The sequence below is a fragment of the Macaca mulatta genome, chromosome 1 (genome assembly GCF_049350105.2).
Source record: "Macaca mulatta isolate MMU2019108-1 chromosome 1, T2T-MMU8v2.0, whole genome shotgun sequence".
NCBI classification, from domain to species: domain Eukaryota; kingdom Metazoa; phylum Chordata; class Mammalia; order Primates; family Cercopithecidae; genus Macaca; species Macaca mulatta.
Window position 1 is genome coordinate 108,708,935 of NC_133406.1, and position 121,896 is coordinate 108,830,830.

General features: G+C 41.7%; 3 protein-coding genes, 1 long non-coding RNA gene and 1 pseudogene across 12 annotated transcripts; 2 read left to right on the plus strand and 3 right to left on the minus strand.

The window, feature by feature from the left end:
* Positions 1-391: 391 nt before the first annotated feature.
* Positions 392-57,318, minus strand: CD1A (CD1a molecule). 3 transcript variants are annotated; one of them, XM_077947666.1, is made up of 6 exons: positions 57,018-57,318; positions 3,346-3,612; positions 2,393-2,671; positions 1,595-1,873; positions 1,149-1,239; positions 392-979 (listed from the first exon to the last, which is right to left on the minus strand). In XM_077947666.1, the coding sequence occupies exons 1-6, from the start codon at positions 57,169-57,171 to the stop codon at positions 970-972; spliced, it is 1,080 nt and encodes a 359-aa protein (XP_077803792.1). In that variant the 5' UTR covers positions 57,172-57,318; the 3' UTR covers positions 392-969.
* A 448-nt stretch (positions 57,319-57,766) lies between these two features.
* CD1D (CD1d molecule) lies at positions 57,767-65,688 on the minus strand. Of its 6 annotated transcripts, none has more exons than XM_015109854.3 (7): positions 65,552-65,688; positions 62,092-62,463; positions 61,531-61,797; positions 60,948-61,226; positions 60,146-60,424; positions 59,261-59,366; positions 58,403-59,167 (listed from the first exon to the last, which is right to left on the minus strand). In XM_015109854.3, the coding sequence occupies exons 2-7, from the start codon at positions 62,150-62,152 to the stop codon at positions 59,146-59,148; spliced, it is 1,014 nt and encodes a 337-aa protein (XP_014965340.3). In that variant the 5' UTR covers positions 62,153-62,463; positions 65,552-65,688; the 3' UTR covers positions 58,403-59,145.
* A 46-nt stretch (positions 65,689-65,734) lies between these two features.
* LOC718900 (RNA polymerase II elongation factor ELL2-like) lies at positions 65,735-111,390 on the plus strand (annotated as a pseudogene). The gene is made up of 3 exons (XR_014550.5): positions 65,735-67,753; positions 68,062-68,123; positions 111,163-111,390. The product of XR_014550.5 is annotated as an RNA polymerase II elongation factor ELL2-like (transcript).
* Positions 79,785-85,638, minus strand: LOC144330381 (uncharacterized). Its single transcript, XR_013396503.1, has 3 exons — positions 85,512-85,638; positions 84,051-84,167; positions 79,785-81,831 (listed from the first exon to the last, which is right to left on the minus strand). It is a non-coding gene; the product is annotated as an uncharacterized LOC144330381 (long non-coding RNA).
* A 3,677-nt stretch (positions 111,391-115,067) lies between the features above and the next one.
* SMIM42 (small integral membrane protein 42) lies at positions 115,068-116,974 on the plus strand. The gene has a single exon (XM_077941647.1). The coding sequence runs from the start codon at positions 115,756-115,758 to the stop codon at positions 115,966-115,968; it is 213 nt and encodes a 70-aa protein (XP_077797773.1). The 5' UTR covers positions 115,068-115,755; the 3' UTR covers positions 115,969-116,974.
* Positions 116,975-121,896: the final 4,922 nt, after the last annotated feature.

Consider the following 121,896-nt stretch of genomic DNA (forward strand, 5'->3'; position numbering starts at 1 on the left):
ACAAATTTTAGTGGACTTGTGAGTATCCTGCTGATTTTCCAAAATACAAATTATAATTCAGTAAATCTAAGGTGAGGCCCAAATTCTACCTTTCTAACAAGCTCCAATGTGAGAACTCTGCTGCTTGTCCCTGAGCCACTGAATAGTAAAGATATACATCCTGCCTTGCATACCTGCAACACTAATTTAACTCGAATAACTCTCTATAGTTGAATGATAGGAGTAGTAAGAGACAAAATTGTGTTTCTCCTCTGGAGCTCAGAGAACAAACTATAGAACTAGGAATGTGTAAAATTTCCTCCAACCAAGAAGGCCTTTAACCAGAAGAGTATCAAATGTCTCAAGTACTTCAAAAGCACCAGGAAGGAAAAGAATAAGAAAAGACTACAAATTTGGCATAAATTCAACACAGAGTTTTATTGAGAACATGTTTCATGACAGCAAGATCCTTCACCAGGTATGCATATATTAAAAACACACATACTTTGCATTGAAGGAGTAGAAAAATTAGAAGGAAAAGGGGGATCTAAATAGCTGCAACGAAGGAGAGGAAGTGAGGAGTACAGTTAGCAAAGTACGGCTGAAATGTGGTGGGAGTTCAGACCAGGAAGAGACCGTTTCCCACTTGTGAGTCAGGGAAGGCCCTTGGGAATAAGGACATCTATAACAAGCCTGATGATCCATTAATAGTTGAACACGTGAAGATTGCTAGGATCCCATTGCATTTGGAGATAAAATTTGAATTTTAAAGTCCCAGAACCCAGGTCAGAACAACAAATCCTGCAAAACTAAATTGAGCTTATATTGACAAATGATCTTTAATCAGAAACAAGCAAAAATGACAAAAGTTTTACAAGGAGAGTTGAGAGGACGTCATCACCATGATGTGTTCAGGTGTATCCTGAGCTGTTGAACTGCTGGTCTCTCACTCCAAAAGGAGAAGGGTGACAAGGAGGATCATGGTGTATCTTAACGGAAACTGGATGAAAACAGAGATAGAAGTCACTCTGAATAAGGTGGAGCTAAGAATTGAGGAGTAAGAGGGAAGGGGACTGGGGAGAGAAGAACTGAGGAGAGAGAAACAAAAACCATGGGAAGACAAGTGGGGTAGGAAATAAGAGTAGGAAAGACACATGCAAAGAACTCACCAGCGTTTCCTGAACCAAAGCGCAAGACCTATCAGAAGCAGCAAAGGCACTATCACCGCCAAGATGATCAAGCCCATGGAACTGTGATGTTCTGTGAATTTGGGGAGACACCAAGGATGTTATAATCCACCCCATTTTACCTCACCACTCCCTGTTTCACTGCATTCCCTTGGCTTCTTTTTTTCATCTGGGTATCCAACTTCCCAATCTCCTTCCTTTTTTTGTTTTTCTCTCATCCCTGCTCAGAGATGGATTCTTCATCTTATCCTCAGCATCCTCCTGCATCTACAGTGCCCTCATTTTCAATACTTCCATTTCTTAGCTTACCTAGTTTTATTCATGTTGGGGCTATAATCCCTAAAATCCTAAAATTTTCAGCTTGCCCTCCCTCTATGCCTGAGGACCACCCCTTGGCATTTCCAGCCTGGGCCCCAGCTCTTTCTCACCCCAGTAGAGGATGATGTCCTGGCCCTCTAGACTGCTGTGCTTCACCCGACAGGACAGGTCAGCTGCCTCCCCAGCGGCCACCTCCTGGGTTGCTCGGAGATACCATGTCCCGTCAGCATTGGGCAGGATGTCCCCTCGCTGAGTGCCCTGCTGCTCCTGCTCACCCCGCATCCACATCACCCACACAGGTTTTGGGTAGAATCCTGAGACATGGCACACAAGCTGCAGACGGCCAGGGCCAGGACTGAGGCCACGGGACAGCCAGGCCTCGGGCTTCACTGCAAAGGACAGAAAAGATATTCAAATACAGACTTGGAGTTTCATATCTCCACAGTAGTTTAGAAGTTTAGATAGACACATCGTTCCCATTTCTTTTTTTTTTTTTTTTTTTTTTTTTTTTTTTTTGAGACAGGGTCTCACTCTGTCACTATGCTGCAGTGCAGTGGCATAATTATAATTATAGCACACTGTAACCTCAAACTCTTGGGCTCAAGCAATCCTCCTGCCTCAGCCTCTTAAGTAACTGGGACTACAGGTGTGTGCTACCATGACTGGCTAACTTATTTTTATTTTTTAGAGACAGGGGTCTCACTATGTTGCTCAGGCTGGTCTGGGACTCCTGCCCTTAAGCGGTCCTCCAGCCTCAGATTCCCAAAGCACTGGGATTACAGATGTGAGCCACTATACTCAGCCTTTCCCACTTCTGGGTGGCTCTTCCTTATTCCAAATTGGAAGGGGGTGGTGGAAGGGTATGATTTTGAAATCAAAAGTTCTTGGAGGGAGGGTGCAGGACTGACCTTGCCTCTGGAGATGTGCCTTTCCGGCATCAAGAAGACCCAAGATGAGACGTGGGCAGGTGTCACTGAGGAGACTGTGTATTATGTCATTTTGATGCTGATTCCGATTGATCACTTTGCAGAGACGCTTGGCCATATTCCCAGCCACTGGAGATGGCAACCATGAATTGTTCTGGAAGCTCATGAAATCTGATCCTTGATAAGCTAACCGAAGGAAGCTTCCTGAGAACTTTCCAGAATGCAGTTCACAGCCTCCTGTCACCTGTATCTCAAAAGGATCTGGGGTTATGAAATATGGGAAAGAGGGAGAAAAAAATAGAAAATGAAATGAGTAGAAGCAAAGATTGTAGGAGCAGAAGCAAAGATTGCAGAAGCAGAAGGGGGAAGTTTGCAGGGTTTGACATAATGGAATAAAATTTGGTTTGGGCAGGGATTCAGAGAAAGAGGAATTGGTGGAAGCTGTAGGTGGAGGAAAAGATTAGTAACGTATGGAAGAGGGCAGATTGGTCAAAGAAAGTGATGTGAATGCTGTGGGTGAGGAAGGACTTGGTGTAAGAGAACTGGGATTACAACAACTTAAGTTGAATGGAATGCAATGGGTTACAATTGAGTATATATAGAGAGACTGCTGGAGAGAATGAATGAGAAAGTGAGAAAGCAGAAGGTATCTGGTTGTAGGGCAGCAAGAAGGGTGGCCATAGGATACCTGTAAGAAAAGGTAATAATGCATAACCCTGCAGTCAATAACAGAGGAGTTCATAAGTAGCAGAAGTGTTTGAAGAATTAGGATCTGGATAAGAGCCCTTGCCCAAAAGTATCCAATTGTAGTTTTATGGTGGAAAGAATAGAACAAGATACAGAAGAGAGTCAGGCTGTTTCCTACAGGAATAAGAAACATTGAGACATTCCCTGTCTCCCACCTCCCCACTCCCCATGGAGGAAACTGAACTCACACTCAAACTGCAATTCACGGGAGTATCTACGCATTCCCTCAAGGAACCGAACGCAGCATATATGCAATAACATTTCCAGTTCCTTCCACTCCTTGTTGCTGAAGTTTCCCCTGGACCAGGGCCACAGGAAAATGATGGTGCTGCAATTTCTGTCCGAAGTGTGGGTCTGCAAATGACCCAGATAACCTGAGACCAGATTTCGTTTCCAGGAATGGTTATTAAAGGATGAGATCCGGATGACATGGAAGGAGACAGGCTCCTTGAGCCCTGTGGCAAAAGAACAAATAGAATGGCGAGAAAGAAATTGAGAAAGAGAATGGAGAGAGGCCAGAGTGGGGGAACTCAGAATCTGGAGAAAAGGGGATCCATCATGGTCTTAGCAGACGTTTGCTTGCCACAGAGCCCCATGACTTATCAACCACCTTCATCAGAGCTCGGGGACTTGGAGTCATGGACAGTCAGAATGGAACCAGCCTGGCACTCTCACTTTCCAGGTATATGCTAGGGAAAGCACACACACATATACACACACATACACACATGTGCACACACACAAACACACACACACAGACTTTCATCCACCCAACTGGGCAGTTGTCAGAGTTCTTACCGTCTGCATTGCCACCACCTGGGAGAACAGCTAGCAATGGAAGTAGTAAAAACAGCATGTCATTTGCAGATGTTATTTCCTTCTCTCAGAAAAAATGGTCTTTGATTTCTGTTCCAAACAAACCTACCCCCACGATATCTCTATTCTGACTTCTTTCTGCAACCAACAGACAAACCTCCCCTGACTGCAACAAAATTCACTCCAAAAACCCTGAGACGCCTGTTCAGTCTCTCATTTCCCTCTGGTTCTGACTCTCCTCTCTAGTTTCCAACTTCTCTCCTTGTCACCAACTTCCAACTTATTCACCTTCCCCTAATTCAACTGCTATGGAACAAGTCTGTCGTGGCAATGAAAAGCCACTTAACCACTAAGGACCTTTTTTTTCCTCAATCATACAATAAGAGCATAAAACTAAATGGCTCCCAGAGTGCCGCCCAATGTTCCCATGTCCCTGCTGTTTTTGATCACTCTGTCCTTTTCAGTATTTTCCCATGCATTTTCTTCCCATCTCGTCACCCCCTTACTACGTTCTCATTTCTGATTTAACATTGATTGATTTGCTTTGTCAGAGTCTCCTATGACTGCCCTGTGTGACAGTATAAACTAACACCTTTTCTCCATTATTCTTAGAGAAGAGCCAGTAACCATCACACACACCCAAAAAAAACAAGAACACTAAAATATATAAAGAAAATTTCCTCTGTTTGATTTTCATTGATATACATTCACTCACCCAACAGACTCTCTCAGCACCTGCCTGGAGTCAAGCATCTTGGTACTTAAGAACATGCAGTGGTTGACAACACAATCACTTTATTGAAGGAGTTTTTACTCTACTTAGGGAGAAAAACACAAGAACTATAAATCTTGGTGTACTGAGTTTCATTATACTGTATACACTCTCTGGATAAAAAGGAGGCCTGCTTGAAATAATATTTTCTAAAATGGGGACTCCTAACTAAAGTTTGCCAGCCCAGAATTTTGACTTCAATGGTTGACTTGGATATTAGTTCCATGCCGTTATCACACTGTATCCCCACTTAACAGAGTACCTCGCAAGTGGTAGGTGCTTAGTGAATATTTGTCAAATGAATGAATAAATTCAGCCAATACATCCATTTTTTAATTATGGAGGAGATATTCAACATGAAACTTTTTAAAGATATCATAAAAGTTACTTGTAACCCTACATAGTGAGATGAGAATCTCATACACTTTTATTAAGGATAAAAGTACAAGCTACTGCCATGAGGTTTACATAAAGGATCCTGCTATAAATTTCCTATTACTTATAAGAAACTAGTCAGAACTTGTGAGCAGTGAAGTTAATGGAATATTCCAAAGTCTGTATCCCAGGATCCCTTTTTATTAGTCCTACTTGGATGTTTCAGGGTGGTTTTGTGATAAACGAGTCTTTGCTGGACAGATTTACATTCCTCTTTTATGCTGCTTCTTACTGTTCAAGGACTTCTAAATATATGTTTGTGCTTTGTAGGTATCATCCATATAAATGTGTTTGGGCTATTTACTTTATTGTTTGGTTTTCAAAATAATTATCTGAAGCCAATTTAGGTGAAAATTTTTTTTTTTCTCGAGATAGGGTTTCACTCTGTTATTCAAGCTGGAGTGCAATGGAATGATAGTAGCTCACTGTAACCTCAAACTCCTGGCCTCAAGCAATCCTCCTGAGTCAGCCTCCCAAAGTGCTGGGATTATTGGTAAGAGCCACCAGGCATGGCCTGCAAATAATTTTTGTTTGTTTGTTTGTTTTTTGTTTTGTTTTGAGACACAGTCTCACTCTGTCACAATTTTTTGAAGCCGGACCATCAAAATCACAACTTGAATTTACCAAAGAACTGAAATATCAGGGCATGCAGTTAACCCAAAATATAAAGAAAGACAGACTCCTCCAAGGACGGAAGGAATGCAAACCCTTGTTTACTTGGGACAGATGCCAGACACTATAGAAGCCAGTAAGAAGAAAAATTCAGCTACAATTTTAAACAAATTAGTAAAGGCTAGCATGAGTATATAGAAGCCCTGGGAGTCATAGAAACAGGAAATTTCACATCAGTCTCTAAGCCCTTTTCCGTAAACCTCATCAGGGTCTTCTGAAAGATTAGGGTCAGAGATGTAGACCACATAAATCCTCTCTCATGATGCGGGCCTGAGGAATGAGAACAGCTACTACATGGGAAAGGTAGTAAGTCCCAACCAGACCTCTCTCCTCTATTGTAAGAAAGAAAGAAAAAAAAAACCTGGCCAGGTGCAATGGGTCACACCTGTAATTCTAGCACTTTGGGAGGCCAAGGTGGGCATCACAAGGCCAGGAGTTTGAGACCAACCTGGTCAACATGGTGAAACCCCGTCTGTACTAATAATACAAAAAATTAGCCAGGTGTGGTGGTGCACACCTGTAGTCTCAGCTACTTGAATCCAGGAGGCAGAGGTTGCAGTGAGCCGAGATCATGCTACTGCATTCCAGCCTGGGCAACAGAGCAAGATTCAGCCCAAGATGGCCAAATAGGAACAGCTCCAGCCTCCAGCTCCCAGCATGAGTGACACAGAAGATGGGTGATTTCTGCATTTTCAAATGAGGTACTGGGTTCATCTCACTGGGTCATGTCGGACAGGTGGCGCTGGTCCGCAGGTGCAGCCTGACCAGCGAGAGCTGAAGCAGAGTGAGGCATTGCCTCGCCTGCGAAGCACAAGGGAGAAGGAAATTCCTTTTCCTAGCCAAAGGAAATTGAGACACACAACACCTAGAATATTGGGTAACTCCCACCCTAATACTGCGCTTTACCAAGGGTCTTAGCAAATGGCGCACCAGGAGATTATATCCCACACCTGGCCCAGAGGGTCCCACGCACAGGGAGCCTCCCTCATTGCTAGCACAGCAGTCTGAGATCTAACTGCAAGGTGACAGCGAGGATGGGGTGGGGCGCCCGCCATTGCTGAGGCTTAAGTAGGTAAACAAAGCCGCCAGGACACTCAAATTGGGTGGAGCCCACCACAGCACAAGGAGGCTGGCCTGTCTCTGTAACTCCTCCTCTCGGACAGGTCATAGCTAAACAAAAAGCAGCAGAAACCTCGGCAGAGGTAAATGCCCCCATATGGCAGCTTTGAAGAGAGCAGTGGATCTCCCAGCATGAAGATTAAGATCTGAGAATGGACAGATTGCCTGCTCAAGTGAGTCCCTGACCCCTGAGTAGCCTAACTGGGAGACATCCCCCACTAGGTGCAGACCAACACCTCACACCTCACATGGTGGGGTACACCCCTGAGACAAAGCTTCCAGAGCAAGAATCAGACAGCAACACTCGCTATTCAGCAATAGTCTATTTTCTGCAGACTTTGCTGCTGATACCCAGGCAAACAGGGTCTGGAGTGGACCTCAAGCAATCTCCAACAGACCTACAGCTGAGGGTCCTGACTGTTAGAAGGAAAACTAACAAACAAAAAGGACACCCACAACAAAACCCATCAACAAAGATTAAAGGCAGATAAAACCACAGAGATGGGGAAAAAGCAGTGCAGAAAAGCTGGAAATTCAAAAAATCAGAGCACATCTCCCCCTCCAAAGGAACGCAGCTCATCGCCAGCAACAGAACAAAGCTGGACGGAGAATCACTCTGACGAGTCGAGAGAAGAAGGCTTCAGTCGATCAAACTTCTCAGAGCTAAAGGAGGAACTATGTAACCAGTGCAAAGAAACTAAAAACCTTGAAAAAAGACTTGACAAATGGCTAACTAGAATAACCAAAGTAGAGAAGTCCTTAAAAGAACTGATAGAGATGAAAACCATAACACGAGAACTACACAACAAATGTACAAGCTTCAGTAACCCACTCGATCATCTGGAAGAAAGAGTATCAGCGATTGAAGATCAAATGAATGAAATGAAATGAGAAGAGAAGTGTAGAGAAAAAGGAGTAAAAAGAAATGAACAAAGCCTCCAAGAAATATGGGATCATGCGGAAAGACCAAATATACGTCTGATTGGGGTGCCTGAAACTGACGGGGAAAATGGAACCAACTTGGAAAACCCTCTGCAGGATATCATCTAGGAGAATTTCCCCAACCTAGTAAGGCAGGCCAACATTCAAATTCAGGAAATACAGAGAATGCCACAAAGATACTCCTCAAGAACAGCAACTCCAAGACACAATTGTCAGATTCACCAAAGTTGAAATGAAGGAAAAAAAGTTAAGGGCAGTCAGAGAGAAAGGTCGGGTTACTCACAAAGGGAATCCCATCAGACTAACAACAGATCTCTCAGCAGAAACTCTCCAAGCCAGAAGAGGGTGAGGGCCAATATTCAACATTCTTAAAGAAAAGAATTTTCAACCCAGAATTTCATTTCCAGCCAACTAAGTTTCATAAGTGAAGGAGAAATAAAATCCTTTACAGATAAGCAAATGCTTAGAGATTTTGTCACCACCAGGCCTGCCCTAAAAGAGATCCTGAAGGAAGCACTAAACATGGAAAGGAACAACCAGTACCAGTCATCGCAAAAACATGTCAAAATGTAAAGTCCATCGATGCTAGGAAGAAACTGCATCAACTAGCAAGCAAAATTACCACCTAATATCATAATGACAGGATCAAGTTCACACATAACAATATTAACCTTAAATGTAAATGGACTAAATGCTCCAATTAAAAGACAAAGACTGGCAAATTGGATAAAGAGTCAAGACCCATCAGTTTGCTGTAATCAGGAGACCCATCTCACATGCAGAGACATACATAGGCTCAAAATAAAGGGATGAAGGAAGATCTACCAAGCAAATGGAAAACTAAAAAAAGCAGGGGTTGCAAACCTAGTCTCTGATAAAACAGACTTTAAACCATCAAAGATCAAAAGAGACAAAGAAGGCCACTGCATAGTGGCAAAGGGATCAATTCATCAGGAAGAGCAAACTATCCTAAATATATATGCACCCAATACAGGAGCACCCAGATTCATAAAGCAAGTCCTTAGAGACTTACAAAGAGACGTAGACTTACATACAATAATAATGGGAGACTTCAACACCCCACTATCAACATTAGATAGATCAACGAGACAGAAAGTCAACAAGGATTTCCAGGAATTGAACTCAACTCTGCACCAAGCGGACCTAATAGACATCTACCGAACTCTCCATCCCAAATCAACAGAATATACATTCTTCTCAGCACCACATCGCACTTATTCCAAAATTGACCACATAGTTGGAAGTAAAGCACTCCTCACCAAACGTAAAGGAACAGAAATTATAACAAACTGTCTCTTAGACACAATGCAATCAAACTAGAACTCAGGAATAAGAAACTCAATCAAAACTGCTCAACTACATGGAAACTGAACAACCTGCTCCTGAATGACTATTGGGTACATAACAAATGGAAGGCAGAAATAAAGATGTTCTATGAAACCAATGAGAACAAAGATACAACATACCAGAATCTCTGGGACATATTTAAAGCAGTGTGTGGAGGGAAATTTATAGCACTAAATGCCCACAAGAGAAAGCCGGAAAGATCTAAAATTGACACCCTAGCATCACAATTAAAAGAACTAGAAAAGCAAGAGCAAACACATTCAAAAGCTAGCAGAAGGCAAAAAAAAAAAAAAAAAAAAAAACTAAGATCAGAGCAGAACTGAAGGAGATAGAGACACAAAAATCCCTCCAAAAAATCAATGAATTCAGGAGCTGGTCTTTTGAAAAGATCAAAAAAATTGATAGATCACTAGCAAGACTAATAAAGAAGAAAACAGAGAAGAATCAAGTAGATGCAATAAAAAAATGATAAAGGAGATATCACCACCGAACCCACAGAAATACAAACTACCATCAGAGAATACTATAAATACCTCTATGCAAACAAACTAGAAAACCTAGAAGAAATGGATAATTTCCTGGACACATACACTCTCCCAAGACTAAACCAGGAAGAAGTTGAAATCCTGATTAGACCAATAGCAGGCTCTGAAATTGAGGCAATAATTAATAGCCTACCAACCAAAAAAAGTCCAGGACCAGACTGATTCACAGCCGAATTCTACCAGAGGTACAAGGAGGAGCTGGTACCATTTCTTCTGAAACTATTCCAATCAATAGAAAAAGAGGGAATCCTCCCTAACTCATTTTATGAGGCCAACATCATCCTGATACCAAAGCCTGAGAGAGACACAACAAAAAAAAGAGAATTTTAGACCAATGTCCCTGATGAACATCGATGAAAAAATCCTCAACAAAATACTGGCAAACCGAATCCAGCAGCACATCAAAAAGCTTATCCACCATGATCAAGTGGGCTTCATCTGTGGGATGCAAGGCTGGTTCAACATATGCAAATCGAAAAATGTAATCCAGCATATAAACAGAACCAAAGACAAAAATCACATGATTATCTTAATAGATGTAGAAAAGGCCTTTGAAAAAATTCAACAGCCCTTCATGCTAAAAACTCTCAATAAATTCGGTATTGATGGAACATATCTCAAAATAATAAGAGCTATTTATGACAAACACACAGCCAATATCATACTGAATGGGCAAAAACTGGAAGCATTCCCTTTGAAAACTGGCACAAGACAGGGATGCCCTCTCTCACCACTCCTATTCAACGTAGTGTTGGAAGTTCTGGCTAGGGCAATCAGGCAAGAGAAAGAAATCAAGGGTACTCAGTTAGGAAAAGAAGAAGACAAATTGTCCCTCTTTGCAGATGACATGATTGTATATTTAGAAAACCCCATTGTCTCACCCCAAAATCTCCTTAAGCTGATAAGCAACTTCAGCAAAGTCTCAGGATACACAATCAATGTGCAAAAATCACAAGCATTCTTATACACCAGTAACAGACAAACAGAGAGCCAAATCATAAATGAACTCCCATTCACAATAGCTTTAAAGAGAATAAAATACCTAGGAATCCAACTTACAAGAGATGTAAAGGACCTCTTCAATGAGAACTACAAACCACTGCTCAGTGAAATAAAAGAGGACACAAACAAATGGAAGAACATATCATGCTCATGTATAGGAAGAATGAATATTGTGAAAATGGCCATACTGCCCAAGGTAATTTATAGATTCAATGCCATCCCCATTACGCTACCAATGAGTTTCTTCACAGAATTGGAAAAAACTGCTTTAAAGTACATATGGAACCAAAAAAGCCCAAGACAACCTTAAGCCAAAAGAACAAAGCTGGAAGCATCACACTACCTGACTTCAAACTATACTACAAGGCTACAGTAAACAAAACAGCATGGTACTGGTACCAAAATAGAGATATGGACCAATGGAAAGGAACAGAGCCCTCAGAAATAATACCACACGTCTACAGCCATCTGATCTTTGACAAACCTGCCAAAACAAGAAATGGGGAAAGGATTCCCTATTTAATAAATGGTGCTGGGAAAATTGGCTAGCCATAAGTAGAAAGCTGAAACTGGATCCTTTCCTTACTCCTTATATGAAAATTAATTCACGATGGATTAGAGACTTAAATGTTAGACCAAAAACCATAAAAACCCAAAAGAAAACCTAGGGAATACCATTCAGGACATAGGCATGGGCAAGGACTTCATGTCTAAAACACCAAAAGCAACGGCAACAAAAGCCAAAATTGACAAATGGGATGTAATTAAACTGAAGAGCTTCTGCACAGTTAAAGAAACTACCATCAGAGTGAACAGGCAACCTACAAAATAGGAGAAAATTTTTGCAATCTACTCATCTGACAAAGGGCTAATATCCAGAACCTATAAAGAACTCAAACAAATTTACAAGAAAAAAGCAAACAACCCCATCAAAAAGTGGGCAAAGGATATGAACAGACACTTCCCATAAGATATTCATACAGCCAACAGACACATGAAAAAACGCTCATCATCACTCGCCATCAGAGAAATGCAAATCAAAACCACAATGAGATACCATCTCACACCAGTTACAATGGCAGTCATTAGAAAATCAGGAAACAACAGGTACTGGAGAGGATGTGGAGAAATAGGAACACTTTTACACTGTAGGTGGGACTGTAAACTAGTTCAACCATTGTGGAAAACAGTGTGGCGATTCCTCAAGGATCTAGAACTAGAAATGCCATTTGACCCAGCCATCCCATTACTGGGGATATACCCAAAGGATTATAAATCATGCTGCTATAAAGATACATGCACGCATATGTTCATTGCGGCACTATTCACAATAGCGAAGACTTGGAATCAACCCAAATGTCCATCAGTCACAGACTGGATTAAGAAAATGTGGCACCTATACACCATGGAATACTATGCAGCCATAAAAAAGGATGAGTTCCTGTCCTTTGTAGGGACATGGATGCAGCTGGAAACCATCATTCTCAGCAAACTATCGCAAGAACAGAAAAGCAAATACCGCATGTTCTCACTCATAGGTGGGAACTGAACAATGAGATCTCTTGGACACAGGAAGGGGAACATCACACACCGGGTCCTATTGTCGGGAGGGGTCGTGGGGAGGGATAGCATTAGGAGATACACTTAATGTAAATGACGAGTTAATGGGTGCAGCACACCAACATGGCACATGTATACCTATGTAACAAACCTGCACGTTGTACACATGTACCCTAGGACTTAAAGTATAATTAAAAAAAAAAAAAAAAGAGCCCTTACCTGCCGGGGAAAGGGCAGAAAGCTCTGCTGCCTTCAGGCACAGGTGAAAACCCACTGCAACTGAGGAGGAGAAAAACAACAGGAAGGAACAAGAAAACATCCTGGTTCCAGACTATTAGAGGTCCCAAACTGCTGGAAGAAAGGCAGGAACACTTACATGACAAAAGTTCAAAAAATTCAAAAACAACTGACCTGCCTAAGAATGAGACTGCACCAGAACAAAAGATAGTGCTCCTACTCCTTCTCCCAAGCAGTATCATAAGTATCAATTCCGAGAGTAGTCTGCAGCTAGAAGAATGGAAAGCATGGTGGTGGGTCCTCTAGAGATACTTCACAAAGGAAACACCAAAACCTGAGAATGGAGACATTAACAAAACCTGGCAAACCAGCCCCACCCTACGAACAGAGTAATATAGAGGAACTTGAAGACTATTGTAGCAACAGCAAAACGCAAACCCAGTTAGCTCCAGACTAGATTGAGTCAAACCCTCACACTGCAGTTCACTCTTGAGTAACATGGGTTTCAACTGTGTGGGTTTACTTACACATGGATTTTCTTCTGAGTCTGCCACCAGTAAGACAAGGCAACTCCTTTTCCTCCTCCTCTTCTGACCACTGTACATGAAGACAATGAAGATGAACACGTGATGATCCACTTAATAAATAGATACATTTTCTCTCCCTTCCGATTTTGTTAAAAATATTTGCTTTCCTCTTGCTGACTTCATTATGAGAATGTCATCTATAATACATATAACATACAAAATATGTGTTCGTCAACTGTTTTTGTTAGCAGTAAGGCTTCCAGTCAATAGTAGGCTATTAATAGTTAAGATTTGAAAAAGTCAAAAGTTATACATGGATTTTTGACTGCATGGGGCCGTCATCACTCCTAACCCCCGTTATTCAAGGGTCAACTGTACAAGTTTAGCAAGCTTAGCCTGATTTCTCATATGGAATGGCTCCTGGGAAAACCTTAGAGATACAGGGACTGTAATCCTTAAAAAGCTCTTCTAAAACTTTATGAGGCTTCTCCCTCACTCAAATGAAATAGAGCTGCAGGGACAGCAGACTTCACGCCAAGGTAACAAAATGAGGGCACTAAAGCTAGCATACACACACAAATGTTTTGCAAGTTAATGCAAAGAATAGAGAATGAAAAGATGAGGGAGATGGGAAGAGAGGAACAACACTGGGCTGATCAGGCAAAAGACATCCTCATGACTCAGACCAAGGTGAAAGATGGCAGAAATGGTTGGGGAAGGCTGAGCTATCCAGGGTCCTAGGATGGAAAGTCTGAGAGAGGCAAGATTCTCTGAAGGTTGTAAAGAGGCAGAGTCAGGATCAGCCTCCAAATAGTGAGTTAATGAGTGTATTGTATATCCCGGGCTTGCTTCATGGGGCATGCAACCAATGCAGCAGCATAGTTGATGCCCTATGATCATCATCTTTAAATTCTTCATAATTTTATCTTAATGTGTGTTTTATAAATGAAGTCAAATGAGCCAAAAAGAACTTGTGTGACGGCTTCTCAGCTGACATGTGGTCTTGGCTCCCATCACTTCACCTCCCCAGCACTGATTCTCCACCATCTGCTCCCCACTGTCTGGGGCCACAGGCAATTCCTGTCTTCCTGTCCACCACCACCCTGCCACTCTCTGCCCATACAGCCATCTGATCTCATCGGCAGAGGAGGCCCCTTCTGCCATCACCTTTCACAAGTACCTTGCTTCTGGCAGGGACACAAGGAGAGTAAGATTTGGGGGCATGCATCCCACAGTATCTGCACAGAGCTTGGCTTTAGCCCCATCCCCACCCAGGCTGCACCACAGAGTGTTTTGAGACAGCTCAGGACAACCTGCTATCCCTTGATCCAATAATCAAGTGCATCTCCATACAGTGGTTGCAATTTCATGGTGGTCACCCATCTGTAGAGGGTTGGAGTGGCCACGGTGGGAAGGGGAGACTGACTTCCTCTTCCCAGCAAGAGGAACCCAGCAGCCAGTGGGCAACTTGCATGGGCTCAGAGTCATGGAGTGGGGCCCCCGGGCACCTAAGAGCCCCTGTGTTCACTCTGTGAGTATCCCTGTGCCCAAGGGGTACAACATTAGCAAATTAAACAAATAAACAAAAATAACAAAACAAAACACTATAACAGGTTGAGACAGAGAGAAAGAGACAGAAACTTCAGAAGGAATGAGAAAGTTTTATATTTTAATACTTTTAAAAGCACTCTTATCCTGCCTATTTGAATACAGACCTGCTATGTTCTGAATCTTTGTGTCTTCCCAAAATTCATATGTTGAAATTCTGACCCCTGATGTGATGTTAGTAGGAAGTGGGGCCTTTGGGAGGTGATTAGATTGAGATTGGAGCCCTCATGAATGTGATCAGTTCCCTTATAAGAGACCCAAGAGAGACCACTGACCCCTTCCACTATGTGAGGACACATCCAGAAAGTGTACTCTATGTACCAGAAAGCAAGTCTCCACTAGACACTCAATCTTCCTTGATCTTCCCAGCCTCTATAACTGTGAAAAATAAGTTTATGCTGTTTATAAGCCACCCAGTCTGTGGTATTCTGTTTTAGCAGCCTGAATGGAGAATGAAAGGGCCCCAGATTTTTATTCTTCACAACCCCACAAATTATGTGTCCTGCACCCTTGAGTATGGGGTCAGAAAAGCAAAGAGAAGTCAGTTTACATTTGATAAGGAAAAGAAAGAGAATTAACTAATTGAGAAATGGAGTTCTGGGACCAAAGGTTTGGGAGCTGATCAGAAACACCAGGGGCATAAAAGATGCTAAAGAAGGAAGAAGCGGTAGAAGAGGAAGTTGGGCGCAGATTGGAAAGAGAAGTGGAGCCAAACCACAAGTTTCTCCACCCCAACTTTCTGTGGGCAGAGCTGATCTTTATCAGAGATGCAGGCAGTAGCTGGTGAGAGTCATAGTCCTACTGTGGGTCTGCAACTTTCCCAGCCAACTCCACTCCTGAGTGTGCACTCAGCTATGGTGGGTACAGGGCAGGATCTGAATGAGGGAACGGAAGGGAACAGGGCTTTTTGGAAGCTGTCTGGGGGTGCTGAGAAATTGAGGGTGGGGGCTGAGAAACAGCAGAATGCTAGGCAAAACTCAAGAGATAAGATAGGTAGGGAAGGTGACCAGGATCCGAGAAAATGAAAATAATTAAGAGAGGAGATGGCTATCACTGATCACTGATAATTTTGTGCTCCCTGGACACAGGAAACCCCAGAGAAGAAAACTAGGGTGAATAACATATACCCTGATTGGAACTCAATCAGACAGGTGTCCCAGCTATCCTAGGCAAGTCCAGTATTCTTCCCTTTGCCACCAAACCTTTCCCCAGGATCCACTTTCTTGAATCACTGGTGTTCACGCCAAAAGCATGTTCCTGTTCACTGTAACAGCTCTTACCTGTTGCTCCCCCAAAGCCGAACATGGCTTCTAAATTCTTCCTTCCCCAGTGAAGCTCTCCTCGGAACCCAGATATGAAAGCTCCCCTCCCGACGTGGTCTCATCTCATCTGACTTCCCCCTCTTCACTAACAGAAACCTCAATTTCCTGGCCAAAGAAACCACTGCCTCTCATAACCACATGCCTTTTCTGGACTTGTCATCTTCCCTCTCACTCTGCTTGAAGTTTTTTCCTTGCCATTCTGGCCTCTGGCAGGTCTCGCTTTATCTGCCTGTGTGCTGCTGGCCTCTCACAGCACATCTCTTGCAGTAAAAGGAGCTTTAGACTGAATCAAGATGAACCCCCACATGGAACTCCTGTTGGACATCTTGAATTGGAGAGATCCTTAACACTTTGGCCTCAGTTTCCTTATCTGTAAAATAACTAGATTGAAAGAACTGAATAGTCGCTAATGTCACCATGGCTTAGTCTTTGTGTCTTACCTTGCTCCTGTTCCTTCCCATACATGTGTTCTTCTTCCTCCATCTTTCTCACTCTTCTGTGTCTTCACTGTCATCCTCCCTTAGCCTTTATCTCAGCTCCGAGAGCCTCCTCTTCATTTTCTCATACTTCCTATCCATTCAATTTAACCTCAGTCCCTCCTCCTGGACTCGCTTTCCTAACTAAAGCATTGCCTTGTCACATGACCCTTGGATTTCTGTGTGTAATACATAAAACAGCCAGGGATTCTGCCTGTGGAAAGACAGCACACTACATGACATGAAAAGACATACTAATACAAAACACCCAGAAATGCAAGATTGTTTTAAATAATTTTAAATGCATAAGCTACATTTACAATGAAATAAAGGAAGTCCTCTAAGGGGCAAAGTAAAGAAATGTAAACCTAGAGAGGCAAACAGGATCCATAACTGGACATATTAAGCATTGTCTTGTATAGATCCCTAGGAGTTTGGCTACTGTTAGTCACTTGAATCAGGAAACAAGGCCTTAGGATGAAAAAAAAATGGTAATAAGAGTTGCAACTGAGGCTCCTGCTACATCTTCACTTCAGTGATAGAATGGACGAATAGACTAGAAAAATAAATCCATCCAATTTTATGGATTGGTTTTTCAGTTTTTCCCCTTCTGAGGATTGCTAATCACAGGTCTGAGTTTGAAGTTCAAAAGTATCTACTTGCATGAGCCTGAAATTCACAAGCTAAGAAATTAATTTTAAAAGTAATTCCAGGCTGGGCACAGTGGCTCACGCCTATAATCCCAGCACTTTGGGAGGCCAAGGTGGGTGGATCACTTGAGTTCAGGAGTTTCAGACCAGCCTGGCCAACATGGTGAAACTTCGTCACTACTGAAAAAACAAAATTAAGCCAGGTGTGGTTGCGCACAACTGTAATCTCAGCTACTCAGGAGACCGAGGCACGAGAATGTCTTGAGCCCAGGAGGCAGAGGTTGCTGTGAGCCGAGATCGCACCTCTGCACTCCAGCCTGGGAGACAGAGCAAGGCTCTGTCTCAAAACAAAACAAAACAAAACAAACATAATTCCAGGTGTGCCACCTGGTGGAAGTTAAAGCAAAGTTCATCTCAAGAGAACCACCCTCAATACAAGCTGCAAAGGGTATTGCACAAAAAGCCTTTCCTAAGATGAGGTCGCCATCCATAATTAGCACCGGGAGAAAGATTGCATGATGAAGGAAAGTTGGCAGACAGAATAAATAGTTTTGTTTCCCTAAGATATAACATATAGAGGAATTTATATTTTAAAACCTTAAAGTCAAAAGGTTTGAAAAAAGACATTATCAAAAAATACCAAGCATATTTTAAAGCAAACTAAACTTCTAAAAAGATAAACTCTAATTACTATAATTAAAATATCAATAAGTGGATTAAACAACAAAGATAAAAAGCAATTTAAAAATACTTATAAATTGAGAGAGCTGAAGAATTTCCTCTAATGCAATATAGAGATAAAGTGTTGAATATAAAAGAAGTTAAGATATATGAAAATTAGTATGAAATCCAGTATGAGCTCAATAGGAATTTCATTAAAAGACAAAACACATAATTGGAAGAGGAAATACTTAAAGAAAGCATGGCTGAAAATTTTCCAGAAGTAATGAAAGATGAATGTTTAGATTCAAAAAAGACAAAAGCACCAAAGCAGAATTAGTAAGTTTTTTAAATAATCTTTATTTTTCATAGTGACGAGTAAAACTTAAAGATGTAGATGGCTCAGAACATAAGACAATAGAAAGCAAAGTTCCTTTTATTATATTTCAGTCATTATATTTCAATTATAAACAATCAGTTGTCTACAAATATCAAGTGTTATGCTAAACACTTATATTACAAACAGTAGATAGATAAAAACTCAAACTCTACAGAAGGAAACCTGTAAATCAATCATAAATATAGAGTGTGATAATTCTCTCATGAGAGAAAGTATAGGGAAATGAACAAAGCTGATTAAATCTTTCTGCTCCATATTTTCACTGTTTGCATGGCTTTGCGCACTCTGAGCACCAGACTTTTGGCTGCAATAAATTACCCTCTCTGTTTTCTAATATGTATAATCAATTCTGATTCTTTTCTTTAAGCCCAAAAGGAATATTATATTTTCCCCTCCTTTCACATGATTGCAGAAACAGTAACCAAAACCCATGATACTGCTAGATTACTTATTTAAGTAAAGAATTTGAAGAACTATCACCTAAAATAATACTACCCTATTACTAAAATTATGCAATTTTTTTCTTTGTTTCTGTGTTTTGTTATATCGTGTTTATGTTATATAGTGTTTTTGTTTGTTTCTGTGTTTTGTTATATAGTGTTTATGTTTATGGGGCACATGAGGTATTTTAATGCAGACATATAATGTGTAATAATCACCTCAGAGTAAATGGAGTATCCAATACCTCAAGCATTTATGCTTTCTTTGTGTTACAAACAATCCAATTATACTCTTTTATTTTTAAATGTGCAATACATTATCGTTGGCTGTAGTCACCCTGTTGTGCTATCAAATACTAGTTCTTATTCAGTCTACCTAATTATATTTTTGTACCCACTAACAATCTCTACTTTCCCCCACTCCTATGACCATTTCCAGCCTCTAGTGACCATCATTCTACTGTCCATCTCCATAAGCTTAATTGTTTTAACTTTTTAGCTCCCAAAATAAGTGAGAACATACAATGTTTGTCTTTTTGTGTCTGGCTAATTTCTCTTAACATAATGCCCTCCAGTTCCATCTATGTTGTTGCAAATGACAAGATCTCATTTGTTATGGCTGAACAGTACTCCATTATGTATATGTACCACATTTTTTTTTATCCATTCATCTGTTGATGGACATTTAGACTGCTTTCAAATCTTGGCTATTGTGAATAGTGCTACAATAAAAATGGGAATGCAGATATCTCTTCAATATACTGATTTCCTTTCTTTTGGATATATACCTAGCAATGAGATTGCTGAATCATATGGTAGTTCTGTTTTTGGATTTTTGAGGAGCCTCCAAACTGTTCTCCACAGTGGTTGTACTAATTTACATTCCCTCCAACAGTGTCAGAAGGTCCCCTTTTCTCTACGTTCTTGCTAGCATTTGTTATTGCCTGTCTCTTATATAAAAGCTTCTTTAGCTGGGGTAACATGATATCTCAGTGTACTTTTGATTTGCATTTCTCTGAAGATCGATGATGATGAGCACTTTTTCATATACCTGTTTGCCATGTGTATGCCTTCTTTTGACAGATGTGTATTCAGATATTTTACCCATTTTTAATGGGATTATTATTTTTTTTCCTATTGAGTTGTTCGAGTTCCTTATATATTCTGGTTATTAATCCCTTGTCAGATGGATAGTTTGCAAATATTTTCTCCTATTCTCTGGGTTGTCTCTTCACTTTGCTGTTTCTTTGCTTTGCAGCTTTTTAACTTGGCATTATCCCACTTGTCCATTTTTGCTTGGTTGCCTGTGTTTTGGAGGTATTTTTCTCAAGAAATCTTCACCCAGTCCAGTGTTCTAGGGAGTTTTCCCAGTGTTTTCCTGTAGTAGTTCCATAGTTTGAGATCTTAGATTTAATTCTTCAATCCATTTTGATTTGATCTGTCTGTACGGTGAGAGATACAGGTCTAGTTTCATTCTTTTGCATGTGAATATCCAGTGCTCCCAGCACCATTTACTAAAAGGACTGTCCTTTCCTCAGTGTGTGTTTTTGGCACCTTTTTCAAAAATGCATTCACTGTAGATATATGAATTTATATCTGGGTTCTCCATTCTGTTCCATTGATTTATGTGTTTGTTTTTAGGCCATTGCCATGCTGTTTTGTTTACTATAGCTCTGTAGTATAATTTGAAGTCAGGTAATGTGATTCCTCTACTTTTGCACTTTTTGCTAAAGATAGCTTTGGCTTTTCTGCATCTTCTGTGGTATCATATAAATTTTAGGATTATTTTTTCTATTTCTGTGAAGAATGTCATCAGTATTTTAATAGAGATTGCTTTGAATCTGTAGGTTACTTTGGGTAGTATAGATGTTTTAATGGTATTGATTCTTCCATTCCACGAACATAGAATATCTTATTTGTGTGTGTCTACTTTAATTTCTTTCATCAATGTTTTATAGTTTTCATTGTAGAGATCTTTCACTTGTTTGGTTAACTTAATTCCTAGCTATTTTTTAGGAATTTTTTAGCTATTGTAAATGAGATCACCTTCTTGGTTTATATTTCCAATTGTTTTCTGTTGGCATATAGAAATGCTACTGATTTTTGTATGTTGGTTTTAGTATCCTACAACTTCACTGAATTTGTTTATCACTTCTAATCGTTTTTTGGCAAAATTTCTGGATTTTTCCAAATATAAAATCATAGCATTTGCATAAAAAGATAATTGGACTTCTTCCTTTCCAATTTGGATGCTCCTTATTTCCTTCTTTTTTCTGATTGCTTTAGCTAGGACTTTCAGTACTATGCTGAAAAACAGTAGTGAAAATGGGCATCCTTTTCTTGCTCCAGATCTTAGAGGAAAGGCTTTCAGCTTTTTCCTCATTCAGTATGATACTAGTTGTGGGTCTGTCATATATGGCTTTTATTTTGTTGAGGTTTGTTCCTTCTATACACAGTTTTTTGAGGGTTTTTATCATTAAGGAATCTTGCATTTTATCAAAGACTTTTCCAGCATCAACTGAAATGATCATATGATTTTTGTCCTTCATTCTATTGATATGATTAATGGATCAAACCAATTTATTTGCATATGTTGAATCATCCTTGCATCCCTGGAATAAATCCCACTTGGTAATGATGAATGATCTTTTAACGTGTTGTTGAATTTGGTTTGCTACTATTTTGTTGAGGATTTATGCCTCAATATTCATCAGGGATATTGGCCTGTAGTTGTGTGTGTGTGTGTGTGTGTGTGTGTGTGTGTGTGTGTGTGTCTTGTCTGGTTTTGATATCAGGATAATATTGGCCTCATACAATGAGATTGGAAGTATTCCCTCCCCTTCTATTTTTTGAAAAGTTTAAGTAGGATTGGTATTAGTTCTTCTTTAAATGTTTGGTCAAGCTCAGCAGTGAAGCCATTGGGTCCCAGGATTTTCTGTGCCGTGACTATTTATAATGGCTTCAATCTCATTACTTGTTATTGGTCTGTTCAGGTTTTGGATTTCTTCATGGCTGAGTCTTTTTAGGTTGCATGTGTCCAAGAATTTATCCATTTCTTCTAGGTTTTCCAATTTATTGGCATACAGTTGCTCATAGTGGCCACTAATGAACCTTTGTCTTCTCTTTCACTCCTGATGTTATTTATTTGGGACTTCTCTCTTTTATCTTAGTTAGGCTATAGCTTTGTTGATTTTGGTTCCTATGCCAATCTCTCCCTATACCTACTCTATAAGGCCAATTGTACTTAGATTTGTAGTCATTCTAGATCTTGTAGTCATTCTTTATTCTTTTTCTATTTCTTTTTCTTTCGTCTTCTATGACTGTGTATTTCAAATAGCCTGTATTAAAGCTCACTAATTTTTTTTCTGCTTGATTGATTCTACTGTTAAGAGATTCTGATGTGGGCCAGGCACAATGGCTCATGCTTGTGATCACAGCACTTTGGGTGGCTGTGGTGGGAGGATCACTTGAGCCCAGAAGTTTGAGACCAGCCTGGGCAACTTGAGGAAACCACCATCGCTACAAAAACATATTTCAAAAATTATCTGGGCATGGTGGCATGTGCCTGTGTTCCCAGCTACTTGGAAGGCTGAGGTGGGAGGATTGCTTGATCCCAGGAGGTCGAGGCTGGAATGAACTATGATTGTGCCACTGCATTCCAGTCTGAGTGACAGAGCAAGACCCATCTCCAACAAGGGAGAGAGAGACTCTGGTGAATTCTTCAGTATATGAATTGCATTTTTCAACTCCAGAATTTCTGCTTGATTCTCTATAATTATTTCAATATCTTCATTAAATTTATCTGATAGGATTCTAAATTCCTTATCTGCATTATATTGGATTTTGTTAAGCTTCCTTAAAACAGTTATTTTGAATTATCTGCCTGAAAGGTCACATATCTCTGTCTCTCCATGGTTGGTCACTAGTGCCTTATTTAGTTCATTTAGTCAGGTCACGTTATTCTGGATGCTCTTGATGCTTATGGATGTTTACAAGTGTCTGGGCATTGACGAGTTAGGTATTTATTGTAGTATTCTCAGTCTGGGCTTATTTCTACCCATCCTTCTTGGGAAACTTTTTCAGATATTTGAAGGAACTTGAGTGTTATGATCTAAATATTTGGTTATTGCAGCTATATTTGCTTTGGGGGACACCTCAAATCCAGTAATGCTATGGCTCTTGTAGACTCATAGAGGTGCCACCTTGGTGGTCTTGGGTAATATTCAGGAGAATTCCCTGGATTGCCAGGCAGAGACTCTTATTCTCTTCCCTTACTTTCCTCCAAACAAAAAGATTTTCCGTTTCTGCCTTGAGCTGCCTGGAGCTGGGGGAGGGATGACACAAGCACCCCTGTGGCCACCACCACTGGGACTGTGCTCTGTCAGACCTGAAGCCATAACAGCACTTGGTCTTTCCCAAGCCCCACAGTGACCACTGCCTGGCTACCGCCTATAGTCACTCAAGGCCTTAGGGCTCTCAAATCAGCAAGTGGCAAATCTAACCAGGCTTGTCCTCACCTTCAGAGTGGCAAGTTGCCCCCAGCCCTGGGCAGGTCTGGAGATGCTTCCTGAGAGCCAGGATTTAGAGTTGAGAACCTTTGGATTCTACCTACCGCTGTATTCTACTGCAACTGAACTGGCACTAAAACCACAAGACAAAATCCTTCCTACTCTTCCCTCCCCTTTCCTCAAGCACAGAGGTCTCTCCCCAGGGCCACCACTGCCCCAGGTCCACAGCAAGTACTGCTCAGCAACTGCTGATGTTTACTCAAAGAACAAGGGCTCTTCAGTCTGTTTGTGGTGAACGCTACCAGACCTGAGTGTCTCTCTTCATGGCAGGGGACTTCCCTTTAGCCCCGGTCAGGTCCAGAAATGCCATCCAGGAGCCAAGGTCTAGAATCAGGGACCCCCAAGTGACCACTTAGTGCTCTACCCTACTGGCCAAGCTGGTACCCAAGTTGCAAGACAAAGTTCCCTTTACTTGTCCCTCTCTTTTCCTTAAACAGAAGGGGTCTCTCTCCATGGCTACCACAGCTGGGAATGTGCTGGGTCACACCTGAAGCCAGTACATCTCTGAGTCTCTCACAAGGCCTGCAGAATGTACTGCATAGCTACCACTGTTGATTATTCAGGGTCCAAGAGTTCTTTAGTCAGCAGGTGATGAATCCTGCCAAAAACAGGTCCTTCCCTTCAAGGCAGTAGGTCTCTTTCTGGCCCAGGATGTGTCTAGAAATGTCATCTAGGAGCTAAGGCCTGAGATGGAGGCCTCAGCACTCTTCCTGGTGCCCTATTTATTGTGGCTGTGTTGTGGGATTTAGGAGGATGAGAGAGACCTCGAGTTAAAACAGGGGAATCTTTTATTGAGTGCACTCAGGACCAGCAGACTCACATCCAAAGACAGGACCCGGAACAAAGACAGCACTTGACTTTTATACACACTTCACAAAAGAGGGTGGGCTGACCCGAAGCAAGCTTACAGTGGCATGAAAGCAGGGATACAGAAGCAGGACAAAGACAGTCAATCAAACTGTAACAGGTTCATAACTCAGGATTGCATACAACCATTGCTGTGCAACCCAGATGTCCGTTATCTAGGTTTGCCTAGGCACAAGCTTATCCCATAACCTTCACTATGGTGCCTAGACAGCTGTAGTTCAGGCCTGCTTAGGTTTCTATGACCGTTGCCATACTTCTTAGATAAAACAGAATACTTGAAGTTACTAGTTACAGAGAACAGGAATATATAAACTCATACCATAAAACAAAGGGAAATTTGTTTTTCTTCTCCGTATGTTGAGGGAGTCCTGGGAGAGTCTCCAGAGCACATTAGATAATGTTATCATGACTCTTCCTGGGTCTGTGCTGTGCCTGTTGCTGCCTCTGGGACCAGTCAACCTAATAAAGGAAAGCTTATTTTTCTTTCTTTTTTAATTTTATTTTTCTTTAATTTCCCACCTCAGCTGAGCTCATATCCAAGTTGCAAGACAAAGTCCTCTTTACTTTCCCCCATCCTTCCTCAAGCAGAGAGAAGCAGTCTCTCCTGGAGCTGTAAGCTTCACTGCCTGGAGTTGGGTAGGGGTGATGTAAGCACTCCCTCAACCACCCTGGCTGGTGTCTCATTAGGTTGCATACACCCCAAGTCCACTGGCTCTGAGCCCCGCACAGCACCAGGACTTGCTCAGGAATTGCAGTTTTGTGGCCTCGACTACCTTTCAAGTTTACTTAAGACCCCATAGCACTTTAGCCCAGGGCTTTAGCATGGCTTACCAGAATGATTTGCTTCTGATTTGGGCTAATCTAAATGCTCCCCCTGCAGGTTCTGCTCCATGTTGTTTTCTAGTAAAAAAGCAACATGGGGCAGCACTAAGTTCCAATGCAAAGTCCCACAATCATTGCACTCTCCCTTTCCTAAGCCCACAGATTCTCTCTCCATGCCAAGTGGCTACTGCTGGGGAATCAAGGAGGGGTGGTGTAGGTGATTCAAGACTGTCTTTCCTACCTACTTTAGTGCCTCTTTCCTTAACAGGATATTAAAGCCAAGTGATGTGACCACTCACTTGATTTTTGGTTCTTAGAAAGGTGCTTTTTGTGTGGATAGTTGATCCATTTGATTTTTCTTCAGGGGAAATGAATGTTAGAGGCTTCTCTTTGGCCATCTTGCTATACCTTCTATCAAGTTATGAAATTTTTAAAGTTACAGCTGGGCACAGTGGCTCATGTCTGCAATTTCAGCACTTTGGGAGGCCAAGGCAAGCAGATTCCGTGAGTGCAGGAGTTTGAGACCAGCCTGGGCAAGTGGAGAAACCCATACTGACTAAAACAAAAATTAGCCAAGTATGGTGGTGTGTGCCTGTAGGCCCAGCTATTTGGGTGGCTGAGGTGGAAGGCACTGAGGTGGGATTTCAAAAGAAAACATAGCAAAGTTAATCAGCTAATTCAAAAGAAGGCAAGAAAAGAGGAATAGATGAATAACAAAAAAGAAAAAACAAACATAAAACAAATAGTAAAACAATAGATCTAAATCCAATCTATCAATAATTACAATAAATGTTAAAGGACCAAACACCAATTAAAAAGTACATGTTGTCAGAATGGATATAAGTGCAAGACACAACAATATGTTGTCTACCAAAAAAAAAACCCACATTAAACTTAAAGACACATAATGTGACAGCAGATTGATGAATTGATTGAAAAAGAAAAATGATACAAATATTAAGAAAAACTCTACTGATTTTACTAATATCATGTAAAATAGACTTTAAAACAAAGAGTATTGTCAGAGATAAAAAAGGACAGTTTATAATGATAAATGGATCAACTCATTGAAAACCTAACAACCATTAAGGTGTGAATCAGAAACTTTAAAGAATAATGGATATGTTCATTATTTAGATTGTGGTGATAGTTTCATGAGTGTATATACATATCAAACATCAAATTGCATACATTAAATACAAGCAGCTTAATATATGTTAGGAGTTGAAAATACTAAATATAAGTGAAAAGAAAAGTTATGGCTTTTTGTAAAGGACTATTTAATCAGTCAACCTTCAATTAAGACAACAAACCTTCTGCACAGCAAAAGAAACTACCATCAGAGTGAACAGGCAGCCTACAAAATAGGAGGAAATTTTTGCAATCTACTTATCTGACAAAGGGCTAATATCCAGAACCTACAAAGAACTCAAACAAATTTACAAGAAAAAAAACAAACAACCCCATCGAAAACTGGGCAAAGGATATGAACAGACACTTCTCAAAAGAAGACATTCATACAGCCAACAGACACATGAAAAAATGCTCATCATCACTGGCCATCAGAGAAATGCAAATCAAAACCACAATGAGATACCATCTCACACCAGTTAGAATGGCAATCATTAAAAAATCAGGAAACAGGCCGGGCGTGGTGGCTCACGCCTGTAATCCCAGCACTTTGGGAGGCCGAGGTGGGCGGATCACAAGGTCAGGAGATCGAGACCACGGTGAAACCCCGTCTCTACTAAAAATAGAAAAAATTAGCCGGGCGCAGGGGCAGGCGCCTGTAGTCCCAGCTACTCGGGAGGCTGAGGCAGGAGAATGGCGTGAACCCGGGAGGCGGAGCTTGCAGTGAGCCGAGATTGCGCCACTGCACTCCAGCCTGGGCGACAGAGCGAGACTCCGTCCCAAAAAAAAAAAAAATCAGGAAACAACAGGTGCTGGAGAGGATGTGGAGAAATAGGAACACTTTTACACTGTGGGTGGGACTGTAAACTAGTTCAACCATTGTGGAAAACAGTGTGGCGATTCCTCAAGGATCTAGAACTAGAAATACCATTTGACCCAGCCATCCCATTACTGGGGATATACCCAAAGGATTATAAGTCATGCTGCTATAAAGACACATGCATGTGTATGTTTATCGCGGCACTATTCACAATAGCAAGGACTTGGAATCAACCCAAATGTCCATCAGTGACAGACTGGATTAAGAAAATGTGGCACATATACACCATGGAATACTATGCAGCCATAAAAAAGGATGAGTCTGTGTCCTTTGTAGGGACATGGATGCAGCTGGAAACCATCATTCTCAGCAAACTATCACAAGAACAGAAAAGCAAATACTTCATGCTCTCACTCATAAGTGGGAATTGAACAATGAGATCACTTGGACACAGGAAGGGGAACATCACACACTGGGGCCTATTGTGGGGAGGGGGGAGGGAGGAGGGAGGAGGGATAGCATTAGGAGATATACCTAATGTAAATGACGAGTTAATGGGTGCAGCACACCAACATGGCACATGTATACATATGTAACAAACCTGCATGTTGTGCACATGTCCCCTAGAACTTAAAGTATAATAATAATAATTAAAAAAAAAAAAGAAAACAAACCCACATTCTACAGAATTTAGATTATACAGATTTCTGATAAGGATGATTTATGACATGAGAAAGGTGTGTGTGATTCTATTCTGAGGGGTTCTGAATCAACTATATTGTAGAGTGGGGAGGCTAGTGAGATGGCACATAATGTCTTCTCCTATTTCCAAAAAAGTCATTGCCCCTGGGAATCCCTTAAGAACAAGCAAGGAGAGCACCAGTGAGAAATACCTTTTTAAAATGGAGCTTCTTTGAGATCCAGACAACAAACTCATGCTTATACTAATCTTCCACAAAGCCCAACCTCTGTGATGGAGACTGTTAATACCTTCTTCCCAGAACACAAATGATACATGTACTCATTCTATAATTCTTAGTATCCCCAACATCCTAGAAAATGTTCACTATCAGAAAATTTGATGTCTTTCACATAGCATTCTAAGAACGTGCTTTTGCAAACCCCACTCGCAAAAGAATTTCAAAAACAATGTAACTGTACCACATACTTTTAAGTTGACATCTAAAATTTTCCTCATAAATTTAAGTAGTTCCAAACAATACAATTCCTACTATGTTTTAGATATTAACACTTTAAAATGAACCTGTTATATTACCCTTTTCAGTATATCTAGAGGAATCTAAATATGATAATTTAATATTTACCATCATTCATTTTAAAAATACACAAGCAAACATTTTTAGACAAAAAAATATATAATTCAATTTTCACCTTGTATTAGTCCATTTTCAAGCAGCTGATAAGACATACCTGAGACTGGGCAACTTACCAAAAAAAGAAGTTTATTGGACAGTTCCACATTGCTGGGGAGGCCTCACAATCATGGCAGAAAACAAGGAGAAGCAAGTCACATCTTACGTGGATGGCAGCAGGCAAAGAGAGAAAGCTTGTGCAGGGAAACTCCCATTTTTAAAACCGTCAAATCTCATGAGACTCATTCATTCCCATAAGAAGAGTGCAGCAAAGACCCACCACCACAATTCAATTGCCTCCCACTGGGTTCCTCCCATGACAGGTGGGAATTGTGGGAGTTACAATTCAAGATGAGATTTGGGTGGGGACACAGCCAAACAATGCCATTCCACCTCTGGCCCCTCCCAAATCTCAAGTCCTCACATTTCAAAACCAATCATGTCTTTCCAACAGTCCCCAAGAGTCTTAACTCATTTCAGAATTAACTCAAAAGTCCACAGTCCAACATCTCATCTGAGACAAGGCAAGTCCCTTCTGCCTACAAGCCTGTAAAAGCAAAAGCAAGTTAGTTACTTCCTAGACACAATGAGGGTACAGGAATTGGGTAAATATGGTCATTCCAAATGGGAGAAATTGTCCAAAACAAAGGGGCTGCAGGCCCCATGCAAGTCCAAAATGCAGTATGGCAGTCAAATCTTAAAGCTCCAAAATAATCTCCTTTGGTTCCATGTCCTGCATCCAGGTCACACTGATGCAAGAGGTGGATTCACATGGTCTTGGGCAGCCTCCCTTCTGACTGCTTTCATGGGATGGTGTTGAGTGTCTGCAGTTTTTCCAGATACGCAGAGCAAGCTGTCCGTGGATCTACCATTCTGGGGTCTGGAGAACAGTGGCCCTCTTCTCACAGCTCCACTAGGCAGTGCCCCAGTAGAGACTCTGTGTGGGGGCTCCAATCCCACATTTCCCTTCCACACTGCCTTAGCAGAGGTACTTCATGAGGGCCCTATCCCTGCAGCAAACTTCTGCCTGGACATCCAGGCATTTCCATACATCCTCTGAAATCTAGGCAGAGGTTTCCAAACTCAATTCTTGACTTCTGTGCACCCCCAGGCTTAATACCAAGTGGAAGCTGCCAAGACTTGGGGCTTGCATTCTGTGAAACCATGGCTCAAGTTTTACCTTGGTCCCTTTTAGAAATGGCTGGAGTGGCTGGAATGCAGGGCACCAAGTCCCTAGACTTCACACAGCATGGGGACCTGGGCCCAGCTGTTAAAACCATCTTTTCCTCCTAGGTCTCTGGGCCTGTGATGGAAGGGGCTGCTACAAAGGTCTTGGACATGCCCTGGATACATTTTCCCCACACTCTTGGTGATTAACATTGCATAACTCATTGCTTATGCAAATATCTGCAGCCAGTTTGAATTTCTCCTCAGAAAATGGGATTTTCTTTTCTATTGCATTGTCAGGCTACAAATTTTCTGAACTTTTATGCCTTATTTCCCTTTTGAAACTAAATGCCTTTAACAGCACTCAAGTCACCTCTTGAATGCTTTGCTGCTTAAAAATTTCTTACACAAAATACCTTAAATCATCTCTCTCAAGTTCAAAGTTCCACAAATCTCTAGAGCAGGGACAAAATGCCACCAGTCTCCTTGATAAAACATAAAAAGAGTCACCTTTACTGCAGTTACCAACAAGTTCCTTATCACCATCTGAGACCACCTCAGTCTGGACCTTACTGTTCATATCACTATTGGCACTTTGGTCAAAGCCATTCAACAAGTCTCTAGGAAGTTCCAAACTTTCCCACATCTTCCTGTCTTCTTCTGAGCCCTCCAAACTGTTCCAACCTCTGCCTGTTACTCAGTTCCAAAGTCATTCCCACACTTTTAGGATTAATTTTTTAATTTTTATGGAGGAAAGCAGAGAGATACCATGTTCACATTAGTTAACATATAACAATGAAAGAATTTTAAATACAATGTTACATAATTCCTTGAATTCCAGCTAAGTCATACCTCAAAATTCATATAATGATATATCACCAAAAATTTTCAGCAACACTCCACTCTACTGATACCAATTTACTGCATTAGTTTGTTTTCATGCTGCTGATAAAGACGTACCTGAGACTGGGAAACTTACAAAAGAAAGAGGTTCATCTGAACACAGTTCCACATTGCTGGGGAGGCCTCACAATCATGGTAGAAGGCAAGGAGGAGCAAGTCACATCTTACGTGGATGACGGCAGGCAAAGAGAGAGAGTTTATGCAGAGAAACCCCCATTTTTAAAACCATCAGAACTCATGAGATTCATTCACTATCATGAGAACTATGCAGAAAAAACCCACCCCTATAATTCAATCACCTCCCACCAGGTTCCTCCCAAGACAGGTGGGAATTGTGGGAGTTACAATTCAAGATGAGAGTTAGGTGGGGACACAGCCAAATCATAGCACATCTTAAACTCATATTTTCACCACACTTTCTTTGCATAATTTTATCATAATTTATTATGTTTTATGCTTGAAAGTCTTTTATTAATCACCCTCTCATACTTTGGTCCAATAAAAATTTTATACAAATTGAAATTTTAAAAACCTAATTTTCTGTGACTCTAACCTCAACATGTTAAAAGCTCTCCTCTAGATGGAGTTATTATTATTATTAATTCAAGATTGATCAAAACAGCCAAAATATATCATAAATTTTAATGTTATTGTTAAACATATAAAATAGTATTGCATTGAAAATACATCTCTTAATGAGATGAATGATATTGAAATTATTTTCAGTTAGTCATATATTTATGGATGAATGTTACTTATTGCTAGAATAAGACAGGGTTTGACACCAACTCTTTTCTAATTTTTTAATTTTATGGAGGAAAGCAGAGAGATATCGTGTTCACATAAGTTAACATATAGCAATGAAAGCATTTTAAATACAATGTTACATAATTTCTTGAATTCCACCTAAGTCATACCTCAAAATTCACATAATGATGTATCACCAAAAATTATTTTTAATAATTTCACAGATGAAAACTCACTTAGATCTCATTTCAGTTTTTTAAATTAAAAAAAAGGAACTCCAATTAATTTGAAAAGGGGTTTATTATCTAGCCAACAGAAGAAATTACTTTCTCAACCCCATTAGCAATGTTTCAAGTTGTTCTTTTGTTTAGAACCCCTGAAGTTTAGCATCATTCCTTGACAATACACCAGAATAAGATCTTTAGGGATAAGCTATATGCTTTTCCTCATGGGAAACCAATTATGAAAAGGGTCAAGGGAAGTTAGAAGCATCAAGAAAATTACCTAAGCATGTCAATTTTGGTGAAGAGTATGTATAAAATTTGGAAATTGATCCCCTTAAAACTATCCATCCCTATACCCTCTTTGAAAGTTTTTATGTACCTACTAGGTATATATAAAGTCTTTATATACCTACTAGAATATACTTTGGCAGAACAATGATTTGTAGGCCTATGAAGATCCACAGAGGGATATCACACCAAATGGAGAATTCATCTGGTTCTTGTCCATGTACATTTACGGTATCTCCTTGTTCTAGACACTGAAAGAATCTACCTATATTTTTCTAATGAGCCCTGCTATGGTCTTTGTGCTTGAGTTGACTCCTTCCATGAAACTTCAATCTGCCTTCTACCACCTCATGCTCTTAAGAGATTCACAAGAATCCACAAACTAGCCTGGACCCAATAGGCTTTTATCACTTGAGATTGGCTTCCAAATATTCCATATAAAAGATTTTAGACTTCTATCAATAACATAAATGACTAGAATACTTAGTTTATACACAATAACTAAGAAATACCTTTTGAGAAAATGATAAAGGAGATGTTCCCAACCAGAAATCTAGATTATCCTTATCCATTTAAGGGGTGAAAGTGTTACAGGATCTTTGGGGTGTCAATTTTCTGGCTGGAATCTTCTGTGGCCAGTGGTACCTTTGTCCAACTTTTGCTCAGAGATTGCTGGGCTCATTCCACCCACTTGGTCTAGCAGGCTGCACTTGGCTCACACTACCAGTCTGGATCCCACACCTGTGAAGGGCGAGCCAGGTGCAGAGTGACAAGAGGTATATGAGAGAGTGTGGGATCCAGCCACTGTACACAGTCAGACACACCAGCTGCTGCCATGGTACTGGCATGGATGCCGGCTTTCTGCAAGGCTGTGACTGGATCAGGCACACTACAAGCAGCTTCCCTGGCTAGCACCAGGGAATGCAGTGGCACCTAGAAGGTTTGAGACACCAGGAACTGCAGGACCCCAAAAAGTAATCCACAGTCCTGGCATGGGAGGTTCTCAGGTCTGGGCTCCTGAAGAGCCACAGCTCTTCTCTCCTTCTCGTCACCCACAATGTGGCAAGTAAGCGTCATGTCTCAGCTCCATTTGTGTTACAGCTCTTTTAGCCTTGCCATTTGGTGGGTCCTGAGTTTTTGTCCTACAACCAGGAAGAATGAGGTATGCAGACAAGTGGAGGATGAACAAGATGAAGATGAGCTGTATTGAGCAATAGAACAGCTCAAAGGAGGGCAGCTCCTCTCCATACCCAGTGTGTGCCAAAGGTGTTTTCACCTCCCAGCGGAGAAAGTAGCTCCTCTCTGCTGGGTAGGTCATCCCCACAAGTGTCCAGCTCTCAGCAGAGAGGGTAGTTTATCTCTGCAGCTGGTCATCTCATCATCTCCTCAGCTCTCAACAGAGAGGAGACCCTGGGGTGGGCAGCTCCTCTCTGCAGCTGGTCGTCCTGTCCTGCCATCTCCCCATCATCTCTACATCCTCTCCCGGAATCTGGCTGAGTCCAGGGTTTTTACCGGCCTCAAAGGGAAGGAAGTGCATGCTGATTGGTCCATGGGTAGCCACGAGCAGGCCCAGGGAATAGCACCACGAGTTCCCCCTCTGGTCTGTAGAACTGGCAGACCATGCCCCAAGCTTCAGGCCTTCTGTTGCTTGAAGGTGGGGCTTCAATGGGGACCTACCCCCTTCTGCCCAGGAGCCTGTCTGCCTCCTGCTGCCATTCATGGGACCCAGGCTATTTATGCCAAGAGGCACCCAAAGGCCAGCACCAGCCTGTCCTCAGTTCTCCCTTAGCCTCCCTCCCATGTTTGTCAGAGCCCAAAGTCCAGAGGAAGATGAGGCAACAGGGGGCTGGTATGTCAGGGTGACCTGAGCATGTGCACCCTTGGCCAGGTTGTGACAATGCCTGGGCTCAGAGCCACATTGCTCTGAGATCAGAGCAGGCACTTACATCGGGGAAAATGCAGGCAGAAGGAGCAGGTACTTCTGAGCCTTCAAGGGCTGGGGGACCTTCCCAGACCCCCAGGAGTGCAGAGACGCCTGGGTCCACAGCTGCAGTTTGGGCCGCTGCAGTTATGCCCAGGAGGGTAGGGCTGTTGCCTGCTCCTGGCTCCTGCCAGCTCTGTGGAGTGCTACATCACTGCAGACCCAGCTCCACCTCAGGGCTCCTCTCTGCCTGCTCCTCGTAGCCAACCACGTTGCTCCCCCGCTGGTGGGTAACTCTGCCCAGTCCCATGGCAGCGGTTCCCAGGGCAGAGGGCTTCATGGGAGGCTCCTAGGGGCGGGCCCCAGGAACTGTCTGCCTCCTCCCCATGCCCTCCCCACAGCGGTGGTGGGCGAGAGCAGTGACATGGGGCCAGGATCCAGAGTGGTAGAGCCTCCGGGCCTGGGAGCAGGTACCGCCTGGTTGCACAAGGATGAGGGTGGCACAGTCAGCCATCACTGGGATACAGGCACAGGGAACCCACCACCGTAATTGCTGCTCCTGCAGCCGCTCTTGCTGCCACCAATCATGCCTCCCCACTGCAGCTGGCATGATGGCAGTGGCCACTCCAGGCAACCCTCCACTGCCATCAAAAGGTTATCAAAATGATTTTCCATAAGTAACATGTTGCTAGCCACTCAGAGGCAGAGCCAAAATCAGCTCATCAAAAATTTGAGGATAAATGTCATACATCACATAAACAAAATTAAAAACAAAAATCGTACAATCACCTCAATAGATGCAGAAAAAGCATTTGACAAAATCCAGCATCCCTTTATGATGGAAAACCCTTGACAAAAGTGACATGTAAGGGACATAAAGTAATAAAAGCCATCTATGACAAGCCCACAGCCAACATCATACTGAATGGGGAAAAGTTGAAAGCATTCCCCTTGAGAACTGGAACAAGACAAGGATGCCCACTTTCACCACTTCTATTCAACATAGTACTGAAAGTCCTAGCCAGAGCAATCACATGAGAGAAAGAAATAAAGGGCATCCAAAACAGAAAGAGGAAGTCAAACTGTCACTGCTCACCAATTATATGATCATAGACCTAGAAAATCCTAAAGACTCACCCAAAAAGCTTCTAGATTTGATAAATGAATACACTATAGTCTCAGAATACAAAATCATTGTACACAAATCAGTAGCACTGTTATATACCAACAATGACCAAGCTGAGAACCAAATAAAAAATTCAATCACTTTTACATCAGCTACAAAAAAATAAAATACTTAGAAATATGTTTAGCAAAGGAGGTGAAAGATCTCTGCAAGGAAGACTACAAAACACTGCTGAAAGAAATCACAAATGACACAGACAAATGGTAACACATCCCAGGCTCATGAATGGGTAGAATCAATATTGTGAAAATGACCATGCTGCCAAAAGGAATCTACAGACTCAGTGCAATTCCCATCAAAGTACCATCATCACTCTTCACAGAACTAGAAAAAAAAATCCTAAAATTCATATGGAACTAAAAATGAGCCTGCATAGAAAAAAAGCAATACCAAGCAAAAAGAACAAATTTGGGGCCATCACGTTACCTGACTTCAAATTATACTACAAGACTACATCTATAGTTACCAAAACAGCATGGTACCAGTATAAAAATAGGCATGTAGACTGATGGCACAGAATAGAGAACCCAGAAATAAAGCCAAATACTACCAACTGATCTTCGACAAAGCATACAAAAACATAAAGCAGGGAAAGGACACCCTATTGAAGAAATGGTGCTAGAATACCTGGCAAACCACATGTAGAAGAATAAAATTGGATCCTCATCTCTCACCTTATACAAAAATCAACTCAAGATGGATCAAAGTCTTAAATAGAAGACCTGAAACCATAAAAACTCTATAAGATAAAATCAGAAAAATCTAAACGATAAAATCAGACATTGGCTTAAGCAAAGAATTCATGACTAAGAAGCTAAAATCAAATGCAACAAAAACAATAATAAATAGAAGGGATATACTTAAGCTAAAAAGCTTCTGCACAACAAAAGAAATGATCAGCAGAGTAAACAGACAACCCACAAAGTGGGAGAAAATATCCATGGATTATGCATCTGACAAAGGACTAACACCCAGAATCTACAAAGAATGCAAACAAATCAAGAAAGAAAACAAATAATCCCATCAAAAAGTGGGCGATGGACATGAATAGACAATTATCAGAAGAAGATATAAAAACAGCCAATAAACACATGAAAAAAATACTCAACATCACCAATGATCAGGGAAATGCAAATTAAAACCGCAATAAGATACCACCTTACTCCCGCAAGAATGACCCTAATTTTAAAATTAAAAAAAAATCAGATGTCAGCATGGATGTGCTGAAAAGGGTACACTTTTACACTGCTGGGGGGAATGTAAGTTAGTACAACCACTATGGAAAACAGTATGGAGATTTCTTAAAGAACTAAAAGTGGAAATACCATTCAATCCAGCAATCCCACTACTGGGTATCTGCCCCAAGGGAAAGAAATCATTAGAGGAAAAAGACACATACTTGCACAGGTTTATAGCAGCACAATTCTCAATTGAAAAAACATGGAATCAACCTAAATACCCATCAACCAATGAGTAGATAAAGAAAATGTGGTATATATGCACCATGGAGTACTACTCAGTCATAAAATAAAATGATATAATGGCCTTTGCACTAACCTTGATGGCGTTGGAGGCCATTATTCTAAGTGAAGTAACTCAGGAATGAAAAACCAAATATTGTGTGTTCTCACTTATAAGTGGGAGCTAAACTATGAGGATGAAAAGGCATTAGAATGATATGATGGACTTTGGGAACTTGAGGGGAAGGGTGGGAGCAGGGTGAGGGATAAAAGACTACACAATGAGTACAGTGTACACTGTTCAGGTGACAGGTGCACCAAAATCTCAGAAATCACCATTAAAGAATTTATTCATGTAACCAAAAACCACCTATTACCCAAAAACTGTTGAAATAAAATAAGATAAAATGTGAGGATATTTAATGAGAGTTACAGAAAAACTAGAAAGGAAAAACCAAATGAAAATATACAAGAATATAAAAATGTATGAATTTACAAGGACCAAAATGTTATTCTTAATGGAATATATGTCTTAGCTAGTACAGCAGATTTCTCTTTCTTTGCCTCTACTCTACCAACAAATTCTCATATGAAAGGTGAAGAACCATAGTTCAATATGTTTGGTCACACAAATTCTGAATTCTTCCACTACACCTTCTCTCTCCCTCTCCCTCTCACTTTCTACCTTCTTCATTCGCTTTCCTTTTCACATATGAATTCCAATCTTCATCCACAATGAAATAGCAGTTGCCTGTATATAAATATCCATCACTGGACAGGGATGAGAAATTCACATTTCTTTGGATGCATGAGCACAACAATCACTGAAGCCATCATAAAGCCCAATGGCATATTTCCCCTTAATTGAGAGGACAAAAAAAGATATATATATATATATCTTTAAAGACTCAAACCACAAGAGTTTAGTATCACATGGCTAAGAAAAAAGAGAATTTAAAAGCTACAGAAAAGATAAAAATAGTTGCTTTTAAAAAGAAAGGATTTTTTGGCCACCAATTACTCTTGTAGAGTTTATGCAGAATTCTGCTAACAGCCATGATGAACTAATTAGACCTGGACTTAACTTCCCACTATAAACAACTAGGAAATGACCAAAAAAAAAAAAAAAAAAAACAACTGTTTTCAGATGTTAACTAATAGTCAGTGTAAGACCATGATCCATTAGCGAATAGAAACAAACAAAATCAGCCATGTGACAGCTGTAGTTTAATGCATAGATGCACTTTCCAGACGACTATGTTGGAGGACAAAGAGTCCCAAAGAGAGCATGACATGCGTGCTGAGTTAAGGAGATAGAGAGGGAGTTTGGGGAGGCTGTGGTGACTGTAATTTGTAAAACAATGTACTAGAAAAGGGGCACTTACGTACACAAAGACTGCATAGGACTTCCCTTGACTCTGTTGACAAATACAAAGCTGTCCACACATACTACAAAATTCCACTCAGTAGAGTGGTGTTATCAAGCTGGTCGCCACTATGGAAAACTGGATCTGACCTCACTGCAATCCTCTCATGAGCAATGAAGATCTTGCCTTAGAATTGTACACCTGAGGGATATGAGAGGAACACAAAGCCCTGACTCCCGTCTCATAATAGTCACGGATTGCCCATTGGGTCTTAATTCCCCCACACTCGCGGTTTTTAGCATTCATAAATGCTAAGTAGCTTCTCACAGGTGTCCCAACCACATTGTGAATAAAGACTTAGTGCAAAAAAGCAGGGGATATGCAGTGAGCTGAGCTGAGGTTCTGTAACCAAGCGCTTCACCAAGGGCTGGAGGAAAACAAATGGGCTGAGGTGTAAGGCAAGGTACAAGAGATGTCTGCTACTATGATGTTTTAAGGTCAAACAAAAAATATATAGACACAAAATAAAAAATCAAATTGTTTTCCCTAGGAAAACTTCAGTACGCCACAGCCTGTTCAATAACTGTTTAACTTTCAGCGCCACCTAGTGGTGACATTCACAAGCATCATGTTACAGCTCTTTAATGGTTTCAAGGGAAAATCTTCGTAACATTTTATGTGGCTCAACTTCACTCTATTATGAGTTGAAAATCCCGTGCCTGATGTAGAACACTCACCTGCAGTAACAGCTGTTCATCTGTTGGGACCCTTATCTTAACTCACCACTTTCAGAAGGGCAGACAAACTCAATGTGGTGCTTGTAAGTAAACTATATTGATGTGGGGAGCTTTGTAGATAAGACCTTAACTGTATACGAAGGATTTCAGCTGCCACTGGGCTACTTCCCCCATATTTTATCTCAAAGTTACAGTCATTGTTAAATGAGATCTCCATATTGCATTTGTAATCTAAAAATCCTAATTTATCTAGCCTCCTGGAGTCACTGTTTACTTAAATCTCCGAATTAAAGTATACCAAATAATTCCATTAAGCCAAGTTAATTCTATTATTCGAAAACCACAATTAAATAATTTCTGTTTTTCTCATTTTATCTTTGTTGTGTTAAAAGTATATTCATTAGCATCAACTATTTTTCATATGAAAAAAATTATTCATGGTGAAAAAAAATTGGTGAATCAAATATGAATTTCACCTATACAAAGGGTTTGCATTTGTGAGTTTTCTTTTGTACCCATTATTTCTTAAAAATTCAATTTTTCCAGATTTCCAAATTGATTTAAATGCTTGTATATGCCATTTTATCCATTATAATCCATTATAAATCATAGTTTGTGTTGGTTTTGCTGCTATTCATATTTATTTAAAGTTTTAGATAAAGCGAAGGTAGCTTGTTAACTCATTAATGCATTTCTAATCAAATTTCTATGATTGTCCTTTGTCCTGAATTGGTTTGCCATATTGCTAATTTGGTTCTCTTACCAACTTTGCAAATTGTATACTAACTATGCAGGCTAGGGACCGAGTTAAAAGCATAGAATGGAATTAAATGTTCTTTGTTGTATAGAGAATGATTATGTCACCTACAAATAAATGTAGTAGACTTATTATTTTCCAGTTTATGACTTTAACTTCTTGCCTTTGCCTAATTAATTCTTAACTAATGAGATTGGGACATCCAGGACAGTGCTGAATAGACATGCAGAGCACATTCTTGCCTTGTTCCCAAGATAAGAAAAGTGTATAATATCACCATTAAGTGTTATATTAGCTATAACTTTTTGTTGTTGCTTTTTGTCAAATTGAGGAAATTCCTTTTTATTTCTAATTTACTAGTAGCTTTTTGTCATAAACAGATGTTGAATGTTTCAAAACTTCTGTTTATCTGTTCAAGTAAGCATATGATTATTTTTCTATAATTCTCTACATTCTCCTATATTTTGAATATAGGAATTATGTAGGAACAAAATATAGGAGAATATAGGAATAAAGTATAGGTGAATTATTGAGATTAATTACACTTTAATTTTCAAATATTAAGCCAATCTTTCTTTTCTATGATAGACCCCACATAATCATGATTTAATAACCTTTTATATATTGCTAGATTTTATTAAACTATTGAAAGATATTTGTGTTTAACTGTATGAGTAATATTATTTTGAATTTTCTTTTCTTGTAATTTGTTTATAAAGTTTCAGTATTAGGAATATGCTATCTACCTAAAGTAAGATTTCAAGTAAGATTGATTTTTTTGTCTTCTTTAAATGTTTGACAGAATTCACTAAGCCTTCTGGATTATGATTTTTCTTTATGAGAGGAGTTTTTAAAACAAAATATGTTAATTTTTGTTATTTATTATTTTATTTTTACTTTATCTTATTTATTTACTATTTATTTGTTATTTTAATAGCAAATTATTATCATCATAGAGCTATTCAAATGTTCTTTCTGTCTCACTTTTAGTGAATTGAGTTCATTAAGGAATTTTTTCATTAAAAGTACATTTTCAAATATATTGGTATAAATTGTTTCATTAAATTTTCAACTTATCTCTTTAATAATAGGATTTGTGGTAATATTCTTTTTTTATTAATATATTGGCAATTTGTTATTTTTCTCTTTTTTCTTGATCATTCTTGCTAGGAAGCTATCAATTTTATTAATCTCAAAACTAAACATTTGGCGTTATTGATTTTCTCTATTGTTTGTTTTCTGTTTTATTGATTTCTTGTTTATCTTTATTATTATCTCCTATTTATGTTGGGTTTACTTTGTTCTTTTTGTTCTTGCTTTGTAAGGTTAGCTCACTGATATTAAACATTCCTTCTTGTTGTTGTATAACATGAATATTTGAAGCTCTGAAGTTCCTGTTTGCACCATGTTTAAAGTATCTCATATAATTTGATATGTTGTGTCTTTATTATCATTTATTTTAAAATGTTTTCTAATTTCTTTTTTGAATTCTTTACTAACCCATGAAATATTTAGAATTGTGTTGCTTAATTTTTAAATATTTGGGTATTTTTTAGATTTCTTATTGTTATTGATTCTAAATTCAATTCCACTGTGATCAGAGAACATACTCAGTGATTTCAGTCCTTTCATATTTATATAGACATTTTTATGACTCAGCATGTGGTCTACTTTGGTAAATGTTCTATGTGTGCAGGAAAAAACAGATATATTCAGAAGTTATCAGATGTAATGTTCAACAGGTGTATATCAGGCCATATTGATTGGTAGTATTGTTGAAATCTTCTATATCTTTATTGACTTTTGTTCAATCTATCAGTTGCTGAAAGAAGGTGTGTTAAAAATCTCCAACCATGTTTGTGATTTAATTTTTACTTTGTTTCTATTAATCTTATCATTAATTTTGAAATATTATTAAGTGCATTGACATTTATAATTTTTATTTCTTCTTTGTGAACTGATTAATTTATTATAAAATATTCCACTTATTTACTATTTTCAATTCTTTTCCCTCCTTCTTTTATATCTGAATTTATAACTTGTGTTACTTCTCTTCATCCTGAGAGACTTCTTTTAGCATTTCTTAGTAGGTCTACAGGCAACAAATTCCCTGCACTTTCATTTTTATTTTCAAAATGCCTTTATTTCACTTTTATTTGTAAAGGGTATTTTTGCTGGATGTAGAATTCTAAGTTGATGGATTGTTTCTTCTTGATTGTTTGTTCTTAGCACTTTAAAGATGTGTTTTATTCCCTCATCTCTGGCTTCTATTTCTAATAAGAAGTCAACTGCCATTCTTCCCATTGTTCCCTTGGATGCGCTATGTCTTTTTTCATGGTTGTTTTTAAAATTGTCTTGTTATCATGGGTTTTCAGCAGCTTATCTATGCTGAAAAGTTTCTCTATGCTTTGCTTGGTCAGTAGTTTGACTATGACATGCCATGGCATAGTTTCTTTGTGTTTATTCTGTTTGAAATTCACTAGGATTTCTGAACTTATAAATTAATATTTTTCAATTTGGGGAAAATTTGGTCATTATTTCTTAAAAGATTATTTCTGTACCAGTCTAATTATTATTTTAAAAAGTTGTAGACACTGTATAGATTTATAAATATTTCAGTATTTTTTCTCTATATCTTATTTTGAATAATTTCTGTTAATCTTTCTTCAAGACAATTGACTCTTCCTTCTGCTTTGCTTGTTCTGCTGTTAAGGCCACCAGGTATGTTTTTGTTTTTCAGAATTCATTCGATGAGTTTATTTTTTCAATTTTTATTTATTTTATAAGATTCTTCATATATTCATCCATTCATTTCATCTTTTACTTATAATTTCCCATATATATTTATAATACTAGTTTTAAAAATCCTTTTCTGCCAGTTCCAATGTCTGGGTTATCTGTGAATTTGTTTCTTTTGATTTGTTGATTTTTTTTATGGGTCCTGTTTTTTTTAAGTCTGTGGTCATGTTTTATGGCATACTGAACACAGTATTTACATCTGTGGTCATGTTTTATGATATACTGAACGTAGTATATGGATAACAGTGAAGACTGAGTTATGCAACTCTTTTGCTTTGTTTTTATTTCCAGGCATGCACAATCTCTTCTATGTGTGGCTGCTACAGTAGGAAAGTGATTATTCACATTTCACTGAATATCAGGTTAATCTTGAACTAAGCAGCAATTTTTAAGATTGAATTCATCACTGGTTAGGCTTTCCTCCTGATGCCACAGCTGATTCTACCAAAGCCTAGTTTTTTGTTTGTTTGTTTGTTTGTTTTTAGACGGAGTTTCGCTCTTAGTGCCCAGGCTAGAGTACAATGGTAGGATCTCAGCTCACTGTAACCTCCGCCTCCCAGGTTCAAGCGATTTTCTGCCTCAGCCTCCTGAGTAGCTGGGATTACAGATGCCCGCTACCACGCCTGGGTAATTTTTGTATTTTTTGGTAGAGATGGGGTTTCACCATATTGGTGAGGCTGGTCTTGAACTCCTGACCTTGTTATCCACCCACCTCACCTCCCTAAGTGCTGGGATTACAGGCATGAGCCACCACGCCCGGCCTCCAAAGCCTAATTTCTTTGATCTTGTCAATGTTTAATCCTGGAGCCTAGTGTGTCTTGGACCTGAGTTTTACATTTTGAATCAGTAGGAGCAGAACTCTGTTCCTAGCCACCACAAGAATACGTGGAAAGTTGTTTCTGCTTTTTAGCCCCACCCTGTTCTCTGTAAAATGGGAATGGGACGCCAGAAAGCAATTTCTGAGTTAAGTATATTATTGCTGCATTTGGGAATCTTCTAGACTCCAATGTCCCTGCCTGGCCACCAAAAGTGCCAATAGCTCATCTATCTCAGTCTTTGGCAGGCTTTCTTCTCCACCTTTGCCTCCACAAACTGCCACTGCTAAAAGGTTACTCATAAAGGGCCCTCCTCTCTGAAAATCAGACCTTCTGGACTTTTCTTGCAACTACCAATCTTCAGTAGTTTCATAAATGAGTATGAGTTTTATAAGATCTGAGAGGTGGGGTTTTTTTATGTTACCATAGGAGCAAATATGTTTCATTTTCTACACAGAAAATTGTATATTGTTTAAATCATAGCCAAATTGCAGAGAAAATTATGGTTTCTTTGTTTTGTTCATAACTGATCTAATCTTTCTCATAATTATCTCCTACTAGGCTGAAAGGATTATAACATGTAATTATGTTTAAAATTCCATGTGATCTAAAATTCCATCATTCTATCGTGAGCCCAGGAGCTCCTGCTGCATAAAACATATGCTAATCAATAAATGTGATACATCACATCAACAGAATAAAAAACAAAAAAAGTATGATCATCTCCATAGATGCAGAAAAAGCCTTTGATAAAATTCAGTATCCCTTCATAATAAATACTGAAAACAAATTAGGCATAGAAGGAACATATTTCCACATAACAAAGGCCATATATGACAAACCCATAGCTAACATTATACTGAATGGAGAGAAGCTGAATGCATTTCTTCCAAGAACTGGAACAAAACAAATATGCTCTCTTTCACCACTCCTATTCAACACAGTACTAGAAGTTCTGTCTAACGCAATCAGGCAAGAGAAAGAAATAAAGGTTTTCCAAATTAGAAAAGAGGAAGTCTAATTGCTCCCTCTTTGAAGATTATATGATCTTACAACTAGAAAAATGTAGAGACTTCACCAAAAACTCACAGAACTGATCAACACAGTAAAGTTGCAAGATACAAAATCAGTCAACATGCAAAAGTCAGAAGCATTTCTATACACCAACAACAAGGTAGCTGAAAAAGAAATCAAGAAAGCAATCCCACGTATAATAGCTACAAAAAAATAAAATACCTAGGAATGAATTTAACCCGAGGAGTGAAAGATATCCAAGGAAAACTGCAAAATATTATTGAAAGAAATTGAAGATGACAGAAACACATGGAAAAAATATCCCATCTGCAAGGAATGGAAGAATTATATTTTTTAAATAGCCATACTACCCAAAGCAATATATAGATTCAATGTAACTGCTACCAAAATGCCAATGACAGCCTTCACAGAAACAGAGAAAACAATCCTAAAATTGGTATGGAACCACAAAAGACCCCAAATAGCCAAAGCAATATTGAGCAGAAAGAATAAAGTTGGAGGCCCGTCACACCACCTGTAGTATATTCAAAATATACTACAAAGCCATAGGAAGCAAACGTCATTGTATTTATATAAAAACAGACACACGGACCAGAACAGAGAGCCTAGAAATAAGTCCACATTTACAGCCAACTGATTTTTTTGACAAAGGCACAAGAACATACATTAGGGACAGGACACTCTGTTCAGTAAATGGAGCTGGTCTACTACTATTTGGAAGGTCCTTGGGCTCTACTTCGTCCTTTGCATTGAAAACAGGTGAGATCAATGTGTATGTATGTGATTTGGTTGTTGGGTTGGCTTTGCTTTTTCATTTTTTATTCTCCTTATTTTAAAAGTACATCTTTTCCTCTCACATTTTACTAAATTAATTTCTGCTTTTGAAAAGTTGAGTCTCAAAATGTAAAAACTAAGCCTTCATTTCTAATGTGGATGTGAAAGTGATTTAACTTTATTCATGCCTTATCTTACAGCTTTAATATCAAATAGGTTAGGAGAGCCCAGGGGAAGTAATGGGGGAGGGGAGAAGGCAATTCTTTCTGAATGAATATATTTTTTGTTGTTTTACATGTTTAATATACAAATTCCTCGAGAGATCATGGCCTTTGAATGTGCATACAACATTTGAATTGTGCCTACTTAATTTATAGCAGGATGCTTTGGTGTCCAAAAACTTCTGACTTTCTGGGATTATGATAGTAATTCCCAGCCATATTCCAACTTAATTTTGCCAACCATAATTGAACACTGTAAATTACTGACATATTAATGTTTTATAGCACTTGCATAGTCTAACTGTGACTTTAATTATGTTTGCCAATTATCTGTTTGAAATCAGTTTGTATCTGAACAGCTATTGAAACTGTTAAGTTGTACAGATATTATTCATGACAGTTTGTACTGTGCAAGGTGCTTAATAAAAAAACAAAAGGTTTGACCTTTATCCAATAAATCACTTAAGTAATGTCAATAAATCAAATATAGTATGATGCACTAAAATAAAATAAAATAAAATATGGTGCTGTGAAAACTTGCCATCCACATGCAAAAGAATAAGATTAGATTCCTATCTCTCACCATATACAAAAATCAAATCAAAACAGAATAAAGACTTAAATGTAAGACCTGAAACTATAAAAGTACCAGAAGAAAACACAGGGGAAATGCTTCAGGACATTGTTTAGGCCAAGATTTTGTGGCTAAGACCCCAAAAGCACAGGCAACAAAAACAAAAATAGACAAATGGGACTATCTTAAACTAAAAGGCTTTATTTGCTCAGCAAAGGAAACAATCAACAGAGTGAAGTAACAACCTGCAGAATGGGAGAAAATATTTGCAAATTATTCATTTAGTTAGGGCCTAGTATCCACAATATACAAGAAATTCAAACAACAGCCAAAAAAAAGAAGGAAGGAAGGAAGGAAGGAAGGAAGGAAGGAAGGAAGGAAGGAAGGAAGGAAGGAAGGAAGGAAGGAAGGAGAAAGAGAAAGAGAGAGTAGGGGACGGGGAAGAGAAAGAGAGGGGGAGGGGGGAGAGAGAGAGGGAGGGAGGGAGGGAGAGAGAAAGAGGGGAGGGGAGGGGAGGGAAGGAGAGGGGAGGAGAGGGGAGGAGAGGAGAGATAGCTTTCCAACCCCAGACCCGGAAGGGAAGGAAAGGAAAGGAGGAAAAAGGAAAGGAAAAAGGAAAGGAAAGAGGAAAGGAAAGGAAAGGAAAGAAGTTTTCCAGCCCCAGACCCGGATCCGGACCCTACAGCTGCCGAGATGTTGTTGCCTAAGAAGAACTGGATTCCCATTTATGAACTCCTTTTTTTTTTTTTTTTTTTTTTTTTTTTTGAAATGGAGTCTCGCTCTGTCGCCCAGGCTGGAGTACAGTGGCCGGATCTCTCTGCTTACTGCAAGCTCTGCCTCCCGGGTTCACGCCATTCTCCTGCCTCAGCCTCCCGAGTAGCTGGGACTACAGGCGCCCGCCACCTCACCCGGCTAGTTTTTTGTACTTTTTAGTAGAGACGGGGTTTCACTGTGTTAGCCAGGGTGGTCTCGATCTCCTGACCTCGTGATCCACCCGTCTCGGCCTCCCAAAGTGCTGGGTATGAACTCCTTTTTAAGGAGGGAGTCATGGTGGCCAAGAAAGATGTCCATATGCCTAAGCACCTGGAACTGGCAGACAAGGGTGTGCCCAACCTTCATGTCCTGAAGGCCATGCAGTCTCCCAAGTCCCGAGGCTACGTGAAGGAACAGTTTGCCTGGAGACATTTCTACTGGTACCTTACGGATGAGGGCATCCAGTATCTCCGTGATTACCTTCATCTGCCCCGGAGATTGTGCCTGCCACCCTACGCCACAGCCATCCAGAGACTGGCAGGCCTCAGTCTAAAGGGTGAGCGACCTGCAAGACTCACAAGAGGGGAAGCCAACAGAGATACCTACAGGCGGATTGCTGTGCCCCCTGATGCCAACAAGAAGGCTGAGACTGGGAATGGGTCAGCAACCGAATTCCAGTTTAGAGGCGGATTTGGTTGTGGACGTGGTCAGCCACCTCAGTAAAATTGGAGAGGATTATTTTGCATTAAACTTACAGCCCAAAAAAACTTAAAAAAAAAAAATCTCATTAAAAACTGGGCACAGGATATGAATAGAAATTTCTCAAAAGAAGACATACAAATAAACAACAGGTATATCAAAAAATGTTCAACATCACTAATCATCAAGGAAATGCAAATCAAAACTACAATGAGATATCACCTTACTCCAGTTAAAACGACTACTATCCAAAAAAATAAATAAATAAATAACAAATGCTGGTGAAGAAAATGTGTAGAAAATGGAACTCTGACACACTGTTCATGGGAATGTAAATCAGTATAGCTATTATGGAAAACAATAGCACTAGTCACAATCGCCAAGATATGGAATCAATCTCAATCCATCGATGGATAAATGCATAAAGAAAATGTGGTGTGGCCACATTAATGTGTACAAACATACGGTTATATAGAAGGAATAAGTTTGGTGTTCAATACCATAGTAGGGTAACTATAGTTAACATATTGTGTATTTCAAAATAGCTAGAAGAAAAGATTTGAAATGTTACCAGGCACAAAGAAATGGTAAATGTTTGAGGTGACGGGTATGTTAAATACTCTGATTTGATCATTATGCATGTATACATGTATCAAAATATCCCATGTATCCCATAAATACATACAATTATTATGTATCAACTTAAGAATTTTTTAAAAAGTAAATAGGAGAGGTTATTCCTTATGAGAGGGACAATGGGAAGCAGAAAGGAAGGGATACTAATTTTCTTTTCTGTAAGCATTTGTTTGAATTTTTAATCATATGTATATTACATGATTTTTGTCAATCAGGACTTATCTGCTGAAGAGGCACAATTTATTTTGTGTCACTAAACTAGCTATTAATTTTTTTTAAAGAAGTGGATAAAGATGTCAAATCAATAGCTTCAGCTTTTATCTTTAAAAGCTAGCAAAAAAAGAACAAACTAAACCCGAATTAAATAGAAGAAAGAAATCAATGAAAAGATTAATAAAACCAATAAACCTCTAGCCTGACTAATCTGTGGAGAAAAAAAGAGGAACAATACAAATTATCAATATCAGAAAAAGTTATTCAGGTTATCTATTTCTTTTTTTTTTATTTTTATTTTTTGAGACAGAATCCCACTTTGTCACTCAGGCTGGATTGCAGTGGTGCCATCTTGGCTCATTGCAACCTCTGCCCCACAGGTCCAAGTGATTCTCCTGCCTCAGCCTCCCTTGCAGCTAGGACTACAGATGTCAGCCACTGCGACTGGCTAATTTTTATTATTTTAGTAGAGACATCATTTCACCATGTTGGCCAGGCTGGTCTTGAACTCCTGACCTCATGATCCACCCGCCTCGGCCTCCCAAAGTTTTGGAATTACAGGTGTGAGCCACCACCCCTGACCATCTGTTTCTTTTTGGGTGAACTTTGGTAGTCTGTGTTTTTCAAGGTGTTCATTCATTTAATCAGAGTTGTTGAATAACTCTGTATCTATTAAAGAAAGTGCATTTGTAGTTAAAAGCCTGGCTAAAAATGTCCCAAGAGTGCATCTAAATGTTAAAACCAAATATACATCCAACACTGAAAATGAAAAGTAGTCTGAGAAATGTGGTTTTACCTTTCCAGTTTCAGCAAACCGATTCATAGCATCCATGACCCTGTATTTTAGATGAAGTATTTCTTCACCTAGATTCCAATAATTTGGAAAAGAAAAGAGAAAATGGCATCTCCACAAAATAAACTATTTTTCCTCCATTTTGAAAAGCCCTTGAATGACCCACAATTGATTAACAGATTTTGGAGCAAGACAACCAGCACACTGATCAGGGGAGCTAACAAAGAATTGGTAGATTCCAGGAGGGTGAGGAGTAGAGCCCAAAAAATGGTCTCCAGGGAGTTAGATACCAAGAGTCAGGAAGATGTGCTGTGGTAGTACAAAGTCATGCATTAAGATTTTGCCTACTGGCCGGGCATGGTGACTCACACCTGTAATCCCAGCACTTCGGGAGGCCAAGGTGAGCAGATCACCTGAGGTCAGGAGTTTAAGACCAGCCTGGCCAACATAGCCAAATCCCATCTCTATTTTAAAAAATACAAAAATTAGCCGGGTGTGGTGGTGGGCGCCTGTAATCCCAGCTACCAGGGAGGCTGAGACAGGAGAATCACTTGAACCTTGAACCTAGGAGACAGAAGTTGCAGTGGGCCGAGATTGCACCACTGCACTCCAGCCTGGGGGACAGAGTGAGACTCCATCTCCAAAGAAAAAAAAAAAGATTTTACCTATTCTTTTGAGGTGATAACCAAGAGTAAAAATTTTGTAAAATTTTAGGAAAGTAAATGAAGGTATTATCAGAGTCATATGGTATCTATTGTCGTAATGTTATATCATACTTTCATATTAATTTAAATTATGATATTGTATTTCATCATGCTAAGATGTCACCAACTGTAATTATGCAAATATTTTATGTACCACTAAGAAAAGAAAAAAACTGTCAATTAAACCAACGCAGTATTTTTATCTCTTTGTGTTTTAACTTTTCTTTTTAAGTGGTCTTTTGAACTTTTTTAAACAAACATATTAATTATGTGTAATTTTTGTGAATAAACAAAGGAAAATGTAAGAGAAATAAATTGGTTACAGATTCTCAAAACTTAGTAAAGTTGTTCTAGTTCTTTCAAGTCTAAGTTAATATATCTAACTCATTTCTTTCAATGACTGCCCATTGTTCCATGGTTTGCCTGTAACAGAAACTGCAAATTGCCTCATCAAATTCATTAGCAACAAAACCTGATTTTTAGTTAGGCATATTCTTACTAATGCTAGATATCCCAGCCTCACTGGCATGTAGCTGTGGTCGCATGAATGCTTCTTATTAAGACAGTAGCAGAAGGCTTGCGTTCATGTCTCCTACTTCTGTTAATTCACTTTAAAAGTGGGGATAAAGGCGTTGTCCTTTTTTCTTCCTCCATCCTGCTACCCAGAAAACTCTTGTGATGGATCACACTTTAGCATTTCGCATGGAGCATAATAACGAGTAACAGAGCAACGAGCTCGACAAAGCCGGGTCCCTATTAACCTCAGGAAGCTAGCCTTTGAGTGCTTACATCTGGACTTCTATTCTGTAAGAGAGTAAAAGTCTTATCTAAGACTTTTACTTGTTTAAGCCTCTTTTTGGGGGGGGCTGTTTTTGCCTTAAGCAACTGCACTTAGTCCTAATTAATATCTATTTTCAGTTTTTGGCCACTACTATATATATATATATACACATACACACACACACACACACACACACACACACACATACATGAAGGGCTGCAACTATCATCTTGTACATACATCCTCAAACAATGGTGCTTTCATTTTAATAAAATATGTTCCCAAGAGTAGGATTTTTGAGTTCAGGGGCCCGTTACTTTTTCATGTAAAGAGATTTTTGCCAAAAAGCTTTCAAAAAGCTGTTAAAAAAAAATATTATCCTCCTTCATTGTTATCAATTTGATAAGTTAGAATGGATATCTCATGATTCTTCTGTGACTACTACTGAGAATGGTTATCTTTGTTATGTTGGCAATGTTAAATTTTTCTTCATGAGTTATCTTTTCATAGTCTTTACCCATTTATTATCTGAGTGTTGAACTTATTCTTATAAATTTGTGAGTGACTATGCTCATTTTTAATACTAACTAACACTATCTGTCATTTGTAATACAGGTATTTTCCCAATTTATGGTTGCTTTATGCCATCTATTGCCTTAAAAACATTTTATTTGTTAATATATCTATATTTTATTTTATAGTTTCTGTATTTCTGCTTTGATTAAAAATACTCAAACCTTCCATGTCTTTAATACATCTGGAGTTTATTTATGGTTATTCTATGAGGCAAAGTTCCAATTAGTTTTTTTCTACATGCATAGGAGGTCCATCCATTAATTATTCTTTGCAGTAATATGAAATGACATCTCATACATAGATTAATTTCCTTATGTATTGAGATCTATGTCTTAGCTTTCTATTCTTTTCCTCTATTCTTCTATTTGTCAACTTCTATTTTATTACCATGATGTTTTGATGACATTGGCTTTGGGTTTTAATATCTATTATGGCAGATTCCCCATCTTTACTATTTGTTGTATGTTGGGGTCATTTTAATACTACTTAGAATTGTATTTAATTTACAAATTTGAAGAGATAATTAATATTTAACTATAGTAAATGTTCTAAACTAAGACTATAGCACGGCTTTTCATAAATTCAGAACATGTTTATTGTCCTTCAGAGGACTCTATACTTTTCTTCATATGGGTCCACAATATTCTTGTGAAAGGTATTCTTAAGTCTTTAAAATTCTTGTTTTTTCAATGGACTATTAATAGACTATTATTTCCCATTTACATTTCTACTTGGTTATTGTTAACAGGAAAAAAATTGTTTTGATTTTCATATATTCATCTTTTTTACCTGTTGAAATTCCCTTATAAATTCTACTATTTGTTTTTCCAAATAAGGTTGCTTGGGTTTTCCAGGTATATGGTAACATCATCCGTGAAAAGAGCTAAGTGTATCTATTCTTTTTCCATGCGTGGGTGACATGATGGTCCCTCTGCCTTAACAGCCAGCTCTCAGGCCCAATAGAAGGCTGCTTTTGCTGGACTCCCCAAAGGCTGCAAAGTCAGTAGGCTATTTCAACCACCACATTTTTGAACTCTCTCGCTTGGTCTAGGATTATACCACCACCATTACATCAACTGTGTCAGGTTTCTTTTGATCATGGTGGTGAGAAAACCACTTCACTTCTGTTTCTGCTTTACGAGCTTCAGTTCTTTGAAGGTCTATTAGGCAATATGATTTTACACCTACCCAAAACTGTTCCCTATGAGCTAGATTCACATTTTTCAGTTGAAATTTCTCCCGGCCCGTGCCCATCTCTTACCAAGAAGCTGATGTTGCTGTAGTAACTGTGTTACTATTGTTACTATTGTTGAAATGTAGAGTCTGAAATACAGGCCATATATGTAATTTTCCACTTTCCTTCATTTCTAGTTATTTTTCTGAAACTAACAGAATTTAATCTTCTCAGAAAATTCTAACAAGACTGGTTTTACCTTGTTTTTTTCATCTTCCAACCACCGTATGTCCACTATGGGCTATAGATCATTCTATCGTCATCTTACAGTGTTTACTATAGTCTACAGAAGTTTCAGGAATCAGTTTTAAATTCTAAGTCCATCTCCAGACTTCAAATAAATGTCCCCATACAGTCACAGCAATTGTCTCAAAATGCACAGGCTCCAGTGCTGGAGGCTATGATTTATCCAGGAGATAGACATGTTCTGTAAAATAATTCTTAGTAATCCCACACAAATCCCACAGGTAATACACGTGAATCTTACAATATCCAACAATATGTTGGATATCGCTTTATTTTCCATTAGTTTTTTTTTTTTTTTTTTTTTTTTTTTTTTTTTTGAGACGGAGTCTCACGCTGTTGCCCAGGCTGGAGTGCAGTGGCGCCATCTCGGCTCACTGCAAGCTCCGCCTCCCGGGTTCCCGCCATTCTCCTGCCTCAGCCTCCTGAGTAGCTGGGACTACAGGCGCCCGCCACCGCGCCCGGCTAATTTTTTGTATTTTTAGTAGAGACGGGGTTTCACTGTGGTCTCGATCTCCTGACCTTGTGATCCGCCCGCCTCGGCCTCCCAAAGTGCTGGGATTACAGGCTTGAGCCACCGCGCCCGGCTTATTTTCCATTAGTTAACGTAATTTCCAACTCTGAGCATCATTCGTCCAGTGGTAGAAAACATGTAATTTTAGTTTTTCCTGATTTCTGTCCCCAATCCAGAACTCTAACTCTTATACTCACTGACACTCATTTGTTAAGCCATACTGATTATCCCTGAAATAGACATATCACTTTCTGCACAGCCTTTTAAGACACAGTAGCCTTTCTGAGATTTCTGTGCCACAATTATAAGTATGGGTGTTTTGCTAAGCTACCCATGACCTGTTGTCCAGCAGAACGTCATAGTCATTCTCTCTGCGTTTTTGTCCCCTCCCGGATAGTGCTGCTGGAAATAACACAGAATGACTGGGAAACTATTTCTGTTTTCTATCTTGCCACATTCTTCCCCTGAGGCAAAGAGAAATGTGTAAATATCTTACATAGACAAGGAGGAGAAAAGAGGAAACATGTAAGAAAAGAAATAAATGCATATGTTAAAATGTCAAAATATCCAGCTATATAACTTTAGGATTTTTGAAAAGAAGGTGTATTAAAAACTAAATAAAAATGCCCCAAGAAAGCCAAACCAGGCCTGGAACAGTAGCTCATGCATGTACTCCCAACCCTTTGGAAAGCTGAGGCAGGAGGACTGCTCGAGGCCAAAAAAATGAAGACCAGCCTGGGCAATGTAGTGAGACCCCCCATCTCTAAAAAATAAAAATAACTTAGCCAGGAATGGTTGCGTGCTCCTGTAATCCCAGCTATTTAGGAGGCTGAAGCCGAGGGATCTCTTGAGCCCAGGAGTTCGAGGCTGCCATGAGCTATGATTCTGCCACTGTACTCTAGCCTGAGTAACAGAGCAAGACCCTATCTCCAGAAAGAGAAAGAGAGAGAAAGAAAGATATTTTCCTACAACAAAAAACATGTAGAAACTCATCAAAATATATTAAACAAGTGTTTTCAGACATTGAGAAAAACAGAAAGTGAGTGTTGTGATACTGAGTATGGGAAAATAATCCAGGTGAGCCTTTAATGATTCCCTGCCTTTCCACCTAGAGGCAGTTTTCAAATCACATCACAGGGAGTGGGAAGCGAGAAGACATATGTGGCCTGAGAATAGGGTCCAGGCCACAAAGGAAGAAGAACCAGTTTAAGCAACTGCACAGCACAAATAGAATGAGCAAAGTTTGTCTGAGCCAGTCTCAGTTTACACCTGTCATCCTGCTTAATGATTACAAGCACCCTCTCAATTATAGTTACCCTAAGCAACAGAGACCCCAGGGAATGAGAGGAGAGGATACACTAAGAGTGGGGCAGCATCAACTCCAGATTGGATAAAGAAAATGTGGTACATATACACCATGGACTACTAGGCAACCATTAAAAAGACTGAAATCATGTCCTTTGCAGCAACATGGAGACAGCTGGAGGCCATTATCCTAAATGAAATAACATGGGAACAAAGAACTAAGTATCACACGTTCTCACTTATAAGTGGGAGCTAAACATTGAGGACACATGGACATAAAGATGAGAACAATAGACACTGCGGAGCACAAGAGTCGGGAGGGAGGAAGGGGGGCAAGGGCTGAAAAGCTACCTATTGGGTACTATGCTCACTATCTGGGAGACAGATTCATTTGTGCTCCAAACCTCAGCGTCACACAATATACCTTTGTGACAAAACTAAACATATACCCCTTGAACCTGTAATAAATGTTGAGGCTGGGTGCAGTGGCTAATGCCTGTAATCCCAGTACTATGGGAGGCCGAGGAAGGTGGATCACGAGGTCAGGAGTTTGAGACCAGCCTGGCCAACATGGTGAAACCTCATCTCTACTAAAAATACAAAAATTAGCTGAGTGTGGTGGTGTGTGCCTGTAATCCCAGCTACTTGGGAGGCTGAGGCAGGAGAATCACTTGAACCCGGGAGGTGGAGGTTGCAGTGAGCCGAGATCACGCCACTGAATTCCAGCCTGGGTGACAGAGCAAGACTCCATCTAAATAAATAAATAAACAAACAAACAAATAATTGAAGAAAAAAAAGTGGAGCAGGTACTTCCAAGGATGGTTTTGGCAAAAAAGAACATCCATTCTCAGCTCTTAAAGAAAGAGCTACGCCACAAAGCAAAGTGGGCCAACTCTATGCCATAGACTCATAAGCAAAAGCAAATTCAAGTAGTAGCTTTGGAAAGTTCACAGATTTCTGTGTATAGCTGAGAAGACACATGTATCCTCCTGAGTCCAATCAGGAAATGGAAACTCCACCGTGAGTTAAGCAGAGGAAGTTTAACAGAATTATTAAACATAATAAGAAAACAATTATAATATATAAGAAAATTCAACAAAAAACCCTAGGGTGGAAGGAGAATATCCAAAGAAGAGCAACTCGGAAGTGTGACTCCTCCCCAAGGCTGGGGCGCAGATCTTATTGGAGAAGGCATGGTTCAGTCCCATACCTTGGGTAGCAGAGACATTCACAGGTTTACCCAGGCCAAAGCTGGCCTGAAGTAGCTAGACAAGCTGGAAGAAACTGTCCTGGCTTGAGGCAGGGGCTTGCAGAGGAAGTACTGCTCAGTGGAAACCTCCAGGCAGGGGGCAGATTAAGCACAGGTGATGTGAGGGTCTGCAGATAGAATGATGTACTGGGAGGGGCAGGGACCACAAGCAGTGCCACACAGGATGTCTTCACAGCCCCTTCATTGACCCACCATGCAGCAGCTGGAAGCTGCAGGAGAGCCCCTTCCTCCTGCTGTGTCCCTCCAGGGCCCTGTACTGAAAAAGCTTAACAGTGTGCTGACTTTAAAGGAGAAAGTCATTGTGCTGACTTTAAAGGAACTCTGGTCATTATCACTGTGCCTATTATGAAGAATGAATTTGGAGCAGAGTGGTAATAAATTGACAATCAGCACAACACTCAATAAGAAACAAGATATTCATAAAAAGAGTATTAACATGTTCTAAGGTGAATTCTTAGGATTATCTGAGATATTTGGAACTGAGTATTTATTTGAAGGAAGAAAAAATTTCCTGGAGAGATAAGCCTTTATTTTCTAAATAAATTAAAATTGTTTAAAGATGAGTCAGAGCTACCATAAATTCATGCAGAGGCGTTTCCAAAAGGACATCAGTAGAGACTTTAACACACGTGCCCTCAGAATGCAGAAAGGCCAGTGGGTTTGGTTCACAAACTTGACACTGCTAGAGGAACCTAAGCTGAAGAGTGCCACCTGAGGGCGATGTGGTACCAAACACAGCAACAGCCTCCACATCTTTTAAGGCAATACACACTTGAACTCCACAAGTCCAGGAGACAATCAAGACAGACATTATTCTCTCAAGTTTGTCAAAGATCAGATCAGCCATCTGATCTTTGACAAACCTGAGAGAAAAAAGAAATGGGGAAAGGATTCCCTATTTAATAAATGGTGCTGGGAAAATTGGCTAGCCATAAGCAGAAAGCTGAAACTGGATCCTTTCCTTACTCCTTATACGAAAATTAATTCAAGATGGATTAGAGACTTAAATGTTAGACCTAATACCATAAAAACCCTAGAGGAAAACCTAGGTAGTACCATTCAGGACATAGGCATGGGCAAGGACTTCATGTCTAAAACACCAAAAGCAACGGCAACAAAAGCCAAAATTGACAAATGGGATCTCATTAAACTAAAGAGCTTCTGCACAGCAAAAGAAACTACCATCAGAGTGAACAGGCAACCTACAGAATGGGAGAACATTTTTGCAATCTACTCATCTGACAAAGGGCTAATATCCAGAACCTACAAAGAACTCAAACAAATTTACAAGAAAAAAACAAACGGCCCCATCAAAAAGTGGGCAAAGGATATGAACAGACATTTCTCAAAAGAAGACATTCATACAGCCAACAGACACATGAAAAAATGCTCATCATCACTGGCCATCAGAGAAATGCAAATCAAAACCATAATGAGATACCATCTCACACCAGTTAGAATGGCAATCATTAAAAAGTCAGGAAACAACAGGTGCTGGAGAGGATGTGGAGAAATAGGGACACTTTTACACTGTTGGTGGGATTGTAAACTAGTTCAACCATTATGGAAAACAGTATGGCGATTCCTCAAGGATCTAGAACTAGATGTACCATATGACCCAGCCATCCCATTACTGGGTATACACCCAAAGGATTATAAATCATGCTGCTATAAAGACACATGCACACGTATGTTTATTGTGGCACTATTCACAATAGCAAAGACTTGGAATCAACCCAAATGTCCATCAGTGACAGACTGGATTAAGAAAATGTGGCACATATACACCATGGAATACTATGCAGCCATCAAAAAGGATGAGTTTGTGTCCTTTGTAGGGACATGGATGCAGCTGGAAACCATCATTCTTAGCAAACTATCACAAGAACAGAAAACCAAACACCGCATGTTCTCACTCATAGGTGGGAACTGAACAATGAGATCACTTGGACTCGGGAAGGGGGACATCACCACACACCAGGGCCTATCATGGGGAGGGGGGAGGGGGGAGGGATTGCATTGGGAGTTATACCTGATGTAAATGACGAGTTGATGGGTGCTGACGAGTTGATGGGTGCAGCACAGCAACATGGCACAAGTATACATATGTAACAAACCTGCACGTTATGCACATGTACCCTAGAACTTAAAGTATAATAATAATAAAATAAAATAAAAAGACACATTATTATCCTCCTTTGGCACAGGAGGAAACTGGTTCAGAGGCTAGAACTCCAGGCCCTTCAGCCAGTGCACTTGCTGGTTCACCTCACTGCCTTTGTTTTTCAAAACCCTGCTTCAAATTCCCCTCCCTCCAGGATGCCTTCCCTGACTGACGCCAGGCCAATCTCCTTTTCACTTAGCATTTTGAGGAAGTTGTTGTATAACACTGCACAATGCCTAAGAACAGTGGTTCTCCAACTTTAGCTAAGCATCAGAATCACCAGGGGGCTTGACTATTGAGCCCGCTCCCAGACCCAGAGTGTCTCATTCAGGGGGTATAGGATGAGGCCCAAAACAATTTACATTTCTAACAAGTTCCCAGGTCCTCCTGAGGCTGCTGGTCAGGTTACTACAATTTGTGAACCATTGATTTAGAAGCTAGCACAAATTTTTTTTTTTTTTTTTTTTGAGATGGAGATCTCCCTTTGTCACCCTCAGAGTGCAGTGGCACAATCATAGCTCACACTAACCTGGAATTCATGGGCTCAAGGGATCCTCCCACCTCAGCCTCCAGAGTAGCTAGGACTACAGGCGCTCACCACCATAACTGGCTAATTTTTTAATTTTTTGTAGAGACAGGATCTCACTATGCTGCCCAGGCTGATTTCAAATGCCTGGCCTTAAGCAATCCTCCAACCTCAGCCTCCCCGAGCACTTGGATTATAGCTATGTCCAAGTGCTTTGGGATATGTTGAAGCTAGCAGAATCTTCTCCCATATCCTAAATTCATATGTGCAAGTCTAGTACAGAGAGTGTGAAATGTCACTTTTCTCAAACAAACACTCTCCAACAGTTAAGTCTCACTTATTTTTTCTGGGTGTTCAGGGACCCTGACTGCCAGGAGATTACCTCCCAGCAAGGCAAACATGATTTTGGTCTCCTTATTTCTTTGGCATCAGAAAGGTCTGCTGTTCCTGTAAGTTTCCTGCTTTGTCCTCTCTAAGATAAGAACACAGCATAGCTGGGTTACCATCACCATCATCGCTGCACCTCATGCTTGCCCAAGTGGTAGCCCTTTCCCTGCACTGTCTCTTTTAATAGCTATAAGTAAAGGAGACTGCTATTGCTGCTATTGTTGTTTTGGGAAGGAAGGGATGCCTTCATGACAATCTTCTTCCAAGGAAAAAAAGGGATGACCATTTGAGATAAATATCCCTACTCAGAGTAATTTTTTTCAACATAATACACATACACTATGATTTCTCTTCATTTATTAATTACACCAAGTAAAAATGTGAGACGCCTCTGTTTCTTATAATCTAACTTTTTTTAAAGAGGAAATGTCCTTCTTCAGTCGTAAATCCAAATTTACAATAGAAACTGTGTCCTCCAACTGCCAATATGACATCCAGGGCAAACTTTTTATAAAAGAGACACAAACTCCTGGGTTTGTCATCAGTCAGCAGGTATGTATTTGGATGTCCTACATAGTATTTTGTAAAAACTTGAGTCAACCTTTTAAAATCAGGCATGTTCGCACAAAAATCTAGATTTCCAGTTTTCTTGAAAAATGGTTAAAGCCAAACCAGGTCCTGCTGACTTTACACTTGACAACAAGCAAGTGCAGCTGATGCCTTTGGATAGGACATGTGCGTTCGTTCCAGTTCATTGCAGATCCCGTCACACACACTCACACCCCAGCTCTTACCTGCTTGTCCCTGGTAGGTCTTCAGACAGAAGTTTGCAGGCGTCTGCCCTTCTGATTTCACAGAGCCATTTGGGCTTATAAACTTGTAGTGTAATTTTTTTTTTAAAGAATTTAAATTCTTTTAGATAAGTGTTAAAAGGGTGTGATGAAAGCTGCCTTATGACTGTTCTCTACTTTTTCAAGGTATCTCTCCTTTCATCTTCAATTCCCCAGCAGACCAGGGCTGAAGTCCTAGGAACCTGAGGTCCAGAGACCCTGGGTTCCAGAGACACAGATGTGGCAAGGCAAGTCACAGGATGCCCTGATAGGAACTGTGAGAGAATAGAAAGGGAAAGACCATTAAGGAAAAGCGGAGCCAGGAATGAAGGGGAGAGAGGTTGAGGAAAAGGAAAGGGGAGACTTACGTTTGCCTCTTAAACCGGAAGGTAAAGCCTACAATGAGTGCAAGGAGGAACAGCAAGCATGCCAGGACTGCCAAGGCGATCAAGCCCACGGAGGTGTGGCTCCCACCTGCTTTGGAGGAACATAGGCTGTCTCTTAGCACAGGACCCCTCCCTCTCTATATCCGATCCCCTGGTCTAGGCATGTGTGAGGGTACCAGGTGCTTCTTATTTCCTCCTCCATTTAAAACACTGATTTCTATTTCTCATAAGTTTAGATTCCCCATCTTGTTTTCAGTGCCTGGGCATCCCAAATTCAGCCCACTTTGGCATTTGCTAGTGTAGCATGGAGGGAAAGGGCAACAGGTTTGTAGCAAGGCAGACCTGAATCTAAATTCAGCCCATCCACTTTCTATGTAGCTCCGGGCAGTTAACCTTTCTCAGCCTCCATTTCCTCATCTATAAAATGAGAAGAGCAGTACTTGCTTCAAAGAAAACTGTGAATGATGAGATGAGATACTATAGGCAGATTCATCGGCTCCTACACAGGGATCACTCAACCAACCAAGCTATCTTTGCTAACCTGCCTTCCCAAAGGCCTGGCTCCCTTTCTGCCGAGGAATGAATCCTCCTGGAATTGTTTATTCGCTGCCTACTTCTGGATCCTTGAATTTTGTAGTCTTGTTTCTTCTTGTATACAGAACACTTTATCTCAATCCTTTTTAACTTTCAGGTCTTTATTTCCCTCCTTCCTGTATCTGGAACCCCTCTCTCTATCCCTCTTATTGGGGGCCTCATCTCCTAAACTCTTCTAACCTGGGTGTATCAAGCCACATCCTTCCCCGGTGCCTCCCTCTATGCCTGAGGACCACCTCCTGCCATTTCCAGTGGGGCCCAGCTCTTTCTCACCCCAGTAGAGGACGATGTCCTGGCCCTCTAGACTGCTGTGCTTCACCCAACAGGACAGGCCAGCTGCCTCCCCAGCGGCCACCTCCAGGGTTGCTCGGAGATACCATGTCTCGTCAGCATTGGGCAGGATGTCCCCTCGCTGAGTGCCCTGCTGCTCCTGCTCACCCCGCATCCACTTCACCCACACGGGCTTTGGGTAGAATCCTGAGACATGGCACACAAGCTGCAGACGGCCAGGGCCAGGACTGGGGCCACGGGACAGCCAGGCCTTGGGCTTCACTGTATCCAACAAGGGAACGGGGGGGATCTTAAAGTGAAAACTGCATTAGAGTCTCCAGGCCTCATACCAAGCTCATGCCCCGGGCATGTTCACTTCTGGAAATGAAGTCTCTCACAACTTTCAATCCATTTGTCCCACCTTCTTCAGGGTGCCTCTCCTGATACTTTTTCTCCTCTGGTCCCAGCCTCCTATAAATGCCCCTTGTCTGTTTTCCTATAACGCCCTTTGTTTGGAAGTAACATATGTAGCCTATTTCAAACATTGCATTAATTTACATCCCCCCACCAAGTAGGGATCCTACCTGCCTGACACCTTTCACCCCCAGTTGTTCATTAACTGAATTCATGGAACCCAAGAGGTGCTCAGTTGATGTCTGTGAAATGAATAAATACCCTCACCCCTTATCCAGCCCCTCTTGGGCCTTCCTCTTCTTTGAATGCTCAAAGGGATGAGAACCCTGGAATGGAAAAGCCCGTTTGGAGCCCGGAAGTGGAGTGCAGGGAGTAAGGAAGACAGGCTGACCTTGCTTCTCCAGTTCCGACTTCCCTGACTCAAGGAGGCCACTGACAAATTGAGGGCAGGTGTCATTAAGGAGCCACTGCACTGTTTCCTTCGTCCACTTGTCCTGGTTGAGCACTTGGATGGCCAAGTTTACCCAAAGTGGGGCCTCTTGGGCTGGTTCCCAAGAAGTTCCTTGGAAACTCAGGATATCACTTCCTTGAAACGCTACATGGAAGAAGTTATGTGAGGCGTTTCCAGGGTGCACCTCACAGCCAGCAGACACCTGGAGCTCCATGGGATCTGTGGAGAGGAATGGAAAGAGATCAAAGAAGGGTTTGAAAGACTGGGAGAGATGAAAGAGAAGAAATTGATGTGCAGGTTATAATGGGGACCCAGACTTCAGGGAAAGGAGAGTAAGTGACCCGGCGTAGGCAGGAACGAGGGACACTTTGAAGAGTCAAAGACTGGGACATCTCCAGGTAGAAGGAAATCAGAAGAGGGTGGACAGAGCAGAGAATCTCATCAGGTGGTGCCACAGTCTCCCAGTTGAGCTTCTGTGGCCATTCACTCCCCTTGGGTACCGGCCCAGGATCCCTCAGCTTACAGGCTAAGCGCAGCATTTTGGCGAATTCCTTCACGTCCCTGGTGAAGCTGCTTCGATAAACCCGAAATACACGCTGCAGCGCCTCCCACTGCTGGTCGCTGAACGTGCCCTGGGACCACGGCTTCAGAGAGCGGATGGTGTCGGAGTCGTTGCTCCAGCTGTGCGTCTGCAGCTCCCCCAGCCACGCCAAACCATCGGTGCGCGTCCAGTTGCTATTGGCGAAGGACGAGATTTGGAGGCAGCGGAGGGGGAAAAGCCTTTGCGGGACTGGGAGAGAATGAACATTGGAGGCGCGTTGCAAGTGGCCGGGGGAGCAGCCAGCATAAAGAGAAAGAAGAAGGAAAGAAACAAGAGGAGATGAGCTTCAGGAAGGGGGCTGATGCCAGGGAACTCTGTGCCGCGCTGCCTCTCCCCGGAGCCAAGGAGTAGCGAGTTTTCTCTCTGGATCGCGCCAGTGCGTCCCTGGTCTCACCCGTCCCCATCAGGTGGTGCCCTCAGTCCCTGCCAGCTCCCTCTCTCCTCCCTCCCGCGAGCGCACCCAGTCGCCCTCGTTCCACCCACCTTCAGCGCTTCCCCAAGCCTGGAGGAGCGCCCAGAGCAGCAGAAACAGCAGGCACCCCATATCGCCGGGCGTGGGGACCTCGCGGAGTATCGCCGGGCGTGTGGGCCTCCCGGAGTTCCGCCGCGCCCCGCCCTCTGACCTGCGCACTCCTCTCGCCTCCTGTTCTGCTCACGTCCCTTTCCGCTGGGTGCCAGCCAATTCCCAAGCCCGGACCCCGGCAGGCCTCCTGCCTCGGCTTGTCAGCGGTTTGCTGCTTCTGCTGAAGGGTGTCCTCGCCCTTAGCTGTGCAAGCTGCAAAGAGGTCGGGGTCCCAAGAGTCCTGGCGCCGCCGCTCACTTCAGTAGGTTTCACAACTGGCGTGTCTCAATCTCCTGTTTCAACGGAGACTTTGGGTCAAAGTGTGGGACACTTTACAACCATTATTTATGTTTTGGAATCAGGACATAGGTTGTGTCTGTGTTACAATTCCAACGATGGTAAAAATGCAAAGGGAAAAAAGGAGCAAAGTCCTTGCTTTAGCAGTAGATGTCTCTAGGTGGAAGGACTGTGAGTGATCTTACTTTGCTTTACATCTTTCTGTTTTCCAAAATTTCTCAAGTGCAAGTATCACATTTACAATAAAGTAAAAACATGAAAATTAATTTCCTCAGTTGCACATTGAGAGGACTGGATTAGGTTGGCTACAATTCTTTACAACTGTCATATCCCAGGATTCCTCCACCTCAGTGTTCCCTAGCCTCTCTTTCCCCCTGTCATGGTTCTTGCTCTCCCCTCCCGGGCCTCTGCGTTGTCTTCCCTGACTCCTTTTCGGGGGTGTACCCCCAGACTCTCTTCTTCCTCCTCTCCTCCCTGGCCTCTGTCGGCTTACCTTCTCCTCTGGCTCCTCACTCATTCACTCTCCAAATATGCGCCTCTGTTTTAAAGAATAAGTGTAAGAGGACAGTGTGTACCTGGACAGCCAACTCCCCACTTCTCACACTGAAAATAAGAAAAAGTGACCAAAAATCGTGGTTCCAAGGGCTTAGCTCACCTTGAGGAAAAGACTCCTCTTTGGCAACTCAGAACCTGGGCTGCAGCCTGACACCTCCCTCTCCCTCACTCTTTTTAATCCAATCTATCGCCAACTCATCTCTATTTCACTTCTTTTTAAATACCTCTTGAATAAGTTCCTTTTTCTACATTTCCACTGTCACCATCACCCTAACCTTTTGCCTGATATCCTAAAGTAGCATTCTTGGGGTAGAAAACAAAATCATTAGCACAGCCTGCAAGATTATGCGCCCTCTAGCCCTGGTGTCTACCTTTTGACATCACCTCACACTCCAGCATAATTTGCTCTGTGCTTTAGCCTGGCTGTTAGCTTTCAGTTCCCCCACTCTGCAAAACCTCTTCCTGCCTAAACTCTCCGCACAAAGTTCCCTTTGCATGAAAGCTCTTGACCTTCTCCTCACCTCACACCCTCCCAATGCCTAGTTATTTCCACTAAGATATCAGTTCCTAGGTCACTTTCTCGGGGAAGTCTTTCCAGATCGGCCAGACTGTGTGACCCTAGGCAGGAGAAGTAGGGCAGTCCCCACCTCCACTGCTTGTACACTAACTGGCTTTGAGAACCTATCCTCTCAGCACGTAGCAGAGCTTATAATTATAGAAATGACGATATGTCTGTCTCCCTCTGTGTCCTCTTCTCAATCAGCTGGAGACGTGCCAGAATGCAAGGATCATGTCTTCATAATCTGGTTCCTCCCATTCTGCTAATGTTGATGTTTCCCTTCTCCCATATCCTGTTGCAGCAAGAGTCCTAGAGAAAATAGGCTACTGTACCACACTCTAGGCTGGGATCTTGTGGACAGCCCTAACCCAGCCTATCTAATTATGTGTAATTTGCCCAGAAAAGCTTAAAATAACATAGCAACGTATTCTTATAACAAATAAGGTGTTAAATGATTAAATTTGGATACAAAATTGCCTAAATAATGGATAGGAGGGAAGCTATGAGGATGGAAGTAAAAAAAAATAATAATTATAAGAATCAGAGGGCAATATTTTTAACTTTACATTCTTCAAATTTCCAAGCTCCCTTTAAAAACTTGAACAGTTCTGTTTAGTTTATGTGGATCTTAAAATTTTTAAGTGCTAACATTCTTGTGCATTTAAAGACAAGAAGCTGGTTTGTGTGTGTGTGGTTTTTTGTTTTTGTTTGTTTATCAACAAACGCCAGGCAGTATTACCTTCAGAAGTTAGGGCCATCTGGAGTTATACCAATATTTTTTGCCAAAGGTCAGTTGAGTTAGACACTTTTTGGCTATTGAAACTTTCACTGCTTTTTTTCTGGGAAAGAAACCATTGAATTATGAAATGTTTTGCAATATGTTACCTAAACAAAATCTTTTGTAACAAGATTGACTCAGAATACCCTAGCACGAAGAGATGGTGATTTACTCAAAGCCTCAAAATAAGCCCATGGTGGGTACTACATGATCTCACTTATATGTGGACTCCAAAATAGCAAAATTTATGGAAACAGAGTTAGGGTAGTGGTTTCCAGGAGCTGGAGGGAAGGGGCAAATGGGTTAATTTTGGTCGGAGGATTTCAGCCTCTCAATTTTGAGAGGCTAACCAATAGCTTGGACTCTGTCACGATCATAAGGGACTTACTTGGTTTCAGCTCAGAATTCACAATTCACAGTGTCAAATTAGTTGGAATCTTATGTGCTTTCTTCATGTTTTTGTTATCTTAACCATAAGGAGCCCATTTAATATACAAAGGATAGCTGCATATGAGAATTTAAGACTCTTGAGAGGATACAATACATCAGGGAAACTTTCATAATAGCTATCAGCAGGATAATACCAACGAACTAAAGAACTCTTCTTAATAGGACTTTCCACAAGCCAAACTGATCAAAATCAAACAATTCAAAGTTCAGTCAATAAAGAAACTTCAACGGTATTCAAGTGCAATTGGTCATAGTCTTTGTTCAGAGCATAATGGTAATCAAGGACCATAGTTTGCTGTAAAATGGCCTGATTTAAAGAGGTATTCATTTTTGTAAGTAGCCTGATAATACAAAGCACAGTAACCTGGAGATCTACTAAAAGAAACATAAGGATTAGAAAACCTTGTAATAGGCCGGGCGCGGTGGCTCAAGCCTGTAGTCCCAGCACTTTGGGAGGCCGAGACGGGCGGATCACGAGGTCAGGAGATCGAGACCATCCTGGCTAACACGGTGAAACCCCGTCTCTACTAAAAAAATACAAAAAACTAGCCGGGCGAGGTGGTGGGCGCCTGTAGTCCCAACTGCTCGGGAGGCTGAGGCAGGAGAATGGCGTAAACCCGGGAGGCGGAGCTTGCAGTGAGCTGAGATCCGGCCACTGCACTCCAGCCTGGGCGGTAGCGAGACTCCGTCTCAAAAAAAAAAAAAAAAAAAAAAAAAGGAAACCTTGTAATAGCTTTCTTACCTCTCGGACGTCGGGTCCCAGGAGCAAAACTCCAGCGACTTTGGGCCCCGCCCCCGTGAGGGTGGAGGGCGGCCGATGAGGGCGGTTCTGAAGGGAATGAGACCAATGAGACGAGCCCGGGGCGGGGCGCGGGGCCGGAGGGTGGGGCTGGTGGCAGCCGTGGCAGTCCGAGGTCTGGCTCCGCGCAGTATTTGGCACTAAGTCAGCAGCGGAATGGCTCTAGCAGTGGCGGCGGCTGCAGAAGTCCAAGCAATCGGGGCCGCAGTGGAGGCTAGAGCTGGAGCCGCGGCGGCGGCGGCACCGCGGAGAGTTTAAGATGGCGGCAGGGGGCGCAGCGGGCCAGAGGGAGGAGCAGCGCTATGGGCTCTCGTGCGGCCGGCTGGGGCAGGATGACATCCCTGTACTGCATGTGAAGCTCACCGAGACGGCGATCCGGGCCATCAACACTTACCAAAGCCACAAGAATTTAATTCTTTTCGACTTTCAATTCAGTTCCAAGGACTCCACGGGCTTGTCAAAATTCCCAAAAAATGATCTCCTCAATGAAGTTCATAACTTTAACTTTTATTCGTCAAATGTGGGCAAAGACAACCCTCAGGGCAGCTTTGAATGCATCCAGCAAACATTCTCCAGCTCTGGAGCCTCCCAGCTCAATTGCCTGGGATTTATATAAGACTAAAATTACAGTGTATGCAACAAACGACTCGGATCAGATGACACGAGAAAGAATGACCCAGGCAGAGGAGGAATCCCGCAACCGAAGCACAAAAGTTATCAAACTCGGTGTACCATATGTAAGGAAAAGAGTGCCAATTCGGAAAGCACCTCAAGCTGTTTCAGATACAGTTCCTGAGAGGAAACGGTCAACCCCCATGAACCCTGCAAATACAATTCGAGAGACACACAGCAGCAGCAGCGTCTCTCAGAGGCCATACAAGGACAGGGTGATTCACTTACTGGCCCTGAAGGCCTGCAAGAAACCGGAGCCACTTGCTAGACTCCAGAAAGATGGTGTCAATCAAAAAGACAACAACTCCCTGGGAGCAATTCTGCAACAGGTAGCCAATCTGAATCCTAAAGACCTCTCATATACCTTAAAGGATTATGTTTTTAAAGAGCTTCAAAGAGACTGGCCTGGATACAGTGAAATAGACAGACGGTCATTGGAGTCAGTGGTCTCTAGAAAACTAAATCCATCTCAGAATGCTGCAGGCACCAGCCGTTCAGAATCTCCTGTATGTTCTAGTAGAGACGCTGTATCTTCTCCTCAGAAACGGCTTTTGGATTCAGAGTTTAGTGATCCTTAAATGAATAGAAAAGCCCGAATATCTCACCTGATGAACAGAGTACCACCAACACTAAATGATCATTTGAATCCCACCAGTGAAAAATCTGCTGCAGGCCTCCTGCTGCCCCCTGCGGCTGCTGCCATCCCCACCCCTCCACCGCTGCCTTCAACCCATCTGCCCATCTCACATCCTCCTCAGATTGTAAATTCTAACTCCAATTCCCCTAGCACTCCAGAAGGCCGGGGGACCCAAGACCTACCTGTTGACAGTTTGAGTCAAAACGATAATATCTATGAGGATCAGCAAGACAAATATACCTCTAGGACTTCTCTGGAAACCTTACCCCCTGGTTCAGTTCTACTAAAGTGTCCAAAGCCTATGGAAGAAAACCATTCAATGTCTCACAAAAAGTCCAAAAAGAAGTCTAAAAAACATAAGGAAAAGGACCAAATAAAAAAGCACAACATTGAGACTATTGAGGAAAAGGAGGAAGATCTTAAGAGAAAAGAGGAAATTGCCAAGCTAAATAACTCCAGTCCAAATTCCAGTGGAGGAGTTAAAAAGGATTGCACTGCCTCCATGGAAACTTCAGCAACTGAACTCCTAGATTATTTGATAAAATGTATCGCTATCGTCTCCTATGAGCAATGCCAGAATTATAAGGATGACTTCAATGCAGAGTATGATGAGTACAGAGCTTTGCATGCCAGGATGGAGACTGTAGCTAGAAGATTTATCAAACTAGATGCACAAAGAAAGCACCTTTCTCCAGGCTCAAAAGAGTATCAGAATGTTCATGAAGAAGTCTTACAAGAATATCAGAAGATAAAGCAGTCTAGTCCCAATTACCATGAAGAAAAATACAAATGTGAGTATCTTCATAACAAGCTGGCTCACATCAAAAAGCTAATAGGTGGCCGGGCGCGGTGGCTCAAGACTGTAATCCCAGCACTTTGGGAGGCCGACGCGGGTGGATCACAAGGTCAGGAGATCGAGACCACAGTGAAACCCCGTCTCTACTAAAAATACAAAAAATTAGCCGGGCGCGGTGGCGGGCGCCTGTAGTCCCAGCTACTCAGGAGGCTGAGGCAGGAGAATGGCGGGAACCCGGGAGGCGGAGCTTGCAGTGAGCCGAGATCGCGCCACTGCACTCCAGCCTGGGCAACAGCGTGAGACTCCGTCTCAAAAAAAAAAAAAAAAAAAAAAAAAAAAAGCTAATAGGTGAATTTGGCCAACAGCAAGCAGAGAGTAATGGCCCTAGAACTCTGCTTGGACCAGAAGATGTGAGTAAACTTAAGCTTATTTATTTAAAATTCCAAAGGAGTTGCTCTAAATTCTAAAAAGGTGAAACTTTGGCTGTTCAAAGTTTCAGTATTAGTAAACTTGAGTTACTTTTTCTTTTCCATTTTACTTTGCTTCCCTGCATTTCGAAGCTGCTCTTTCTGGTCCTCCCCACCACTCCACTCCCAAGACTTGTGCTTATTAATAGAAATAATTTTTTAGGTTTTGGGGATCCATTGTCCACATTTCAAGTCAGTTTTTTTCCCTCAAAAACCTGTGTTTGTTATTAGAAATGATTTTTTAGATATTGGGGATCCAGTGTCCAAACTTAAAAGTTGTGTGTGTTTAAAAAACAATAGTAATGTGCAAGGTGAAATGCTTTTGGATAAACATAAGCCTATTTTCTGACCTTTCTTAATGCAAACTCTTTGCCTTAAATGGTAGAATATTTAAAATTTGCACAAAATTTAAAAAAATAAACATTATCTTGGAGGGTTACAAAATAGAAAGGTTTATGTGTATAGATTCACATACACACATGTATATACAGGCTGACTTGATCTAGAACGTTAAATCCGCCCTGCATGTTAACCCCCATTGCAATGGTTGCCTTAAGGTGTTTGCTAGTCCTGTACGTAGTGTGGTTAATCATCAGCTACACTGCTTCCCACTTGATTAGAGCAATGGGAAGCATATTGTGGCCTACCAGCATCTGGAAGTGTGTGCTTGATCCGTATGTGTGCAGAGGTGGTGTGGATGTGAGCGTGCATAAAGGAAAAAAAGCTGCTACTCCTAGTAGGCCAAACACTCAGGTTAAACAACTGATGAGTGTTACTGTAGGGTGTTTTTGTTTTGTTTTGTTTTTTCTATCAAATTGCAACTTTTGTTGTGGAAGACAAAAGCATTTCCATTTCAACAAGTTTGTCAGCTTTATTAATGTTGGGCAAAAATTGATATGACATGAAAATGAAACAGACCTATAGTTTTGGGACAAAATTATAAAATTAAATGTATAGGTAACCCATTTATGTACTGCTATAAAGTATTTTTTGAAGAGAGATATGCAAAGAAGCTATTACCTACATAAGATGTACATTTAAAGATTTTTTTTTTCATCCTGGTGCCAGGAATATAAAAAACAGTGGATATATTTAACCATAACATACTGTGATTCATCAAACAGCACAAACTTTCATTTCATGGAGTTTATCTGTTGACATTGATTTAAACTGTCACTTGTTTTATCATGTGGGAACATAAGTTATGTGGTCAAAAATATAAGGATTTTGAACTAATGTTGATTCAAGTTGTATTGTCTTACTGTATTGTCTTTTCAAAGTGCTGCCAGTTGAAAAGGGAAGCATTATGTTTACAAATCTCTTTTGAAATTTTTGCCAAACTTTTGATAGTGTCTTTAATAAAGATGTTTGTCTGCAGCATCCAGAAAAATAAATAAATTTGTTGTGAAAAAAAAAGAAAAAGAAAACCTTGTAATAGCCAAGTTTGCCATCCACTATGCAGGATGCCTGCAAACCAATTGTTAGCTGCTCCTGTATACACATTATGTGTCTTTCCCCTAAAAAAAAAAAAAAAAAAAAAAAAAAATTCCTTAATGTATTTGGTGGCAGCATCTAGAGGAACAGCAATATTAGCTACCTTTTTAAGTAAGTGTCAGCAGTAAAATCAGAGAAAAGATAAGTGCAACATTCAGTTTTGTTCAGCACCACATACAACGCCCAATAGGGGCAAAAAGGAGATCTAAGGCTATAAGATGTTTGATTAAGTGTTTTAGAAAGTGTCTTTGGGCCGAGCGCGGTGGCTCAAGCCTGTAATCCCAGCACTTTGGGAGGCCGAGACGGGTGGATCATGAGGTCAGGAGATCGAGACCATCCTGGCTAACACAGTGAAACCCCGTCTCTACTAAAAAATACAAAAAAAACTAGCCGGGTGAGGTGGCGGGCGCCTGTAGTCCCAGCTACTCGGGAGGCTGAGGCAGGAGAATGGCGTGGACCCGGGAGGCGGAGCTTGCAGTGAGCTGAGATCCGGCCACTGCATTCCAGTCTGGGCGGCAGAGCGAGACTCCGTCTCAAAAAAAAAAAAAAAAAAAAAAGTGTCTTTGACCCTGGAGGTCTCATTGGCTCCAAATTCAAGACTTTTCCCCAATTTAAACAGATTGGTTTCAAACTCCATACAACTACTACCCCACTGCTGCCAACAGTGACCCACCAGAAACTTGATTGGAACCTTTTCCCAATAGAAAATAACTGATCTTCATCTGTTTTGAGGTTGGTTCTAATTTCAGTTATTGACCTCTTTGGCCTGTGAGTACCCTGGGAAATTTCAGGCAGAGCTTTTTGGAAGGCAGGAGTGGGCAAGACCAAACAGAAAGATCCAAACCAACAAGGAGGCACAACAGAGTACACAAATTCTCCACAGACCCAATATAGGATCTCAGGGACTGAAAATGAGGTGAAAAATACCTACTGGTGTTTGAGCAGAGGTCAAGTTATTAATAAATTTATCTGCCCATAAGTCAGCGTAGCTCCTGAACAAGGTCCAGTCGGAAACTGACCTTTCTGTGGTCCTTTCATAGCATACTATAAGAGTGCATAACCACATTTAGTGGAAAGACACCTCACTACATTTAATCTAGCAACATCACATAAGCAATTACTCTTACCCACATAGGTAGTCCCCAGGTCTTGAGTTTGCAATACCTGGAGGCACAATATCCCTTCTGCAGGCATCACTTGGATAGATTTCATATACTTGGTAGTGATTAGGTTAATTATTGGAAAGGTTATGGTATTGTTTCCATTGAAGGCAAGAAGCCAAATAGCAGTGATGCTAGAATATCAGGGATAGCTTTCCATTCTTCCTTTGAGATTTCAGGTGGACTGTCATTGGGAAAACAAAGAGGCATTGGCATTAATGGAATTGTTTAATCATTTGGGAACATTAGTCTATAGGCCCCAAAATTGCTCTGGTTTCTTGCTAGAACATAAGCCTTCACTAAAGCCATTCATAGATTATGGTCCCACGGATTTTCCTGTAAGAAAAAAGAAGGGATTAGAATGACAAGAAACACAGTAAAAAAGACAAGACTTTTGTGATACCAGAGAAGTCTTGATCATCAATCTCGGGAAAGCTGTCCACATCTAGAATGCCATCTGCTTATGGCCAAATCTTCTGTAGTCAGCTTCACCTTAAAATCTCTAATAGGTGTAGTTTCAGGAGTCTCAAGGGCCCATTTTGAGTTAAGAGATGTAGATCCAAGGCTTAAGACCCTGAAGTTTGCTGCAGAAAACTTGGTATTGTCCCCTTCCACTAGAGTTCAAGAGCCGTCTTTCCCAGGTGTCACTTCCAAAAGACCCATTTTCTGAGTTTTAAACGGTGAAAGATCTGATTATCATCATTTGATGGGCCACAACAGGCTTCTTTAAGCTGGTGAAAATATGCTTTGGGATAATGCATTAAAGCCTGGCACTACTGAGCCATGTCAGAGTTTATAAGAGGGGCCAATACCTGAGTTTCCATTATTAAAGGCATAGGTATTTCAGTAACTATTCCATAAGAGGTCAGTGTATGTTTTCCAGTGGTAGTGGATCTAATTGCCATCAACTGGTAACACCTTTGAATAAAGTAATTCAATCAATTCAGTTAGCCGTACCTAATACCATTGTGTTTGAAATATCTGATTTGACTGACTTATAATTTGATCAGTAAAGTGGATTCCTCTGTTGCTGGATATTTTTCCAGGGATGCCCCATAAAGGGAATACATTTTCTAATAATTTCTTTTTTTCTTTCTTTTTCTTTGGTTTTTAGACATGGGGGTTTAGTTCTGCTGCCCAGGCTTGAGTGTAGTGGCACAATCATAGCTCACTGCTGCACTGAACTCCTGGGCTCAGGCTCAGGCAAACTCCCACCTCAGTCACTACAGTAGCTGGGACTGCAGGTCATGCTACCATGCCTGACTAATTTTTTTTGTTTGTTTGTTTGTTTGTTTGTTTTTTGAGACGGAGTCTCGCTCTGTCGCCCAGGCTGGAGTGCAGTGGCCGGATCTCAGCTCACTGCAAGCTCCGCCTCCTGGGTTCACGCCATTCTCCTGCCTCAGCCTCCCCAGTAGCTGGGACTACAGGCGCCCGCCACCTCGCTCGGCTAGTTTTTTGTATTTTTTTTAGTAGAGACGGGGTTTCACCGGGTTAGCCAGGATGGTCTCGATCTCCTGACCTCGTGATCCGCCCGTCTCGGCCTCCCAAAGTGCTGGGATTACAGGTTTGAGCCACCGCGCCCGGCCTAATTTTTTTGTTGTTGTTCTTGTAGAAATGAGATCTCAGTATGTTGGTTTAAACTAGAATGGTTTGTTGTTCTAAAATGAGAAGAGTAAAAGTATAGGATAAAAAGTGAATGAATGAAAAAGTTGTAGGTTTGTGAAAGATGAATCTTGTGAAAGGAATTTTATGTGTGATCAAGCTGGCGAAGATTAGAAGAGAATTAGTTATATTTTTGCTCAGGCTGCAAGCTGATCTTGAACTCCTGGCCTCAAGTAATCTTCCTGCTTCAGCCTCCCAAAGTGCTGGGATTATGGGTATGAGCTAACATGCCCATGCTAGCCATGAGCTAACATGCCCAGTTAAGTTATTACTTCTTAACTATCATAATAGCATCAGCTTTTCTACATGGGAAAGCTTTTATACAATCAGAAAACATGCAAAGTATTACAAGAACATTATGACACCTCATTGAGGGTAGAAATTGAAATTCACAGTCTATCTGTGAAAGTTCAAGTGATCACGCAAATGGTAAAAATACACCACCTAAAGTTTGATTGTCTTATCAGAATTATGGGTTTGACAAGCCAAACATTTAGCACTTTTAGAAGAGTCACCCCACCAATATTTTTTCACAATTTGGATCCTTTTATCTCTTCCATGATAAGTCGTGGAGTGCAGAGCTTTTGATAATGAAAGCTTTAAGAACTCAGGAAGAAGCAGGTAGCCATCCAGGCTCTCCAAGAGTCTATGCTTACCATTGGATTTACATCCTCTTAAATGTCAATTTTGTTTCTCCAATTCAGGTGCATAGCATTGTTTGTTAAATATGTTATCATAGGTAATTTGACTTAACTCAGTCTTATGGGAGTTCATTCAAATTGTATATCTTAATAATTTCAGTACTGGCTTAGTAGGAAAATCTGCCAGGTCATTTCCTTGGTATTTAATTAATTCTTGTTCTGCCTGATGTTGGGTTAGGAGTTTTGTGAACCAGTCACTTATTCCACTAAAGTTCTGGGAGTTCTTGCCTGGTCCAATGGTATGATCTTGAAATTATCAGAAACCTGTACTTGTTAGAGTATTTTTCATTAATCTCCCTGAAGATGAAACACTTCAGGCTTATAGTTACTCAGGAAAGTATCAGAGTAAACAATTAACCACCTGTGAATGACAAGACCTGAAATGGCCATGGTTAAATATATGATGACAGTTTATTACAATAATGATTCAATTGACAAAGTGTTTTGGTTATTTCTGTTGCATAAAACATTTTAAGATAATAACTAGAATTATAACTGTTGGAGTTATACTGGGACTGTTAGATTTCTATAAACTTTATACAGTTTCTGAAACACATCATAACTTATCTATGCAAATAGGGCTCAAAGAAAATTTGGCATTACTTTTATCATTTGACAATGCTGCCCATGTACTTGAATACGTCAAATAAGCCCAGTTATTTTAGTATCTCTCTTTTTATCAGGAGAGGTATTCCTTTGAAAAGTTCCAAAAGTTCATCTTGAAAATAACAAAGTTTATTTGAGGTCCAGAAAAAGACTTAATTTAGAATTTGATTTTAGTTTATCAAAAATATCAAATAGTTAAAATATTTGATCAAAATAGGATCACAGGTCACTGTGAACAATTCATTTATTTAACAAAGGTAATATTAAAAGACTTCAAAGACAAATATAGAAAGTTAATAGTTATAGAAAAACCTGAGCTCTTTTAGTAGAGAAGGCTCAGTGTTCTTAAGTAATCAAAAACCTGAAAAGGACAACATAAAGCAAAATAAATTATCTTGGTAAAACATGGAATCTTTGTTTTTTGGGCCAATTACCCAAAAGGTAAAGAAAGACCTTTCCCAATTTCCTATTTAGAGCAGATAAATACTCCAAAAACGATGTGTTGTTTTTACAGGATGACCAAGTTCTAGTTTTGCATCAACGTATTTTTATATTAATGCTCAATTTTTAGAAAAACATATAAATAATTCCATTCACATAAACATATAGACAGAAAAAGACCTTAGAGTTTTTATTCAAAAATTTTAGCCATGTGCCATGTACGATAATGCAAGCTCACTAATTTATTAAAGAGTATCTGTGCTCAAGTTGTTTTTCTAGTCCATAGAACAAGATTTCCAGCACAGATGGCTAAAGCTTTTGACTAATAATTATTAACAAGACTTTTAAGATTTGTTTTCATTTGGCCGAGTGCGGTGGCTGAAGCCTGTAATCCCAACACTTTGGGAGTCCGAGACGGGCGGATCACGAGGTCAGGAGATCGAGACCATCCTGGCTAACACGGTGAAACCCCCGTCTCTACTAAAAAAAAAAATTACAAAAAAACTAGCCGGGTGAGGTGGCGGGCGCCTGTAGTCCCAGCTACTCAGGAGGCTGAGACAGGAGAATGGCATAAACCCGGGAGGCGGAACTTGCAGTGAGCCGAGATCTGGCCACTACACCACTCCAGCCTGGGTGTCAGAGTGAGACTCCGTCTCAAATAAATAAATAAATAAATAAATAAATAAATAAATGATTTGTTTTCATTTGCCTTTTGTAAGGAACCTTTTAAAGAGGCAGACTTTGATTTAATTTAAATGTTTAGATACTTATACGTACCAATTAGAGAATGTATCACCTTTCCTTTTTGGCATTCTGGATCCCTTCTTTTCTAATGCACCTCATAAGTGAATATTTTTAACTAGTTTAAAACTTCCACATTGTGGTGACTGTAATTCTAAGTTGTTCTTAGTAAAGTTAACCAGCTTTTCCAAAAATGCACAGGTTCTGGCTCATAATTTTTGTACAAAAGATTAGCTATTGTCCCAGAAAATGGAGTCCTAGTCTTCTTAGATTTGGAAGAACTCATTTCAAAAGGTACTTACCCAAGGTCTCTAACTGGAACCAATCCAGTTAGTTATCAGATACAGTCTGATCTTGGATCCAGTTCAGTAAAAATTCCTCAAATAAAGTTGAAGAGCACACAACACAATTCCATGGAGGTTGAATCTGGGAAAGAACTTACCCAGATCCCAGTTGCTATGAGAGATCAATGGGCACATTGAACGCTAGCAAGTACCTTTACTTGGTAACTCAGTGCTCCTGTGGGTTACTAGAGTTCAACTTCAGATCCCACTTCTTACAGCAATCTATTAAAAGAAAAACTTTAGACAAATTAAATTTAGCAGAGTTTATTTGAGCAAGGAAATGATTCATGAATTGGGCAGCACCCTGAACCAGTGAAGATTGAGAGAGCTCCAACCAGCAACATTGACAGGCATATTTATAGAAAGTAAAAGGAAATTACATACATAAATAGCCTGATTGGTTACAGCTCTGCGTTTGCCTTATTTTGACATGTTTGAACAGTTTGCAGCCTATAATTGGCTGCTATGATTGGCTGAGGCTTGGTTACTTGTTTGCTTGTTTGGGGTTTTTTTGTTTGTTTCTTTTTTCTGAGACGGAGTCTTGATCTGCCACCCAAGCTGGAGTGCAGTGCCACAACCTCAGCTCACTGCAACCTCCCTCTCCCAGGTTCAAGCAATTCTCCTGCTTCAGCCTCCCAAGTAGCTGGGACTACAAGCATGTACCACCATGCCTGGCTAACGTTTTTTTGTATTCTTTTAGTAGAGATGGGGTTTCACCATATTGTCTAGGATGGTCTAGAACTCCTGACCACAGGTGATCCACTCGCCTCAGCCTCCCAAAGTCCTGGAATAACAGGCATGAGCCACCACACCCTGCTGGTTACCTGTCATAAGAATATACTCTTAAGTTATGTTGCAGTTTGTTTACATATTAAGTTAGGTTATACTTCACTACATACAGAGGCAGCTTTAGGTCAAATTTAACACAATGTATACATATATCAAAATACCAAATTCTATGCCTTAAACATATACAATTTGTATATGTTGACGGTATCTCAATAAAGCTGTTTTAAAAAGTGGTATCTCAATAAAGCTGTTTAAAAAAAAAAAAAGCCCAGGGTGGGAACAAAGTCAATCCACTGTACTTTCTGCTTTTCCCGGGGACTGGCTGTGATCTATGCCCACAGACTAATCACTTCCTTCACTTTTAAAGTAGTTTCAGTTTCCAAAGACCTTTCACATATACCATTTTGTTTAATCCCCACAGCAACTATGAGAGTTGGGATTACTATTCTTAATTTGTAAATGAGGAAACTAAATCAAAGAGAAACTGAATCAAACTAAATCTAACTAAATCCAAAGCAGCACACAGTTAATGATTTGGGGATGGAACTGGAATTTTGATCTTTTAACTCCTGGCCCAGCATATTTTATTTCTCATAGCTGCATTCTGAGGTTGCACCTTCCCCTCTGAGGAGGTGTTTAAGTGATATGACTGGTGTGGTTTCCTTCTTTTGGTATTCTATAATCCTGGGCCATCACAACTGGAGGAGAGCATAAGAATTTCTTGGATGGGAAGAAGACAGAACTAGAATCAAAGAATTACAAATGATTTAAGTAAAAATAGCTACAGATGCAATTTGTCATTGAATATTTAAGGTATAAGAAGCCCAAGTAATAGGAGGGCAGTGTATTACTTTTTTTCATTTTATTAGTGAGAGGAATAATGGGTGCCACCTGCTTACTCCTTATTAGCTGTCTGGCATCAAAGTCTCCTGTCTCTCTAGATTGTATTCTGATTGGTTCTGATTGCCATATGTTGATTTGCTTAGTTCTCTTTTAACAACCAGAATTACATTTTTATTCTTTTTTTACTCCTAGCCATACTGTTCAGTTGGCTGGCTTGATTTAAGTTTCTAAAATAAAACTTTCCCATTGGTCTCCAAACTACTTTTTGTTTGCTCTCACTGATTTATGTGAATTATACACACATATCACTATCTGAAATTAAGCGGCTCATTTATGTCATGAGTTTATTTACTGATCTCTTGCCTCTGGTCTTACTTAATACTCTGTCCCCAGTGCCAACTACACTGGTTAGAACATTATAGATAGTCAGCTGGGTATGGTGCCTCATGCCTATAATCCCAGCACTTTGGGAGGCTGAGGTGGGCGGATCACGAGGTCAGGAGATTGAGACCATCCTGGCTAACACGGTGAAACGCTGTCTCTACTACAAATACAAAAAAATTGCTGGGCATGGTGGCGGGTGCCTGTAGTCCCAGCTACTCGGGAGGCTGAGGCAGGAGAATGGCGTGAACCCAGGAGGTGGAGCGTGCAGTGAGCCAAGATCCATCCGGCCACTGCACTCCAGCCTGGGCGACAGAGCGAGACTCCGTCTCAAAAAAAAAAAAAAAAAAGACTCTACAAGAAATTTTCTTGGTTTTATTCACTGCGGTCTTCAGCACCTAAAATAGTTCCTGGGAGAGTTTAGGCACTCAATAAATATTTTTGAGATGAAAGAAGTAGGATAGAGTGAGGGAAAGCACAGCTTCAGACCTGAAGAAACAGGAAACTTCCTTTCCTGGGAGAATCAAATCTAAAACATATAGACAGTGAGTACAAGCATGTTTGTAGGGGGAGGATATGTAGAGAATGTTTCTGCATATAGACACAGTATTCGGGGTAACATAACAATATCAAAAGCATAGCAAGCATTGCTGGATAAAATAGAAGCCTAGGGAGCTATGAACACTGTAGATATACTCTTTATATGTTCAACAGGTAACCAAAGAAGAAATGTGCCCTATAGGCTAAGGTCATATAGCAGAGTCAGAGAATCTAAAATTGGATCCAAAGGGTCTCACACCACTTCTGTAGACCCACAGTGGATAGAGACCTACCATACACCATAAATTGAAGTAGAAACTATATATATCAAAAAGCAATCTAGCCTAGATTTGACCTAGCAATTTCACACCTCTGATTTTATTTATTTGGGTATTTTCTTTTTCTCATAGTTAGTCTAGCTAAAGTTTTGCCAATTTTTTTTAACATTTTAAAAGAAACAATTTTTCATTTCATTGATTTTTTGGTACCATTTTTAGTCTCAATTTCATCTATTTCTGCTCTGATTATTAGTATTTCTTTCCTTCTACTAATTTTGACTTTGGTTTGTTCTTGCTTTTCTAGTTCTCTAAGGTGCATCATTAGATTGTTTATTTGAAGTCTGACCTAGCAATTCCACTCCTGAGTACATACATAAATGCATGTCTATGTGTGTCAGGAGATATGCATAAGAATGTTCATAACTACCTTGTTTGTAATGACCCCAGCCAAAAATGTTTTCATATATTAACCCAAGAGTAGTTGTACTTTTTAGAATTAAACCCCAGTATTTTCTTTAGTTTTGTGATTTTCTCATTGTTTTAATGGTTGCTTCACCATCTTATCCTCTACATCTCTTTAGCTTCACTGTGTAATTTCCTTCTGTTTATCTCTGCTATGGCTTGGCCCCACCAAAACTCATGTTGAGACTTGGTCCCCAATGTGTCAGTGTTGTGAGGTAGCACCTTTAAGACATGATTTTAGAATTATAAAATCATTAAGATGGATTCATGTCTTTCTGATGAGACTAGGTTAGTTTTCATGGAAATAGATGAGTTCCTGCAAGAGGAGGTTCATATAAAGCAAGGTTGCCAATCGTATTTTGCCCATTTTTGTACATGCCCAGTTCCCCTTCCATTTCTCTACCATATTTCTACCTAGCACAAAGCACTCACCAGAAGCTCAAATGCAGCCACCCAATCTTGAACTTCCCAGACTGTAGAACAGTGAGCTAAATAAACCTCTTTTCTATATAAATTAGACAGTCTCAAGCATTCTGTCATAGCAACAAAAAATGGACTAGGATAATCACTCAATGCATTTCTGAGTAGTTTCTTCAGAGCTATCTTTTACTTTGTTAAATTTACCATCAACTATCCCTGACCTGTTATTTATTTATTTTTAACTTGTCCATTGATTTGTTAATATTTTTCACTTCTTGAAAATATAATTTTTTAAACATTTTTCTGTTCTTTTTATCATACTGTCTTCTTTTTCACTATGGTTTCTGTTCCTTCCTTTTGGTCAATAAACATTTTAAGCATACTTACCTCTTTCATATTGCTTTATTACCATTAATTATTGGGATGTGAATTATCTTATTGTATCTGTTGACTCTTTCCCCAATGTAACTTGTGCTTTCTATTGTGTCCTCATCTTCATAGATATTTTTATTAATGTTTTATCATTGTCTTTCCTTGTGGAAGTACCATCCTTTAGGTTATGAAAAAGTCCATGTAGAACTATTTTGCAATTGCTTCTGCCAGGGCCCTAGGAATGACAATGGCTCTGGACCAGTTCTTGTGTTTCTCAGCTTTTGGTTCACGCCTTATGAAAACACCACAATACTGAGGCCCCCAAACCAGTGCATATCGCAGGCCTGGGGTTTTCATTTCTCCAAGATCCTTTTTTTTTCTTCTTCTTCTTCTTCATTAACCCAGAGCCCTAGCAATTTTTCTCATCACTTCCCAGGACCAGTGGGCAAAGGTTTTTTTGTCCCTTTGTTATAGACTTTACACTTATTAGAGGATCTAGTTTTAGGGGACCTCTTTTGCAGAGTGTCACCTCCCACTATCCCAAGGTAAAGTCTTCTGTCGCTGCATGGACATTAGAAACTCAGTCCCTGGCACCTAGGCAAAACCAGTACCAAAATACCATGAGCTGATGCTCTGTCCGCTCACTATTTAATACTTCTCTTTGTTATAGGAAGGCTCCCTTGAGCTCAGCTGTGTTGTTTTAAATCTTTAGATTACATTTCACTCAGTATTTACAAGTTTTTGAAGTATGCATTGGGATGGGTGGGCAGTCTCTATTATCTTACTCTGCCTTGTTGCCAGGAATTGTCCACTATGATGTTTCATGTTGTATTGTTTTGAGCACTTTGATTGAAGAAGAACATTTACAATTACAACCTTCCTAGAAGAGGTCCTGCAGAATGAGGAAAGGTCTTAAATCATCAAAAGGAAGAATAATTTAAAGGACTAGACAGTATTTAAAGGTCTGTCAGGAAGAAATGGGAACTCACTTTTCAGTTGCTTTGGCTGGTGACATTAAGCTCAATGTGTGAAAGTTACCAAAAGGCAAACTTTAGTGGAACTGAAAATTGTATAGCTGTTAGACTTACCCAATAAAGGATGGTCTGATTTTTGTGAACTCTGCCATACTAGACCTGGATGATTATCTGCCAAATGCTCTTGAAGAGATTACCGCATGGAGGGGGTCTTCCAATTCTGAAGTTCTTCCACTTTTTAAAAAAAGCTTAATTTCATGGGCTCACCTTTCATAATCTATGGTTCAAGAAAGATGGAAATCTAAGACATATCAGAAGGATAATAACCACCAGTGAAATGGAACAAAGTTCATAGAGAAGCCAAAAGATGGAGCAAAACTCATTTTAATGGGTGCTTTCTCAGAATCTCCAATTTTATTGCAAGGAGAGAAAGGAAGCACTTGTCATTTTTTCAACTTCCTTTTCCCACACCTTGACTCACAAATTTACAAAGCAAATCCCTCTGAAGAGTAAGTTTCATGTAACAGACACCTAGCTACACCTGCAGAGATTTTTTAAAACCGCGTGTTACCTTATCTCTTGGATCTTTCATTCCTCTGGACTCCTTCTCCCCCATCATGCTCTCATCCTCCTTCTCCTCTTCCTCCTCCTCCTTCTCCTCTTCTTCTTCCTCTTCTTCCTCCTCCTCCTCCTTCTTCTCTCTCTCCCTATCCCTCTTCCACTCTCATTTACCTATCTCATTCTTCTCTCTTTCTATCTGCCCTTCATCTTCATCTGTATCCAGCCAGGTCATCCCATTTCTCCTTCCCTCTCCACGTTCTTTTTCCCTCCACTTCTTTACTTCATTGTCTCATCCCTCTCTCAGCTCTTGACTAGGTAGTCACCCACATCGCAAACGGAAATGTGCCTATAGTATTCCACAATGGCATCAAAACTGAGTTTCTATCTACCTGGCTTCTCTGGCAGAGTCCTGGCCCTGACCCCTGTGGTCAGTTTCTGTTTCATCCACAGCCTACAACCACAGTGTAGGCTTCGGAGAAGATGAAATGTCAACCAAGGTTCAAATCAATTAGTGAAACTTGAGTTTAGGGAAGTGAACTTGCCTGTTAGTATAACACTTTAATTGCTGATATTTCTTGAGCAGTTTCTATGTGCCAGCAATACATTAAGTACTTTAATTTTTCTCTTTTGATTCTCACAACAGCCTGGCAAGTTATGCACCATTATTAATCATATTTTTAAAAACATAACTTAGAAGTGCAAAGAAACAGAGAATGGTAGCCATGGGATTGTAGCCCGGAGACAAGTTCTTAACTCTGAAACAATAATCTTCCCACTAGGGGAGGGAAATGTGAAGAAGACGTCTCACAGCTCTTCTGTTCTATCTAGTGGTATACTTGCAGCAGAAAAGGTCCGGATAATCCAAAGTGAGGCCAGACATCCCTGCAAACAATAATGACAGAGTTTTATTTTTCATAGTGACACTAAGAGAAATTGGGCTAGAAGATTAGCTTTAACTATATCCTTTTTAAAAGTGGAGACACTGTGGACTAAAAAAGCCTAAAAGAGGACTTTAAAACATTTTTTTTTCCACTTTATGGGCCAGCCATTTAATCTCTTTGAGCGTCAGCTTTCTTATTTATGAAATCAGAATCTCATATGAGGCTTATGTACGAGATTAGATAATGTGTATAAATCACCTGGAATATAGTAGATACTTGGTATTTTTTAGCTGAATCTTAATCCAATTTTCTTAGTAACACACTCCAGCTTCTCCAACCTACCCATTCCCATCTGCAGGCTAATTCCAAGACACTCATCAGTCTCATGCCATTTAATCCAGGAACCTCTCTCATCAACCCCACTCCTCACCCAATCTGAGCTAAGTGATAGTTCTGTTTTTCCATAGAATCATGTGCATGCCTCTATTACAGCTCTCATCACACTGCCACTATCTACCAGCCTGTCTCCCTAACTAGTCTGTGAGTTCCTGGAGTATGGAGACTTCTCCGTTTATCTTAATATCTTCAGTGCTAAGCACACGGTCAGGCACATCTCAAGTACTCAGTAAATGTTTTCTTAATTAAGCCCTTCTTTCAAAATATGTTAAACTGTGGACCTAATACACTTTGGCTTCAGTGGACGTATGGGAGGAGTTGCCCAGATGAGTCAATAGATATTGTGAGCCAAAGACTCAGTCACATAGTTCTCACTTAGGTTAGAAATCCTCAGAATGCAAATACTCCCTTAAAAATATTCCAGGCTTGGTCCATATTCTTCTTGGTTTTATACACGAATCATCTGTGCCCTCATTTTTCTTAATATTCATCTTTAGAGGCTAAAAATTCAAAATCTTTTAAGTCTGTGCTCAGCAGGTCAATTCCTTTTATCTAGCTCCCCAAATAAATATATAAAAATTCCCTCCCCTCCTTTTAGGGCTGTTCAATCTTCTACCAAGATCCTGCCTCCTTTCTCTTTCTAGCTCTGCTGTCCTTGCTTTGTTTAAGCATGGATTTGCCCAATAATAAAACTATGTTTATTGTTTGGCTTTCAAGATGTGTAATTCCTAATGGTTTCTGGCATTGTTTCAGCTGCAGCAGCGTAAAATTAAGCGTCTCCAGAAACTCAGCTGTAATGAATCTGAGATTCATTCCCATCCTAGTATGTGGCTGGTAACTTTGAACAAGGTAGCCTGTGTAACTTTGAGTCCCTACTTTAAAATGGTATGACTTCGTAGATTACAACTATAATCTTGTCTATGTACAATTAGCCTCTGGAGATTTTTTTTCACTGTGGAGGCTTTTGATTTTTAAATATTGTTTTTAGTACTTCGTGTTTTTTAATCTAATGTTAACAACAGCTTGCATTATTTTTTTCCAAATTACGTTACCTTTATATTTCTCTATTTAAAGGCTTGCTTTGCACTATAACTTACTTTAACCTATCAAATTTTGTAAGAATTTTCTTCCGTTTGAAACCCCTCTTTGTTCTAAGAATACTGGAAGAATTTAATGTAATCTATGAATTTGGGGCACTTGGCAAAATTATTGAAGAAGCACTGACACAACACCAATGCCTTCTGTGTCGTGACTTGCCCTGCATGTTTTTTGCTACTTTTTTCAAAGAAGGGGAAAGATCACAGAACTAATCTGTATTGAAAATCCTGCATTCTTCTGACTACTAGGAGCACACAAAAATTTTCCATTCAAAAAAGTATTCGTTTATTCCCACTCTATATTTGGTATCTTTAAACAGCTCCCTCACACTATAACACCACTAGCCTCCAATGTTTCTACAATTCAATATTTCAGCAGTCTTTGATAAAAAATTCTGTTTAAGTCCTTCATAAAACAAAAATTTGTATAAAATAAGTTCTCTGGGCATGAAGAAAAAAATAAACATTTTAAAATGCAATAAATACTTAATGAACACTGAGTAGATCTTAAGTTCTATTTTCCACTGAGTAGATCTTAAGTTCTTTTTCCCCTGGGAAGAGGAAGTGCTTAGCCTGAGCGCTACCCCAGAGGCTGGGGCCCTTCTATCCTGTCTCACCCCCAGAACTCTCATTTTAACTGCCTCCCTGTCCCTCACCATTTCTTTAAACTTTCCACCACAGAATCCCAACCACAGTCAAACAAGTCGTCGTCTTTCCCCGGACTTACCTGTTCTTGACTCTAAACTTTGTCACTGGGCCCATGTCTCCTCATTAGTCTTCATGAAAGCAGAGATGTTTTATCAGTTTTGTCCACTGCTATATCTTCCAACACTCAGAATAGTGCCTAGCATTATTGAATGAAGAAACAGTTGAATGCAATTAAGACCAAGTAATAATGTAATTATTAAACGCCAAGTAATAATTGCATTCAACTATTCATAAGTCAAAAATTGCACAAGTTTATCTCATTGAGTAAAGAGTACATCTCAGGAAGTTCAGTGAAGATTAACCTAATGAATATCAAATGTTAGTTTCAGATTCACATTGCTATTTCAGGCTATTCTAGCTTGCCTTTCAGATTCACCTCCAATTGCAAAGTTTTATTTTCTCTTTGGGTTGTGTTACCTTATTGCTTCTCCGCCAAGTTGTTAACTATCTGGTAGCAAATACTTATCTGTAGAGAAAAAATTCCATATAAAAAAAACCTAGTGATTCATCTTTTTCTATAGTTAAGAATTATCACCTAATAAAATTGTTTGGTAACTGCCTGATTTTTTAAGCTTTATACTGTCAAGTTAAATCTGTGAGAAGCTAAAATGATCATAAAGATAGCACCCTCATTCAAAGCTCAGACCCAGCAAAATTGCTATATGAATAAAATATGTATACAAACTAATCTTTTTAAAAAACTTTTCCCAAGGCTGTATATGAATATAAAAACCCAGATTTGAATTATACATGCAAACTGTAAAAGCAGAGACACATACTCCCTATTAAGTCTGTGTTCTAAAATATCCAGTTACCAATCAAGAAACCCCAACAGATTCCAAAGAAGCATAGCCTGTAAGAAACCATGACAAGGTAAAAGATTATTGTCTGGGCCGGGCGCGGTGGCTCAAGCCTGTAATCCCAGCACTTTGGGAGGCCGAGACGGGCGGATCACGAGGTCAGGAGATTGAGACCATCCTGGCTAACCCGGTGAAACCCCGTCTCTACTAAAAAATACAAAAAAACTAGCCGAGCGAGGTGGCGGGCGCCTGTAGTCCCAGCTACTCCAGAGGCTGAGGCAGGAGAATGGCGTGAACCCGGGAGGCAGAGCTTGCAGTGAGCTGAGATCCGGCCACCGCACTCCAGCCTGGGTGACAGAGCGAGACTCCGTCTCAAAAAAAAAAAAAAAGAGAGATTATTGTCTGGCAAGTGGTGCCTAGAATCAGTTCTGAGGGGGCCAGAAGGGACTATGAATCATTGCGTGAGAAAAGATAATTTGCAGCAAATTGGTAAAATATGTGGGAGGAGCTAAAGTAGTTAGGTCTGCCGGGCGAGGTGGCTCACGCCTGTAATCCCAGCACTTTGGGAGGCCAAGGTAGGTGGGTCACCTGGGGTCAGGAGTTCTAGTCCAGCCTGACCAACATGCCAAAACCCCATCTCTACTAAATATACAAAATTAGCCAGGCGTGGTGGCAGGTACCTGTAATCCCAGCTCCTCGGGAGGTTGAGGCAGGAGAATTGCTTGAATCCGGGAGATGGAGGTTGCAGTGAGCTGAGATCACACCATTGCACTCTAGCCTGGGCAACAAGAGTGAAACTCCACCTCCAAATAAATAAATAAATAAATAAATAAATAAGTAAAATAAAGTAGTTAGGTCAGATCATGAGCAACAAGAGGATAATAGAGGCCTGTTTGTCTGGTTGTGTTGCTTTATTGTGGTACTATCAACTGTGAAAAGCTGAGGCAAGCCTGACAGCTTGTGAAAACTACAGAACCAGCCAGTAAGTCCTTGTTTCAGCACCAAATCTAATTTATACTGGCTATGTTAACTTGCACAAGACCGTTACCTTCCTGAATCTGAATTTCCTCATTGCAAATTCAATCTAAGCCCCCTCACAGAGCTGTGGTGCTTGGATTGATCACAGTAGTGCACATATTTACTACATTATCATGTGCTGGACAGGAGCCAGGCCCACCCTATACCAGTTTTCTCTTCTTAATCACTGGCACCTCCTTTCCTACAGTCGTTGAGGCAAAAAACAGAATCGTTCTGTCCTCCTTTCTTTTCTCCAGCTCACATCCATCCCATGAGGAAATCTATCAACTCCACCGTTAAAATATATCCAACAACATTCTACCACTGCTCACCACCTCTACTACAACTACCTGGGCCCCTATCACCAGGTTTCTTTTTTCTTGTTTTCACTTAGGCTATTACAAGAGCTTCCTCACTGATATCCCTCTCTGCCCTACCTTTGCATCCTATAGTTCTTAATCTTAACACAGAGAGAGCCCTTTAAAATATGTCAGGTCACACACAGGGTTCATGCCTGTAATCTTAGCATTTTGGGAGGCTGAGCGGGAGGATCACTTGAGCCCAGCAGTTCAAGACCAGCCTGGGTAATAAAGCAAAACACTGACTCTACAAAAAAAATTTAAAAATTAGCTGGGCATGGTGATGTGTGTCTTTGTTCCCAGCTACTCAGGAGGCTGAGGCAAGAGGATTGTTTAATCTGGATAGATTGAGGCTGCAGTGAGCTGTGACCATGTCACTACCCTCCAGCGTGGGTGACAGAGTGAGACCTTGTCTCAAAAATAAATAAATAAATAAATAAAACTACATGTGTCACATCACAGTATTCATATGCTGAGGCCCTTCCAGTGGCTCAGATCTCACTCAGAGCCCTTACAATGACCCACAAGGCCTGTGGGATTGGGTTCCCTGCCATACCTCCCTGACCCAAATCTCCTCTTCACTAACTTGGTAACAGTCACATTGAGATAAGAGTTCAGAAGGGCTTAGTTTTTAAGACACAGGTCACAATGACCCCACTGATAAAACAAGATACAGTAGAGAAGCCAGCCAAAACCAGCCAGAACCAAGATGGTGATGAAAGCGGCCTCTGGTGGTCCTCACTCCTCATTGTATGTTAATTATAATGTATCAGCATGCTAAAAGACACTCCCACCAGCTGCCAAGACAGTTTACAAATGCCAGGCAACATCCCAAAGTTATGGTGGAAAGATATGGTCGAAAACGGAAGGAACCTTCAGTTCCAGGAATTCCTTGCCCCTTTCCCAGAAAATTCATAAAGAGTCCACCCCTTGTTCAGCTATGATCAAAAATAACCATGGAAATAGCCAACCAGCAGCTCTCAAGGCTATTCTGCCTATGGGGTAGCCACCCTTTTGATTCCATTACTTTTGAATAAATTTGCTTTCACTTTACTCTGTTGGCTCAATCTTGAATTCTTTTCTGTGTGAAGCCAGGAACCCATGTGGCCTCCCAGGCTGAGCCCCACTTTTGAGGTTCACCCTGTGACAACATGTCCTACTGATGCCTTCATTTTAGCACAGTGAGACTCATTTCAGACTTCTCACCTCCAGAACTGTAAATTTGAGGAATTTCATTGTTTTAAGCCATTCAGTTTGTGCCTGCCATCAACACCGTCTCAAATTATTTATTCCTACACCTTATGGTCCTTTGTAAATCATAAGCCTATGAACTCAGAAAATCTTAGACAAGTCTCAGTTAATTTAGAAAGCTTATTTTGCCAAGGTTGAGGACACATGCCCACAACACAGCCTCAGGAAGTCCTGATGACATGTGCCCAAAATGGTCAGGGCACAGCTTGGTTTTATCCATTTTAGGGAGACATAAGACATCAATCAATATGTGTAGGAAGTACATTGGTTCAGTCTGGAAAGGTGGGACAACTTTAAGCAAAGTCAGGAAGACTGACGTTGGGAAGGAGCTTCCAGGTCATAGATAAGTGAGACACAGTTACATTTTGAGTTTCTGATTAGCCTTTCCAGAGGAGGCAAATCAGATATGCATCTATCTCAGTGAGCAGAGGGGTGACTTTGAATAGAATGGGAGGCGGATTTGCCCTAAGCAGCTTCCAGCTTGCGTTTCCCTAAGTGATTTTGGGGGCCCAAAATATTTTCCTTTCCCAAGCACAATTCATGCTTCCTACTTTGACAGTACATTAAAAGATATGCAACATCTTTACATGATTCACAACCTTCGTGCCAAACCACTTACACTGTCCCTTTTTCCACTACAAACTTCAACTTTCTTTAGATCTGCACTACCCAATATCGTAGCCATTAGCCACTTATACAACTTTCTCCAGATCTGCATTATCAAATATGGCAGCCATTGGCACCAGGAATATGGCTAGTCTGCATTGAGATATGTTGTAAGTGTGTTGTAAGTGTAGAATACATACAAGATTTTGAAAACTTACATATATAAAGTAATGTAAGACATCTCATTAATAAATTTTTTTTTGAAATGGAGTCTTGCTCTTGATATCCAGGCTGGAGTGCAGTGGCGTGATCTCCACTCACTGCAACCTCTGCCTCCTGGGTTCAAGAGATTCTTCTGCCTCTGCCTCCTGAGCAGCTGGGACTACAGGTGCATGCCACCATGACCGGCTAATTTTTTTTTTTTTTTGTATTTTTAGTAGAGACAGGGTTTCACCATATTGGTCAGGCTGATCTCGAACTCCTAACCTTGTGATCTGCTTGCCTCAGCCTCCCAAAGTGCTGGGATTACAGACGTTAGCTACCGCTCCCGGCCCTCATTAATAATTTTTAAACTACCGATTACATGTAGAAATTAGTTTGGATATGCTGAGTTAAATGTATTATTAAAATTAATGATTGCCAGGCACAGTGGCTCATACCTGTAATCCCAGAATTTTGCAAGGCTGAGGCAACTATTACTTGAGCCTGGGTCCAGGAGTTTGAAACCAGCCTAGGCAACCCAGTGAGATCCTATCTAAAAAATAAAAATAAAATTGTACCTCATTCTTTTTACCTTTTTAATATAGCTACTAGAAAATTTTCAATTATGCACATGGCTTGCATTATACTTCTATTAGATAGTGCTATATATTCTATAGCCATTGTAACTTCTAAATTTGGGACTAATCATATTGTGCATAGCCTCACTCAACCCTCAGGCCTGACGCAACAATGTCTGGCTTCATTCCTTGACTGTTGTTGCCCACCCTGTGCCTGATCGATAAGACACTCCCATCAGCCACCCAGCAACAGGTGCAGGAAACATAACCATGGACAACAGTGCTGCCTTAAGGCAATTGTGCTCTACTTACTGAAGCTCTACTATTTTATCTATAATGTAGCATTACAATTTTTACAACCCTGTTTTATCAGTCCCATTTGATGTTCAGTGTTTATATAAGGAAAAAAACACTAAAAGAAGACAACTGTTAGGAACACTTTGGTTCCTTCTTCCCAGGCTTGTTTAAACTTTTTAAGTTACATCTTATTAAATGTAGCTGTGTATATTAATACGCTTTTATATACGTGCAGATAAAACTATTGGAAGGGAAATTTCTAAAATGTTAACAGTGTTTTCTCTAGGTAAAGGTAAAAAACAGGTGACTTTTGTTTCATAATTTTATGATTTTTCTGAAATGTCTATAATATACATATATTGCTGTCATAATCTAAGGGTAAGAGACCTCAATTTATAATCAATCAGCCAAGCCTGATAAAGCAGAGCAAGCAAGTCCGTTCCACGTCGCTATGAACACAAGAGAAGGAGTGGGTTTCCTGTGGGGTTTGCTAACCCAAGAACCAAATGAAACAAATCAAGCTGTTGGCTGATTCTCTTTAACCATCTCCAACAGACTGTCTGCAAAGACTCTTAGTGGAAAGAGAAGGAGGTAGTCCAGGATATTGAGGATGAAAATATAGATTCAATGAAGGTGAAGGGGATATTTCCTGAGTAAATCTGCCTGCATCAAGTAGCAGATGAAGTCATAGGTTCCAAAACACAATATCCCACCCTATTTAGGTACCAGCTACCTCAGCCCAAACACACACATGATTGGACAAAAATGGGGTACTTGAGGAAAGGCAGCAGAATCCCCAAAGACACCCAAGGACCAAGATCATTTCCCACTCTGCCCAAATATGCCTCCCTTGCCTCGATGTCTTTCCATGCTGTCAAGGTGCTGTAGTGTGAGTATGTAACCACTGGTATGTCTGACTGAGTGATCAAGGGTCACAACATAAGAAGAAAAAGGACAGGAGACAGAAGTATAAGGTGTCCTCATTTAGCATGTCCATGTTCACATCTGCCTCCCAACAACCCTTCCCTACTAATGCGAACTCCGGGAATGTACCAGAAATGTCAGTGACTCCACCCTACCCTAACCCCACAACCAAACTGCCTTAGCCAACAGAACATAAGGAAAAGAGTAAGAGCCTTTTAGTCAAACAGCGCTCAAACCTTGGTTCTTTCATCTCCTCTGTCACTAACAGCAGTGAGAATTTGAGCAAGTTATTTGTTTCACAATCTATAAAATTGTGGTCAAAGTGCCTCCAGTGGGAGGGAGACCAGTCAGGACCCCTTTCCTAACAGGCAACTTTGCACACTTCAGTGACACTCCCCAGGTACAGGAAATACATAGTCCAGGTAACATGGACCTTCTTGTAGTCCCTTCTACCTCTCCCTCACCCTCCCTTATTCCTTTCCTCTCTAGACTCTCCTAATGGACTAAACCTCCTCATATCCATTTTGACAGGAAAAAGAAAAGGGAACCGAAGCTGACCTTCTACATCTCCCCCTGCACACTGCTTCCAACACACACACACCCCTTCCCCTGCCAAAGCTTGTTCACAACAATCCTGATCATGCTCTTGCACCTTATCAGGATTCTCTGCACATCTTATGTTTCAAATGGACACATCATCTAGGAAAAGTTTTCACTGGGCCTAGGAAGAATCTTTAGACCCAAAAGACAGGAAAAAAATGAATGCACAATTGGCAAAAGGAAAAATTTGTGCTTGACTTCATAGCACCTCTGAAAAGAAAACTAAACTCAGAAGCACCATTTTGAGTAAAATTGTTCTTCCCTTTCTTGCTTCCCCTTCTGCTGTACAGTTTCTTTTCCCAACAATCTTTTCCTCAAATAAGGTTGTATGAGTCACCTGGGGAGAGTCAAAGAAAGGTTGGTGTGTAACCCCAGGGAATTCCCAATATGAGGAATTTCAAGTGAAAATGAAATGAACAGAGGGAGACTATTTAGTGACAAAGAATCTAAATTCCAGCTTCTGAATCCCAGAGCCGTTTTTCAGACATGAATGTGAAAAGAGAAAATACTGGCAATATTGAGGCCATTGTAAAGAGTATGCTTTCACAATGAATTAGGCAGATGAACAAGGAGTGGTTTTTTGGTGTGCCTTGCTCCAGGGCACCTACATCTATCCAGGAAGACATGTCATAATTAATATAGCTGAAAGGGTGGCAGAAATTGAACAGGCAGTGAAATGAAGAAGATTTCTAGTGCCTCCTAAATGGGGACTTCACACTGTAGTGTCATGATATGCTAGGAAGTAGTATGAATTCCCAACATTAAATATAATCAAATGAAAACACTACTCCCAAACTAAAGAAAGATGAGCCTCTTCACAAGTCTATTCTCTTCGCAGGATGTAAGGATGACTCAGAGTTGATCATCCTTACAAAAATGGCCTACAGTTCAATATCAGCAACAAGCAAGAAATTATTCTGCCAGAGAAATTCCATTTTCAAGTGATACTAACTCAAGACCTATAGAGTCTTCATATTTATTTTAATTTCATAAAATAAGCCTAAGGCTGGAAGAAAAATATATAGACACTTCTGACAGATTTTGATACTAAAAGCAACCATCCACATCCAGTACCTTTCCATGTAGCCAGTGACAAGCAGGCTGGGTTTAACTAGGCAAAATGTATGAACATAAATGGTGGGGGAAAAACTCAGATCTATGGAAAAATGATGGGGACTAATGGGGAACGGGAAGCTCAGAGCTGTGGAAAAATGATGGGGAAGAGGGAAGCAAGAAGGTTTAAAGGGGTTTAACAAAAACAAGAGCTTCACATTCACTCATCTATTCTTTCAACAAGTATTTATGGAGCACTGACTGTATACCAGGTACTAGGAACACAATGCTGAATAGGACATAGTCCATGTCTGCATGGAGCTTACAACTAGTAAGGTGGATATAAACCTAAGCCTGACATAATACAGCATAATTAAGTACTAAAGTTGGGGCAAACAAACTTGAGGAAAGGCCCCTTAACCCACCCTGGGATGTGAAGGGTCAAGAAAAGCATCCCAGAGTAAAGAAGGTCAGAAGCCAAAGCAAATGCCAAGGTGAAAGGCATTATGAACAAATCTCCTTTCCTCTTCATCTAATGTCTTTTTCGCTTTAACTTATGGCAAAAGGCGATGATCAAAAAAGGTGGGTAAATGGACCAGAGGATGAAACCAGCTGAGACCATGATGTTATAATCACACATAAAGCTATGTGAAAATTTGAGAATACAGGAGGGAGAGTGTAATTCTGAGACTGACAGAGGTGAAGTTTAGGCCAAATAGTGGAGGCTGGGTAAAAAAAAAATTGCAAGAGAATCGTAGCGAGAGATACTGACAGAGTATTCATGGCTGATTGATTTCATCAGCTCAAACAGAACTGTCACCTAGAGTCCACTGCTCAAATTGGCCCCTTCTTTTTCTTCCTGGTAAACTAGCCGACATCTGTGGAGTATGTTCAATTGCCCTTTCTAGAAGGCCTTTAAAAAGTATTTTTTTCTCTCTTCAATATTTTATTTGATGTTTCTGTCAGACTGTCTTATCCCTAAGCAATGGCAGAAAAATACGTTTGCCAATATACAATCAACTCTGAGAGTCAAATGAAAACTGTCCTTCTTTACATGTATAGGTTTCTCCAGTGCTGCATGAAAGTGCAGTTATGTTTAACTTCTTCTCAAACTCAGTACATTTATAGATTTCTTCATCATTGAGGATTTTGGTGTTGGATGAAATGAAGGCACTGAAAGATGCTTCACAGCATTGGACATAATATATGGGACTTCTCTTTCACATGGATTCTCTTGATGCTGAGGAAGGACGGCACACTGAGTGAAGCTCTTCCCACTTACTGTCTGCACAGACCCGCTCCCCTGAAGAATGCTTCTGTGGGACAATCACATCTTAGGAGAAATCACTGACACATTCTTCTTGGTGAGTTGCCATCTTTACCTTTCACTGTCTTCCTGTTGCTGAATATTTTCCAGATTGGAGGATGTGCAGCATTTACGTACCTTTCTTGTAATATTTCAATATACTGTGACACCCTGGAAATGTCCTGCTAACTAAATCTGAGTAAAAAAAGAAAAAAATACATACCTCAAACGTATATTATTATTATGGGAATCCAACATTTTTCAGAATTCAAAACAAAGCAAGAAAACCAAAATGAGGTACAGTCAACTTTGTTTTCTTTCTTTCTCTCTTTCTCTCTCTCTTTCTTTCTTTCTTTTTTCTTTTCTCTTTTCTTCTTCTTCTTTTTTTTTTTTTTTTTTTTTTTTTTTTTTTTTGAGACAGTATATCACTCTGTTGCCAAGGCCAGAGTGCAGTGGCACGATTGTGGCTCTCTGCAGCATTGACCTCCCAGGCTCAAGCGATCTTCCCATCTCAGCCTCCCAAGTAGCTGGGACCACAGGTCCAGTCATCACCGTGGCTGGCTAGTTTTTGTATTTTTTGCATAGATAGGGTTTCACCATTTTGCCCAGGCTCGTCTCAAACTCCTGGGTTCTGTTCAACTTTCATTCATCCATTATCACTCTCCACTTTCAACTATCACTCTACATATTTTTTAAATGAAAAAGAGCATTGGTTTTATTGCATATTTCATGCTATGAAGGAGATAATAAGCAGATTCTGGAAGTTCTTTGAAAATACAACCAAGGTGTTTTTGAAAGCTAGACTAAAATATGACTTTAATATGATATACAAAAGAAATAGCTTGGGTCAGAATGAGGGGGAAAGGGGCCTTAAAAATGGGAAGAGGAGTATATAACAGAGAAAGATGTGAAGACGCAAAATACTTCAGAATTAGCTAGGGGAGATATGGGAAGGAGCAGAAGCACACACAGAAAAGCAAAAGAAAAATTGATGCCATTCTGCAATGTTGCTTACCTGTATATCTGTGTTCTCTATAACTAAATTCCCAGCATCTAGGATTCTAACTAATGCATCCCCACCACAGAGCTCACAGACCCCTACACACAGCCAGAACCAAAGAGTTTTTGAAGGTACAAGAAGTTTTACTCTCTCTTCCCCCTCTTTCACCATATATCTCCCTGACGACTTCTTCAAACCTGTTTCCTCTCTTTTTCCAGTTTCTTTCACTTCCCACTCTCTGACCCAGAAGTCAACCCAGGGTTGGGTCCTCTGTTAAATGACAAGCTGTGGAGGCCAGAGACAAAATGGCAGGTCTGAGGGTTACTATCTACGCCACCAGACTTAAGAGAAGCAAAGAGGCTACAGAGAGGTAGAACATAGAGGTGGAACCAGAAGAGACAAGGATCAGAAGAGAAGCAGAAATAAGTGAAATGAAGTAGGATGGTTCAGATCTGCTTGTGCCTACAAACGTTTACCGTGGGATCCTTTTCTTGGGGTCGTTGGCATGACTCCTGGGGCAAGGGCAGAGTGTTAGAGGAGGTCTGTCTAGGACAAAAGCAAGAAAAGGTACTCAGGAGGGAGAGAAGGATGACGATTCCAGGAACCGCGTGTGAGAAAGAGGACTGAAACAGAGCATTTAATAATCGGAGCCCGTATGGAATAATAAAGGGAATCTGTAGGTGGCAGGGGTTTTATAGAGGGAAGCCAAAGATGTGGGAGGAACTGAGCGTTAACAAAGACAAGGCAGAAAGTGACCCTAGAAATGCTGTCCAGTTTCCAGTCCCTGCTCACAGTTCATTCAATGTATCATCCAAAGGAGAAACCGCAGAATTAAGCCACACCCACGCAGCTAGTCCACACTCGATTCCCCCGTGCAAATAACTTTTTCTCAAAAATCTTCGTGACTCAACTGGTCGCGAAGATTTCCTCTCAAAAGAACCAACTGCTACCACCCTGCAAAAACTACAACACCCATAGTGCCCCGCGCACAGGCCGAGTGACCCATCCTTTTCCGATTCCCACTAGCTAATAGTCCTAGCCAATTTCCTCTGCCGGAAAATGATTTGGAGCACACGCGCACCTCCGCTCCTTGTCGTGGGCTGGCCTCCAACTTGGAACGCGGCGAACCGCCTGACCTCTTCCGGCAGCCTCGTCCTGGGACGCATGCGCACATCGAGACGCCCCGACAGCAGGGCGCGGGTCTCTAGTTATATATTTTGCTATGCTCTAGGCTATGCATTTGGAACAGTGCTTTCCTTTTTATCTTTGTTTCTTTTACTTAACTTCGGGATGCAGCAATGAAGTGTTATTAAAAGAGCCCTAAAGCTGAGGGTGAAATTTGGACCCTGTAACAAGGTCCTAAGCAAGTCACTTAAACGTGGGGACCTCGGCCTCCAAGCCAGATGACACTCGAGGCACAGCCTGCCTCCTATCGCTGCTGGAAAGACTGGAAATGGTACTGTTGGTGCCCATAGACCTCCAGACCCCCGTGGGACAGCAGCTGGATGTTCCTCCACCATTGAATGAAGTGTGAGCAGGGACTGGAAACCGGACAACATTTCTAGGGTCAGCTGGAAGGAGAGGTAGGGAAAGAGAAGCTTCCTTAGCCTTTCCCTCGAGCCCACGTCTCATCAGTAAGCAACTCCTGACAATTCTCCACCTACATATCTTCCCACTTTTCTCCATCCACACTGCCATTTCTCTATCCCCACTGCCATACCATTTTCTCTTGCTTAAATGATTTCCCTGTTTCTAGCCCCTACCCTACCTGCTGTGGGATCATTCTAAGATGCAAATTTGATCATTAAAATATTTCATGGCTTCTCTTGGGCCTCAGAATAAAGTCCAAACACCTTAAAAGGGCTCTAAGACACTCATTGCCTGACTTCTTCCTAGTCTTCCAGAGTTCCTTCTCTCCGTCTGTGTTCCAGTCATCTTCAGAAACTATCAGTTTAACAAATCAGGCTGCCTCTTACTTCAAAGGCTTTTTGCATATAGGAACAATTTAATGAACATTCTAAACTCTGCTGAACATATTCTCAATGAGGTTTTAACCAGTGCCTTCAACCGTACTCAGTTCTTCCAGCCCTGACAGATTCTGTAGTTTTTTTGTTTACTTAATTATTACAAGTCCAGTCTAATGTAGTCCACTTAAAATCTTAAATCTCATTTCAAGTTTTGCAATGAGATTCGCAAAACTTCCTTCCTTCCCCTCAGCACCAGCCAGACTTCAGCAGTGGAACTTGGTTTGGGGAAGTGGTGTATTCTGTCCTTTAATAGAAGTCTGCCTTTCCCAAAAATACTTACTGTGTTGGAACCCCGAGGAAAAATCAGGGCGGGCTGGGAAGTGAGGGCCAAAAGTCATTTTGCCTGACTGGGCATTAAATTGCAATTGTCTGTTGGTTCTCTCTGCCTCTCAGTTGAAGGCTGATTGGTGATGAATACCTTCCATTTGGAAGGTACCCAAATGCTAGTTCTTAATAGGCACATGGGTTAGTTCCCTGGGAGCTCTCCCCAGTACATAATTCCTTGATGGGAAATCTGCTGCAGCGTAAAACTGTTACTGGTAGAGGGTCTTGACTGCAAGTTGTCCAGATTTCTTGGCGTTTTCAACAAAGGATTGGACAAAACGCACAGCAAAGCAAGGAAAGAAGGAAGCAACAAAAGCAGAGATTTATTGAAAGTGCAAGTACACTCCACAGTGTGGGAGCAGGCCGTGCAGAGGCTCAAGGGCCCTGATACAGAATTTTCTTGGGTCCAAATACCTGCTAGAGGTTTCCCATTGGCCACTTGGTGTTCACCCCATGTAAATGAAGTGGTGGCCCACAATCAGTCTGATTGGTTGCGGAAAGCAACCAATCAGAGACTGAAGTGAAGTTGCAAAGTTCCACTCCTTTCAGTTTCCCATCTACTGTGCAGAAACGGTGTGAATTTATTTAAAGGGAGTAGCTTCTGGTCCTTTTGTTACTTAGGCGTGGAAAGTTAAGGCTTTCGTTTCAATTTAGTTCTAGAAAGTCAGCATGAAACTGCCTTAGGTTTCTTGCCTTCAGACCCTATTCTCCTGCCTCATAACTGTTTCCCACAACCCCTCAGCCCGGCTCTTGGTGGTATAACTAGGTTTCCTGGCTTGGCAGCCAATTCTCTTGGAAGGAGAACCGGCAAGATGACCCACACCCTATTGAGTGTTCATTTAACGTACAGTAAACTCACACCGATTTCCACACTATTCATTTGACTCACATCCCTGCTAAACCAAGTGGTAAGAGTGATAGCTCTTTCCCTGTCATCCTTCTCTCCCTGCTCTAGTGATCAGAGTACAGATCAGCAAGCTCATCAGCAGATATCCAACCAGGGATTGAGATATCAGTCTCTTCTTCTTGCCAGCCCACCAATTTCTATGAGTGATTCTCTTGGAGACCCCTCACTTGGAGGAGGTGAGAACAAAAGTCACAGCACTCATTTCCGTGGCTGGTTACACATGACTCCATCAGTGCCCTTTCTCTTTTTACCTCCATATTATCTTCTAGGGGATGGTTTTAAATCTAGGAGAGGTTAAGGATGGGGTGCTGTAGTATGGTTCGGGGTAGCAGAACTAACTTTCCTCTTTTAATGGCACCTCTAGGATGTTAACGCAGGACAATATATTCCAAGGGGCCTTGGACGAACCTAGTTCTCCACTCTTTCTTGCTTGTAATTCTCAAGAAAAACCGTAAAATGTGCTAGGAATACAACATCCTGAGAAAGGAAGGAACCGCTTGAAACTGGGCCTCCTTGTTCCTGTCCCTCCTAGGGAATGTAACATCTGGAGTTGGAGAGGAACTGCCAGGGACAGTCCAGGCTTTGTACCTCTCTCCCCTGGAAGCAGGATGCCCTTCCCAGCTTTGTCCAATGAGTCACATGACTCCTGAGGTGTATAACTCATAGTGGGCTGCCTTTTGGGGCCTCTCATTTGTGGTGCACGTGGGGCATGTACAGGCAACACTCAATCCTGTTCAGGAAGCTTCCTTGAGCCTTGAGGACTGCCTCACAATGGATCCTAGCCTTCTTTTGTCCCTTCCTGCCTGCCTATAAGTAATAATCCCACCTCGCAAAATTTGTTGCATGTGAGTGTATCTCCAGTCGACACTGGTAGACCTTCAGGCTAGGATGTAGTGGGTGGAAGTGTGTGGACTCCTATTTCTGGCAATTGGCATAGTGTCAATCTCTGCTGTCCTGCTTGTAGTGGGAGTCTTCTCTTGGGATTGGTTATTAGTGAACCTGCCTCACAAAATTGGTGCTGTGAGCAGGGTGTGGTCTGGTGAAGTGGGACAGTGATATCCCCTGGTACGTGGCCCAGGGCAGAGATGTCAGCCTGGGCATTCAGGAACTGACTGGACATGCAGCTGGATGAATCATGGGGAGGGAAGGATGATAAGTGAAACATACTCTCCCCACCTCCCCTGCAGATGGGAGTGAGCTGGCTGCATAGACCGAGGAGAGAGTACAGAATATAGAAACAGGATAGAGCAGCGTACAATCCCCTGGGTGTTGGGACTTACGTAATCGCTCATTCCCAGGCCGGAAAGCTCAGGAACTGGGTATTCTGATGGACCCTGAGGCACTTGAGAGAGAACGGGAAAGAGATCCTCAGACTATCCCTGGAACATCTGAGAGGGAACCAACACGCATAGGGTGGGCCTTCAAAGATGGGGAGACCCCCTATCTAAAGGATGCATGTGGAGGAAGGCCAGGGAAGTCTTATGCAGCCTAGGCAGTGTGTTTGTTTGATAAAGGACGTTGCAGACCCAAATGTCTCAGGCTGAATGGTGCAGTTAGAAATGGGGCCAACGTCTCTGGGTCCCCACTGAGTGCCAATGGCTCCATTCTCTGTTAGGATAAAAAGGGGAAGGAAAAGGATTCGGACTTTTCTGGGGTTCTTGTGCCCTGAGGCCCACATTGCAATATTTCCGGATCCCTTTAGGGGAAAAAAGATTAAAGTGATGACATCAGGAGGTTTGGAAGTGAATATGGAAGATCATGGTGCCTATTTGCTTGTGGTGCTTATCTGCTTGTGGGTGGGGCCCTTTGGGCCATTTCAGGGGCCAGTGATCATGGTTCCCATCACTAAGTGTATTGTAGGCATTGACACTTTGGCTGCTTGTGGAACAAAATATCACCACTGCCTGAGGGGGTATGTCCTTTCACAGCTAAGAATTCGAGCCATTAACAGTGGGGTATAGGCCACCCCTGCCTGCCACCTAAGCTACTCAGGACCCATCGGGTTACTAAAATAAAAGCAGTGTTACATATTAAATGGAGAAGAGGACATTACTTGGCTAATTCAAAACTTGCTGCAGATAAAAATGTTATAAGCTACCCTTTCACAGTGTAACTGCCCAGTTTGGCCAGTCAAAAATGCCTTTGGGGCATGGAGACTCACAATGGACTGTCCCAGGCTGAATGCCAAGGCCATCTGGGCTGGAAGCCAAAGAAGTATCCCAGATAAAGTCAAGCAAAAATGTTTAACCCTGATAGTATCCACTAATAAAAAGGAGGCTCAACAACTCAACCTCTTTGGATACTGACAACAGTATGTACCTTACCTGAGTGTCCTTCTGGCCCCTTTAGTCAAAGTGACCAACAAAGTCCCCACTTTGAACAGAGAGCCCTTTGCAATGGCAGGCCTTGGAAGCCATTCAACAAGTTGTGGCACATTCACTAACTTTAAAACCTTGACAGCCTGCTAGCTTAATGGAGTTAAAGGTCCACAACCCCCATGCCTGCTGACAGGAGTCTGTGCCAACAGAAAACTGCCACTGGGTTATAGCAGCTTCTCATTTTAAACACTTAAGTTGTGGCTGGACACGGTGGCTCATGCCTGTAATCCCAGCACTTTGGGAGGCCGAGGCAGGCAGATCACGAGGTCAGGAGATCGAGACCATCCTGGCCAACATGGTGAGACCCTGTCTCTACTAAAAATACAAAAATTAGCCAGGCGTGGTGGTGGGCACCTGTAGTCCCAGCTACTCAGGAGGCTGAGGCAGGAGAATCGGTTGAACCCAGGAGGCAGAGGTTGCGGTGAGCCAAGATCGCACCACTGCACTCCAGCCTGGGCGACAGAGTGAGACTTTGTCTCAAAATAAACAAACAAACAAACAAACAAACACATAAGTTGCCTGAGGCAGCCACCAGATATGTCTCTTCTGAATTCAATCCCTTGCTTGCTATTGGGCAATCTTGGGGACTGAGCATCTTACAGCCTAAAAGCAACATATGACACTGTAACCTGAACTAGCCATTCCCACTTGAGCGCTCACAAACCCCAACTATAACATTGGATGGGCTTGACAGACATCAGTTATCAAACTGAAATGGTACATTCAAAATTGAGCCCAGCCAGGAGCCCAGGGAACCAGTATGCTCCCTAAACAAATGGCTAGCTCATCAGAAGGAGCCAAGCTAGCCATACTGAATGCTCCAGAATGGCTAGCTTTGCTCCCTCTGAGGCAGTCCATGGCACAAGACTCAGAGACTTGCCTACTGATGGCATGGCAGGTTTACTAATGGAGCTGCAAAACAACAAGCAGACAGGTCCATGAGGTTGTGACCGCCATCTGGCCAAGGGATGGTCATACATTGACTGTGACTGAACATGAAAGTTCTGCCCAATGGGCCAAACTACAGGAAATGATGATGGCCATCCAGGCCACCTCTACCATCATATCTTGCTATATTTTCATGAATTTATGGGCTGTTGTCAACAACCTAGCCATTCAGTCAGAGGAATGGCAACTAAGTGACTGGACTATTAATTGATTCCTTGTATGGGGAATAGGACTATGGCAGCAGCTTGCTGCCTGGAAGGGAGACATATATGTCACTCATGTGGATGCTTGGACTACCATAGACCCCCTTGAGAGGAAGTTATGTCATATTTTCGGACACTTCGTGGGACTTTACTCTGATCAAGGAACATCCTTCACTGCCCAGGGAACATGACAGGCACACTCTCAGGGAATATGATGGACTTTCCATGCACCCTGTTATGTGCAGGTGAACGGAGCTATTGAACAATGGAATAGCTAGCTGGCTCAGACAGCAACAGAAAAAGGACATTAAGACAGCCTGCTGGTATGGTATACCCACATCTAACTAAGGCAGTATGGACACTGAATTCTGTACTCCAATGCAAAAGAAACATGGCACTGCAGCACATGTTTTGAAAACACTGAGCTTGGTGGAGATGGAGGTGAACCAGGCAGCCACTTGATTAGGCTATGCCTGGAAAATCCTAATCTCAGTATTCCCAACCATTCTTTTTCTGTTTTCCCTTAAGAGTGCATATTCTGGAGGTAAGTTCGAGATTCAGGCCATTATAGCACCCTCAACAGGGCCTCTCCAATTCTAATCTGCAGGTGATACTTTCCCTGGTGCCTCCCTTCTATGGGATACCACAGGGATGGGAGAGAGAACCAAGGAGTACCAGGGTGTTAGGGTTCCTCTAGTGGCACTGGGGACGTCAGATCTTTCCAGTCAGGTGGGTAGTGTTATCAGATGTCAAATTTGTACCTGACGTAATTTCCCTACATGGGCTAGACAACTGAGGCCGCAAACCCTGGGTCAAGAAACAAGGGTAATGGGTGCCTACAGAGGTGGTAGCCTGGGGACTGGGACAGACTGGGTCACTACACCACCTCAGCCCAACTCCTATGTGTTAGGCAGGAACTACCTGTACCTCAGGGGAAGGGAAAGGGAAGGGGAAGAAACCTGTCAATCTGCTTTATCCATGAGGCAGTAGAAGCCTGGAGGGTAACACTTTCATTAGGCATTCCCAAGCTGTGATCACTGCAGGCTGCCTGACTAAGTACTGGATCCTCCATCCCAGACTTTGTTCTGTTACAGACCGCAGAGACCCTCTCATCCTGCCAATGGTAAAGTACACCAGCATTCCTAAGGCCACAATGTATGTTAACAGAATCCCGGCCCTGGTTACTGAATGAGGATCTGGCAGTTGCCACTTGAGAGGGGGCTAGAGAGGCCTGTTACAACTTAACTAACTCAAAGTGTCACAACCACACCTAACAAAACCTTGGTGGGCTGGTGCTTTGATTCAACATGGTCCTTTGACTACTTGGATCAGAAATGTCCCAGCAGTGACAACAAAAACAAGGACTAAACAAATGCTAGTCCTCTGCATAGGAGCTTCATGAGCATCATCGAATGGAGGAAACTGAGCTCATGCAACTATGTGATTAATGAGGCCTAGCTGGTGAATGCCAATGCCTCCGTACTATGAACAGGTCGCTGAACAATAAAACGGGGGAATGGATGCTGCGTGCATCCGAGGGCTACATCTTTCTCTGAGGGCAGTTGGAGGTGACCTAAGTATGGGAGGGGCAATGTCATGCCCAAAAAGCTGATGGATGAGGAGATCCATGCATGGGGCCTGCTGGAGGTGCCGCTAAACAGCACTCCTTGGGGTGAGGTGCACTGTTGGGCCAGCAGCCTAAACCTGTACACCAGTCTACCTAGGGACCTGCTAGGAGGAGGAGCTGACTCTGGAATTATGTCCTTTATGAGAGCTTTGGTACCATACACAGGAGTCAGAGCTGAAAAAAAAAAAAAGAATCTGTCCCTGACCATGAAAGATATTGTTTCTTCCACTGCCCCTGCTGTAGCAGCCCAGCAGATATCCTCCAAGTTCTTAAAGAAAGTCGTTTGGGCAACAGAATTCTTCTAGGCTCCCTTTTAGACCAGTTGGGAGGAATGTCGTTGCCAACACTTCCTGCTCGATCTAGATAAACACCTCAGGCATTGTGGAGACACAGGTGGAGGAGATCCAAATGCAGCCCCCCTTGCTGCAGACAGTGGGGACATCTGAAGAATCCTTCTTTGGTCTCTTTAATGAATTCTTATCTGGATCACTGGAACCTTGGGTAGGTCACTGCTCAGGCAGGTACAGCCACCCTGCTTGTGGTTATAATACTCCTGGGCCTAATGAAATGTACTCTGGCTCACTCAGTGACGTTGCACGAAGATTGTGTCAGTGAGGGTGTCACATTGACTTGACAAGGCAAACCTCTACCTCCAGATCTGGGGAAGCCTGTGGACATATGAAATGCACTAGCTTTGCTAAGAGGGATATCTGGGTTGGTGGGGGGTGACTACAGGACAGTCCTCCAGGGGACCTTGCACTGACCTAATTCTCACCCTCTTTCTTGCTTGTAGTTTTCAAAAAAAAAACTGTAGAATATGCTGAAAACATAATACCCAAAATAGCCCCGGCGTGGTGGTTCATGCCTGTAACCCTAGCACTTTGGGAGGCGGAGGCGGGCGGATCACTTGACATCAGGAGTTCAAGACCAGCCTGGCCAACGTGGTAAAACCCCATCTCTACTAAAAATACAAAAATTAGCCAGGTATGGTGGCGGGCACCTGTAATCCCAGCTACTCAGGAGGCTGAGGCAGGAGAATAGCTTGAACCCGGGACGCAGAGGTTGCAGTGAGCTGAGATCATACCATTGCACTCCAGTCTAGGCAACAGAGCAACTCTTTCTCAAACAAACAGACAAACCCAAAACAGGCAGTAACTGCCTGAAACAGCCCAAGCCCCGTTTCTGTCCCTCCTAGAAAATGTAACATCTGGAGCTAGAGAGAGGCTGCCTGGGACAGCCCAGGCTTTATTCTTCTCTCCTCTGGAAGCAGGATGCCCTTCCCAGCTTTGCCCAGTGAGTCACATTACCCCTGAGATATGTAACTCAGGGGGAGTTGCCTTCAGGGTCTCTCAGCTGTAGTGTGGGGGGGGCATGTACACTCAAGACTCCATCCTTCCCAGGCAGCTGTCTTGAGCCTTGAGGACTGCCTCACAATGGATCCTAGGCCTCTTTTGTCCCTTGCTGCCTGTCTGTATTATAATAAAACCACTTCACATTACATGTTGCATGTGAGCATGTCTCCAGCAGACACTGGTAGCACTTCAGGCCAGGATGTAGTGGGCAGAAGTGTGTGGATTCCTATTCCTGGCAGTTAGCATAGTGACGATCTCTGCCGTCCTGCCCGTGGTAGTATTGGTGATGAGTCCTGCTTCATAGTTGTGTGAATGCTCCTGTTTGTCCTTAGTTTGAGGTCATAACTGACAATTCCAGGGTTCCAGATACATAACATTCTGCTACACAGATGCTGTTTCCTTTGCCCAGCACATCTGTCACCCACCTCAACCCCTTCTCTCTTTTCCCCATCTTTCTGTGGGTAGCTCCTCCTCATTCTTTAGGTCTCAGTGTAGACAGCACCACTATCAGGAAGGAGTCCTGACACTGCCAGGCCTAAGGCAGGAGACTAATCTTCTGCCTCCAAAGCTCCCTCTGCCTCCCTCATCACAGTGCTTCCCAATTACGTTTCAAATTAGTCTGTCTTCCCCGACTAGACAAAGCATCATGAGAGCCGAGACAGTGTGAGCCCATTTTGTTCATGTTTGCACCCAAAGTGCCTTGTGTACAAAAGGCACACGATATTAGTTAACTAAACATGTGAACACATTTTTTTCTTATGGTTTTGAGGAAGAGGGAGCTTGTATGTGCTTAGAAAAAGCCTGGACTCCTATTGATACACCACTGTCCATGCAGCTCACTCCTCGAGAGCCACTGCCCTTTATTCCTGCTGCACATGTCAGATTACGTTTGCAGAAAAATCTTTGAAATATCTAAAGGGCTGTATTTGAATCTGCACTTCTATAAATCAGATTTATTTGGTCAACCCTATCCTGTAAAGGCTTGCAAAAGAGAAAACTATGAGACAGCTAAGGATGGGATGTTATCCTGAACTTTTTGCTCCATTCCTCACAAGGCTTTTCTTGGTTAATTAAAAGTCTGACTCGGGAGGGCACGGTGGCTCACACCTGGAATCCCAGCACTTTGGGAGCCCAAGGCAAGCAGATCACGAGGTCAAGAGATTGAGACCATCCTGGCTACCATAGTGAAACCCTGTCTCTACTAAAAATACAAAAATTAGCTGGGCATGCTGGTGCACGCCTGTAGTCCCAGCTACTTGGGAGGCTGAGGCAGGAGAATCGCTTGAACCCGGGAGGTGGAGGTTGCAGTGAGTGGAGATCGTGCCACTGCACTCCAGCCTGGTGACACAGCAAGACTCCATCTTAAAAAAAAAAAAAGAACAACAACAACAAAAAAGCCTGATTCAGCTAGTAGGAGCTCCCTTCCCACCAACTGACTATAATGAAAGGGAAATTATGGCTTCCTCTACTACTACACAACAGCCTTTGGATGCAACATTTCACCATTTATTTGTTCAACAAAATACTGTTAATATTAACTGACCTTGAAGGGCTGAGAGGGCTTTAATGTACATCTAGCTGGGGCCCTTCATGCTACTAGGGATACAGTGAGTGATGACAGCTTCCCCAAAGTAAGGCTGTTCCTATGCTTGGACACTAAGGTAGAGTTCTCAGGGGCTAGGGCCTGTCCTTCCTTCTCTTTCTCTTCCTCTCCACACCTCCACAATAGAACAGAAAGCAACAGTTGTGCCCCAGAAAAAAATGTGCCTTGGCCTTCCGACCCCTGGGGTGACACAGAATATCATTCCCAGGAAGTAGCTCCAGACATAAAATTCTCCCCATATTATCTGCCCTGGATAATCTATTTTGTTCTTTAAAATAGGGGCGGCATTTTTGTCTAAAAAAATCATGTTCCTAGATTAAATAAAACATTAATTTATCCAGAATATTGCACTCATCTGGTCACCCAATGAATATATATTGAAGAATATTTATATGCAAGTTTCTGTGGATAGTTAAAGATATAATTCCTGCTCTCAAGTTGCTCAGGATCTAGTGAGAAGAGGCAAACAGTTTCAGCACTAAGCACTATGATAGGGTTATGCATTTATGGCCAGAAAGTGGTGGAGGTCAGGGGAAGTTTCCCAAGGAAAACAACACTGGCTTAGTCTTAAAGTTGGGGTTGACCGAGCAGAGTAGAGTAGAGGGAGGTGATGCAGAATTGCAGACAGAGTGAACACCAGGTACAGAAGCCAGGTGATCATAGATATAAGCCCCTGATGAGCACTTATCCTAGGATGGATGCTACATTAAGAGCTCAACCACAACTCTTTGAAATAGGTCCTTCGCCCGCTTTCATATATGAGGAAACTGAGGCGTGGAGGGGCTAACTAAATATATTGAACAAAGTCACAGTTTTCTTAATAAGTGATGAAGCTGAGACTCAAACCAGAAGTTTGAGTCCAGAGCCACTGCTCTTCACCAGTTCATTACCTGGAACTTGCTATTGATGTAAGGTGTCTTTTGTAAAGGAATATAAGATGCCTGAGAAAGTAGGACAGGAAAAGAGACTAGGAAGTGGACAGAAAAACATATCATGAATGTAGAGTTTATAAGCCCTGTGGTGGCATTTGGACTTATCTTAAAGGCAACAGGGACCCAAGTGATGGATTTTGAGAAGAGAAGTGGCCTGACTTATTTATGTGTATTACTCCCTTAACACTGAATAGTATATATGATAAGGGAATAAGACTACTAGAAGTAAGAAGACCATCGGTAAACTATTGTGGTGACCCAGGAAAGAACTGCTGAGGACTAGGAAGTGAAAGCTTGAACTAACATAGAAGCAGTGAGGATAAGGAGGAAGAGATGCATATGGGGAGGTGTTTCAGAAGTGGAATTGACAGGACATTGAAACTGAATCAATGCAGAGAGTCAGGAAGAAAGAGCAGTCACGAATCCCACGTTCTTTGTTTTAGAGATAGGGTATGGAGGAGAAGCAGATTTGAATGAGAAGATAATTAGGGTGGGTTTGGGTGTGATGGGTTACAGATGCTTGTGGGAAGATTCAACTAGACAAGACAATGGGATGTTCCCTTTATGAGTCTGGAGTTAGGAGTGAAATCTGAGTAGAGATACATATTAGAGAGCCATTGGAACATAGGCTGTCACTGAGACCATGAGAATGGACGAGATAACCCAGAGAGGATCTCAAAAGATAAAGACTGTAGGTGGACACTAGGGAAACACCAAACACACAGAAGGACAACTGGAGGCAGGAGGCAGAGGAGGAGCTGAAGTAGGAGAAAAATTGTGTGGGCATGCCACCACTGAAGCAAAGAGGAGAAAGAGGTTTAGAGAATGAGGAATTGGTCAACTCTGCTATGTCAAGGTAGAATTGGAAAGTGCTCTTATATATGGAATGAAGTTGTTTATTGTTGGCCCTGGGAAAAATTGAGTGGCAAAGATGGAAGAAAAGTTGAAGTGGGCTTCAGAGCACGTGGGAGGGAGGGGATAGAGGCAGCACTTTTCAGGAAGCTTGGCTTTGATAGAAAGTAAGATAGAACACAGGAGCAAGGCAGTTGTTTGTTTGTTTGATGTTTTGGTTTGGTTTTTGTTGTTGTTGTTGTTGTTGTTTTTGAGACAGACTTTTGCTCTTCTTGCTCAGGCTGGAGGGCAATGACACGATCTCGGCTCACCACAACCTCCGCCTCCCAGGTTCAAGCAATTCTCCTGCCTCAGCCTCCTGAGTAGCTGGGATTACAGGCATGTACCACTATGCCCGCCTAATTTTGTATTTTTAGTAGAGATGGGGTTTCTCCATGTTGAGGCTGGTCTCGAACTCCTGACCTCAGGTGATCCACCCGCCTCGGCCTCCCAAAGTACTGGGATTACAGGTGTGAGCCACTGCGCCTAGCCTGGTTTGGTTTTTAAATAAGAGAGACTTAGCATGGTGTATTAGTTTTCTATTGCTGCTGTAACAAATTACTACAAACGTATTGACTTAATACAGATTTACTGCCTTACAGTTCTGGAGATCAGGAGTTCTAAAATGGGTTGGCAGGGCTGCATTTCTTTGGGAGACTCTGGGGGAGAATCTATTTCCTTTCTTTTTCTAGCTTCTAGAGTCTTCTTATATTTCCTTGGCTTGCATCCTTCATCAGTCTTCAAAGCCAGCAGTTTACCATCTTCCAATCTCTTTCTTCCTATCTGTCTCTCTCTCTCCCTACCCCTTCCCTCTCTCTGCTTCTGTTGTCACATTGCTTTATGTCTGATTTTTTAAAGAACCTTGTGATTTCACTGGGCCTACCCAAATAATCCAGGACAGTCTCCTCATTTCAGGATCCTTAATCATATCAGCAGAGTCCATTTTATTATATGAGGTAACATATTCACAGGTTCTGGGGACTAGGATGTGGACATCCTTGGGGGGTTATTACTCGACTAACCACATATGGTATCTCTGCCTGGCATATAGTAAGTGCTCAAAAATATTATTACAATAAGGATATTAACATTTCCATGCTGAGGAGAAACAGCCATCAGAAAGAAAGACATTACAAACATAGGAAAGAGAGAAAAACAGAGAGAGAAAGAGAGAGAGACTCTGAAAGAGAGAAAGCAAGAATCCCTTAGGCCAAAGGGATGGGGCCCAGACCACAACCGGAAGGAGGGACACTCTGGACACTGAGATAATGTACACGCAGCTGGCAATAATTTTTAAAATGTAGCATTCACTACATATTTGTTGGGCTGCCTTATTCCTCAAGTGCTCCTACACTAGTGAAAGATTATGATATCCCTGCCTCAACCTGACAACCCAGCCATATACTATTATTTAAACTCCCCAAAATTTCACCTCTGATTTATCATTGCTTCTTTCAGAGCTCCTGGCTCTTTCTCCTTGGCACCAAAAAAAAAAAAAAAAAACCTCAATAAATGTTTTGGGATAAATAAATTAAATTAATGAATTAATGAAAGAACAAATGAACAGCCTGGAGGACTGGGAGAACATTGACTTAGGGTGATCAGAAAGCAGTTTCTCAGTCTTCATTGACTTCTTCATTGCTCCCACCTGGGACAACTCCCTTCTTGTTCTTTAAGTTTTGTCTTTAAGAACAGGAAGGGGATGTGTCCCAGGTGGGAGGAATTCTTCAGAGATAGAAAAAGGAAAGAAGGCAGGGCAAAGAGGTATGTGGGAGTCAAGTGAAAACACTGGCTGTGGCCCAGCACAGTGGCTCATGCCTGTAATCCCATCACTTTGGGAGGCCGAGGCGGGTGGATCACTTCAAGTCAGGAGTTTGAGACCAGCCTGGCCAACATGGTAAAACCCTGTCTCTGCTAAAAATACAAAAATTAGCTGGGTGTGGTGGTGCAGGCCTGTAGTCCCAGATACTCAGGAGGCTAAGGCAGGGGAATAGCTTGAACCCAGGAGTCAGGGGTTGTAGCGAGCCAAGATCACACCACTGCACTTCAGCCTAGGCGACAGAGCAAGAATTTGTCTGAAAAAACAAACAAACAAAAGCAACCAAACAAACACAAACCACTGGCTGAAGTAGTTGAACAGGTAATTAGTAGAGGGTACTACAAACCCCTAAGAATGAGTTTCCAATGATACAAGATACATTGGTGATAGTTGATAATACTGTACTATAAACTGGGAAATTGCTGAGAGAGTAGATTTCATGGGCTCTCACCACTTAAAAAAAAAAAAAGAAGGCTGGGCACAGTGGCTCATGCCTGTAATCCAGCACTATGGGAGGCCGAGGTGGGCGGGTCACAAGGTCAGGAGATTGAGACCATGGTAAAACCCCGTCTCTACTAAAAATACAAAAAATTAGCTGAGCGCGGTGGCGAGTGCTGTAGTCCCAGCTACTCAGGAGGCTGAGGCAGGAGAATGGCGTGAACCTGGGAGGCGGAGATTGCAGTGAACCGAGATTGTACCACTGCACTCCAGCCTGGGTGACACAGCGAGACTCCGTCTCAAAAAAAAAAAAAAAAGATAACTGTGTGGGGAAGTGGACATGTTAATTTGCTTGATGGTGGTACTCATTTCACTATGTATCTATATTAAAGAACTATGTTGTACACCTTAAAAATACATTATTTTTATTTAAAAAAAATTTTTAATAAAAATTAGATAAAAAGCTAATGACTCTAGATTTCTCAGAGATATATGAACAGTACTACAACAGAAGAAGCATGAGAATAAAAAAAGCACTGTGCTGGAAAATTTTTTTTTAATCCTAAATTAAATGCTTGATTCTAGCACTAATTTCTGCATGACCTTGAGCAAATTACTCAGTCTCATCGAGCCTCAGTTAGCTGAGAGAACAAAGCAAGCTGATGCAGGTATAACAGCCCAGTAACTAGCGTAAGAAAAGAAATAATGCTGGTGGCTCTCGCCTGTAATCCCAACACTTTGGGAGGCCGAGGCAGGTGGATCACCTAAGGTTAGGAGTTCAAGACCAGCCTGACCAACATGGTGAAACCCCTTCTCTACTAAAAATACAAAAACTGGTCAGGAGTGGTGGTGGGCACCTGTGATCACAGCTATGCAGGAGGCTGAGGCAGGAGAATCGCTTGAACCAGGGAGCCTGAGGTTGCAGTGAGCCGAGATCATGTCATTGCACTGCAGCCTGGGCAACAAGAGTGAAACTCCGTCTTAAAAAAAAAAAAAAAAGAAAAGAAAAGAAAGAAAGAATGCAATAAATTATTGCTGTTACCATCTCTCAGAGTTGTTGTTCTAAATAAAACACCATGTCAAAGCACCTAGAAAATCATCTTAGTGGAGGTTCGGTAAACTTTAATCTCTTCTCTTCCACATTAGAAATTTAAACTAAATGCTCTCAAGGGATGAGAGACACTGGAAGCTGGGAGGCTCTTGGAACTCTGTTGCCATCATCAAGGTGAGAAAACTCAGGGCCTGGTTCAGAGTCCATGGAGGACTCAGGTATTTGACGTTTAAGTGGTTGGTACATAATGTTTCCGTTTTCCACCTTAATATATAACGTGTCTCTTTTTCTCGTCCAAGTTTTGGACCAGTGGAGACAAAGAAATGAGGCAGAGGGCAAAACTCCCCTATACTGATTAAAAAAAAAAAAAACCATGGTGGACTGACTCACCACCCAACATAATTATCAATGAAAAACACAGGCCTCTCACTCCTGGGGACATGCCCCTGGGAAATATACAAAAAGCAGCAGGTGCATGGGGTGCTTTCTGCATCCTGGGGCCAAGAGTGACAGCCAGAGCCTAGAGAGGCCAGGAGTGTTTGTTTGTTTAATAGGGTTTCTGCCCCAAGAAAGAAAACACCAGAAATGTAGAGCAAGTGTTCCCCCAACGGCATGTTCTATTTCTTTTTTTCTACTTAGGCTTCCAGATACAGCCCTCTGGGTCATCCAGAGGTGCCAGCCAGCCCTCACCAGTGGTCAGCTTTTCCTCAGTGGAGTTGTGGGTGAGCCAGTGGAGCTTGCTCTGAAGATACTAGAGGGAACCAAAGCTGTCTGGCCCTTCAGTGTGACTCAGTTTCCAGACTCTATCTCTTTAGACATAAATGAAGAACAAGTGAACCTTGATCTCTTTGACGGTTGGTTCAGGGGATGATGTGTTGTAGGGTTTTCCCACAGGTCAGCAGGCCAGCTGCCAGGGCCAGAGCCCCATCAAAGAATCCTCAGTGCCAGCCGGAAAGAATGATGAACTCCTCGTCTAAAGGGAGTCTGGGGCGACCAGTCAAACCATGGCCTCATGAGAAGCAGCTGACTAGGGAATGAGAGAGGAATACAAAAGACAAGGCACTGCAAAGTCAAGTCTGGTTGGGGAGAAGAAATCAATATGCCTGAAACAGGGAACCAGAAAGGACTCAGACAAAACTGCTAGCAAGTATGGAGCTTCTTGGGGTAGGTGGTGAAAATATTCCAAAATAAGATTATAGCAATGTTTTAATAACTCCCTGGATATAACAAAAAACATTGAATTGTACACGTTAAATGGATGAATTGTGTGGTATGTGAATTATATATCTCAATAAAGATGTTTTAAAAAGAAGACACAGACTGGGCACAGTGGCTCACACCTGTAATACCAACACTTTGGGAGGCTGAGGTGGGCAGATAGCTTGAGCCCAGGAGTTTAAGACCAGCCTGGGCAACATGGTGAAACTTCGTCTCTGCAAAAAATACAGAAGAAAGAAAAAAAAAAAAAAGCCAGGTGTGGTGGTGCTACCTGTAGGTATGGTGGCATGCACCTGCAGTCCCAGCTACGAGGGAAGCTGAGGTGGGAGGATCACCTGAACCTAGAAGGTTGAGGCCATGCCACGGCACTCCAGCCTGGGCAATAGAGCAAGATCCTGTTAGTGTGCCAATAATTGTGTGACTTTAGTCACTTCCCTTCTTTATGCTTCAGTTTCTTCATCTCTTAGGTGAAGGAGTGGGAATAGATGACCTCTCTAAGGTTCCCGTATTAACTTCCTGGGGCTGCCATAACAGATTGCCACAAATTTGGTGGTTCAAGGCAACAGAAATTCATTCTCCCACAGCTCTGAAGGCAAAAAGTCTGAAATCAAGATGTAAATACCTCTGGAGGGAGGCTATAGGGGAGAATCCACTCCTTGCCCCTCCCAGTTTTTGGTGATGGTTGTCATTCTTGGCTCGTGGCCACATCTCTCGGTCTGCTCTGTCTTCTTCTCCTTTGTGTTCTGTCTCTCTCAAAACTCCTTTCTCCTTTCTCTTAGAAGGACACATGTGATTGTATTTAGGCCCTACCTGGATCATCTAGGATAAAGTCCTCCTCTCAAGATCCTTAATTTAATCACATATTTTGCCATTTCCATGCTCTAGGGAATTGATATAGAGATCTTGGAATTGGGGGTGGGGGGCAATTTACTTGTAGATCTTTGCATGTTATAAGAGAGTGAGGGAACTGACTTGAGAAAAATTGAACTACCTTATTTTTCCCAGATACCCCTTCTTCACTTCTCTTCACCTCCATCCTAGATCGTATTTAAAATAACTTACACTTGTATGGAATTTTATGGTTTGAAAGTTATTATGTATTTATCATCTCATTTTATTCTCATAAAAACCTATAAATTCAGTATTATCACCATAATTCCATTTCTGATGAGTAAATGGAGGCTCAGAGACACTAAATGACCTAACCAAGGTCACTAGCATGTAAAGTACTAGTGCCCAGACTCTGATCTGAGTCCTTGGACTTCAAGTCCTGTGACTCCCGCACTGCCATCATTTGCCTGACCCTTGGTATAGCACCAAGGGGTTCTACACAAAGAAGAGTGGATGTACTTGGAGTAGATTCACTTCTTCCCATTCCTCCTGCTAAACTAAACACAGCTAAAACCCCTGGACATTATACATAAAACTAACATAAAAAGACGGAAATGTGTGGAAAAAGCAGCAGACTGACTAGCAACCTTGGAACCTTGATTTTGGAACCCAAGAATTGAATGGTAGTGAGTTCGAGGATTTTCTGTTTATCTTGCATATCCTGAACTAGGTGCTAGAGAAGCAGCCCAGAAATGCCAAAGAGCATGCACAAAATAAGGTCCCAAGAAAAGCCTGCTTGTTCTCTTCAGCCAAAGCACTAGGAAGGCAATTCAGGAAGGCAGAAACTTTTAGAGAACAGCTGCCCTACTCTAGCCAAACACTATGGAAAAAAATCACAGCCCCACCACTGCCCCTATTAGCAAAGGCCAAGTGGGGAGCCTAAACTTCCACCTTTAATTAGCTGTAAGGAGGTACCCTCCCCAGACTCCATCCCTCACCAGGGTGTTATCAGACAATATGGAGTGGGAAGCTGGGACTTTCATCCCTATCAGAGGTAATGAGCTCTCTATCCAGCAGCAGTAACAAGGCACCCTTCCAACCCTGCCAGGGCGAAGTCAGAGGAGGCCATCTGGGAAGTCTGGAATCCCATATCCACCAGTAAAGCACCTTTTCCCCCACTCTGGGTAGTCAAAGGAGGCTAAATGGAGAACTTGGACCTTCACCCTTGCTTGGCATTAGCAAAATGAAACCCCCTCCCCTAACAGGCATGGAGTCAGAGGAAGCCTGCTAAAACAGATTCAAGTAAGATCCAGAGTCTCATAACACCCAAAATGTCCAGTGTGCAATTAAAAAATCACACATCATACCAAGAACCAGGAAAATCTCAACTTGAACGAAAAAAAAAAAAAAATCAGCAGATGGCAACACCGAGATGACACAGATATTGGAATTATCTGACAAAGATATGAATACACTTGGCACAAAAATATAAAATCTTATTGACTAGAAGCTAAATGGAAATTTTAGAACTGAAAAATATAACCACCAAAATAAAAAAACCTAATTGGATGAGTTCAATCGCAGAACAAAGGGGACAGAGAAAAGAATCCATGAACTTGAAAACAGAACTGTAGAAATGACCCTAGCTGAGCATGGTGGCTCACGCCTGTAATCACAGCACTTTGGGAGGCCTAGGCGGGCGGATCACTTGAGGTCAGGAGTTCGAGACCAGCCTGGCCAATATGATGAAACCCCATCTCTACTAAAAATACAAATATTAGTCGGGCATGTTGGCGTGCGCCTGTAATTCCAGCCACTCCGGAGGCTGAGGCAGGAGAGTCCCTTGAACCCAGGAGGTGGAGGTTGCAGTAAGCCGAGATTAGGCCACCGCACTCCAGCCTGGGGGAGAAGAGCCAGACTTCATCAAAGAAAAAAGAGAAAATGAAATGACCCGAGCTGAAAAACTTTAAATTGTGTAAATACACAGACTTTCCTTATCTTCTTGAGTTTTCTAAATTGTTTGATGGCTGAAGCAAAAAGTATAACATAGCCTGAATGCAGATCTCAATGTATATAGATGAAATATTTAATACAATTACTATCATAAGTGGAAAAACAAGGGACCTACAAGAAGGTAAGGTTTCTACTTTTGTATTGAAGTGATAGAATATGGACATCAGCAGATCTTTTTTTTTTTTTTTTTTGAAACGGAGTCTCACTCTGTTGCCCAGGAGTGCAGTGGCCCCATCTTGGTTCACTGCAACCTCCACCTCCCTGGTTTAAGCAATTCCCCTGCCTTAGCCTCCCGAGTAGCTGGGATTACAGGCGCCCACCATCATGTCTGGCTAATTTTTTTTGTATTTTTAGTAGAGATGGGGTTTCACCATGTTGGCCAGACGGGTCTCAAACTTCTGACCTCAGGTGATCTGCCCACCTCTGCCGCCAAAGTGCTGGCATTACAGGCATGAGCCACCGCAACCGGCCAGATCTTTGTGGTGATAAAATAGTTCTGTTATCTTGATTGCAGCGGTGGCTGCAAGAATCTACAGGTATGATAAAACGGCATAGACTACACATTGTACCTATGTCAATTCACTGGTTTTGATTGTGTACTACAGGGCAACATTAGGTGAAGAGTACACAGGACATCTTCTTAGGATCTTTGCAACTTCCTGTATGTCTAAAATTATTTTAAAATCAAAAAGGTTTTCAAAAAGAGGACCAAAAAAAAGAATAAAAGAGAACTGAAGGGGCATCATCACAGGCAACTGGGGAACCCCCTTTTCAATCTGGAGGCAATACATGAGGGGAGACCGTGCTCAGAGAGCACAGGTTTCTGGACTAGAACCTTTGGTTCAGACCCTAGTCTCACCCTCACCCTCCAGTGACATCACCAAGCCCCAGAAGCCCCACCGACCACCCGGAAGTTTTGCTAACAGAACTATCATCTGTGTTTGTATTGGAAGCAGTTGTTTGGCCTCGCTGAGCAAACGTCTATGCCTTCTCCATTACATCCGAAGGAGAATAGCCCCATGTGAGGAACGGAATCAGTAGATGTTTGGTCGCTGTACCACATCCACTCCTGGGATATAACAAGAGCAAGCCCAATTCTCTTGGTGTTTTCTTGGTGGTGTGGGCAGTTGGCTTGCACCATGTATCTATCTCAGCTCTTTCTGGAAGCTTATGTCCTCCCCACAACTTCCAGCTTTCTTATGGGACAAGGGTACCCTCACCACTGCCGTATCTAATCCTGCTTACCTGGTAAACGTTCTCTTCTTCTTTACACCCCTGATGACTCTGGTCACTCTACTCATCTTGGTCTGGAAAGTAACCAAAGACAAAAGCAACAAGAACGGAGAGACACACCCAAGAAAGGAGGCAACACGGCTGCCATAAAGATCTGGATCTCTTGGTGGGGATCCCACTGAGGTGAAGACCTGGCTGTACAAGAGGCAGGGCCACTGGAGCTGTCTCAGAACCCAGAGCCTGGGGAGCCAGAGCTGCTTTAGCCACCCTATCCCTCCATTGCCAGATGTCCCTCCAGGCCTCATTTCCTTCCTCTGCCACCACCCCTCTTATAATGCACTCCTTCTGCGCTTCTTTGGCTTGTCCCAGCTTCTGAGTTTGAATGTCTTTTGTGTGTGTGTGTGTGTGTGTGTGTGTGTGTGTGGATCTTCAAGACTGAAATAGTAAATGGCCCTTGATTTCTGCACTAACAGAGGAAAGAAACAAGTACATAGAAAAGTAAAAATTGATTACAAAGCCTAAATTTTCCTCTATAAATTGGGCATGGGCTGACCGTGGGATATTGAAATTATTGGGAGCTCACAGCATCTCAGCATCTCAAGTTATATGACGAAGCTATTCTGGAAGCTCATTTCCAGAAGATCCTTGAAATGAAATGGCTCACTCTATGCTGAATTGTAGGCACACTCCTTCCTCCTCTTCACTTAATGCTGGGAGTAAAAAGTATTTTTTTCTTAAGAAATGACTTGAAGTACCATATACTTTTCTCCCCTCTTTTCTCTCACCCTCCAACTTAGTGGGTTGACAAAATTTTAAAATATCATATCCTAAAATGATCATTTATCTTTTTCGTTTTTTGTCCTTTCAGAATTTGGAGCAAGTTAACTCCCTTTTCAAATGAAATCCAAATTAAAGAGGCAGTTTTTTGAAAAACCAAACTCTTATCCAATTCGGGTTGGGTTACTCTAGGGAGGATTTGACCTGAAATGAATGAATATTTTTCTAGGAGAAGAACCTCTTTGACCAGCTCTATTGTTAACCCTTCCTTTTAGAAGCATCATATCAGGTGTCCCCTTGCCTCAACCCGCACACGCATTTGACTCTGGAAGTCTTAAACCAGGGCCCCTTCCCTCTAAACCTTTCCCCACCGCTTACAATCATGCTGTGTTTGGCCACTGGAAGAATAAGTCACTCTGGATGTGAGGGCCATGCACTCTGCATCTCAAAGCATGGGTCACTCTTTCACCTCCACTTTAGCCCACAGAAATTTAGAAGCTTGGTCCTTTGGTGCTGTAGAGAGGCTAGGGTTGCTACCAGACCCAAGGGGAGTCCAACCCAGTGAGGGCTCTTACCTGCCTCCTGGAGTGCCTGTTGACAATGGTGGTGGTGGGTGTTGTTTCTGTGGTTGACCAGCTTTGGCAGAAACAAACCACCAAATAGCTGGTAGATGAAACTGAAAAGCCTCATGGCTGAGAAAGACATAGCCCGGTTGCCTCTGACAGCTGAGGCGCTCTTTATTAAAGGCCACTCGCATTCCTCCCAAGCTCGCTATCTTACTCCTTCTCAATGGAGCATGGTGTGCTTGGAAAATAGTGTGTGCTAGGGGTGGGATGCGGAGTGGTGTCTTGACGTGAGTGGGCATGGATTCCATGCCTCTTCTTGTTGGGCAGGAGTTTCACCAAAGGTCTATGCATGTCTTGGAATTGGTAGAAAGATCTTCAGCACTCCTAACACTCTTCAAATCTTTCTTTCCTATCATGCAGATGCCTCTATTCACCCAGCAGATATTTACTGAGCTCTTACTGTGCACCAGACCCTGTCCTGGGTGCTGGGGATACAAGAGTAGCAGAAAGGTGCCCCATCTTCTCTCTCCTAGAGCCCATACAGCACAGTGAGAGAGACAGATGTTAATGAAATAATTGCATATATGATTTTTAAATTATAAATGGAGAAAAGTGCTCTGAAAAAGGAATCTGGCTTTACGAGAGTATATATGAAAGGAATCTCACCTAGACAGAGAAGATTTACCTGAGGAAGTAATGCTTGGGCTGAGAACTGAAGGGTGAGTGGATGAGAAACAGATGAGAGGCAAAAGCAGAAGGGCCAGACCCCCGGAGAGAGAGACAGCACCGGCCAAGGCCTGTGAAGAGAGCAGTCAATGAGATAGAAAGATGGTCAGCAGTTCTGGAACACAGAAATTGAACACAAAAATAAAGCATTATGAGGCTGGAGACATAGGTGGGACTGTATCCCACAGAACCCTGGTGGGCAGTAATCACTGGTGACTGAGCTGTGGAGGGGGTATGGGGATAGATCTCTAAGGCTCCTTCCAGTTGGTGCATTTCTGCATTTACCAGTTAGGTGCATGTATTAAAAGACTCCTGGCCAGGTGCTGTGGCTCATGCCTGTAATCCCAGCAGTCTGGGAGGCCGAGGTGGGTGGATCATGAGGTCAGGAGATCGAGACCATCCTGGCCAACATGGTGAAACCCAGTCTCTATGAAAAATACAAAAATTAGCTGGGTGTGGTGGCGCATGCCTGTAATCCCAGCTACTTGGGAGGCTGAGGCAGGAGAATCGCTTGAACCCGGGAGGCGGAGGTTGCAGTGAGCCGAAATCACACCACTGCACTCCAGTCTGGCAACAGAGGAGACTCCATCTCAAAAACAAAACAAAACAAAACAAAAAGACTCCTGGGCCAGATTGTTTCACTCTTCCCAGGGACTCAAAGTTCCCCTCTTCGCATGGAGCTCAGAGCCATTTCCTTCCATCCTCCAGGATTTAGTTACTCCCTAAACTCCTCAAACCCCCCTACATTCTTCTGTTTCTACTATTGGGACTTAATGGCAAACCAGCCAGACTGCATTCTAAGCTTATGGCCATCAGATGGCAGCAAAAGATCAGCAAACCTGATCCTTGTAGCAACCGCAAAGGTAAAGGGATTCAGCCGGATAGTCAGTCCCTCCCTCCACCTCCATAAAGGACTATAATCAAGTCATCCACCATAATGGGAATCGCTTTTCCAGAAGATCTCCTGGGCTGGAAATTTCAGAATTTTAAAAACATGTATTATATATTGAGCATCAATTATACACTTGTTCTTAGCCTATGGTATCTTTTTGCTACCTAGCTATGCTGTGAAAAGGGCATTATCCCTCCTATACAAGGAAAATTGAGGCTCAGAGCATCAGGGAGGCTGGTTATCTGTTCAAAGGCCCATAGCAGAGCCTGTATTATTTTCCTCTCCCATGCTGCTCCCTGCATTCATCATGGAATAAGACATCCTCAGCTTTGAGGAAGCTCTTCTTTCTCTATCAGAAATCATTTTGCTCTAAAATGCTGCTGGCATGAGTTTATAATATTCTCTTTAGGGAGATCCTCTGCCAGGGATGTCTTGTGTCTGCCTCCCTTGTCTCCTATGGCTTTTCTCCAACACCCTCCTAGAGGTCTATTGGCAGCTCCAGCTCCTGTACCTTCAGGCACCAAGTCAACAAGCACTGACCATCATGAAGCAGCCAGTGAGCAATGGGCAGCAGAGAGAAGGTGGTGAAGAGCAATGAGATGTTAATCCCTTCTTTTTTTTTTTTTTAGACGGAGTCTCATTCTGTCGCCCAGGCTGGAGTGCAGTGGCACGATCTCGGCTCACTGCAACCACCACCTTCCAGGTTCAAGCGATTATCTCGCCTCAGCCTCCCAAGTAGCTGGGATTATAGGCACTTGCCACCACGCCCGGCTAATTTTTGTATTTTTAGTAGAGACGGGATTTCACCGTGTTGGCCAGGCTGGTCTCAAACTCCTGACCTCAGGTGATCCACCCGCCTCAGCCTCCCAAAGTGCTAGGATTACAGGTGTGAGCCACCATGCCTGGCTGGATGTTAATCCCTTCTTTGAGGAGCTTTCGTTCCAGATGTGGCTAAGGGCTTCCCTTGGGCTAACAGCAGCCACAGGCGGTTTCTGAGACAGGTCAAGGATGGGGTGTTGGCATTCTAGAGCCTGAAGGGCCCTTGTGGGCTACAGCAATCAGGGAAAGCATCCTGAAGCAGCTGCAATGTTAGGGAAACAGCCAGGATAGACTTAATAGTGGAAGGGAGTTCACAAGGCATGACAAGGGGGCAGTGAGCCAGCTGCATGATGCATGCAGGCGAACAATGGGGAGTCAGGTGAGAAAATAGCACCCACCCATGGTAGAGACCTTGCATATCAGGCTAGGGTGTTCAATTTCAAGTTAGAGGGAGCCAGGGAAGGAAAGTGACACATGAAATAAACAATCAAGGTTAATCTGGCATGGTTGATGAATAGGAATAGGGAAAAATTAAGAAGATAGGCTACAATGCTATAGTTTTATCATAAAGGTTTCCAAAGTTTATCAAAAACTTTCCTAAGTTCCCTAATTTCTCCCGATTTCTTACCCTTTGGTAAGAAGATAGGCTAAAATGCTATAGTTTTATCATAAAACGTTCCAAACTTCCTGGTTTTTTCCTGTTTCTCTGACTTTGCCTGTTGTATATTTTCCACCTGAATTGCCCTTTTGTAAACATTTCTCTGCTCAGTAGTTTTTTGTTTTTGTTTTTTGTTTTGTTTTGTTTTTGTTTTTTGAGACAGAGTCTCACTCTGTTGCCCAGGCTGGAGTAGAGTGGTGCCATCTGGGCTCACTGCAATATCCGCCTCCCAGGTTCAAGTAATTCTCATGCCTCAGCCTCCCAAGTAGCTGGGATTACAGGCGTGAACCAAAACACCTGGTTAATTTTTGTATTTTTAGTAGAGATGGGGTTTCACCATGTTGGCCAGGCTGGTCTTGAACTCCTGACCTCAGGCGATCGGCCCATCTTGGCCCCCTAAAGTGCTGGAATTACAAGCATGAGACACTGCGCCCAGTCTGTTCAATAGTTTTTAAAGAGTGTGTGTGGAGAGGTAAAAGTTGAATTCAAAGGGGTCCATCTTCAGAACTTTGTCAAAAAGCAGGCAATAGCAATAAGGACCTTTGCTCACTCCCATGTTTCTAACTTGGAGTGCCAGCTGGCTGGGTCAGTAGCTGAAACAGGTGATGCCACAAACTGGGGGTGGGGTGAGAAACTTAGAAAAGTTTGGGACTCACAGAGCTGTCTTCTCATGCGATTGTGAGATGCTCTCTAACTGTTCCAGACCACTGAAGCTCAAAAACTGTGGATTCCCTAAGTGGGCAGGGGCAGCAGCCCTAGAATCAGCACTGCCCAGAGCTGCCATCATCCAGACAGACTGATGGAGTGTCAGAGCCAGAAGGTCCTTGACCCACCCAGAATTTCACTCTCACTTTACAGAGGCCTCTGGTGCCCAGAGGGGGCAGGTGGGGGAGGCCTGAGTGTGGAGGCGTGGCTCAGAGAAACTGGGAGTGGAATACTGGCTCCACCCTTCATACCAGCTGTGCATCCACAGCAAATACATACCAGCTGTGCATCCACAGCAAATTACCTAAGCCAGTGGTTCTCAATGTACGGTTCTGGGATCCCTAGGGATACCCCAAGACCCTTTCAAGGGATCCATGAATTGGAAACTGTTTTAATAAAAATATTGATATTTTTCACTCTAATTTCATGAGTGTACAGAAGAGCTTTTGAAAGACTACATCACGCATTTTAAAGAGATTTGCAAACATGTAAAAACACTGTCATTCTTCTTTCCAAATGTTATTTCTGTTAATATATAAGTTTATCATAGTTATTTTTACATGAAATAAGTATTTTTAAAAGTTTAGTGCTAATTTCTTTTTTTTTTTTTTTTTTTTTTTTTTTTTTGAGACGGAGTCTTGCTCTGCCACCCAGGCTGGGGTGCAGTGGCCGGATCTCAGCTCACTGCAAGCTCCGCCTCCCAGGTTTACGCCATTCTCCTGCCTCAGCCTCCCGAGTAGCTGGGACTACAGGCGCCCGCCACCTCACCCGGCTACTTTTTTGTATTTTTTTTTTTAGTAGAGACGGGGTTTCACCGTGTTAGCCAGGATGGTCTCGATCTCCTGACCTCGTGATCCGCCCGTCTCGGCCTCCCAAAGTGCTGGGATTACAGGCTTGAGCCACCGCGCCCGGCCTAGTGCTAATTTCTAACAAAC

What these genes read in the sequence shown, in the direction of transcription:
- CD1A (XM_077947666.1), bottom strand. Translation starts at nt 57,171, where the DNA reads ATGTGTCTTTTTATTTTATTTTATTATTATTATACTTTAAGTTCTAGG. An exon ending in CCGTGAATTGCAGTTTGAGT is followed by an intron (nt 2,672 to 3,345) that starts GTGAGTTCAGTT and finishes TCATAACCCCAG; the next exon opens with ATCCTTTTGAGATACAGGTG. An exon ending in GGACATCATCCTCTACTGGG is followed by an intron (nt 1,240 to 1,594) that starts GTGAGAAAGAGC and finishes CCAAATTCACAG; the next exon opens with AACATCACAGTTCCATGGGC.
- SMIM42 (XM_077941647.1), top strand. Translation starts at nt 115,756, where the DNA reads ATGTCCTCCCCACAACTTCCAGCTTTCTTATGGGACAAGGGTACCCTC.
- CD1D (XM_015109844.3), bottom strand. Translation starts at nt 62,152, where the DNA reads ATGGGGTGCCTGCTGTTTCTGCTGCTCTGGGCGCTCCTCCAGGCTTGG. An exon ending in GGACATCGTCCTCTACTGGG is followed by an intron (nt 59,370 to 60,145) that starts GTGAGAAAGAGC and finishes GTTCCTCCAAAG; the next exon opens with CAGGTGGGAGCCACACCTCC. An exon ending in TTCCGGTTTAAGAGGCAAAC is followed by an intron (nt 59,168 to 59,260) that starts GTAAGTCTCCCC and finishes ATTCTCTCACAG; the next exon opens with TTCCTATCAGGGCATCCTGT.